The sequence below is a fragment of the Cupressus sempervirens genome, chromosome 10, assembly GCF_028749045.1.
Source record: "Cupressus sempervirens isolate cs-2001-9-10 chromosome 10, ASM2874904v1, whole genome shotgun sequence".
NCBI classification, from domain to species: domain Eukaryota; kingdom Viridiplantae; phylum Streptophyta; class Pinopsida; order Cupressales; family Cupressaceae; genus Cupressus; species Cupressus sempervirens.
This window is the reverse complement of record NC_143127.1, coordinates 59,431,418-59,575,596: the sequence shown is the minus strand read 5'-3', so window position 1 is coordinate 59,575,596 and position 144,179 is coordinate 59,431,418. Positions and strand designations below refer to the sequence as shown.

Sequence of the window (144,179 nt, the reverse complement as noted above, 5' to 3'; positions counted from 1 at the left end):
GCTCAATATGCTACTAGAATAAAAGAAGTGGTTAGTGCAATAAGAAGTCTAGGTGGTCAATTGGAAGAAGAGACTATCAATAGCAAATACTTAAGGACCCTACTCCCTATCTATGCTATTAGAGTTTTAGCCATCCAAGAGTTAAGGTGTGTACAAGGAAACACTCTAACCTTTGAAGGAATAGTGGTAAGAATTACTGCATTTGAACTATCCAACTTTGATAACTATAGACCTAAGAATCTTGAATCTACTTTCAAGGCTAAGCTGACATTGAAAGACACTAAGGAGGTGACATCAAAGAAGAAGAGTAGAAAAGGAAAACATGCATCTAGTGATAGCAGCACATATGAAGAAGATGTAGAATAGTTGGAAGCACTACTGACTAGAAGATTTCATAGAGGCAAATGTAAATTCAAAGGTAAGCTGCCTATCATTTTTTTTAAATTGAAATAAAGTAGGTCATATTGCTGCAAGGTGTACATAGAAGAAGAACTACAAAGAAGGAAACAAGTACAAGAACAAAAGAGGAGATGATAGCAGAGATTACAAGGACAAAGGCAAAAGATGCTACATTGTTGAAGAAGATTCTGATGAAAATGATGGTGAAATAGTCTATGTAGCCATGAAAGATGAATCAGATGAAGATGAAGCAACATCACTAGTGACTTGTGTGAAAAAGAATGACAAGTGGATCATAGATAGTGGATGCTCACATCACATGATAGGAGATAAAAGTTTAAAGTTGATTACCTTTACTCAATATGATGGAAATAGTGTTAGATTTGGTAATGATTCTCCATGTCAAATCAAAGGAAAAGGATCAATTAAACTTATAGATAATATTTTATGTGATAATGCATACTATGTTGAAGGATTGAACTACAATTTGTTATGTGTATTACAATTAGGCAATGTAGGTTGCAAAGTAGAATTTGGAAAGAAATTTGCCAAGATCTCTGACACTGATGGAGATCTGATAGGAAAAGGTGAACAAACTAGAAGTAATATATTTTACCTAGATATGAAAGATACAACTTGTCATGTTGTTAGACTTGATGATGTGTGGTTATGGTATAAAAGGTTGTGTCAGGTTAACTTTGACAATCTAATTAGCATTAGCAAAAAGAAGAAAGTCAAAGGTTTGCCTAAGCTAAAGAAGTCTAAAAACACAATGTGCAAACAATGTCAACTAGGAAAGATGACTAGATCTAGTTTCAAAAGAAAAAAAATATACTTCCAAAGAAGTACTAGAACTATTCCATATTGATTTATGTGGTCCAATAGAAGTGCAAAGCTACCTAGGAGATAGATACATAATGCTATTTGTAGATAACTATTCTAGGATGATGATTGTCATGTTCTTAAAGTAAAAATATAATAGGTTTCAAATGTTTAAGTGGTATTTGGCTAGAGTTGAGAAGGAAATAGGTAAGAGTTTGAAATGCCTAAGATCAAAAAATGGAGGAGAGTTTACATCAAAAGAATTTGTGATATTCTGTAATGATAAAGGAATCAAGAGACAAAAATCAACATTAAGAACTCCACCATAGAATGGTATTGCTAAAAGAAGAAATAGGTCAATAATAGACTGTGCAAGAACCTTGATGATCGAGAAAAATGTTGCTCTAAATTACTAGAGAGAAGCTATAAGTACTGATATTTACACCCTGAATAGAGTCCAAGTCAAGAAAGGTACAAATGCAACACCTTTTGAATTGTGGTATGGTCACTCACCTAATGTAAAATATTTCAAATTCTTTGGTTGTAAATGCTGTATTCTTAAAGATACTAGAAATGGAAAGTTTGATGCAAAAAGTGATGAAGGCATATTCCTTGGATACTCCACTAGAAGAAAAGCATATAAGTGTTTCAATACTAACACTAACAAGATTGTGAAGAGTGTAAATGTAAATTTTGATGAGCATGCAAAAGTCCAAGTTAATGAGTCCAACCAACCAAAATATTGTAGATCTTTTGATACTTCTATGAAGGAATGAATGTTGAAGACAATGCTGCAAATTAAGCTGAGAATCAACAACAAATCTTGTTTCAGCCGAGTCACAACTAGTGAATGTCGAGCTGCATTTAGAAGCTGAGTTGTAGAATGAAGCAAATGTACATTCTAATTTTGGAAATAGTATACATGAAAGAGATGATGAAGTACCAAATGAAGGAGAGAAAAATGACTCTAAAGCTAAAGGATTAAACATGGAAAGAAGGACAAAACTAAGATTAGCCAAGTATGTGAGAAGACATCATCCTATAGATCAAATCATTGGTGACAAGGATGCAAGACCAATGACAAGGAATAGATTAAGAAATGAATCATGACTACTAAGCAAGGTTGAGCCCAAAATAGTGAAAGATGCACTACAAGATGATGATTGGTATAAAGCTATGGAAGAAGAGATAGATCAGATTGAGAAGAACAAAACTTGAACCCTAGTTCCTAGACTAGCTGAGAAGAATGTAATTGGTACCAAATGGGTGTTTAGAAACAAACTTGATGAGAATGGAGAGATAACTAGAAACAAAGCCAAACTAGTTTGCAAAGCCTATGAACAAGAAGAAGGACTAGATTATGGAGAAACATTTGCCTGTATTGCAAGAATGGAAGGAGTAAGAACACTAATTGCATATACTTCTTACAAAGGTTTCAAGGTCTACCAAATGGATGTAAAGTCTACTTTTTTGAATTTTATACTGGAAGAGGAAGTCTACATAGAACAACAAGAGGGATTTGTTGATAGCAACAAGGATATGGTTTTCAAATTGCATAAGGCACTTTATGGTTTGAAGCAAGCACCTAGAGCATGGTATGAGAGACTGCACAAATATCTTGTGAAGATAGGATTTGAGAGAATAGATGACAAAAATAACCTATATATCAAGGTAGAAAAAGGTAAAGACATTTTGATATCTGAAATCTCTGTTGATGATATAATATTTGGAGAAAAAGATGTTCTATGCAAAGATTTTTCTGATCAAATGAAGCATTAGTTTGAAATATCAATGTTTGGAGAAATCAAATTCTTTGTTGGATTGCAAACACATCAACTAAAGCGTGGCATATTTGTGAGCCAATCAAAATACATCAAGAAGTTACTCAAGACATTTGGATTAGAAGACTCAAAACCAATTAGTACACCAATGGTGACAGGACATAAGTTATCAAAGAATGATGAGTTAGTTGAAGTAAATCAGACAATGTATAGATCAATGATTGGAAAGTTGCAATATGTTGTACATAGTAGACTAGACATTACATTAGCTATTGGAATAGTGGCAAGATTTTTTACAAATCCAAGGGAAAATCATTTGATGGCAGTAAAAAGAATATTGAGGTATCTAAAAGGAACTGATGACTTTGGTTTGTACTATAAGAGAACTAAAAAGTTTGAACTAAGAGCCTACATTGATGCAGATTGGGGAGGTAATATTGATGATAGAAAAGGCACCAGTGGAGGAGCAATTTTCTTGGGAAGAAGATTGATTACATTGACTAGCAAAAAGCAAAGTTGTACCTCATAGTCCACTACAAAAGCTGAATATCTTGCAGCTGCTATCAATTGCACTAATATTGTATGGATCAAACATCTGTTGCAAGGTATGAAGGAAGAGGTAAATGAGCCTATGATGCTTTATTGTGATAATACAAGTGCTATCAACCTATCAAAGAACCCTGTAATGCATGCCAAAACCAATCATATTGCAATCAACTATCACCATATAAGAGAATCGGTGGAAGACAAACAAGTGAAGATGGAGTATGTTAGCTCAAAGGAATAGATTGCTGACATCTTCACAGAAGCACTACCTAAAGATTCTTTTGAGTATCTTAGAGGTAAGTTAGGGGTAATGCCCCTAGCCAAGGCTACTTGAAGAAAAAGAAAATCTCCCCTGCATCAAATGAATTGATTGTTGAAATATTACACATTGATGTAGAGGATATTTACTTTAGGATTCATGCCTAAAGTAACTAAAGTGATGAAGTTCTAAATCAGTCACAAGCAAGGTGATAGAGGGAGAAATTGAAAGAAACTACAAATGTTACACTTGCATAATAAGATGCTAAGATGTTAATATGAATTTCGCATTGTTGTCAAAGAGAGAGAAATATTAGAAATTGATCAATAGTTGAGGGAAAAGATGAAGAAGCTGATTAGAAAATATGGACAGAGAAAGAAATAGTAGAAGATGAGAAACGCATGCAGAGGGAGAGAATGTAAGAAATGGAAGTAAAGCAATCAGGAGAGTAGATCAAGAGAAAGAGGTGAGACAATTGATGGTAACATAATTTCTTTTTGGCATTTGACTTACTAGTCTAACCTAGTTAGCACTTTGATAATATGGTTGAATAGTTTGGTCTGATGGTTGATCAATTTGGTTTTCCATCAATGTCAAAGAGGAAGATTGTTGGAAATTTGATTAAAAAGATCATTGATGAAGAAGATTGATTGAAAGAGGAAGATTGTTGTTAAAAGAATATTTTCAATCATTGTTTTGTCATTGATGTCAAACCTGATATTTGTAGGAATGACAATTTCTTATAAGATCCAAGTACTATCACTTAGCTGATTGATGAAGAGGATTTAATCAACAAGATGTAACAAGAGTACCTAAGGGAAAGATTGAGTTATGGTTTTGTAATGAAGTGCAAGGATCAGTTAAGACAATGGTTAAATGATGTATTGATAACATACTTGAAGATACAGAGGTTGGCCACACTAAGAAACCCTATAAGCATAAGTTAGAACAAGGTTGACTACAAAGCTTAAACTAAGTTCATCAATAGGTGTCGAGCAAGCTAGTTTAAGCTGAGTAAATTTTTAGTTGGAGTCGAGAAAATGTAAAATCTAGTGTGTGTCGAGTGAAGTTCAAGTATCAAGCAAAGTAATAGGTACTGAGCATCAAAAAATCTTAGTAGATGGTGAGTGAATTCACAGTAGGTTTCGAGCATTAGTAAAACATGGTTGATGTCAAGTAACACAATATGTGTCGAGCACCAGAATTTCAATAGCATTGAGCTACTACATTATGGGAAATGTCCAAGATTTTCCAAATTTGAGCTGACTAAGTTGTTACCTTGAATTTTGTGAATTAGTTAGAAGATAAGGATGATGAGTTGGTGGCATAGAATTCTATGTAAACCATTTTTGTGCGAATTCCAAAGGATTCTTCATGATGTTTCTAGAAAAAAAAAAATATAGGTTAGATTCAACGAATCCTACCTAATCAATATGAATTGAAATTAAAGGAGGGAAGAATTGAGCAAGAAAAAGAAATTTCAGATTTCTATTTAAGAAGTCATAGACCAAGAAGCAAGAGGTCAAATTGCAAAGTGGTTGAAAGGGTGTTAAGGAGAAGACATGCAGGAGAAGGAAGAACATAGCATAGAGACTCTTCTTCGATAAGTGGTAAGAAGGTGAGGATTGCACTGGTACAATGAGCATGGAGACTCAAGGAGACTAAGGTTGAAAGGAGGGTAAGCTGTCAAGAGTTGCAGAGATTGAAAGCCAGGCAATGTTATGAGTTGAGAAGTGATCTAAAATCTGCAAGTTAAGTTGTATTCTATAATCAGGTCAAAACCCCTTATTGTTACTCTCTAGCAATTGTATCAGTTAGGATAAAAGAAAATCTTATGACTTAGGTTGGCCTAATAGCCATTTGTAAATCCCTTAATAGGGTGGCATTCCAATTGAATGTTCTAAAGTCCTCTAACTAGGTCCACTTCTAACAAGGTGGTTAAATCATTTAACAAAGTCAAATTTAACAGTGTGTTGTAGCCTTTAATAGGGAAGACCTTTCATAGGGCATCACTTCAGAAGAGTGAGAATTGAGTAGCATGTTACTGGTGATTTTTTCCAAATTTGGTTTCCACGTAAATCATTGTGTTATGTGTTAATCTTTCATATTTTATGCTTGCATGTTGATTTACAATAACTTGCTAAATAGGAAAGTTAAAACTTGGATGAATGAATAAGTTTTATGGGCACACTTTACTTGATGAAAAAATTTAATAGAACATTTGGATCTTGAATAACTAATTCACCACACCCCCCCCCCCCCTTCTCAGTTATTCTAAAGCATTTCAAACACTAAGTACATATGTTTTCATTAAATGGGTCAAAAAGGGTCATAGGTTTCTCTATGACCCTTTTCAACCTATTCAATCATATAAGATATGTCCCTACAGATTTTAGGACACTTAGAGACATATGTTGTCATTAAATGGGTTGAAAGGGATCATAGGTTTCCTTATGACTCCTTTGGACTCATTTGAACATGTCAAATATGTCTCTAGGGGTCCTCAGACCCCTATGGATATTTATTATCATCTAATGGGTTGAAGGGGATCATATATTTCCCTATGACCCCTTTCAACTCTTTTGAGCATAAGTGATATGTCCCTAGGCATCCTAGGACCCCTAGGCACATATGTTATCATGAAATATGTCAAAAAGTGTCATAGGATATTCTATGACCCCTTTTAGCTCATATAAACAAATGAAATATGTCCCGAGGGATCTTAGGACCCCTAGGCACATATGTTGTTATGAAATTTGTTGAAATGGGTTATAGGTTATCCTATAACCCCTTTTTACCCATATGAACGAATGAGATATGTCCCTAGAGGTCCTAGAAACCCTAGGGATATATGTTGTCATGAAATGTATTGAAAGGGATCATAGGTTGTCCTATGACCCTTTTCGACCCATATGAACAAATGAATTATGTCCCCATGACCCCTAGGGACATATGTTGTCTTGAAATGTGTTGAAAAGGGGTCATATGTTATCTTATAACCCCTTTCAACCCATATGATAAAAACTTAATATGTCCCTAGGGTTCATAGGACCCCTAGGGTCATTTTTTATTATGAAATGTGTTGAAAGGGGTCATAGGATAACCTATGACCTCTTTTGACCCATATAAACAAATGAAATATGTCACCAGGAGTCCTAAGACCCCTAGGGACATATGTTGTCATGAAATGTGTTGAAAGGGGTCATATGTTATCTTATGACCCCTTTCAACCCATATGAACAAATTAAACATGTCCCTAGGGGTCCTAGGACCCCTAGGAACATATGTTGTCAAGAAATGTGTCAAAAAGGGTGATAGGTTACTATGTCACTTTTAGACCCATATAAACAAATGAAATATGTCCCTAGGAATCCTAGGAACCCTAGGGACATATGTTGTCATGAAATGTGTCAAAAGGGGTAATAGGTTATCCTATGACCCCTTTCAACCCATATGAACAAATGAAATATATTTCTAGGGGTCCTAGGACCCCTAAGCACATATGTTGTCATGAAATGTGTCAAAAAGGGTCATAGGGTCCTCTATGACCCCTTTCAATCCATTCAAGCATATGAGATATGTCCCTAGGGGTCCTAGGGTCCCTAGGGACATATGTTGTCATTGAATAGTCTAAAAAGGGTCATAGGCTACCCTATGACCCCTTTTGATGCTTTTAAGCATAAGAATTATGTCCCTACGAGTCTTAGGGGCCCTAGGGACATATGCTATCATCAAATGGGTTGAAAGAGGTCATAGGTTTCCCTATTGTCCCTTTGAACATGTGAGGTATGTCCCTATGGGTCGTAGGACCCCTAGGGACATATGTTGTCATTGAATGGGTCAAAAGAGGTCATATAGAAACCTATGACCCCTTTCAACCATTTTTAACATGTGAAATATTTTCTTAGGATTCCTACAGCCACTAGAGACATATGTTTTCTTCAAATTGGTTGAAATACTTTTGACCCATTTAGTCACATTATATATGTCCCTAGGGTCCTAGGATCCCTAGGAATACATGTTGCCACTATTACCCTATGACCCCATTTGAACAAATGAGATATGTCCCTATATGATTATTATAATATTTACTATATAATTACTATCATATTTACTATAATTAAATATACATTATAATTAAATATAAATACTATATAATAATTGTATATAGTATATTAAATATAGATAGTATATTAAATTTATACTATATAATTACTATGTATGCTAAAATATTTACTATATAAAATAATATATAATATCCTATATCCTATATAATACAATAACTTGCATGAGCTAGACAAATATAGCAATAAAAAATGGCAAAAAAGCAATGAAAAAAGATGGAATAGTGAAAAAGAAGAACACAACAATCAATGCAAATATTCAAAATAGATACTTTAGAAAGACAAAATATGTAGCTTGACTACCACTCCAACTCAAGAAAAACTTTGCAAATCTATATGGCATAGAGGAAGACAAACTTAAACCCTCAAAGAGCATGATAGCAGAAATCCCTCATATTACAACATAGGAAGCCTTCTTTTCAAAGACTAAATATGCATCCTTAAATATGGAAACCCTAGGCAATCAAAAGAATCTAGATCCAATGTTAAATGAGTCCAATACAAAGGAATGAGTCACAATAGCCAAAAGAAAAGATCAATCTAGAACAAACCCTTCGATATTTATAGCTCAAATCAAATGGCACATCAATACTAATGAAAATCACATTCAAACCCTAAATGATTTTTATTGAGTTCCTGAAGGTATATTAGTCAAGGCCATCCCTCACTTAACCCCAAAACTTAAACCCCTAAAAAATAATCTTATTACTAATGCCTACATTCCTCTACATAAATTGGTAAAGGCCTCATCAAATATTCCATGCACATAGGAAATAATAGGATGGATAAAGTACAATCAAGAAAGCCACAATCTAGTGACTTGGTAGAATTTAGAAGGTTTATAGTTAACTACTAATGGGATCACAAAAGGCATGAAGGATTATAACAATTTCATAATAAAAAGCAATAGCCAGAGTGAGAAACGATGGTTGGAATGTTAAGATTTAGGTGTTTTTTTCTTATTTGAGTGGGGTGAAATCAAAACAAATAGATCTCATAAGATGGCTTCAAGACCTCTACAAAAGCTAGGTTATAAGTGTTTCTCACCATTCTTCTCATACTTCATATATGCACTATCAAATTATTAGCATTGAGAACCAATTTCTTTACATCCAGTATTGTTTCTATAAGGGATATCCTTTTAACTTTTTAAATGGAAACCTAACTGTAGTAAAGCTAAATTACCAAAAATCAAAACACCAAGTTGGATATGTATAGATTTTCTACCCTCTGAACTTAACCATATAGAAATTCTAAAGTGAATAGGACCTGAAATAGGCAACCTCATAGGTAAGAAAAAAATTAGTATAAATTAGATCATATCAAAATTTTAATCAATTCTAAATTAAATAAAAAATGAATTTCTTAAAATAATTACTAATAGATCTATATATGAGATAAGCATAAAAAGGTAGAATAATGGTATAATAGGCATACAGATCCTAGATCCATCAATTCCTATCTTTCTCCAACAAAATGGTAGAAACTCAGATTTGGAAGTCGCATTTCCATTTTTAATCAAGGGTAGTAATATAGAGTGACATAAGGTTGAAAGCAATATAACAGAGTTAGTAAGAAAAAAGAGAAAAAATTTCCAAGAAAATTGAAAGATCTGAAGAATCATATAAAAATAGAGGAAATAGATCAAACACATATATTTAAAAGGGTTGCTCAAAAAGAGGTAGATATTTGATCAGCATATGACATATACAGAATGCAAGTGAAAAATCAATAGATCGGTTACTTAGGTGCAAAAATTTCTCACAACAAGAAGAATATGTTAAGGAAATTAATAATAGCCTAATGAGTTTAGAAAAAAATGTTTCAAAATGCAATATTGATAATAAATGATATAAAAGATCAGTTGAAGATATGGGAGGAAGAGCACTTGAATCACATTTACAAAGGGAATCAATTTCAGCCAATAATATGTAGACCAAAGGAGTATGTAATAGAGAATCCTATTAAAGAGGAAGTAAAGAGGAAACATGTATGTGAGACCCTATTATAGGAAAAAGAAAAGGAGAAGAACATCAAAGTAATGGGAAATTGTGAGAAAGGGAATTGCTCCAACCACGAGGCCTCTTTTCAAACAAATGACCCTAACACATTTGGTAATTCTCCATAATTGAGGCACACTATATTACCTAGAGATTCCAATAATTAGATAATAGCATACATAGCATCAAGGATAGAGGAAGATGAGTGATAACATGAAGAGGAAAAGAAGAGCGAGGATAATACTTGTAGTCCTCAAGAGATTGAAATAAATCCTCATAAATAAGAGAAGCTTCTATTGGATATGAAATCCCTCAACCAACAATAATAGGAACTATATAGCTCATTACAATATAGGGAAAAGGAAAATTGGGGGGAAAGAAGTATAAATTTTGGCAAACCCCAATTGATGGGTCTGATCCCTTTGCTAAAAAGGAAAAAGAGCAAGGATCTCCAATCATCCCAATACCATTGGAAGTAGAAACAATAATGGAAGAATTACTAGATCTAGACAAAATAAAAATGGCAAACAAATCCTTCTAGGAATAATTTGAAATTCTAAATGAAACAAGTTTAGAATCAACTCAAAGTTCCACACATTCAAATGAGCTAGAGAATAAATTTGAGTTGGAAGAAATGACCAAGAATGAGGAATTCATGATAAATACAATTATGAAAGAAGAGGAAAGTGAGAAAGCTTATAGTGACAAAGAAGAAAATTTAATGAAGCACATAGAAAACCTAGAGATAGCTCAAACAATGGAAGGCATCAAGCTACCAAACTGTGGAACTATCAAAAAAAGAAAACAGGTAGAAAATCCCTAATAGAACTAAGACAAAAATGGGCAACGCATGAAATCAAAAGAAAATTCAAAATGTCTTTAAAGGAGGGAAGGGGAAGAGCCTTCCCACATCACAATGAGAATAATATTATGGAATATTAGGGGATTGAATGCCCGTAACAAAAAATTCTTACTTAAGCATGATTTATCAAACTTTAATTGAGAACTAATATTACTCCAAGAAACAAAATTAAACAAAGTGGAAGGTGAATAATTAAATAGGAAATTAGGAATTTGGAGGATCTCTCTGGTAGAATCAAATGGAGCTTTAGGAGGAATTGGTATGATATGGGACCCCAAAAAAATTGACATCTCTATGATGGTAACTAATCAAAATTGGATGGCTAGATAGATTAGAGGCTTTAAAATATACATCACTTTCACTATTATAAATGTATATGGTCCTACTCCTACAACATTTATTAAAAAAAAAAAAAAGATAATATGGAATGAGATCAACAACTTTATAAACATGCACAAAGAAAGCAATTTTTGGATAGGAAGATGTTTTAATGCAATACTAGATTTAAAAGAAAAATACAGAGGTTCACAAGTAATCACCTAGGCTTTGGAAGATTTTAGACAATGGTTATTCAGAGATAATCTCATATATTTTCTACCAATAAATTGTGTGTATACATGGCACAATAGAAGGGAAAAATTTTGCCAAATTGTAGAAAGATTAGATTAGTTTATATTCAAAGGAGGCATGAGAACCTTTGATTTTTTCATTCAATCCACCATTCTTACACATGTAGGATTAGATCATTATCCAATTTGTCTAAAAATAGAAGAAGAAGAAGGGAAACCCTCTAGAAATCCATTCAAATGTTTAAATATGTGGTTTCTAGATATGAGTTTCATGGAAAATATCAAGCAATGGTGGCAAGAACGCAAGTTTGAGGGATCTACAATGTTCTGCTTCATCTCAAAAGGATCAAATCATTATCCAATTTGTCTAGAAATAGAAGAAGAAGATAAACCCTCTATAAATCAATTCAAATGTAAAAATATGAGGTTTCTAGATATGAGTTTTATGGAAAATATCAAGCAATGGTGGTAAGAAGGCAAGTTTGAGGGATCTATGATGTTCTACTTCATCTCAAAACTAATGTTACCAAAAGATAACATTCAAAAATGAAATAAGAGACACTTAAAAAATATATTCAAAGAAAAACTAGAAATTGAAGAAAAATTATGAAAATTAAATGAAGAAGTAATTAAACATGGTATGAACAACACCAATTACTTAAAAGAAAAAGGACTACTCTCTAGACAAAAATATTTTTTAATTAAAGAAGAAATTATCTAGAAACCAAAATCAAGGGAAACATGGCTGGAAGAAGGTGATAGAAATACAATTTTTTTTCACAATAGTACATTTTATAATAGGAACATTAATAGAATATCCAAAATTTAGAATAGTGAAGGAAGAGAAGTGGACAAACCCTCTCAAATAACTGAAGTCTTTGGCAATTTCTATAAAGACAATATAAATGATTATGAAAGCTCAAATCAAAAAACACAAAATGATATGCTAAAAAACATACCAGAGATTATTATGAATGAAAAAAATAAATTCCTAAAACAATCTTTCACCAAGGAAGAAATTAGAACAACTCTAATTAGTCTCAACCCTGACAAGTCACTAGGGCCAGATGAATTCCAAGCCTTTTTCTTTCAAAAATGTTGGGATATATTAGGAGATGATCTATGGAAAGTGATTAAAGAAAAAAAAAAATTATGATCTCTTTTAGTAGAAATTAATAACATCTTTCTCACTTTAAAACCCAAGAAATCTAACTACGAAGGACTGAGAGATTTCTGACCTATAGCTCTATGCAACACAATCTACAAAATACTTACTAAAACTCTAGCAAATACACTTGAGACTCTTCTTCCCAAACTAATATCAAAAGAACAAATAGGATTCATCCCAAATAGATCCATCTTAGAACTTAGATGGTATAATAATTATTCAAGAGCTAATCCATTCAATTAACCTAAACAAAGAAGCTAGCATGCTAATGAAGCTTGATATCTAGAAAGTTTATGACAAGGTAAACTGGAGACTTTTATGTAAAATTTTAGAAGCTTTTGGTTTCTTAGATAAATGAAACAATCTAATATTTAAATGTATATTCTCTCCTAAAATATCTCTGCTCGTCAATGGGACCCCAAGATTTTTTTAATATTTCAAGAGGAAATGTCAAGGGGACCCTATTTAAACATTCCTCTTTATAATTATGAGTGAAGCTTTTGCAAGAGCAATCAAAAACGAATATAGGGAAAGAAAAATAAAGGCATATCATCCATGGAAGGGATGGATAATATAACTCATCAACAATTTGCAAATAATATCATACTCCTAGGACATAGTACTATGGAGGAAGCTCACAACTACAAAAGAATAATAGATACTTATAATATGAAAGCATCAAGGAAAATAATTCATATAGAAAAATTGGAAATTTTATTTCTTAATACCCATCCTTCAATGAAAGATAGTATTTTAATCTTATAGGCTACAAGAAAAGATATTTCCCCTATAAATACCTTGATATAAAAATAGATAAACACACCAAAAATGGTAAAATATGGGAACCTATATTAGAAAAAATAGACAAGAAGATTGACAATAGGAAAGGAAAATGGCTAATGAAACAAGGAAGAGTAACTAAAATAAAACCAATTCTATCATCCATCCCAACATAGCAGATGTCATGCTTGCCATTACCAAAAGGGGTGAAGCAAAAAATAGATCATAAATGCAAAAACTATTTTTTGGCAATGAACTGATGATAGCAAAAAGCAAGTACTTGTAAAGTGAGAGAATATTTAAAGACCTAAGGAATAGGAAGGGATATGAATTAAGAATCTTAATTGGTAAAATATATCCCTGGGAGACAAATTAGTATGGAGGATGTATATCAAAAAGGATAGTAAATGGGCACAAATTCTTTATCAAAAATATCTTGGTAGTTCAAAACCCTTAGTCCTCTTTCACACCATTAACCCTCCCAAGGGATCACACATATGGAATTATATGATGCAATGTAGTTCCCTAATCTATAAAATTTTAACTTAGGATATATGGAATGGCAAAGATGCCCTTTTTGGGAAGATTCTTCGGATGGACAACCTTCCTTGGCAACTAGCGATATTTCACCAAATATTAAGAACACACTTGGCACTCTATGAGGAAATAAAGTGTTTTCTTATAAATAGTATGATAGGGATGAATGGAAATAGAAATTGGTGGAATTAACCAATCTTTCTATACAGGAAAAGGCATTATATGAAAAATATATAACCCAAAGATCAACTAAACATCTGGAAAGGAAAGATAAACTAGTATCGAAAGCTTCTAAAATAGGAAACTACTATCTCAAGAAAGGTTACAACCTCATAATTTATTCAAAAAATTGGGATCAAATTAATATCCCATTAGCTCTTTGCTAGGATCCAATATGCCTTCCTAAGGCATGCATCTTCCTATGGGCAGCCCTTCAAAAGAAAATTTTAACTATAGATAAATTTTTTGAAATGAGATTCAAAGGACCCTCTAGATGCCCTTTATATAAAAAGGACATGAAAATAATGAATCATCTACTATTCCAATGCAACTTTGCAAAAACTTTCTGGAAATGGCTAACCCAAAAACTCAAACGATAATTGACCTTATTTGAAAATTTATGGGAAGCATTACAATGTTGGCCAAAGATAGGAAGATCCAAAAGATATGATGGGATTTGGAGGATATCACCTGCTATCCTCTTATGGTAGATATGGAAAGAAAGAAACAAAAGGATTGAAAACATTGAAGAAATCAACGTAAGTTTATTCAAAGTAAGATTGAAGTGAACATATTAGAAGTCTTAAATAATTACCTAAAAAATACAAGAAAAGAAGAAAGGACATTCTCATATTGGGATGCTGAAATGAGGAAGAATTCAAAAAATCTCATAAAACCTAAATTAACATATTCTCAAGCTAATAAGTTAGCTATGAAACTATGTAAATGGACACCTCCCCCTATAGAATGGGCAAAGCTAAACTTTGATGGGGTCTCTAAAGGAAACCCTGGCTAGGCAGGCATCAAATGCAACATACATTCTAGTTCAAGGTCTTGCATGGATTATAGAGCCAAATATATAGGGATTAACACTAGCAATGTAGTAGAGATGGAAGGATTAATAGAAGGGTCAAAACTTAGATTGGAGCTCAAAATCGCTAAACTCATTATAGAAAGAAATTCATAGGTCATTCTAAATGCTATTAGAAAGTGTTCAACACCTAATTGGAAGATCAATTCAAACTTAGAATATGCCCTTCCTCTCATAGATAAATTTGAGGATGCCCAAATAGTACATACTTATAGAGAGAGAAATTGTGAAGTGGATAGACTAGCCAACCTAGGTATAGAGGGAAAGAATATTAAAAATAATTAAATATCAGAGCATACAAGTTCGGCACTACTATCAGAAGTAGAAAGAAAAAAAGAAATTATTTCTTAGGAAAGGAAATGAGACACTCGATATCACAATTACCCACAAATCCATCACCCATAATTCAAAATCTAGGAGAGATGTGTTATGACATAGATTGTGCAAACATACATGCAGAAAGGCCACCTAAGCACTTAATCCATCAACCAAAAATATAGTAATGAAGCCATCATAAGAACCTCATCTCCACAATATGGATTTAGGAGTACAAATTTAGGGAATTAATTTCATATTTGCACCCCTAAGCACTTAAAAATGATGTAAATATTGGGAAAGGAAATTTAAAAAGTCATAAAGAAATGCCCTATTGAAAGCACTTCAACTATTTAAGGTGGACATGAGGAGCGATTGTCTGCCAAAGGATTAGTCTTGAGTAGAGGAATAAGAAGTTTTAGGTAGTAGAAGTCTGTTACATGGGTATGTGTAGGACCATGATGGGCCAAAAAGTGGTGATATGGAAAAAAAAAAACATTTTTCATCTTAATTTGATGAAATGAAATGGGTTTTTAAGGAAATTATCATCTTTCCACTAATATAATTGCTATCAAATTATGAGTTTAGTAAGCAATTATTACTTATTTTAATGGAGTTACTTATAAAGTGTTGATTTGCATACTAATTGAAAATAATTATAATTTTAAAATGGTATAACCTTTTGAAAATCTAAAAGATTCATCAATTCTATGCTTTTCCTACTATTAGGAAAACAAAATAAAAAATTAATTTTGCATAGTTTTGAATGAGTTAAGGTGGTTAGACATGAGATTTTTTTATTCAAAAAAATCTTGTAGAAAAAAATTCTAAATTAATAATTTTATTGGAATAAAAATATAAAAAATATGCATCACATCTAGGTATGAGTCTACTTGTTATATTTAGAATCTTAAATAAAATTATTATCATTTGATTATGATTAAGGTGGTTAGGCAAACACCTACTTCATATTTTTTCTTGATTTTTTTGGTGCTTTGTGCATTTAAATTACAAATTTTGACCAATTAAATTTATTTTTTATTAGAAAAGGGCTAGTATTTCAAAAGATATATTCAATGTACTATAGATTCTATTCTTACAAATTTTTCATATAAGGTTCATAACTAGTTCAAGATTTTGCATCAAGTTGACTAACATTGATGTCTTAATTTTTCATTACCACTTAAGGCCATAGTTTGGCCCACCATGATCCTGTACATAACCACATGTGATGGATACTCCAATCCATATGAAGTTTGGCTAGAGGTAGATGTCATTTTGGGGTAAGGGCAAAGAAATGAGGATTAGGAAAATGGTTAAGATGAAAAATAGGTTGATTCATTGGGTCATTAAAGTCATTGTAGGGAAATAATTCTCATTTGTGGTAGATACGTATTGCATAATACAGATGTAGTTGCCATGGTCTTCTATGATGACAAGGATGTAGTGGCTATTAGTAATTTCTATAAAGAGATGTTTAAAGGGCATTTCATCAAAGAAATTAGAGGCAGTCCTAGAAAATATTGATGGTAATCTCTGCATTCCAAAGATGAGCAATCATGGAGTCAAAGAGAAAGGTTTCAAAGTTTACCCAATTCTAAAGATCAAAGGTCATTATAAATTTGAGGAAAGGAGAGAGGAGATTGTGAGAAACTAGATGTTTCTCTTGGCTATTACCAAGACTCAAATATGTGTGGATTGACAAGGGTGAAATGGTAATTACATGCAAAAGGTTTCAATTGAGGAAGGATTCTCTAGTTTTTATCAAATATTTGACTCGTGTTAACCTATTTTCAACTTCTAAGTGCAATTTTTGTATGTTATCTACCTCTTCATGTTCATATTATAATAGAATCAAGTCTTCTTTTGGGATATGTGTCTCAATATATTGATATATAGCTAAATTTCTATATGTAAGAGTAAGTCATTTATGTTGTTTTCTATTAAAGCACAATCCTAGCAAGGGTTTCCTTTAGCCCAAGAAGATAGTTAATGTATCACAAAATAGCAAGGTAAAATCCTTTATTTTTCATTTTGATTATTGTAAATAGCTCGATGATCTATGATTACTCACTTTTTATGATTTGATCAAAATCTTATGCCTTTGAGGTTCCTATAAAATTTAGAAACTGGCTTATATGATTCAATAATAATAGAATTAATAGACCCATAAAATTTAATGTAATTCCAAGCTATCTAAAACAAAGGAAATAGAGATAAAGGTAATAGGTAAAGATAATGACCCTTAGATCAAGGAAATTCATGAGCTTTTCTTAGGGGTGTAAACAAAAAACAATCTTAGAATAGAAAATAATGAAATCTCAATAGACCAAGAGAGAAATAAGTAAGCTAGAATGATAATTGCATCAAAGGGATTTTGGATTGATAATGTAGGCTTGAAGAAATAAATAACCAAGATGTTAAAAACAAATAAGGAAAATATAATTGAGATTGCTCTTTTTTCTTTAGCAAAACCAAAATTGCTAATCATGGAATGAGATCCTAAAATACTCAACATGCATCAAAGGGGTGAATCTTTTAAGGTGGTACATAGATAAAATACAATGTATATAATAAAATGAACTTCAATAAAATCAAGATTTGAAGAGCTCATAAAGAATAGGAGTTTCAATTTCTTTTTATGAAGACTAAAAACTAAATGTATTTGTTAGGAACCTGTGTGTTCCTTCTGTTTATTTTGTTAGAGTAGTGTTGTTGGACGCATATGCTTTGTAAGTCGTCCCGTGAGTATATTTTATTATCCCACATGCATAGGTAGTATTACTTTTCTAGATCATACCCAGTATATAAGAATAGGTTGAGGCCCTTGATGGGCACGGACGAATTTATTGTATTGAGCTTGCTCAAAGGAGGTTACCCCCTCGAAGTGGCCTGCGATTAGTAGATTCATTCTGAGTTCTGCTATCACTTTGTATTCTGTTATTTTGAGCATTCTCACGATATTGCTATAAGGAGGTTCTTCACATCTGGTATCAGAGCACTCTCTTGGGCTCGCTGGGTGGAAATTACATCAATTTTTTTTTTTCTGTCGTGGCCTTCAGGTTCCTCTCACTTCTAATATCTCTTGTTATTGCAATAACTCTTTTCAGTTGTTCTGTCTGTGAGTGAATTTTTCTAAGTCGACTGTTTAAAAAAAAAAAAAAAGAGTAAAAATTTTTCTGTTTTTTAGTCGTAGCTTCCTTGTTTGCTTTCTATTTCTGCTCATACTTCCGCAGAACGTCTGCAATATCATTTCGCATACTTCCTTCCTTGGCGACCCAACCCCAAATTTTACATATCAAAGCCCTAAATCCCTCATTTATCTAATTTTAGGGTTTGCCCTATCTTTTTCACCTCTCATCCAATCGCCACCAAACTGAGCCACAAGATTCAATTCCTCATTTTGCTCCCTTATCCCTCTTGGACTGTTCGCCTCATTTCGCCTCCCTACCCTTGAAACCCTCATTTTTCTTTTTCCCTTGTCCCCAGATAGTCTCCCACCACCCATCGAACACCCATTTCCTATATGAGTTTTACCCAAATCCAAGTTTGTCGTAACTAAAAAAGTTTTTGTTTCTCATCTTCTACCCATTCCAAAAATAAAAATAAAAAAAATAAAAAAAACCTTGTTTTATGGTTGTTACGCGTACAGGAGCAAAAATCATGGAAGAGGAAATTGCATCCCTCAAAACCAAACTTCAAGATCTGGATGACAAAATTCTGGGTCTTAACTTTCAGCAGTCAGCCATGAGCCGAAACCATTCAGGAGATACTGGGTCCTCTTCTGGCAATTTTTGTGGACCAAAGCTTGATTGTCCACGCTTCGATGGTTCTGATCCGACTGGATGGATCTATAGGGCAGAGCAGTATTTCAGCTTGCATAATACTTTGGATAACCACAAAGTCCCCCTTGCATCTTTTCATTTGGAACATGAAGCTCTTCAATGGTTCCGTTGGTACATCAAGGCTAATGTAGGCCCAACGTGGAGAGAATTGTGCACCCTCATTTTGGAGCGCTTTGGCCCTAGTTCCTTTGATGATTTCACAGGAGCACTAACTAAACTGCATCAAACAGGCACTGTAAGAGAATACCAGATAGAGTTTGAAAAATTAGCTAATTACACAAAGGGCTTGTCTGATGAATTCTTTCGTAGTTGTTTTGTCAGTGGTCTGAAGGATGCACTTCACTCAGAAGTCAAAATGTTTCGACCTACTACAATGATGGAAGCCCTTGGGTTGGCTAAGTTAGCGGAAGACAAGATTAGTGCTCTACAACGCTCCAGATCTAATTTTGTTCCATTCAGAAATACAGGTTCTCACAACCCTCCAGTCATACCAGCTCCCAGAACTACTCCGATTAAGCACTTGTCTGAAACAGAGATGCGAGTCAGGCGAGACAAAGGGCTTTGTTATAATTGTGATGAGAAATGGTCTCGGGGCCATAGATGTGTTCAGCAAAAGCTCTATCTCTTGGATGTGGATTCTCCACCGGAACTGGAAGAATATGTAGATGCTCAGGAAACAGTGGATGATGAGGTTGAGCCTCACCAGCCTGAACCTCCTTCACCAGAAGCTCCACCAGAGATATCTGTCCATGCTTTGGCAGGAGTCACTACTCCACAAACCATGCGGGTCCAGGGTTTCTTCAAGAAGATCCCTCTTACTATACTCATTGATTCTGGTAGCACTCATAACTTCATTGATCCACGAATAGCCAAACAGGCTGATTGCTTTATCCATCCCTGCTCTAGCTTTGAAGTCATGATTGCCAATGGGGGCACTTTACCTTGTAAAGGGAAATGTCGCAATGTGCGTCTCTCTATTGGAGATTATAACATGCGCTCTGACATGTTTGCCTTACCCTTAGGTGGTTGTGATGTGGTTTTGGGTGCCCAATGGTTACGCACTCTTGGCCCCATTCTCTGGGATTTTGCTGAACTTTGGATGTAGTTTTCAGCCGAGGGGCACCAACACACTTTGAAAGGCTTACAACCAGGGTCTCTCAGCATCATCAGTTCACACCGTATGGAAAAACTTCTTAAGAAGAATTCACATGGTGTCATCGCTCAGCTCCATTCCATTCAGATGCAGCCATCAGCAGTCTCTAGCACTCCTGCCGATCTCCAACACATTTTGGACAAGTATTCTGGTATATTTGCTGAACCTGTGGGATTACCTCCTTCTCGTCCAGAGGACCACCGTATTCAGCTCCTTCCTGGCAGTGTTCCGCCCAACATCAGGCCCTACCGCTACCCATTTCATCAGAAGACCGAAATCGAGATACTTGTCCGTGACTTACTGAAGCAAGGAATTATTCGCCCTAGTACCAGTTCCTTTTCTTCTCCAGTTCTGCTTGTTCGCAAAAAAGATGGGTCATGGCGACTCTGCATTGATTTCCAAGCACTTAATCATCTCACTATAAAGGACAAGTTTCCCATTCCAGTTGTTGATGACCTTCTTGATGAACTTCATGGGGCTCATTTTTTCTCCAAGTTAGATCTTCGTTCTGGGTATCATCAAATTCGGGTTAATGAGGAGGATATACCTAAAACTGCCTTCCGCACACATGATGGTCACTATGAATTTTTAGTCATGCCCTTTGGCCTCACGAATGCTCCTTCAACATTTCAAGCAGTGATGAATAACATATTTCGACCATACCTCCGAAAATTCATTCTGATCTTCTTTGATGATATCCTCATATATAGCAAAACTTGGGCTGAGCATCTCCATCATCTGGAGCTTGTCTTGCAACTTCTCTCTGATCATCAACTCTGTGCAAAACTATCTAAATGTGTGTTTGGCTAGGAGGAAGTGGAGTATCTCGGGCATATTGTTGCACACCATGGAGTGCGGGTGGATCCTACAAAAATAGATGCCATGAAAACTTGGCCGCATCCTAAAACTCTCAAGAGCCTTCGGGGTTTTTTGGGGTTGACTGGCTACTACCGCAAGTTTGTCAAAGATTACGGGAAAATTGCAGCACCATTGACAGCTCTATTAAAAAAGGATGCCTTCTCCTGGACCCCTGTTGCTGAGACTGCATTTGAACAACTGAAACAGGCTATGTGCAGTACACCTGTTCTCGCGATGCCAGATTTTTCCAAACCCTTCACTATTGAGAGTGATGCTTGCGGCAATGGATTGGGTGCTGTTCTCCTGCAAGATGACCATCCTATTGCGTTCACTAGCAAAGCCCTCTCTGGTAAGAATCTAGCCCTCTCTACTTATGAAAAAGAAATGATGGCTATTTTGCATGCTGTACAGAAGTGGCGACCATACCTCTTAGGGAGTCATTTTTGCATCAGAACCGATCACCAAAGTCTGAAATACTTCCTGGAACAACGGGTATCCTCTCCTACACAACAGAAATGGGTCAGCAAACTCATGGGGTATGATTATGAGATCACCTACAAGAAGGGTAAGGAGAATATTGTGGCAGATGCTCTTTCTCGCACATTTGATAATCAAGCTTCCCTTTCCGCTATTTCTATGCCCATTCCCAATTGGTTAGCGTCTGTTCAGCAGGGCTATGACAGTGACTCTTCTTTATCTCAAATCATTCACCAGCTAGCCAATAATCCTTCTGCTATACCACATTACTCTTGGGATGGTGCTTCTCTTCGATACAAGGGTCGGCTAGTGCTTCCTCAGAACCCAGCTCTACATCAGGCTATTTTTTATGAACTCCATGCTTCTCCTTCAGCAGGGCACTCAGGCTTCCTCAAAACTTATGAGCGAGCAAGGAGAAACTTCTTTTGGAAAGGGATGAAACAGATGATTCAACAGATGGTGGCTGAATGTGATACTTGCCAACGCCACAAGGGTGAAACGACCCTCCTTCCTGGCTTGCTCGAACCATTGCCCATCCCTACACGGATTTGGACTGATATTTCTATGGATTTCATTGAAGGGCTTCCTAAATCCGGTGGCAAGACAGTGATCTTGGTTGTGGTTGATCGTCTCTCAAAATATAGTCATTTTTGTGCCCTCAGCCACCCCTATACTGCCTCCTCTGTTGCACAAATCTTTATGGACCAGATATTTCGTCTTCATGGACTCCCTTCTTCCATTGTCTCTGATCGTGATGCAACTTTTACCAGTCATTTTTGGACTGAACTGTTTCAGAAAACTGGCACCAAACTGAAGATGAGTTCGGGCTATCACCCACAAACTGATGGTCAAACTGAAATTGTCAATAAATGCTTGGAAACTTATCTTCGTTGCTTCACTTCCGAACAGCAACATCAGTGGGCCAAGTGGCTCCCTTTAGCTGAATGGTGGTACAATACCTCTTACCACACTGCCTCTAAAATGACTCCATATGAAGCAGTCTATGGTCAGGCACCTCCAGTGCTCCTTCCCTACACTCCCAACAGCTCACCAGTCCAGGCAGTTGACATAGTTCTCCGCCGCAGGGATCAGATTCTTCGTACCTTACAGGATAATCTTCACATGGCCCGTAATCGGATGAAACAGCAAGCAGATCAACACCGTTCTGAGCGCTCATTTCAAGTTGGGGATATGGTTTTTCTTCGTCTACAGCCATACAACCAATCCTCCCTAAAGCTGAAAGGGCGTCATAAGCTGGCCCCAAAATTTTATGGGCCTTATAAGGTTCTATAGAAGATTGGTTCAGTTGCTTATAAACTGGAACTTCCTCCTTCTTCCCGCATTCATCCAGTCTTTCATGTTTCTTGTCTAAAGAAAGTTCTGGGTACCACTGTCAGAGCACAAACTACTCTCCCTGAAATGGATACGAAAGGATCCATTATCCTGGAGCCAGTGGCAATCATTGACCAGCGCACTCGCCAGCTTCGCTCTCGCTCCATCTCTGAGGTCTTGATTCAGTGGCATGGCATCCAACCAGAGGATGCTACCTGGGAACCCCTTCTTCAGATTCAACAACAATTTCCACACCTTAAGCTTTGAGGACAAAGCTTTTTTCTAAGGGAGAGGGGATGTTAGGAACCTGTGTGTTCCTTCTGTTTATTTTGTTAGAGTAGTGTTGTTGGACGCATATGCTTTGTAAGTCGTCCCGTGAGTATATTTTATTATCCCACATGCATAGGTAGTATTACTTTTCTAGATCATACCTAGTATATAAGAATAGGTTGAGGCCCTTGATGGGCACGGACGAATTTATTGTATTGAGCTTGCTCAAAGGAGGTTACCCCCTCGAAGTGGCCTGCGATTAGTAGATTCATTCTGAGTTCTGCTATCACTTTGTATTCTGTTATTTCGAGCATTCTCACGATATTGCTATAAGGAGGTTCTTCACAGTATTCAGTTGAGTGATGTATTAAACAAGATTCTACTACAAAAAGACAGAGGACTACACTAACCAAGGAGGCAAGAAGAAAGAAAAGCCTTTAATTGGATGTATTTTAAAGTTGATATGAACTAAAATAACAATATGTATTTATATTCAAAAAAATAAATAGGGGTATGCCCCTTTCAAGATGTAAACATTTGTATAGGACCACAGTCTTAGGCAAGACTGGACATTTTCTTTCTCCATTCTTTCCTACCAATACCTGTTTAAATGGAGATTTTATATTTTAATTTTAAATTTATATAATATAAGAGCCTAGGCTTTTTATTGAGAAAAATATATATAATATTATATAATATAATACTATCTTATATAGTATATGCTATAAAATCATACTATTAAATATATGCAACAATTTGTAATTAGAAACAAAATTAAAAGACAAATTTGTTTATTTGTTGCATTTTATAACAACCCAAAAGGCATAAAGTTGACCAATAGAATTTTAATCACATGGATCAAGAAGGAGATAACCAGCCACTAAGTTTTAATCCAATTCATCCAATTTTCATTAGATTCCTCTAGTATGGGCAGCAAAGGAATTGGGTACCCGATATATCGGATACCCGATATCTTATATAATGGGTAAATGATATAATGGGTATCCAATTTTCGTAGGTAATGTTTTTTTCTTTCATTTTAGAATTGGGGGGAAAATGTCAACACAATTTCTAAATCACTTTTGGACATTTTTAGACTTTTTCTTTCACAACACCACTTTTTGGCCCACCATGATCTTTCACATATCTAGTACTTGCTTTCCAAAAATATTATATAACAGCTACCTTCATTAAAATCCTCATAACTCTATCTAGTATTCATGTTTCCTTATGTTCTCTTAGTTGTGGCATTTATACATACTGTAGAACATATCCTCAAGTACACATAAGCTTATCTTCAAACCTTGAACCACACCAAATGCTTCTACCTTTGTAATTTTGCCAATCTTCATAGAATAACTAGTATGTTAACATCAATGAAAAACATTGTTATGAATAAAAAAAAATGCTAATATACTCCTCCATAGGAGTATTATTAGCATTAATTCTAAAAATTCTCTTCATGGAGGTATTTTTTCATTATCTCACAACTTGCAACCATAGTCCTAGTGCAAACTACCTCACAATCGTTGATTTGTCTACACATTGAGGAACTCTTGCTATGACACTAATTTTTTAGGGTGAGACTTGAGATGAAATTTGTTAGCTCCTAATTTAACAGTGATTTTGATGGAGGGTGCTCCCCTTAATACCATAAACCCATAATAGAAACAAAGAAACAATAGTAAATATGAAAACAAAATCTAGACTTCTTATTATCACCACAAATGTGGAATCACAAAATTCACAAGTACAATATGCTAACCCACATGGGCACCTTCATTATAGTAATTTGCAAAACTAAGCTATGAATTACCACCCAAAGTTATTCTAGATAATGTTCAAGCCTTTCTTAAAGGCAATTTTATACTACCCAAGAAGGTTCTAGACATTCAAACCTAATACCTAGGGTTGGTAGACCCTAACGATATGTATATAGAGTCAACCAAATACATCTTTAACATTTATTTTAGGAATTCTAGTTATCCCAACTTTGGAAAGCCATAACCCTTGAATTGTTGCTCTATCTGAAAATCCACAATAACTTCTCTGATACTTAAATTGGAGCAATGAGATTTTTAATGTAGGTTTATAATTCTAAAATGAATCTTCATGTAGAAAATCATAACAATCCAAGCTTGTATGACAAACTTACTAAAAATAGAAACTTTCCAGTAGTAGTAACCCCTTGTCTTCTAGTCCTTCTTAAAATAGAAAAGGCTGAAAATAGAAACATTTTTGGGTGATGCAAGATTGCTCTTACACCTAGGATGCTCCTACATCAGACACCTGGGGTAATTTGAGAAGTGACTTCATTGTGTATTAGGTGTTTAGAGAAAAATCAAGATAGTTAACCTCCTCCCTTGCTAGCCACAAGGAGTCCTCTACTGGCCTCCCTTTCCATTTGATCAGGTATTCCTCATAAGTTTTTTTCCTTGTACTTTTGCCAACACGATGTTGGAATTCTTTGGAATAACTAAGAGGGGGGGATGTGAATCAGTTATCCAAGGTCCAGATGTATAAATAAAACTTTTCACAACTTAGTGAACCCATAAAAAATTTGTCATCATGCATGCATTCACTTAAAAATTTGTAAGTTACTATGAAATCAATTTGTAGAAATGTAAACATGAAACATAATAGACTTGGCAACACATTTGACCCAATGACTTTCATGGAAACTCAATTTGGGAAAAACCACCTGTAACATGCTACTCTTTTTCAATCTTATGACGTGATGTCCTATGAAATACCAACCTATTAAAGGTTACAATACACACTATTAAATGTGACCCTATTAAAGGATTTCAATCACTCTATTAGGAGTGAGATTTGTTAGAGGACTTTAGACCATTCACTTGGAATGTCATCCAGTTAAAGGATTTACAAATGATTGTTAGATCAACCTTAATCCAAAGGATTTACCCTATACTGATACAATTATTAGAGACTAACAAAAAGGCTTGGATCTAATTACAACTTACAACTCTATTTGTAGATTAAAAATCTCTATTTTAGTCCTCCATTCTACTTGGCTTTCACACATTTCATCATTGATAGCTTAATCACCCTTCAAGCATTCATACCCTTAAGCCTTCTTGTTTAACATGTTAATGCAAACTCTTCACTTAGGTCACTTGATGAAGCAATCCTCTTGACTCTTTGTCTTCTTTAGGTTCTTGGATATGACAACCCTTGATTCTAACTAGCCATCCCTATAAATAGAGAATTAAGATCTTTTTTTGTTCATTCTCTATCAACCAATTTAGGGTTAGGATATATTAGAGAGGATTCAATGTATCTACTCCTCATTCCATATCACTTCTAGAAACTTCTCCTTCAATCTTCTTTGAATTCACCTCTAAACAATTTACCATGAATTATGTGCCACCAACTCATCAATCTTGTCTTCCACCTAGTTCACACAATCCAAGAAAACAAATTTGTTATCTTAGAACCATCAAATTCTTAATCTTTCTAATAATTCTAACACTTAGTATTAACTTGTTTCTGATGCTTGGGACATATTGTATTGCTCTGCATCCTCTAAAAAATTACTTGGCATGAACTAAAGTTTACTAGTGCTTGACATCAACTAAAATTTACTTGACATCCACTTCTTTGCTTAGCATACACTAAAATGGGCTTTTACTCAGCTCCAACTAATTTTTAGCTCAGCTTGCACTAACTTAGCTCGACACCTACTACCCATTCAATCAAGCTTGGCATATAAACTTTGTTTAACTTGTTCTTTTGAACTTGCTTAGTGTAACCAACACTTGTAACCTTAAGTAGATTATCAATGCACTATGATATCAATGTCTTAGTTAATTCTTTTACTCCTCTTTTATATCATAACTCAAACTTTCCTCTAGGTGCTTTTGTTACATCTTTTTGATCAAATCCTCTTCATCAATCAAACGAGTGATCATACTTAAATCATATAAGCAGTTGTCTTAGCAAGAGAAAGCAAGTTTGACATCAATAACAAAATAATGATTGAAAAACATTTATTACACTTGCATCAATTTTATTTCAACTTTCTCCCTCTTTCAACAATATCCCTCTTTACCATTGATAGAAAACCAAACTGACTAGGTTAAAATAGTAAGACCAACAAAATACCAAAAATAAAATAATTCCTTGTACTAAAATTGCTCCCTCTATCAGCAACTTTCATCTTTTGAATAGGTTACAGAATTCTTTTGTGTCAGCCTTATAACTTCCTCTGAATTACTTCTTGTATCTCCCTTCTATAGTATCTCCCTCTTACTAGGTAGATGTTATCAATAGATACACTATCTTTCTCATACGATGTGTTTTAGGATTTCTACCTCTTTGTTCAATCTCCAGTCTCTTGTATTTCTATTGATCAATAACTATCTCCCTTTTTCTTGTATTTCCCTTATTAAATAACTATCTCTCTCTTTCACAACAATGCCAAAAACTTGACATCTTAATATGAAGATATAAAATTCTTCAGTTTCTTCTATGTCACCTTGCTTGTGATTGATTTGTAGTTTCAACTTTTTCATTACTTTAGGCATCTCCTAAAGTAATATCCACTGCATCAATTTTTAATATATGGCAATCAGCTTATTTGATGTAGGTCACTCCTTTTCTTACTCACATAGCCTTTGATAGGGGTATCATCCTTGCTTTACCTCTTAGATACTCATGAGCATCTGTAGGTAATGCTTTTGTGGAGATATCAACAATTTGTTCTTTTGCGTTAACATATTCTATCTTCACCTCATTATCTTGAACTAATTCTCTCAAGTAATGGTAATTGATTGTAATGTGCTTAGTCTTTGTGTGCATCACAAGATCCTTTGACATATTTATAGCACTTGTATTCTCACAATAAAGCATCACTGGTTCTATGATCTCTTCCTTCATACCTTTAAGCGGCTATTTGAGCCATACAATGTGTATACAACTTACAATAGCAATAACATATTCAGTTTCAGTAGTAGATTGTGAAGTGTAGTTTTATTTCTTGCTAGTCCATGTAACCAGCATTTTGTGTAAGAAAAATGCTCCTCCATTGGTGCTCTTTCTATCATCAATGTTTCTAGCCCAATTAGCATCAATATAGGCTTTTAATTTAAATTTTGTAACTATTCCTAAAATTAGTAGAGAATCTTGCAACTATCCCTATAGATAATGCAATATCGAGCCTGTTGTGTACTACATATTATAATTTTCCAATCATAGACCTATACAATGTTTGTTTCACCTTAGCTTAGTTATCATTCTTTGATAATTTATGGCCAATCACCATAGGTGTACTTACTAGTTTGGAATCCTCCAATCTAAAAGTTTTGAGTATCTCCTTGACATACTTTGACTGAGTGATGTATATACCATATTTCATTTGATATAATTACAAACCCACAAAGAACTTGATCTCTCCAAACATAGACATTTCAAATTCTTGCTTCATTTCATTTGCAAAAGCCTTACATAAAGCATCTTGACCTCCAAATAGGATATCATCAACAAAAATTTTAAATAACAAAATATCTTTGCCTTTCTCTGTCTTCATGTATAGATTTTTGTTATCATCAGTCCTTTTAAATCCAATCTTCACAAGATAATTATGAAGTCTCTCATACCATGCTCTTGGTGCTTGTTTTAAACTATATAGACCTTTGTGTAATCTACATACCATGTTCTTATTGTTAACATCAACAAATCCTTCTGGTTGTTTTATGTAAACTTCTTATTCTAATATACCATTCAGAAATGTAGATTTAACATCCATTTGATAAACTTTAAAACCTTTGTATGCAGAATAAGAAAGCAAATTTCTTACTCCTTCCAATCTAGCAATAGGAGAAAATGTTTCTCCATAGTCAATTCCTTGTTCTTGTGCATATCCTTTGTATACCAATCTTGCCTTGTTCCTTGTGACTTCACTATTTTCATCTAGCTTATTTCTGAATACCACTTGGTGCCAATCACATTTTTGTCTTCTCGTCTAAGAACTAGAGTCCATGTCTTATTTTTCTCAATTTGTTCAATCTCTTCTTCCATGGCTTTACTCGAGTCCACATCTTCTAAGGCATCATTTACTGATTTAGGCTCTTTTATGCTTAGTAAGCATGTATCATTTCTCAACTTTTTTCTTGTCATTGGTCTAGCATCTTTATCTCGAATGATTTGTGTAGCAAGATGATATGTCTTGACATATTTGAACAATCTTGGTTCAACTCTAGATTTTTCATTTAGTCTATCTACTTCAAAGTCACTATGTACATTTATGTCAGATATTTCAGCATCTCTCTCATGTACACTAATCTTAGAATCAGAATGTGCCTCAACTTTATTCTATAACTCGGCATTTGAATGTGGCTTGGTTCCTAAATGCAACTCGACATTCATATTATGTGACTTGATAGTCACTAAAATTTGTTGTCAATTTGTAGCTTGATTTGTACCATCTTCTTCAATAGGCATACCTTCATAAAAGTACACAAATGATTTGTATTCTTCTAGTTCTTTTATAGTTTTAGCCTCATAAACTTCTATATATTCATCAAAATTTCATTTTCACTTTCTAAAAAAAATTTAGTGTTAGTATTTAAACACTCATAAGCTTTACTTCTTGTGGAATAACCTAGGAATATACCTTCTCACTTTTTGCATCTAGTTTAGCATTCCTGAAATCTTTGAGAATAAAGCATTTTCTTCCAAATACCTTAAAGTATTTTACATTAGGTGAGTATTCATACCATATTTCAAAAGGTGTTGAATGAGTACCTATCTTGACTTGTACATGGTTCAAGGTATAGACAGCTATACTTAGAGTTGTAAGGAAACTTGCAATAAAGAATATAATTGTTTTCACATAACCCATAATAGATTTGAAATAAAAATGCAATTAAAATCCACATGCAAGAGAATAGACAACATACCCACAAAAATGTGAGACAAGGTATACCTTGGGAAACCCTCATTGAAGGAAAAACCTAGCCTCCAAAAGCATCCATCACTATGTATTATTCAGTAAAAACACCATTGGAATACAACCATAAAAGCCTTCAAATCCATAGCCACAACCAAGCAATCCATGTGAACAAGTATGAATCCACACATCCCATGTCATGCTTCCAACCTTCACAAATGCTCCCTTGGCTAACCTATCAAGCCTTGTCCTACTCGACTCTTGCCTTTTTCCCTTTTTTCTTCTCCTTATATGTACAATTACCCTTGTGGCTATTTATATAGTAGCAAGTCCCACAAAACTACCAAGTGGTATTACATAAACCATGTGCTACCTAACCAATTGACCCCACATTTAATATTGAAGATTTAATTATTTTCTCTAATATTAAATAATTACATGAAATATTATCACAATGTTACAATACAACTCATCAAGTATATCCCATGGGAATATTTACATGTTGCATATCCATCTAGGTGCAACATTACATTAAAAAATAAAGTAATACAATATAAAAATATTATACAATGTGTGCAACATCCAGTATCTCAAAAATCTCCCACTTGTTGTATGCATTGCATAGGGTTAATCTGTAACCACATAAATGAACAAGGGAACAATCCCTCCTAGCACATCCACCATCATGGATCAAATTACACCATGTGCTCCATCCTATTTCTTGCAACAAAATCAAAGTATGCACCTCTAAAACATGAATAATCTCACCTCATATTATGTCATTTCCATTGAGCATACATAGAAGCCATCTAAAGAGAAAGCCACCCAACCTATCGCATTAGAAGATCATAAAATCTTGTACCAAGTGAAATTCCAAGCACAAAAACTTAATCCAAAGGTAATCACATGTATCCATAGTTGTCAAAATATCCATAGCTGAAATAGCACCCATAGCAAGTGTCAAACACATCCAACTATCCATACCTCCAAAGATATACCAAGTGAATCTCACATCATCAACATATTCAATCTACAACCTACAATCACAAACCTCAAGAGCAATACCTACCACATATATACCATGAAGCTCCTACTACAAATGATAATGTCAAATCTATAACCAATCCACTCACAAAATCTTAAAGAAGTGAATCCATATAGTCTCAAGGACATCCACAACACATAAACCAATAACCTACAAGAACAACTTTCATAACAAGTCTCTAATAGTCTCCCAAGATCTCCACAACCAACAAAAAAAAGAGATAAAGAAACAACCATGTCATCTCTCATATGACATACATGAGCATAAACCAATGATCACAATGTCTAACCAATCTCAAATCCCATGTAAGAAAAATCAAAAATCTAGGAAGATAACCAAGACTAAAGAGAAACCATGCAAATTATAACCTATATCATGTCCTTCTACACACACCTTTAGATGTCAATAGTGCAAGTATGATCTCCTCCATAAGACTCCAAAAAGAAGCATCAACAACACCCAAACTATACCATATAACTAATCATGGATTTAAGCCTCTCACAAGAAGATCAAACTCATAAACCATTCCTAATCTAAGGAATGTGCCTAATATAAAACCATCTCCCAAACTCAATTAGCATAACAAAATATGAAAATAGAGATAACCAATACTAAACTATCTCTCAAATGAACCCTTTAGAACTAACTCATGTACCATAGCTCAAAATCCATATCTATGAAAGACAAGCATACATATAATGCACCTAAGAGAAATAATGTGCTATACCTCTCAAGTAGCAAACTGTCAAATAGACCAAGCATGGGGAATGAAAATTCTCACCAATATATCTAAATCTCCAACCAAGACTCATCTAAGAACAATCTCCTCTCAAATCCATATTAGGTGAATGCTCCTCGAACTTCCTATTGATTGAAACCATCAACTGTCCCAAAAAATACTTCTCTAATCCAAGAGAAATCAACATCATCACCATCTCTAAGTTTCCATGAGCACTTATAACCAATCAATCTATACCAACTCCAAATGCAACATAGCAATATCATGAAGTATCCAGCTTATGATCAATGTACTCAATACCAAGAAACTAAACCAAGATCAATGTAAAAGTTCCAACCATGGCCTCAGGAACATAAACATGAAAACATGATCTAACCATATCAACCAAAGAGACAACATGCTCCATATGAATATACTATAACATGTTGAAACTCTAAATGTGTATCAAGAGTATACCATGACATAATAATAAAAATGAAACCATCCTCACACCAAGGATAACATGTCAAATGAAAGCATAAACCACAACTTACCAAGAACTCCACTAGTCCTCAAGATACAACCATCTTGCCACACCATGAAGAAAACCATCTCCACATACTATGGAGAACCATCTTCATACACCATAAAGATAACCAAGAACCCCATGAATCCTCAATATTTAACCATCTTCACACACCATGAAGATAACCAAGTGCACCATGCAAATGTCAAAGATGCTTCTGCAGCAATAGGATCTAAGACAAATCTCCAACATTTGCAAACACTCAATAAGTATATCAATTCCAAAAACTCCCACTCAATAATGGTACCAAGTCACCTATGACATCATAAAAACCATCTCCTACATGAAGATCCTCTAGGCCTACATACACACAACCAAAGTGTCAGCGCCAAATGAAACCAAGATCTCCAAACTCAAGAAGATACAAACCAAACCAAGAACTAATCCTGCACTGTCACCTCATCACTATCACAAGCTCTCACTAAACTATGTATCCAAGCTATTCATGACATCATGATGAAAAAAAACTATACTCTAACCATGAGAATCAAACAAGGCATCAAACCATCAAAGAAATCAAAGTGCACATCATGAGCTCTTCAAAAGAAACCATATAACCATGTTCCTCAACCAAGAAGATATACCACCATAACCAAATCAGGAATCCAAACCAATGAGCATCAATTATGTACCTATATATCCAATCATGCCATGCCAAAATCTATGGTACCATGATCACATCCAGGAATAGAGCATTTGACTCTTAATATGTCCAACCTGTCAGCATAAAATAGTCAACCACAATCCTCCATTATGATTGTACCTAGTAACAACATCTCATCCTTCTATATGAAGAAAATTAGAAAATTATGTGACTTAGGGCATAGACAACTCAAATCCAAGCCACCAATCTATATATGCATCAACAATGAAAGATCAATGGGCAAAGACAACCCACAACCAAGCCATAAATGCAACCTATAAGTATAGACCACTTACAATACTGCACAACTTGTAGACCCAATAATTCATCATACATATCCAAACCAAACACTGATAACCATACTATCATGAGACCAATCTAAAATATGAACTGAGTATACTATGACATCAAATCCAAATCTTCAAACATACAATGTCATAAATTCATAATTCTACCATAGCCAATATATACCATAAACTATTCATATTAATATGTTACCAAATAAAGCATGCCTAATGTGCACCAAATTTGAACCAATATGTAGATCTCTCGAAGAGCTTTTCATTGACTACCGAAGTCCAAAATCTAACTCTGTATGCCCAAGTTATGCCCTAATTTATGCTCAAAATAAAAAACATATAAATTGGGGGCTCTTAAAACTTAACAAAATTTTAACATCATAGAATCAAAGCTACACCAACTTGTAGTGCTCTAAATTAGCTTTTGAATACCTATAAGAAGTCTGAAATCCAATATCTTAAGAGAAAGTTATGATCATTTTACTAAGATAGTCTTTTTAACATTTTCATTATGATTTTTTTATGATGAAAATTTTGACAGGATTAAATTTGATGGCCATCATGGGCTAAAACTAAAAAACTCTTTCATTTCCTATGAACATGCAAACTAGGGCATATTATATTTGAAAATTTATGGAAATGTCGACCTAGATCCAATGGTGAGGTCTATTTTTACCCAAGAGGTCATTTTTGCAAGCTACCCCCTGAAATCCTCACTTAAATGAAACATCTAAAAAAAAATCTTTTGACCAATAATTTCACATGTCCAAAATCTATCAATATCCCATCATAACAACAAACCCAAAACTCTCAAATCTGCAATAAACAACTCGTATATCTTGCCCTCTCTTTTATCCTCTCATGCATTCCCATAGATTCAATCTAGGGTTATCAACAATAAAACCATAGTTCTTATACCACTTGTAAGGAAATTTGTAACAAAGAATGTAATTGTTTCCACATAACCTATAATAGATCTAAAATAAACATGCATTTAAATTCCACATGCAAGAGAATAGACAACATACCCACAAAAATGTGACCCAAGATATACCCTAGGAAACCCTTGTTGAGGGAAAAACTTGGCCTCCAAAAGCATCAATCACCATATATTATTCAAAAAAAATACTTGTGAGGATAGTATAAAATCTTCTCTTCCACTTTCTACTCCATTATGGATGCCTTGGGTGATAGACACCAAATGCCTTCATTTGAGACATTTTGTGATCAATTGATATAGAAATAGTCCAAGATAACTCAGATGGATTCACTTACAGGTACACAGTCACAGGCATTGCTTGCCAAGGATATATAGGAGAAGAAGTTGAAGTAGATATCAGATTCCTCTAGTAGTTCATCCTCTTCTTCTAAGAAGAAGGAGAAAAAAAAGACTGAGACTCCTACCAATTCCTATTGTCAGAAGGGACCTCATGATGAGTCACAATGTTTTTAGAAGAGATTTAATGGCTATGAGAAACAAATTGTAGATTTGCAAGCTCTTTTTTAGAAAAGCACTATTTCCTCTCCATCCTCTTCTACCTCATAGGGATCTACCTTTCCATCTTCTTCCACATATTTACCATCTACATTAGATTTTGGATAGGGTCATGCATTATAGGCATCCATTGCATCCCCTTCCCATTTCCCTTGGATATTGGATTCAGGTGCTTCTCACCATATGATATCTTCTCACAGTGTCTTCTCTACTCTTGAGGCTTCTCCCATTCCTCATATTTGCATGGGGAATAACTCTACCCTACCAATCTATAGGAAAGTTTTAGTTAGCATTCAAGATAGCACTTTCAATGATGTATTGTATGTTCCATCTCTATCTGCAAACCTTCTCTTAATTTCTCAGATTACATACAATGGATCAAGAAAGACAATTGAGTTCACTTTTGATTCAATCTTCATTTAGGATTGTTCCATAGGAGGCCTTATTGCTATAGGGATAGTTGATTCTTCCACCTATCTCTACACCTTCTTGCACTTTTTCCCACCATCTCCATTATCAGAGTATGGCTCTTCTCTTTTGCAGGAGCATTGTGTGGTGCAGTCAGGATATTTGAACCTTTGTACTATTCCTAAGATCCATATTTTAACTTCCACACCATATCCACTTGTGGTCTTTTCTCTTTAGTAGGATTCTTCTTCTGCTCTGCTTGATCCTCCAACTCCATTCATCGAGCCTCTAGGTGCACTTGTTGTTGATTATATAGAGGACATTCATGACAATGTCATCACACCTATATTGGGGATTCCTATTCAGGATCCTCATGTTTCCTCCTTTCAGCATTAGTTTGACTTTCCAGTTTTCCCTCTCATTCAAGGGTTCCCTTGTTTTGTTCCCTTGTTTCCTCTACATTGGAGTTTCATTGGTCTGATTATTCCTATAGGGAATCCATCATTTTGGGGGAGCTTTGGTGTCTCTTCTCATGGGGGTTGGTTGTACTTATGGTTTTGAGAGAATATCTTGAGCCATTTCTGATCATTATCCTTGGGGGGTCTTATTAAGGCCTTCCTTCCTTCATTTTTTTTTAGCACATTTTATCTTTTTTAGGGGGGAGGGGGGGTTTCCCATGCCATTTTCTCTCTTTTCCCATTTTTAGAGGTTGCATTTCTTTGCATGTGTACATGGGTACCTAACATGGCCTCGGTGTTGGGACCCATTATGCATTCCATCATAGCTTTTGTGAGCTTAAGTGCATTCCCTTAAGTTGCACTTAAGGGGGGGGGTGTTAGTGTAAATAATTATTACTTATGCTTTACGTAAGTTTACTTAGATAAATGCATTTAGTTATTAGTTGTCATCTAGGAGTTGTTGATAACATGAGAGTTTGTTCCTACCACATCATACTTATCTTCTCATCTACATGAGGATAATCCACCTTTTGTGGACATATGTTGAGTTGTCACACTTATCTCCTAGCTCTTTCTAGCTTGTTCTACAAGCTTCCTAGAGACCTTTATAAATAGGCTCTCCATTTTCATTTTTGTACAACAATTTACTTTTTATATAAGAATACAATTTTCCTATTTTTAGACCAAACCCTTGCCTCTTCTTGTCTTTTTCTTCTTTGTGACAAGTTTTCTAAATGTAGGTGATTCAAGGGCTTGTGGATTTGATTTGCATATTTGTTCAAATCCAACAAATACAACCATGGAAACTTTCAAATCCATAGCCACAACCAAGCAATCCAATTGAACAAGCATGAATCCACACATCCCATGCCATGCTTCCAACCTTCAAAAATGCTTCCTTGGCTAACCTATCAAGCATTGTCCCACTTGACTCTTGTCTTTTTCCCTTTTGTCTTCTCCTTATATTTATAGCTACCTATGTGGCTACTTATATAGTAGTGAGTCCCACAAAACCACCAAGTGGTATTACTTAAATTATGTGCTACCTAACCCATTGACTCTACATTTAATATTAGAAATTTAATTCTTTTTTCCAATATTAAATAATTACACAAAATATTATCATAATGTTACAATACAACTCATCAAGTATATCCCATGGGAATCTTTACATGTTGCACATCCATCTAGGTGCAACATTACATAGTAAAATAAAGTAAAACAATATAAAAATGTTATGCAATATGTGCAACACCCATTATCTCAACAACAAGTTCTCTCTAGTATTTCAAAGCAACATTTTTCTCCATCATGAGTGTCCTAGCATAGTCCATTACAGACTGATTCCTCCTTTCAGTAATTCTATTTTGTGGAAGGGTTCTAGGAGTAGATGTCTATCGTTTGATTCCTCTATCATTACAGAACATCTCAAACTCATTTGATACAGATTCTCCTCCTTTGTCAGATCTCAAACATTTCAAACTTTTACCTATTTCCTTCTCAACTCTTGCTAATTACCACTTAAACATTTGGAAAGCTTCAAACTTTTTCTTTAGAAACATAACTATCATCATTCTAGAATAATCATCAACAAGTAGCATAATGCACTTATCTCCTTTGTAGCATTGCACTTCAATTGGTCCACACAAGTTAGTATAAACAATCTCTAGTATTCCTTTAGAGGTATGAGTTTTTCTCTTAAGACTTGACTTTGTCATTTTCCCTAACTAACATTGTTTGCACATTGTATTATCAGGCTTCTACAACTTAGACAAACATGTAACTTTTCTCATGTTACTGATATTGACCAAGTTATCAAAATTAACATGGCATAATCTTTTGTGCCATAGCCACACATCATCAAATTTTACAATTAGAAAAGTAGCATCCTCTATATCAAGGTAGAATAGATTACTCCTAGTTTGATCACCTTTTCCAATCAATTTTCCATCAGCATCATATATCTTAACAATCTTATTTTCAAACTCAACTTTACATCCTAAATTATTTAATTATGACACACTCAAAAAATTATAGTTAAGTCCTTCAACATAGTAAGCATTGTCACATAGAAACTTTTCTATAAGATTGATAGATCCTTTTCCTTTTATCAAACATGGTGCATCATTACAAAATATTACACCATTTCCATCATAACAATTCAAGGTAATGAACTTACTTTTTTCTCCAGTCATATGATGTGAACATCTACTATCAATGTTCCATTAGTCATTCTTGTTCGCACAAGACATAAGTGTTGTTGCTTCATATTCATCAGATTTTTCCTTCATTGCAACATACACCACTTCATCATCACGTTCATCAAATTCATCTCTTATTTCCTCTTTAACAATGTAGCAAGACTTCTTACCTTGGTCTTTTTAGTCCTTGTTGTCTTCATCCCTTATGTTTCTATACTTGTCACCACTTCTATAGTTCTTCTTCTCTGGACATCTGGCTACAATATGGCCAACTTCATTGCACTTCAAACAAATAATAGGTAACTTACCTTTAAACTTGCCTTTACCTCTATGAAATATCCTTTCCAGTAGTGCTTCAAGTTGTTCTGCATCCTCCTCATCTGTGTCATTGTCACTAGAAACATACTTTTTCTTTTTCTTCTTCTTCTTCTTATTAGGTTCCTTCAATGAAAGCTTTTCTTTGAAAGTAAAGAAAGGTTCAATATTTTTACATTTGTAATTTTCAAAGTTAGATATCTTAAAAGTAATGAGTCTACCTACCAGACCTTCAAGGGATAGATTATTCTTTAGTATACATCTCATTTCTTGTATTGCAGAAACTCTAATGGTATATATATAAAAATTCTTAGTATAATATCATCATCTATTGTACCAGTAGCTCCTCTAATTGCATTAACAACATTTTTTTATCCTTGACCAATATTAAGCAATATATTCACCTTCTTGCATTCTCATATCATCAAACTTACCTCTAAGACATTCAACTTTGACTCATAGAGAATTGGTGTCTCCTCCATAGATGGTTTTTAAAGCATCCCACATTTTCTTTGCACTATCAAGACCTTTGATATCATCAAATTCAACATAGCTTAGGACAGAGGCAATCTCCAACATTGCCTGGTTGCATTCTTTCTTCTTTTTCATATCCTTGGTAGTTAAGGCTCCAGTGGGATCAACATGCTCTGTAGTAATGGTAGATTGTGTATGATCTCCATGTCCTCCAAGGTGTAGCTTTATCAAATTTTTCCATGTAAGGAAGTTATCTCTATTAAGCTTGGGTACATCTCTTTTTGACATCTTGATCTTTGTGCTTTTAGTACCTTCAAACTAGTCATCTTAAGTAGATGGCTCTGATACCAATTGTTGGAATTCTTTAGAATAACCGAGAGGGCGGGGAATCAGTTATCCAAGGTCCAAATGTATAAATAAAACTTTTCATAGCTTATTGATCATGCATGCATTCATAAGATTATGTATTCACTTAAAACTTGTAGGTTACTGTCAAATTAATTTGCAAAAATGTAAACATGAAACATAACAAATTCAAGAACACATTTGACACAATGATTTATATGGAAACCCAATTTGGGAAAAACCACTAGTAACATGTTACTCTTTTTCACTCTTCTAAAGTGATGCCTTGTGAAAGGCCAACCCTATTAAAAGTTATAATACACACTGTTAAATGCGACGATGTTAAAGGATTTCAATCACTTTGTTAGGAGTGAGCCTTATTAGAGGACTTTAGACCATTCACTTGGAATGTCACCTGGTTAAATTATTTATAAATGACTATTAGGTCAATCTTAATCTAAAGAATTTACCCTAGACTAGTATAATTATTAGAGAGTAACAGTAAGGCTTTGATCTAATTACAACTTACAACTCCATTTGTAGATTACAGATCTTTGTTTTAGTCCTTCATTTTACTTGGCTTTCACACATTTCATCACGGATAGCTTGTTCACCCTTCAAGCATTTATACCCTTAAGCCTTCTTGCTTAACATGCCAATGTAGACTCTTCACTTAGGTCATTTGATGAACTAATACCCTTGACTCCTTGTCTTCCTTAGGTTCTTAGACATGACAACCCCTGCTTCCAACCAACCATCCCTATAAATAGAGAATTGAGATCTTTTGTCATTCATTCTCCATCTTCCAATTTAGGGTTAGGATAAATTAGATAGGATTCAATGAATCTACCCCTTATTCCATATCACTTCTAGAAGCTTCTCCTCCATTATTCTTTGAATTCACCTCTAAACAGTTTACCATAAATTTTGTGCCACTAGTTCATCAATCTTATCTTTCACCTAGTTCACACAATCTAAGAAAAAAAAATTGTCAGCTCAGATCCATCAAATTTTCAATATTTCTAATAATGTTGACACTTAATATTAACTTTTTTTTATGCTTGGCACATACTGTGTTCCTCAACATCCTCTAAAAAATCACTCGACGTGAACTAAATTTTATTAGTTCTTGGCATCAACTAAACTTTACTTGGCATTCACTTTTTTTCTTGGCATACATAAAATGAACTTTTAATCAGCTCCAACTAATTTTCTACTTGGCTTGCACTAACTTAGCTCAATACCTATTATCCCTTTAGTTAAACTTGGTAGACAAACTTTTTTTAACTTGTTCTTCTGAACTTTCTTAGTGTAACCAACCTTTGTAACCTTAAGTATATTATCAATGCACTAGGATATTACTATCTTAGTTGATTCTTGTATTCCTCTTTTATATCATAACTCAAAATTCCCACTAGGTGCTTTTGTTACATCTTTTTGATCAAATCCTCTTCATCAATCAAAAAAGTGATAGTACTTAAATCATATAAGTAGTTGTCTTACTAGCAAAAAGTAGGTTTAACATCAGTGACAAAACAATGATTGAAACACATTTATCATACTTGTATCAATCTAATTTCAAAATTCTCCCTCTTTCAACACATGATTGTATAGTATCTCCTCAATATCCTTTGTAGCTGAACTAGCTGCTAGAATACTCAACTATGCTTCTACAACTTTATCTCCATCACCTTCTTCATAATACTCTATCAAATTTGAAATATTATATACTAGTGAAATATTTAATTCAACAAGAAACTCCACTCCATAAGCATTTTTAGAATCATTCCTTTTCACTATCTTGCATGGTCCAAACTTCATTATCTTCATCTTATTATATGTACCCACTATTAAATGCTCCTTTCTCAAATGAACCATAACTTCATCTCCAATCTAAAATTCCTTATACCTCCTTTTCACATCTTTCTTATCCTTGTACTATGTATTCATCTTTATGATATGCTTCCTTACCTTCTCATGGATGTTCTTCAAATATTCAACAAAATCTTTTGTTTTAGCACTACTTATGTCTTCTTTATCCAACTATCACAATTTAGAAGCATTTCTAGGAATACTCATATACAACGTGGAATGATGATTTACTAGTACTCCTAATGACATAATTATTATATGAAAATTCTTCCTATGGTAAAATCATATCCCATCCTTTTGGTTTGTCTCCAACCAAACATCTCAGTAAATTTTCCAAACTCAGATTCACCACTTCTATTTTTCGATCAGCTTGTGGATGATGTGATGAACTAAACTTCAAATCATTCTTCAACTTCTTCCATAATGTATGCCATAAATACCCAACAAATTTGGTATCTTGATTTGAAACTATACTCTTTGGCAAACCATGTAGTCTCACCACTTCTCTAAAAAATAATTATGTTACATGAACAACATCACTAGTCTTCTTGCAAGGAATAAAATTGTCATCTCTGGAAACCTGTTAACACCACAAAAATAGAATTATGCTCTTGCTGAGTCTTGGGTAATCCTAGAACCAAATCCATGTTGACATCCTCCCACAGCCTCTCTGGTATAGGTAATGGTCGATACAACCCTATATTATACTTCACTCCTTTTTCCATTTGACATACTCTGCAACTTTGTACATAAATTCTTCACATCTTGATGCAACTATGGCCAGAATTAAATTCTTAGCAACTAAAGATATGGTCTTATCTTTGCCAAAATGTCTGGCCAATCATCCACTATGCTTATTGATGACATGAAGAAATAGAAGTTTTATTAGCCCTTTTTGTGAACATTTGTCTATAACATACTGAACTTTATCATCCTTTAGTGTAAATGTTTTGAACTTTTGATGTATAAAGTATGGACATAGGACATAAAATGATAATTGGAATTATATTTTAAAAGGGGTTCATTTTGTGGTAAAAATCTTTCTTCATGAATGTTCGATATGGGTAGATCTTCCTGCAGCTGAAGAGATTGCAAAAACTGTTAGTTGAATAATTAATGTCTTTTCTTTATAAACTAATAAATGAAAATAAATGTTTGTGAGAAGTCTTGTGTGTATTAAATGTTAATCGCAGGATACAAGCTGAGCGGGAGTTAAACAAACTACAAAGGAATAGTGCTAAGGCATTAATGAAATTAAGAAGAAGCGTTATGAAATCGTTGTAGCTAGAAGACTTGGCAACAAATTCAGAAGGGACCTATTTTAACAAATAACAAAGCGGGACCTGATAAAATGGCTGAGCAAGGAAGCAAGCATCAAGACAATCAGCTAAACATGCAACGCAGGATACCTAGATTCCAAGAAAGCTGTTTGAAGACAGATAAAAGAGAAAATCTAGCATTTGGTATGATCTATATTTATGGAGAATTTAATGGATAATTAATGTCTTTCAGATTGCATGTTTTCAGTCTTAAGTTGTAACTGACTTACCTTCATGAAGAATTCATAGTTTTAGGATTTTGTTGTTCTTCCCTATAAATAAGACCTCGTCTATATCTATGATATAGATAGTGGATAGACAGATAGAGTTGATAGACATCTTATCATTTTTCCAAGTTATTGTAATACTGCATATTGAATGAATACATGCCTTTGCTGAGTTTCTACATTTTTATTTGAGTTTTTCTTTCCTTCATTCTTCCATGGGGGCCCACGCAGAAGGTGGAGTTTTCTTTAGTAAGTAGAAGTTAGAGTCATTTTTCTAAGTTAGAGTTAGAACTACTATTCCTGCAGCCACTAGAAACAGAACCAGTCACTGTTCCTGCAGCAGTAGGTGCATAGATGTATGGCTAAATACTTAGAATTTCCTTCCAAGTATTTGATAGTTGTCTTTCCCTTGGATAAAATAGATTTCCTCAATGGTTATTGCATTCAAAGTAGTAGTGAATTTTAGTGAAAACTAGAGCATATACTTTGCAGACATCATCTCAATTTCACGCTCCTAGATTGACATTTAATGAAAATTAGTATAGTACTTTGGTGGTAAGGGATGTCCAATCCTACAACTAAAAGGGTGTTATATTGGTTAGACATATTTTTGGTGCCATTTCTGGGGATTTTGTCAATCTAGTATTTACTATTGAGTCATTTAGTTTCATTTTCAGCATTCTTGCGTGCATAGAAGAAGAGATCACCTTGGAAGATTTCTTCCCAACTTCAATCAAGAAGATCCTTTTTATCCTGACTCTGAAGAAAGAGGAGAGAGAGAGAGAGAGAGAGAGAGAGAGAGAGAGAGAAGAATTGTTTGAGAACGTATTTGTAGAAGTACTAAAACAAGTACAATGACTGACCACATCTGAAGAATCTTTTCATTTGAATAATCTTTTTGCTGAGCTAGAATATCAAGATAATCCATCAGCTCTAGTCATTTATCAGCCACCACTAGGACATCTACAAATGGCAATAGCTCAGCCTACCTTTCCTTTTCCAATTCCTCCTCAGCAGGGTAATCAAAATTGGAAAAATATACCCTCAGCTGCCCTGCCTAAATTCTATGGCCTTATTAGTGAAGATCCAGAAACTTTTCTCTTTGAGTTTGACATCCTTTGTCAAAGTTATGACTACACAACTGATGCCCATAAGCTGAAATTGTTTCCATCAACTCTAAAAGAAGTCGATTTGAGATGGCTCATGAGTTTAGGTGCCAATGCTATGATAGATTAGCCAACTATGAGTAATTTTTTCCTTAATAAATATAAGGAATATTGCAGAGGCCATGATTTGAAAGGAGATGACATTTTTAAAATGTCACAAAAGGAGGATGAGACTATGGAGGACTATGTTGCCCAATTCATGTTTAACCTATAGCATAACACACAACATCAGCTGAATGAGGAGTCCCAAAAACATCTCTTTCTGAAAGGAGTACATGATAGGAGTATGGAAGCTTTAGACTTAATGGCTGGAGGTGACATTACATAGAAGACGTGGGCTGAAATTCGGAATATTTTTTTGAACTATTCTAGAGCAACAACAAAAAAAGGATGAGGTTTGAGGGATTTACTCCAAAAGACTCCTGGGGCAAGAGTATCTAAGACAGAATTGTCAAACCTCTTGTCAGATTTCAAGAAAGACATCATTAATGATGTTGCTACACAATTGGATACCATGCAAGCATGCAGGAAGAAGGAAGATGTTGATAGTATGTTGGCAGAATATTGCCCCCATTGCAGAGAAAAGAAACGTAACTGCTGATGTAAGCCTATTGCTAGCTTGGAATCATAGCATGTGCCTACTAAGTTCAAGGCAATTGATGAAGACGGGGAATTCTTTTATGTTGCTCAACGAAGGCCATGGGCTCCAAGATGAGGTATTCCTCAAGACCCACTCCGTAATTATGGTAGTAATAGTCAATGGAAACAACGACATTGTAATTATAATCATTGGCAGCAACCTTACCAAGGTTGGCAACAGCCTAACCCAAGGTGGTAGCAGCCTAACCAAGGTTGGCTACAGCCCAACCAAGGGTGGCAGTAGCCCAACCAAGGATGGAAACAGCCCAACCAAGGATGGCAATAGCCTAACCAAGGTTGGCACCAACCTCAGTAGGGTTGGCAGCAGCACTAGCAGCAGTCAGCTTTGACTCAACCTCCTCAACAACAAGCCTTAATGCCTCCTACAGCCAATATAGCCACAGTTACCTACACAACCTGCACCTAACCCTAATAGTGAAAAACTTTCAACCCAGCAACAAAGTTATTCTATTACCCTAAATGATATCCATCTAAGATCTAGAACAATGCTTGCCTCACCTTAGTAGCCCATTATAACAAAAATAGATGATACAAATGCTGAGTGAGTTCAAGATCCTACCACCACTATTTCTCTTGCAGCCAAAACACCACCATTTCCTAGTAGGATAACAGAGCAAATACTGCCAAGTGAAAATCAAGTTGCACTAGATTTTCTTGAGCAACTTAAGCAAATGACGATAAAAATTCCCTTACTTGATGCAATCAAGGAAGTACCTATATATTCAAAAGCCATCAGAGAAGCCTATGTTAAAAAATCGGGAAGGAAAAAGAAAGACCCAAAGACTATCCATGTCATTGGACAGCTTTTTGATCTTATGCTTGATAACTGCAAAATGCCTAAGTATGCAGACCCTGGCAGCCTAGTAGTAAGCCTCACCATTCCAGGGGTACAAGTGTAGAATGTCTTAATAGACCTAGGAGTATCCATCAATGTAATAACCAAGGAAGTAGTGTCCAAATTAAGCATCATTGGTCTTAGGCAGACCCCAACAATCTTGCAATTAGCAGATAGTTCTACCATCATTCCTGATGGTATGCTAGAAGATGTCACTATCATATTACATTCATGGGAGTATCTAGTTGATTTTGTTGTACTCTCTCCAAACATATGTACTGGGGGCTACCCTATCATTTTAGGACGACCATGGTTAGCAACAATAGATGCTTATATTACATGTCGATTAGGGAAAATGACTATTTCAGATGGAACAAACACTAAAAATTTGACCTTGTATTCTCCTGCTCAGCCTTTGTTGTAGGATGATCAAGTTGTCCCGCCAAATATGGATGACTCTGATATGGACATAGATTCTATTCAGAAATTGATGATGATATCACGGGACTCATTTGTAAACATTAAAGAAGAAGATGATGTCATTTCTTCTATCATAATGAATGAGTATGGAACACAACCTGTGACATCTTCTACACAAGAGTATGTCTTAGAAAGAATTCTGCCTTTATTTGATGAACTACATTATTCCAAGTCTGCACAACTTATGCATTCACTCCTACCACATGAGATAGATTCACAACCAATTGTGAAAATTTTAATGGCTGAAAAAGTAGTCAAAACAACAATCATTCTAGGAAGAGAATTAAATATAAGCAAGTCCTTATCTCAGGCACAACATCATGATACCCTGCAGCTATTACAAAAGCATCAGGATTCTTTTTCTTGGGAGTATACAAATATGAAAGGTTTGGATCCTACACTCTGTACCCATAGAATTTATATCAGTCCAGATTATAAACCTGTGCAACAACCTTAGCATAGGATAAACCCAGCATTAAGGGATATTGTCAAAAATGAATTGCAAAAGTTACTCAATGTTGGCTTCATATATCCTATTTTTGATAGCCAATGGGTGTCACCATTGGTTATTGTTCCCAAAAAGGGGGGGAAATGGTGATTCTACATAGATTATAGAGAACTTAACTCGGCTACCAAAAAGGATCATTTTCCATTGCCCTTTGTCGATCAAGTCCTTGATAATCTTGCAGGAAAAAAATACTTTTCATTCTTAGATGGGTTCAGTGGTTACAATCAAATCCAGATAGCACTAGAAGATCAGGACAAGACAACATTCACATGTCCATGGGGAACATTTGCTTATTTTGTCCTACCATTTGGTTTGTGCAATGCACCCACAACTTTTCAAAGAGCTGTTATTAGCATTTTTTCTGACATATCTGCAGATTGTTTGGAAGTATATATGGATGACTTCACCACATATGGGAAAACATTTGAAGAAACCAAGGAAAAGTTGGACAAGGCTTTACAAAGATGCAAAGACTACAATTTGTCTTTAAGCAGTGAAAAGTGCTTTATGATGATGCAAGAAGGATTGGTCTTGGGACACTTTATTTCTCCTAAAGGAATTGAAGTAGATCTAGCAAAAATAGAAGTCATACATACATTAGCTGTACCAGCCAAATTGAAAGAAGTTAGGAGTTTTTTAGGACATGCAGGATATTATTAGCATTTTATCAAGTATTTCAGTCAAATTGCAACACCCTTATACAAATTGCTTTGAAAAGATGCAGAGTTTGTATGGGATTCAGAGTGTACAAAAGCTTTCCTATAGCTTAAGGAAGTCCTCTCAATAGCACCAGTGCTTCGAGGACCAAATTGGGAGTTACCTTTTCATATACACATAGACACTTTAGATCATGCCATTGGAGTGGTACTTGGCCAAAAGATAGATTCAGTAGAACATGCAATTTACTATATCAGCAAAAATCTTCAAGGAGCCGAGTATAATTACACAGTGACAGAGAAAGAACTACTTGATGTAATTTATGCTCTGAATAAATTCAGACATTACATTACAGGATACCAAATATTTGTACATACAAATCACTCTGCTATCAAATATCTAATGAACAAACCAGCAATCTCTGGATGATTGGCTCGATGGTTGTTGCTAATGCATGAATTTGACACCACCATTATTGACAAACCAGGTAAAGAAAATGTTGTAGCTGATTTCTTGTCTCGTCTTCAAACACCTAATGATCCTGCAACCATAGAAGATAGCTTTCCCAATGAACATCTCTTCCTTTTGTCAACACAAAACCCTTGGTATGCTGACATTGCCAACTATCTAACTACTAGCAAAATTCTTTTACATTTTTCTGTGAAAGAAAAATGATTGCTGGCAGAAAAGGGTTTTAATTTCTCATGGATCTCAGGATTTATGTTTTATATTGGACTAGATCAGGTAACACGATGATGTCTTAGAGAAGATGAAACATATGATGTTCTTCATGCTTGTCATGATGAGCCCTGTGGTGGACACTTTGCTAACAAATGGACTGCATTAAAGATTCTGAATACAAGTTATTATTGGCCTATACTTCACAAAGATGCAGCTCAGTATACAAAAAAATGTGATAAATGTCAAAGAATGGGTAGACCGACAAAAATAGGTGAAATGCCCTTACAGCCACAAATAGTAGTAGAATGATTTGATAAATGGAGAATTGATTTTGTTGGCCCTATTGAACCACCATCAGAAGGAAAAAGTTACATATTAGTTTGCACTGATTATGTTACTAAGTCGGCTGAAGAAAAACCCATGAAGTGTCCTTGTGACAATAATGTTGCAAAGTTTCTATATGAATGTATCTTTACCAGATTTGGTGTTCCAAGAGAATTACAATCAGATCAAGGGCCTAAGTTCACATCTAACCTGATAGCAGCACTCATGGAGGAATATAAAATTCGGCATGGCAAATCATCTATGTATCATCCACAAGCCAATGGAGAGGTAGAAGTAACAAATAGAGAGTTGGAACATATTCTCACTAAAATATTGTCTTTGCATCGTAGAGATTGGGCAGCTAAACTTCCTAAAGCCTTATGGGCATACAAAACAACATGGAAATCCACTATTGGGTTTACGCCTTTCCAACTCTTATATGGGAAGATAGCTATTATGCCTATTGAATTTGAACATAAAACTCTGCGGACAACTTTGGAACTTGATATTACCCTTCCTGCAGCACAACAGGATCACATTTTGCATCTCAATGAGACAGATGAATGGAAAAAATCAGCTCTTCATAACATAGAATTAATTCAAAGTCAAAGAAAGCAATGGCATGAAAAATTCATTAAAGGTAAAGAATTCTCTGTTGGTGATTGGGCACTCCTGTATGATTCACGATATCAACATCACCAAGGCAAATTTCAAACTTGATGGCTTGGTCCCTATGAAATCATTACAACTTTTAACAATGGAGCAGTTCAACTGTCAACAATTGATCTGGTTAAATTCAAACTCCTAGTTAATGGGCATCGCCTAAAGTTATATCATAAACCAGCAACTAGGGAAGAATTTCTTTAACAGTTCACCACAACAGAAACATCTCTTCCTGCAGCCACTTCATCTAAGGCTCCCACTCAGACGCCTGCAGCCCCTTAAATTTATTTTCAAGGCCTTCATAATAAAAAAATTTCACGCTCATGCGAATATTCATTCCTTTTTCACCTCATTCCATCCCATCTTCTTGTCTTTCCATCATCATTCCATCTCACTTTCTTTCTCTAATAAGGCATTTCTCAATTCATCCTTCCTATCGCACCTTAGGTCAGTCACACTCGACCCCCTTTGCATTTATTTACTTTATTATTTATTTAGGAAAGCATGATATTTCAATTTTTTGAATTTGCAATCTTTATGGTCTGGTGGGACCCAGTCTCTGCTAGGTTGGGGGGAGGGGAAATCGAAATCATGAATGCATACTCAAGGAAATCTTAAGTTAGCATATAGGATGTACGAGGAAGGCTCATTTCAGTAATGAGCTGGCAACCCTTTGTACTTTCAAAATGTGTGAAATAATATTAAATCATGATTTCGCATAACTCCTCATTAATATACCATATGTTTTTGAGCTAGATCTTTATTTCCATTATGGTTTGGTGATTAAAATGTCGTCATGAAGTACTGAAGGATGTGATGTTTGGAAGGTATTGAAGTATTGCAATTTCCCTCTATAGAAACCCCTGTAGCTATCACCGCCCATACTCTCAAAATCATTTTCAGTGAATTTGTTTGTACTAGCATATTTTTTTTCAAAAATATGGGTGCAGAACCTTAGCGGCATGAACCAGCAGATCACAGAGTCTTACTGGTAGACCCAGCAACATGTAGTTTGTTTCAGCAACAAGGATGGCTAGCTTATTGTCTTAGTTTGAAGCAATTTGATCAAGAAATTGTGCTCCAATTTCATAATACATTAAGGGATGGATATGCAACTATTAAGGGCATTCGGGTAGAATTCACCAAAGAAATGGTGGTAGAAGTTTATGGGTTACCCACAAATGGAGAATGATGGACAGAGGATATGGATGCACGACGAGCAAAAGAACAATTCTTAGTACCAAGAGATCCTCGACTAGAGGAAAATAAAAAGAAAGGTACATTACGATTATCTCTCCCTCTGCAATTCATCCACCCTACTGAATTTATCATAAGATATTTTATCTGTGAAGGAAGATATTCCTATTTGCATGCTATTCATTTCAAAATTTTGAGTGGTTTGCGGCATGGGGATTGTCCTGTAAATCTTCCATGTTTCCTTTATAATATCATCAAAAGGAAAGCTACCTATGTACAACAAGGCAAAACCCAGTCAGTATCCCACCATTACTTTATTAGGGCTATAATTGAAAAGGAGTTGACTAGGTAGCACTTGGGAACATGGGATGATTTTGTAAAGCTAAGGTCAGAGGGACCTAAAAGGGGTGGACCTAAAGGGAAAGGAGTAGGGACAAGAGAGAAAACTGTTGTAGGAGTCAAGAAAGTAGTATATAGAATGGCTCAAGGAGCTTTGGCTTCTGCTTCTACACCTAAAACTGCAAAGAGGAAAATTTTGACCATAGAAGCCTCAACTTCTAGGAAGAGAAAATCATGCACAGTTGTTGCAGAGAAAGGTTCAAAAAAAGTATCTCTAGTATCACAAGAACCTACACTTAACCTGAATAAAGGGAAATCTGTTGATAAGGGCAAGAAACCAATTTCTACTCCACAATGAGTCACCAGAATGTTTGGGGTAAATTTAAGAATTGAACCTCTTATGCCACCTACTGAGCCTTCTATACCACCTATTGATATCGAAACTCTAGTACCTACACCTGCACAGTCACCAGAGCACACAGCACTTACTCCTGAACATAAAAACAATCCTAAGGAAATTCTCGCAAAACCGAATAGTCCTATTAATGTTGATAGTGACACAGAGTCCTCAAAGGAAATAGTGCCAGGATTTGAACAACCAACGGGGGAAACTGATAATCTACCATCAGAAGAATATCCATCTATTGCACAAGAAATGGTTCCAAACATTTTTGAAACATTTTAAGATAAAATGACTATTGCACCCTATCCTGAAGCCATTGCCCCTTCAGAAAAAGTTGATAACATTGTTGCCTGTCAAAATAAAAGCTTTGTTAAATGTCAAAATTCTCAAGATGACAGTGTTGCTAACCACCATCATCCTGAGCACCGCCTTGAAGATTATAGACCTATTGTCCATCATCATACACCACCAGACATTTCCACTCTATTACCAACCAGCTTTAGTTTGTATGAACAGTTTCAATGGGAAAAAGAAAATTGGGATTTAGAGAAGAAGAAAATGCTCAGAACTATTAGGGAACAAGCACAGCAAATTGAAGAAAAGGATAATGAAATTAAGATCCTGTAGCAACGTGTCACAAAGATCACACAGCTCATTCTAGAGCTTGTAAATTGTAGATCCCCATCTCTAGTTTACACACTGTTCCTAAAGAAGAAAATGATTAATTTTCAGTTGTCTCGAATTACTCGGGGGTTGAACCCTTCCCTACATACTCCTCAAGAATTTTATGCAACATTCAATTCAGTTCCAATGACTCTGCAGAATCTCTTCTGTGAATTATATGTTCATAATCTTGTTGTACCAGATGATAAAGATTGGAATTCATTGTTATATGTGGGAGATGTATAGTTTAGGGTCGTTATGTCATGGATGTAGAATGAGATCAGTCGAGAGAACCAGGTTGCTCCCTATAGGGAGAAAGAAATGTTTGAACCATTGTACATTTGGCTAGAAATACAAAATACTTATAGATTATTCTTCAATTGGCTTTCTATTAATAATAATCGAAGTGTTGCTACCAAAATCCACCTTGTCCACGAACAGCAATTTCTAGATTGGGAGTAGCATTGTTCTGCAAATGCCCCTGGTGCTATACAAGCTTCTCTTCAAAGATGGATTCAACTGCCAGAAGACCTAAAAACTAGGGAGTTGCACTCTCCCCAAAATCTAGAATTAGCCATCAATAGGATGCCCAGGTATTTGACATTGGGAAGAAATCAAAAAAATTATTGGGTACCTCTTCATTTCCAACCACCAATACTTTTGCATCCTATGCTTGGAAAAAATGATGTGTTTGCTGAATATAACATGACTGCTGCAGAATAGAAACGAGAAAGGTTGAAACAAAATCATGGATATTTCAATTACAGAGCTCATGAATCAGGGGAGAAAATCACCAATGACCTCAGACTACGGATGAGGATCAGAAACCTATAGATGTTGAAGGGACCAGCCTCAGGATGGTTGGGGGGAAAAATGATGACATGAAGAAATAGAAGTTTTATTAGTCCTTTTTGTGAACATTTGTCTATAACATACTGAACTTTATCATCCTTTAGTGTAAATGTTTTGAACTTTTGATGTATAAGGTATGGACATAAGGCATAAAATGATAATCAGAATTATATTTAAAAAGGGGTTCATTTTGTGGTAAAAATCTTTCTTCATGAAAGTTTGATATGGGTAGATCTTCCTACAGCTGAAGAGATTGCAAAAACTATTAGTTGAATAATTAATGCCTTTTCTTTATAAACTAATAAATGAAAATAAATGTTTGCGGGAAGTCTTGTGTGTATTAAATGTTGATCAAATGATACAAGCTAAGCGGGAGTTAAAAAAACTACGAAGGAATAGCACTAAGGCATTAATGACATTAAGAAGAAGCGTTATGACACCGTTGCAGCTAGAAGACTTGGCAGCAAAGTCAGAAGGGACCTGTTTTAATGAATAACAAAGTGGGACCTAATAAAACGGCTGAGCAAGAAAGCAAGCATCAAGGAAATCAATTAAATATACAACGCATGATACTTGGATTCCTAGAAAGCTGTTTGAAGACAGATAAAAGAGAAAATCTAGCATTTTCTATGATCTATATTTGTGGAGAATTTAAGGGATAATTAATGTCTTTCAAATTGCATGTTTGTAGTCTTAAGTTGTAACTAACTTTCCTTCATGAGGAAGTCATAGTTTTAGGAGTTTGTTGTTCTTCCCTATAAATAAGACCTCGTCTGTATGTATAATATAGATAGTGGATAGACAGACAAAGTTGATAGAAATCTTATCATTTTTCCAAGTTATTGTAATACTACATATTGAATGAATACATGCCTTTGCTAAGTTTCTACATTTTTATCTGAGTTTGTCTTTCCTTCATTCTTCCATGGGGGCCCACGCAGAAGGTGGAGTTTTCTTTAGTAAGAAGTTAGACTCAGTTTTCTAAGTTAGAGTTAGAATTGTTGTTCCTACAACCACTGGAAATAGAACCAGACACTATTCTTATAGCAGTAGGTGCATAGATGTATGGCTAAATACTTAGAATTTCCTTCCAAGTATTTGATAGTTGTCTTTCCCTTGGATAAAATAGATTTCCTCAATGGTTATTACATTCAAAGTAGTAGTGACTTTTAGTGAAAACTAGAGCATATACTTTGCAGACATCATCTCAAGTTCACGCTCCTGGATTGACATTTAATGAAAATCAGTATAGTACTTTGGTGGTAAGGGATGTCAAATCCTACAACTAAAAGGGTGTTATATGTTGGAAATGAGAATGAAGTAACTAAGAGGGGGAGGGGGTGAATCAGTTACTACAAAAACATTTCACAGTCCCTTAGATGTCTAAAAGTTTGATCTATTTTACAGATTACTGAAACTTGATATTGCAGCAAATAATAACAATCATTAAGAAATGATATCAAAACAATTCAGAAAACTCAAACACTAGAGACACCAGATTTAACGTGGAAACCCAATATGGGAAAAACCACCAATGTAACTAGTTACTGTTTTTCACTCTTCTGAAGTGAGCCCTATTAGGAGCCAACCCTGTTAAAGGTTACAAAAACACACTGTTAGGTGTGACCCTGTTAGAGGATTTAAACACTCTATTAGAAGTGGCCTTGCTAGAGGTCTTTAGAACAATTCAACTAAATTGTCACCTTGTTAGAGGATTTACAAAATGGCTGTTAAACCAACTCTGTTAAGAGATTTGGATTCACTGCTACAAAGGTTATAAAGCAACAATGAAGTGACCTGAATAATATGCAACTTATCTTTTGTTGATTACAGATCTTTGTTCGGCTTGATTGGATCCTTAATAATCAAATACAACTTTACAGCTCCTTTAATCCTTCATCAGGATTCGCTCAGTCTCCTCTTATCCAAGTATTTGCTTTCGCATCCTTGCTTCTCTTGTTCTTCACTTGTTTTTACACCTTTTTTCTCACACACTTTTACAACTTGAATAACTCTATATATATATATATATTTCAGATTATCAAGTCGGCTCAAATAACTTGGAAAACAATTATTCCAACAGTCGACTGAATTGCAAGATTTAACAAATCCCTTTACTGGCTGACCCAGCACGGTAAACTCTATTCAAAAATAATTCTTGTGTTAACCGACTGAGCCCAGTTAATACAGAGAATTCCGTGAAATCCTTCAGTCGCCAAGTGAACTCGATAAGCATTGAGTTCCCTGTGATGACCGAGTGAGCTCGGTGAAACCGACTCCACTTTGATGACCGAGTGAGCTCGGTGAAAACTGACTTCTCCATCTTTTCTTCGATGACCGAGTGAGCTTGATGAAAACTAACTTCTCCATCTTTCCTTCGATGATCGAGTGAGCTCGGTGAAAACTGACTTCTCCATCTTTCCTTCGATGACCGAGTGAGCTCGGTGAAAACTGACTTCTCCATCTTTCCTTCAATGACCGAGTGAGCTCGGTTATCATTGTCTGAACTCGGTTAACTGAGATTAAAGACCGATATGACATTTTGTGTGACATCAAGGACAACACTATCCAACAATCTCCCTCTTTGGCATTGATGGCAGCACAACATGTCATAACAGAATGAAATTTTGAAAACAAGATAACAGACTTCTCCCTCTTCCACTAGTCTCCTTCTTTTAAGGAGCTTCATAGCAGATTTTTTAAGTCTCATAAATTTCAGAAGGATATGACAGTAAATCTCTCCCTCTTTGACAACACATGCCAAAGACAACAGAAGTAAAGTGAATTGCAATGTACCTATAGTACTGATTCATATGCAATGATTTCTGATTAAACTGCATCAACAGATAGATCTTTAATCTGGTATGCGTTGATGCATCACTAAAGCTTCCTTTAGTGAACTTCAGATAGGGGAATGACCCCTAACTTACCTCTAAGATATAAAAATGCATCCTTAGACAAGGGCTTTGTGAATATATCAGCAATTTGTTCCTTTGTGTGGACATATTCCAATCTGATCTCCTTGTCTTGCACCAATTCTCTGACAAAATGATATTTGATTGCAATATGCTTGGTCTTGGAATGCATCACTGGATTCTTGGATATATTGATTGCACTTGTATTATCATAGAACATAACAACTGGTTCTTTGATTTCCATCTTCATTCCTTGCAATAGTTGCTTAAACCAAACAATATTAGAACAATTTACTGGTGTAGCAACATACTCTGCCTCTGCTGTAGATTGGGATGTACAATTTTTCTTTTTGCTTGTCCAAGAAACCAATCTCTTTCCAAGAAAGAATGCTCTTCCACTTGTGCTTTTTCTGTCATCAAGGTTCCCTGCCCAATCAGTATCAGTAAAAACTTTCAAATCCAAATTACCTCCAAATTTGTACCATAGCCCATAATCTTCAGTTCCTTTCAAATATCTCATTATTCTCTTGATTGCCATCAGGTGAGTTTCTCTTGGTTTTGCTGAAAATCTTGCAACAATACCAACTGTGAGAGCAATATCTGGCCTGGTATGAACTACATACTGCAATTTTCCAATCATAGATCTATACAATGTTTGATCTACCTCTTTGGATTCATCATCTTTTGTAAGTTTCAATCCAGTACATATAGGAGTTCCAACAGGTTTACAGTCCTCCATACCAAACTTTTTCAATATCTCCTTGATGTATTTTGACTGAGTGATGAAGATGCCATTCTTATTTTGTTGGATTTGAAGACCAACAAAGAATTTTATGTCACCAAACATAGACATTTCAAACTCCTTGTTCATTTGTTCTGAAAATTCTTTGCAAAGATCATCATGCCCTCTGAAAACAGTATCATCTACAAATATTTCTGCCAAGAAAATCTTATTATCTAGACCTTCCTTTATATACAAGCTACTATTATCATTAGCTCTTTGAAAACAAATCTGAATAAGATAATTATGCAATCTTTCATACCATGCTCTAGGAGCTTGTTTCAGACCATACAGTGCCTTGTGTAATTTGCAGACCATGTTCCTTTTATCTGGATCAACAAAACCTTTAGGTTGTTCAATGTAAACTTCTTCATCCAGTATTCCATTGAGGAATGCTAACTTGACATCCATCTGATAAACTTTGAATCCTTTGTGAGCAACATATGCAAGTAAGGTTCTGACTCCTTCCAATCTTGCAATAGGAGCAAAAGTTTCTCCATAATCTATACCTTCTTCTTGTGAGTATCCTCTGCATACCAATCTAGCTTTGTTTCTGGATACCTTACCATCTTCAGTCAACTTGTTTTTGAATACCCACTTGGTTCCAATTATATTTTTGTCTTTAGGCCTGGGTACAAGAGTCCATGTCTTATTTTTCTCTATCTGTTCTATTTCCTCATTCATTGCCTCAATCCAACTATCATTTTCCAGTGCATCCTTAATACTTCTAGGTTCAAAATCAGCAAGTAAACAAGTATTTTTCAACGTACTTCTTATCAGGGTTCCTTCATATTTGTCTCCAATCATCTGATCTGGTGCATGATGTCTTCTGACATATTTTGCTAATACAGGTTCCTTGCCTCTTGAATGAATTTCATTGTTATCCTTCTATACTTCAGATTCTTGCTATTTTGGCTCGGTTGATTCAGACTCGGTAGACACTTGCTCGGCAGTGTCTGAAAGTTGCTGAGGCTTGGTTTGAACTATTTGCAACTCGGTTACTGAAGACTCAGGAGTTGAGGATTCTTGAGTGAACGGTGTACTTGGTATAGTATTTGGTTCAATGTAAACAAATCTCTTGTAGTCTTCAGGTACCTTTTTGCTTTCTTCTTCTGATTTGTCTGCAAACTCATCAATTTTCACATGTGCACTTTCTATGACCTTTTGAGTGGATAAATTTAAACATCTATATGCTTTTCTTTTGCAAGAATATCCCAAAAATATTCCTTCATCACCTTTTACATCGAATTTTCCTTTTCTAGATTCTTTCAAAATATAACATTTTCTTCCAAATACTTTCAGATAACTTACATTGGGTTTGTGGCCATACCATAATTCATAGGGAGTCTTGAATGAGTCCTTTTTCAGCTGTACTCGATTTAATGTATGAACTGCAGTGCTGATGGCTTCCTTCCAGTATTTGATAGCAATGTTCTTTTCTATCATCGGGGTTCTTGCACAATCCATAATGGATCTATTTCTTCTTTCAGCTATTCCATTTTGTTCTGGAGTTCCTAGTGCTGAAACCTATCTTTTAATACCTCTTTCAATGCAGAAGTTATTGAATTCATGTGAAATGAATTCACCACCTCTGTCTGACCTTAAACATTTCAGTCTTTTCCCTGTTTCTTTTTCTACTCTTGCCAAATACCATTTGAATTTCTCAAATGCTTTTGATTTATTTCTTAGATACATGATAGTCATCATTCTTGAGTAATCATCAACAAAGAGAATGAAAAATTTCTCTCCAGTATAGCTTTCTATTCCAATAGGTCCACATAAATCAGTATGCACAATTTCTAATATATCTTCAGATTGATAGTTTTTACCTTTAAAACTAGTCCTTCCCATTTTACCAATTTGACAGTTCTTGCATATACCAACCTCAGGTTTCTTAATGTTAGGAATGCCTCTTACTTTCTTGAATTTGCTTATTTTTATCAAATTATCAAAACTTACATGACACAACCTTTTATGCCATAACCAACTCTCTTCAATTTGAGCAATAAAACATGAGCATTCACCAAGTTCTAGATAGAATAAGTTACCTTTAGTTTGGGTGCCAGATCCTATCAGCTTTCCTTGCTCATTCAACAGTCTTGCCTTTCCATGCATGAATTCCACCTTGAATCCAGTATTGAGTAACTGTGCCACACTTAGCAAATTATGTTTGAGACCTTCAACCCAATAGGCATTATTACAAACAAGTTCTTTGGTTAGACAGATTCTTTCTCTTCCTTTTATAAAATGAGGTTCATTATTACCAAACCTTACACTGCCACCATCATAATCTTCAAACTGATCAAACTTAGTTTTATCACCAGTCATATGATGTGAGCAACCACTGTCTATAATCTATGTATCATTCTTACTTATATGAGAGATAAGAGCAATTTTATCTTCCTCATCATTGTCAGAATCATCTTTAACAACAATATAAACAATGTCATCCTCACTATTATCAGAATCTTTAGAATTTTCAGCCATGAAACATGATTTCTTACCTTTGTTCTTGAATGATTTGAAATCTTTCTTGCCATTCCATTTATGATCCTTCTTTTCATCATTGTTCTGCTTGTTCGGGCACCTAGCTGCAATATGACCAATTTCTTCACATGAAAAACATATTAGAGGAACTTTACCTTTATATTTTCCTCTACCTCTGGAATATTTTCTTGCTAGAAGAGCTTCAATTACTTCAAGATCACTGTCTGAGCTTAGATCTGATTCATCTTCACTTTCTAACTGAAGTTTCTTTTTGCTTTTCTCCTTGAGTGAAATTTTGGCCTCAAATGTTGATTCCATGTTCTTAGAAGCTGGAACATAGTTGTCAAAGTTATCTAGTTCAAATGCAGTTAATCTCCCAACTATGGCCTCAAGATTTATCTGATTATTCACTTCACATCTTCTTTCCTGAATTGCAGACACTCTGATTGCATAAATGGGAAGCAAGGTTCTAAGAACTTTGCTTACAACTATTTCTCCTTTGATGTCACCACTAGCTGCCCTGATTGCACTTACACATGCTTTAACTCTTTCAACATACTTTGCAATGTTTTCATCCTCTCTCATCCTCATTTGATCAAATTGTCCTCTTAGACTTTCTGCTTTTGCTCTTCTCACATTGTCATCCCCTCCATAGATTTCTTTTAGCTTGTTCCACATGTCAAAGGCAGTTTTGCAGTCCTTAATGTCATCAAATTCTTCATAGCTGAGAGCAGATGCTATGTCTATCATCATGTTGTTGTGAGTTTTCTTTTTAGCAATATCATTGACTGACAGTGTGCCAGAAGGTTCTTCATATTTTTCTTCAAGGTATTTCAGTCCAGTATCACCAACAGTAGCCAGATGAAGTTTCATCAGTTCTTGCCATGCTGAGAAGTTATCTCTATTAAGTTTTGGAATTTCTCTTTTGTAAGACATCCTGATCTTTTGCTTAGATCCTTGAAATCTTCTCCTGAAAGTACCAAATGCTCTGATACCAATTGTTGGAAATGAGAATGAAGTAACTGAGAGGGGGAGGGGGTGAATCAGTTACTACAAAAACATTTCACAGTCCCTTAGATGTCTAAAAGTTTGATCTATTTTACAGATTACTGAAATTTGATATTGCAGCAAATAATAACAATCATTAAGAACTAATATCAAAACAATTCAGCAAACTCAAACACTAGAGACACCAGATTTAACGTGGAAACCCAATATGGGAAAAACCACCAATGTAACTAGTTACTATTTTTCACTCTTCTGAAGTGAGCCCTGTTAGGAGCCAACCCTGTTAAAGGTTACAAAAACACACTGTTAGGTGTGACCTTGTTAGAGGATTTAAACACTTTGTTAGAAGTGGCCTTGCTAGAGGTCTTTAGAACAATTCAACTAAATTGTCACCTTGTTAGAGGATTTACAAAATGGTTGTTAAACCAACTCTGTTAAGAGATTTGGATTCATTGCTACAAAGGTTATAAAGCAACAATGAAGTGACCTGAATAATATGCAACTTATCTTTTGTTGATTACAGATCTCTGTTCAGCTTGATTGGATCCTTACTGATCAAATACAACTTTATAGCTCCTTTAATCCTTCATCAGGATTCACTCAGTCTCCTCTTATCCAAGTATTTGCTTTCGCATCCTTGCTTCTCTTGTTCTTCACTTGTTTTTACACCTTTTTTCTCACACACTTTTACAACTTGAATAACTCTATATATATATATATATATATATATATATATATATATATATATATATATATATATATATATATATATATATATATATATATATATATATATATATATATATTTCGGATTATCAAGTCAGCTCAAATAACTTGGAAAACAATTATTCCAACAGTCGGTTGAATTGCAAGATTTAACAAATCCCTTTACTGGCCGACCCAGCATGATAAACTCTATTCAAAAATAATTCCTGTGTTAACCGACTGAGCTCGGTTAATACAGAGAATTCCATGAAATCCTTCAGTCGTCGAGTGAACTCGGTAAGCACTGAGTTCCCTGTGATGACCGAGTGAGCTCGGTTAAACTAACTCCACTTTGATGATCGAGTGAGCTTGGTGAAAATTGACTTCTCCATCTTTTCTTCGATGATCGAGTGAGCTCGGTGAAAACTGACTTCTCCATCTTTCCTTCGATGACCAAGTGAGCTCGGTGAAAACTGACTTCTCCATCTTTCCTTCGATGATTGAGTGAGCTCGGTGAAAACTGACTTCTCCATCTTTCCTTTGATGACTGAGTGAGCTCGGTTATCATTGTCTGAACTCGGTTAACTGAGATTAAAGATTGATATGACATTTTGTGTGACATCAAGGACAACACTATCCAACAGTTATATTGGTTAGACACTTATGCTTGATAAGATTCTCTCTCATTTAACTTTTGGGAATGCACAACTGGCTTCCCTTGAATGACATACTATTCTAGATTATGAAATCCTACCACTTTTTCATGTCAAGAGTAACAGGTTTTGTACAAGCCTTCCATGCTTCACTAAAATCAACATCATTTGGATATAAATTACTAAGTTCAATGAACCCAGGCACCTCTATCTACATTTCTATTAGCAAAAGTTATCTTCTACTAAGAGCATCTATAACTCTATTGTACTTCCCACTCCTATATTTCAAAACAAATGTATAACTATGTAAAAACTCAACCCACTTCAAGTGCCTTTGGTTTAATTTTCCTTGACTATTCAAATATTACAAAGCTTTATGACCAATATACAAAATAAACTCCTTAAGAAGAAGACAGTGTCACCACTTCTTCAATGCTTAAACTATAGCATAGAATTCCTGATCATAAACAAATTTTTTTCTTTTTGCATCATTCAATTTTTCACTAAAACAAGTAATAGGTCTACCTTCTTGGCTCAAAACAACTCCTATTGTAGTACCACTAGCATCATAGTCTACTTGGAACACCTTGTTACAATCAAGAAGTGCTAAAATAGGTTGCTCAATAACTTTTTGTTTCAATAGATTAAAGATCTTATCTACTCCTATAGTCCACTTAAATTCTTTTCTATCCCCTCTCATTGTTTCAGTCAGGGGTCCACAAATACTGCTAAAACCACATATAAACTTTCTATGAAAAATAGCCAATCCATGAAAAGATCTTACCTCTATCACACTATTTGGAGTAGAATATTCAAGGATAGCCTTCACTCTCTCTAGGTCCATTTTCAAACCTTCTGCTAAGACTACAAATCCCAAGTACACCAACTCCTTCTTTACAAAACAACACTTCTTCAAGCTTATCATCAACTTTTCTTCCCTCAATTTATTAAACAACTTGCAAATATGGATCAAATGCTCCTCCAATGTCTTACTAAAGATCAAAATAAACTTACCCAGAAACTCCTTCAGTACCTCATTCATGAGCCACATTAAAGTCCTTGGTGCATTGGTTATCCCAAAAGGCATGACTAACCACTCATAAATTCCTTTCCTTGTCTTAAAAGTAATCTTCCACTTGTCACCTTCTATGATACGAATATGATGGTATCCACTCTTCAAATCTATCTTTGTGAAATACTCAGCTTCACTCAAACAGACTATAATATCATCCATACTTCACAATGTAAATATGTACTTGATTATGATCTTGTTGATAGTGCAAGAATTTGTGCACATCCTTCATTCTCCATTCTTATTTGGTGTTAATATGGCTCATACAACAAATAGACTCTAACTCTTTCAAATCAACCCCTTTTGCAACAACTCATGAACTTGTCTATTTAACTTTTCACTTTCTATTGGTGTCATTCTATGCACTACCTTTTTTAGAAAACTAGCTCCTGGAACCAAATCCATCTAGTGACTAATGCTCCTCATTAGGGGCAGTCCATCAGATACATTATCGGATACCATATTACAGAACTCTCCTAACATATCTATAACTTTTTTAGGTACCTCCTCTTGGAATTATAGAAAAATGCGTATGCTCATGCTTCATACCTTTGAGAAACTATTTTCCATCAAAAAAACATTTTCTAGCAGCACTATATACCTTTTCTTGTTTATCCTTCAATGGCTTCAACTTATGCTTCACTCCATATTTGGTTAGAGTGTAGATATTTTCTCACCCATCATGTATAGCATGTCTTTCAAAATACCATAGCCTACCCAACAACATATGACATATACCCATAGATATGATATCACATAATACCTCATCTTGGTAGCTTCCAATCTTGAACTTCACTAAGCACTACTCATTGACCATGACCTTGTGATCATCTTGCACCTAGGCAATATGGTATGAATGCAAGTGATTCTAGCTCCTTAACTTTAGATTTTTGACCATCATTTCTAACACTAGATTGTCAATACTCCCACCATCAATGATCACATCAAAACACTTATCTTCATATATACACCTTGTGTGAAACAAACTCCTTCTTGGATCAAGTTCATTCTCACCACTTAGTAGGACTCTTCTGTTAACTATGACTTTTCCTCTTTTAGCATCTTCAGAATGTGATGATCTGGCATCTTCATCAACATGTGCAACTCTGGCCTAGCCTTTTATTCTTTGATTTGTCCTTCCTTGGTGTTGGGAACATTCAAATGCTCAATACCCTTCTTCTCTGTAGTGAAAACATTTCCAACGGAAGCCTCCTCTTCCAAATCCTTGTCCTTTGCCCCTTTCTCTCTAATCTCTATTGTTTTAAACATGTAAATGATTCAAATTATTTCCCCTATAGTTTTGACTACTATTTCCAACTTCATCCTTGTTCTTCCTATCATCATTATGGCCAATATAAGATCATCTGCTAGATATTCCACCATGATCTCTTCCATTATTCTTGTTGTCAAACTTCTTGCTCAATTTCTCAACTCTTAGGAAAAATTGGTATGCCTCCTCAATACTATTCATTTGAACCAAACTCAACTCATCCTAAATACTTAGCCTTAACCCATTAAGATAACAGGTCACTTTCTCCTTATTAGCTTCTACTTGGCCAGTTCTAATAAGAACTCAGTAGAACTCTTTGATATACTCTTGAATATATATTTTCACTTGCTTCAACCCTTACATTTTCATTAATAGATCAATCTCATAATCCATAGGAATGAATTGTCACTTCAGTTTAGCTATCATCTGATCTCATTTGGTGTTTTTGTCCTTTCCCTTTTAAGTTCACTCTAACTGAACCTCCTACCACTAGATCTTTGCATTTCCTTTTAGTTTCACCTTCACAAACTTGACCCTATCAGGATCCTCACTATCTTCATACTCAAAATACTCCTCCAGTTCATTGATCCAATTGATCAACTCCTTTGGGTTAATATTTACTAAAAATGTGGGAAACTCAAACTTGCATCTTTTTCCAATCTTGGAGATGGCGTTAAAATGCCTCTCTTCTCTAGGTTTAGAATTGCCTCTACTTTGACATTTTCTTCTTCTTTGTCCTCATCTTCACTTTCATCGCTTATGACAAGATTTATTCCTTTGTGTATTTTTTCTTCTAATGCTTTCATTTGTCTTTGGAGGGCTCTAAAACCCTCAAGTGTAACACCTACAACTCTTCTACCACGCTCTCTTCATGGATGCATTTTTCTGCTTTTGTTGAAATCCTAGTGCAAACTGCCTCACTATCGGTGATCTGTCTACATGCTCAGCCTAAACCATGGTCCTTGTGCAAACTACCTCACAGTTAGTGATCTATCCACACACTCAAGAACTCTAGCTCTAATACCACTTGATGAAGGGTGCTCCTCTTAATACCATAAATCAATAAAAAAATAAAGAAATAACAACAAATGCAAAAACAAAATATGGACTTCTTATCATCACTACAAATGTGGAATTATACAATTCATAATTATAATATGCTAATCCACATGGATGCTTTCATTACAATAATCTATAAGACTAAGCTGCAAACTACCACCCGAAGATACTCTAGACAATGTTCAAGCCTTTCTTAAATAGGTAATTTTATGCCACTTGGAAAGGTTCTAGACATTCAAACCTAATACTTAGGGCCAACAAATCCTAAAAATACATATAGATTTGATCAAATACATCTTTAACATTTATTTTAGGAATCTCACGTAGCCCAACTTTGGAAGGTCATAACTCTCGAATCGTTGCTTTGATTGGCTATTATAACCACTTTCTAGAAATGCCAACTCTTGGTTTATAGGCTCATGACCATGTAAGAACCCTTCTGTCGAGTTTTTGGACCTCATTTGGGGCCTTTAAGGCCTTCAAAACTGAGTTCAAATATTTTTCTCCAAAATTTTCTACAAAAAATCCACAATAAGTTCTTTGATAGTTAAGCTAGAGCAATGAAAATTAGAACATTCTGAGCTCGTATGATAAACTTACCAAAAATAGAAAGTTCCCAAAAATACTAACCCCTTTGTCTACTAACACTTGTTAAAATAGAAAAAGGCTGAAAATAAAAATAGTTTTTGGTTGATGCAAGATTTCTCTTACACCTAGAAATTGAATTGATCTTATAGCTAATCAATGCCCTATCCATTGGGTATTATGTAAATCAATACACATCTAGGATATCAATGCCATATCTCATACATCATGATACTAGATCTATCCTATCACTTTGTGAATTAGACATCAATGTTCATACTAAACGTCATGCTTATCAGACATCCTTCTCATGAAAGTTGCAACCCTATCAAAACATATCAAGCATTTACTTGATTCTTTGAACCAAAAGAAAAACATATTAAGATATACAACTCAAAATAAGATGCAAATGGATCTATGTTCTTTTTTGACAGATTACAAAAGTTTGTAAACAACAGAGACATGAGACAAGACTCAAAATGAAACTAAATAACTTATTTCTCTTTGTATTCATTTCTTTGACATAATTTCATTTACGATACATGAAAGACTCACAAAAATAAACCAATGGATTAGAACTATACTCTATCTTTATTGTTGTTATTTATACAAGAGAAATGCTAAGGAGAATGATGGAATCATATCTAGAGCTAAAGTGCAATAGTTTGGAACCATCAACATTCAAGCTAGGTTGTATCACAACCATGAGAACCTATCCAAGAGTCTGGAACCAACCCTTTACAATAAAAGAAGAAAGAAAGATATAGATGAAGAAGAAATCCTAGATCTGATATGATGATGCCATTTATCCACCTAGAATTCTTCCATCTATTGAAGCCAAGCCTTTCTATTCTCTCTATAACCAAAAACTAGATCAAATCCATCATTCTAAATAACAAACTCTAAAACTATCTCCCTAAATGATGGAAAAGTCCCTTTCTGATAACATATCTTATTTTTTGAAAAAAGTTTCCAAAACCTCTACCAAACTAATTTTGAGGAAAATAAATACTATTATAATGAATTTATACAAGTTTGACACATACCGATTTTGTTGATTGGCCACAAACTGAATCTAAACTGCCTGCACCAAAATGTAGTTGAAAAAGAGAACCTTAGAAAAAATTGATCATTGCTACTTCCCATTGATACCTATGTAGAATCTGATGGTATATCTAGAAAGTATATGTTAAAATATTTCCAAAAATATATGATAAACCTATATTGGCCTCAATGAAATGCCCAAGGAAGCCATTTAAAGTTACAGGTTCAAACTGGTTTATAGGTCTTGATTTCTTGCACATATTTAAATTTATGCTAAAGTTACAACTGTAGGAAATTACCAATTTTGATTTAAAATATTTGTATGTGCAAATTCATGAAATGAATAAAATGTTATTTTTTTGGTACTTCACAATTTTTCCTCAATTTTCACTTTGGGCCAAACCTAGTTGACTAGGCATCACCATGTTGTGCTACTTGATTGGCTGAACTCTTCTCTGTGATTAATACAATCACCATTCACTTGGAACCTCCACCATGTTTCATCATCTCATTCATCAAAAATTTCCACCCCATTGGCTCACAAGGCTCAGTGCCATGTGTCGCCATTTCAAACCTTTGCAACCTCAAACCTTAACTACCTGTTAACCGCAACAACCATGCAACTAACCACTAGTGGTTAACCACATGGTTAGAGCATTTAACTTTGTTAGGATTAAACCATGGATAGAAATAACAATTACATGCAAATATAACCAATAACAGAAAATAATAGATCACATAGAAAAGAACACAAGGCACCAAGATTTAATGTGGTTCACCCAATCCCTAGGCTATGTCCACCAAATAGCACGTCCAATATTTTTATGATCTTGTGATTACAACCTAATTACAATCTATAATCCCTTATAGCTCAATACTGTTGCAAGAACCAATTTTGTATCACACCTTATAAAACAATCCCTAACCCTAAGACCTTTTATACAAGTATTTTAAACACTTTAGGGTTATAATTAATAATTACATGTCGGCCCAAAATCCTGATAAAATAGTGCCCAAAAATTTATGAAGTATGTACAATAGTTTCTTGATTAGTCACCACAATCTAACAAACCTCTAACTGCATTCTTAACCACTAGCCACATGACTAACTACTAGTCATGTGGTCGAAACCATTTTATGCTAACTATGGCTTAAACCACCCACCACACAAAACCTCTATTTGAAACTATTTTGCATAGTCAAAATTGCTAACGATTAACCACCTACCTAATCTCTAACAATATGATCACCAAGCCTAACTTGGGATGTGTGCCATGTGATTAATTCTCAATCTCTCATTTACCTTGTAATTTGTGCCACATGGCATGTTGGCATTGGTCATCTGGGTCACCATATATCAACTTCTCATTTATCAATGGGTCCATGTCATCGCTAATGTCACTAGGTCTAGTTGGTCAAAATTCTCCTATTATGCCCTCTAGCTCATTGTGGGCCTCAAACTCAAAGGTTATTTCCATTGTCTTTAAGTGATTATTCAAGATAGTTAGTAAGTTATGACACACATATAAAAATATTAACAGTAACACCAACATAACCAATGTGGGACATTTGCTCTTCACAATTTTCTGAGTACTTGTATTTGAGAACCATCACCGGATCAAAATAACCTCTATTCCGTGCTATGGCCTTTACTGGTTATCTTCCTAGCACAAAATTTTCTCTTCTTTGTGGAAAATTGTATACTCCATCTTCGTCTAGGTTCTTAACAACATTTTTGTTCTTGTAGCATGTACCATTTTATGTTCAAGGTTCTTAAATTATTTCCTTGAGCAAGTTTCCTCACATTCAACATGAATTTCCAAAATTGGAGGGGTCTACGCAGTGATTGAGGATCATGTTTGCAATCCATGTATATGTCAGCACCATTTTCTTGCTAGAAAATTGAGAGGAGAAATAACAATGGGTTATTGAAATTTGACTAGGCAATGTTCAAACCAAAAACCACTCTAATCTGGCTACTTTGATTTGATGATACTTGCTATGTTGATGCTTCATTTGTTAGAAATATGATTGAAAAGATCATTGTAAGAAGAAGATTGATTGCAAAGAAGGAGATTGTTGATAAAGAATGTTTTCAATCATTGTTTTGTCACTAATGTCAAACCTTCTATTTGTTGGAGTGACAATTGCTTATAAGATCCAAGTACTATAACTTAGTTGATTGATGAAGAGGATTTAATCAATAAGATGTAACAAGAGTACCTAAGGAAAGGTTGAGTTATGGTTTTGTAATGAAGTATAAATGATCAGTTAAGACAATGGTAAAATGATGTATTGATAATATACTTGAAGATGCATAGGCTAGCCACCTTAGAAACACTAGAAGAATAAGTTGTAACAAGCTTGTCTACAAAGCTTAACTAAGTTCATTAGTGAGTGTCGAGCAAGCTAGTTTGAGCTGAGCAAACTTTTAGTTAGTGTCGAACAAGTGAAAAATCTAGTGTGTGTTGAGTGACACAAAAGGAGCCAAGCAAACCTTAGGTGTCGACCATTAGAAAAACTTAGTGGATGTCAAGTGAATCCACAATAGGTGTTCAACATCAATAAAATATAGTTGGTGTTGAGTAACATAGTATGTGTTGAGCACCAGAATTTCAATAGTGCCAAGCTGTTGCATTATTTGAGAAGTCAAAGATTTTCCAAATATGAGCCGACAAGTTTGTTACCTTGATTTTTGTGAACTAGATGGAGGATAAGGATGATGAACTGGTGGCATAGAATTTTAGATAAACTGGTTTTAGGTGAGTACAAAAGGATTCTTCATGATGTTTCTAGAGGGAAGAAGATATGGGTTAGATTCAATCAATCCTACCTAATCCATTCGAACTAAAATTAAAGAAGGGAAGAATTGGGTGGAAAAAGTATTTTCCAGACTTCTATTCAAGGAATCAAAGGCTGAGAAGTAAGAGTATTTGGGGTGCTGAAATGAAAAGTTGTTGAAGGATGTCAAGGAGAAGGTGAAGGAAGAATAGAGCATAGAGACTCTACTTCAATAAGTGGTCATATACAAGATTGCATTGGTATATTGAGCATGAAGACTCAAGGAGACAATGCATGAAAGGAGAACAAGTTGTCAGAGCTGCAGAGACTGAAAGCTAGCCAAATTGTGAAGAGCTAAACTATGATCTGAAATCTACAAGTTAAGTTATGAGTTATATTAGATCAAAAGCCCTTGTTGTTAATCTCTAACAATTGTGCAAGCTAGGTAAAATCCTATGGACTTAGGTTGGTTTAACAGCCATTTGTAAATCCTTTAACAAGGTGACATTCCAAGTGAATGTTCTAAAGTCCTCTAACTAAGCCCACTTCTAACAAGGTGGATAAATCCTTTAACTAGGTCTCATTTAATAGTGTGTTGTAGCCCTTAACAGGGTAGACCTTTCATAGGTCATCACTTTAGAAAAGTGGGAATTGAGTAGCATGTTACTAGTGGTTTTTTCCAAATTGGGTTTCCACATAAACCACTGTGTTGTATGTCGCTCTTTCATGTGTTATGCTTGCATGTTGATTTGCAGTAACTTGCTAAGTAGGAAAGTTTAAGCTTGGATGAATGAACAATTTAATAGGCTCACTTTACTTGATGAAAAAAAATTTAATTGGACATTTGGACCTTGAATAATTGATTCACCCCCCCTCTCAGTTATTCTAAAATATTTCTAACAATTGGTATTAGAGTCATCTGTTGATTTAGTTTAAAGGTACTAGAAGCATAAAGATCAAGATGTCTAAGAGAGAAGTTCCCAAGATTAACAGAGACAACTTTACTACATGGAAAAGGTTGATGAAGCTGCACCTTGGATCAATAAGCAATCATGCACAAACCTCAATTGAAGTAGAACATGTTGATCCAATTGTACCTACTGCAGAAGATATGAAGAAAAATAAGGAGCATAACCAAGCAATGCTAGAGATTTCCTCTACCCTTAACTATGTTGAATTTGATGAAATCAAGGGATGCAACACTACATTCAATATGTGTAGACCCTTGACTAATATCTATGGAGGAGATTAGAATGTTCAAAGAGAAAAAAGAGAAAGCCTCAGAGGAAAGTTTGATGACATGAAAATGGAAGAAGGTGAGAATGTTGCTCAATATGCCTCTAGAATGAAAGTAGTAATGCAATAAGGAGTTTGGGTGGTCATTTGGAAGATGACACTCTCAATAGAAAATACTTAAGAACCTTGCTCCCCATTTATGCTATTAGAGTCTTAGCCATCCAAGAGTTAAGATGTGTCTCAGGAAATAAGTTAACCTTTGAATGAATAGTAGGGAGACTTACTGCATTTGAGTTGTCCAACTTTGATAACTATAGATTAGAGAATCTTGAATCTACTTTCAAGGCCAAGCTATCATTAAAAGACACTGAGGAGGTGAAATCAAAGAAGAAGAATAAAAAGGTAAAGCATGCATCTAGTGATAGCAACATAGATGAAGAAGATGTAGAACAATTGGAAGCATTACTAGCTAGAAGATTTCAGAGAGGAAAAGGTAAATTCAAAGGTAAGCTTCCTATCATTTTTTTTAATTGCAATGAAGTGGGACATATTGCAGCAAGATGCACACAAAAGAAGAACTACAAAGAAGCCAACAAAACAAGAATAGAAGAGAAGATGATAGCAAAGATTACAAAGAGAAAGGCAAAAAGTGCTACATTGCTAAAGAAGAGGACTCTAATGAAAATGGTGATAAGGTAGTCTATGTAGCCATGAAGGATGACTCAGGTGAAGATAAAACAATAGAACTGGTAACTTGTGTAAACAAGAATGACAAATGGATCATAGATAGTGGATGCTCACATCACATGATAGGAGACAAAAGTAGGTTTATTACCTTTACCCAGTATGATGGAAATAGTGTTAGATTTGGAAATGATGCTCCATGTCAAATCAAAGGAAAAGGTTCTATTAAACTTATAGAGAAAATTTCATGTGATAATGCATACTATATTGAAGGGTTGGACTAGAATTTTCTAAGTGTATCATAGTTAGGCAATGTAGGTTGCAAAATAGAATTTGGAAATGAAATTGCGAAAATCTATGACATTGATGGAAAACCGATAGGAAAAGGTGAACAATATAGGAGTAATCTATTTTACCTAGATATGGAAGATGCAACCTATCTTATTGTTAGACTTGATGATGTTTGGTTATGGTATAAAAGGTTGTGTCATGTTAACTTTGACAATCTGATTAGCATCAGCAAAAAGAAGAAAGTCAGAGATTTGCCTAAGCTGAAGAAGCCTGAAAATATAGTGTGCAAAAAATGTCAACTAGGAAAGATGACCAAATAAAGTTTCAAAAGTAAAGTTGACACTTCCAAAGAAGTACTAGAGTTAGTGCATACTGACTTATGTGGCCCAATAGAAGTGCAAAGCTACCAAGCAGATAGATACATAATGCTATTTGTGGATGACTATTTTAGGATGATGACTGCCATGTTCTTAAAACAAAAATCTAATGCATTTCAAATGTTTAAGTGGTATTTGGCCAGGGTTGAGAAGGAAACAGGAAAGAGTCTGAAGTGCTTGAGATCAAACAAAGGAGAAGAGTTTACATCAAAAGAATTTGAGATATTTTTCAATCACAAAGGAATCAAGAGACAAACATCAACATCATAAACTCCCCCATAGAATGGGATTGCATAAAGAAGGAATAGATCAGTAATAGACTATGCAAGAAAATTAATGATGGAGAAAAATGTTTCTCTAAAGTACTAGAGAGAAGTTGTAAGTACTACTATTTACACCCTAAATCAAGTCCAAGTCAAGAAAGGTACAAATGCAACACCTTTTGAACTATGGTATGGTCACTCACCCAATGTAAAACATTTCAAAGTGTTTGGTTGTAAATTCTATATTCTTAAAGATACCAGAAATGGCAAGTTTGATACAAAGAGTGATGAAGGCATATTTCTTGGATACTCCACTAGAAGTAAAGTATATAAGTGTTTGAACACTAACACTAACAAGATTGTGGAGAGTGCAAATGTAAATTTTGATGAGCATACAGAATTCCAAGTTGATGAATCCAAGAAACCAGAAGATTATAGATCTTTTGTATACTTTTATGAAGGAATGCCTACTGAAGTTGAAGTTGCCAACCAAGTTGGGAATCAGCAACAAGTTTCAATATCAGCCAAGTCACAAACATTGAATGCCAAGCTGCATTCAGAAGCTAAGTTGTAGAATGAAGAAAATGCACATTCTAATTCTAAGATCAGTACACATGGAAGAGATGATGAAATACCAGATAGTGATGTGCAAAGTAACTCTAAAGTTGAAGGAATAAACATGGAAACAAGGACAGAACCAAGACTATCAAAGTATGTGAGAAGACATCACCTTGTAGGACAAATCATTGGTGAGAAGGAAGCTAGATCAATGACAAGGAATAGACTAAGGAATGAATCATGTCTTCTGAGCAAGATTGAGCCCAAAATAGTGAAAGATGCACTACAAGATGATAATTGGCATAAAGCTATGGAAGAGGAGATAGATCAAATTGAAAAGAACAAAACCTGGACTCTAGTTCCTGGACTAGCTAATAAAAAAGTAATTGGCACCAAATGGGTCTTTAGAAAAAAACTTGATGAGAATGGTGAGATAACAAGAAATAAGGCCAGACTAGTTTGCAAAGGCTATGTACAAGAAGAAGGAATGGACTATAGGGAAATATTTGCCCTTGTTACAAGAATGGAAAGAGTATGAACACTGCTTGCATATGCTACTTATAAAGGTTTCAAAGTCTATCAAATGGATGTAAAGTCTACTTTACTAGAAGAGGAAGTGTACATAGAACAACTAGAGGGATTTGTTGATGAAAAAAATAAGGGTATGGTTTTCAAACTACATAAAGCACTCTATGGCTTGAAGTAAGAACCTAGAGCATGGTATGAGAGACTGCATAAATACCTTGTGAAGATAAGATTTGAGAGAACAGATGACAACAACAACTTGTACATCAAGGTAGAAAAAGGTCAAGATATTTTGATATTTGAAATCTTTGTTGATGATATAATATTTGGAGGAAAAGATGTCCCATGCAAAGATTTTGATGACCAAATGAAACATGAGTTTGAGATGTCAATGTTTGGAGAAATTAAATTCTTTGTTGGATTGCAAGTACATCAACTAAAGCATTTCATATTTTTTACCCAATCAAAATATATCAAGGAGATACTCAAGACATTTGGATTAGAAGAATCAAAACTAGCTAGTACACCAATGGTAATAGAACATAAGTTATCCAAGAATGATGAGTCAACTGAAGTAAATCAAATAGTGTATAGATCAATGATTGGAAAGTTGCAATATGTTGTGCATAGTAGACTAGACATTGCATTAGCTATTGGAATAGTGGCAAGATTTTTTGCTAACCCAAGAGAAAATCATCTGATGGAAGTAAAAAGAATACTGAGGTACCTAAAAGGAACTGATGACTTTGGTTTGTACTACAAGAGGAGTGAAAGGTTTGAATTGAAGACCTACACTGATGCAGACTGGGGAGGTAATATTGATGATAGAAAGAGCACCAATGGAGGAGCACTTTTCTTAGGTAAAATATTGATTACTTGGACCAATAAAAAGAAAAGTTGCACCTCATAGTCCATAGTAGAAGCTGAATGTGTTGTTGTTGTTATCAACTGCACCAATATTGTATGGATCAAACATCTATTGCAAGGTATAAAAAAACAAGTAACTGAACCTGTGATACTCTATCGTGATAACACAAGTGTCATCAACATATTAAAGAATCTTGTAATGCATGTCAAAATAAAGCATATTGCAATTAAGTATCACTATGTAAGAGAATTGGTGGAAGACAAGCAAGGATGGAATATGTCAACTCAAAGGAAGATAATGCTAGCATCTTTACAAAAGCACTACCTAAAGATGTGTTTGAGTATCTTAGAGGTAAATTAGGGGCGATACCCCTATCCAAGACTATTTGAAGTAAAAGCAAGACTGCCCTACATCAAATGACTTAATTGTTGGCATATTACAAATTGATGCAGAGGATATTCACTTTAGGATTCTTCATGATGTTTCTAGAAGGAACAAGATATGGGTTAGATTCAATGAATCCTACCTAATCCATTTGAACTAAAATTAAAGAAGGGAAGAATGGAGTGGGAAAAGTATTTTCCAAACTTCTATTTAAGGAGTCATAGACCAAGAAGTAAGAGTAGTTGGGGTGCCAAAATGTGAAGTTGTTGAAGGATGTAAAGGAGAAGGTGAAGGAAGAATAGAGCACAAAGACTCTACTTTGATAAGTGGTCATATAGAAGATTGCACTAGTATATCGAGCATGAAGACTCAAGGAGACAATGCTTGAAAGGACAAAAAGTTGTTAGAGTTGCAAAGACTAAAAGCCAGGCACATTATGAAGAGCTGAATTGTGATATGAAATCTGCAAGTTAAGCTATGAGTTGTATCAGGTCAAAAGCCCTTGTTGTTACTCTCTAACACTTTTACAAGCTAGGGTAAAATCCTATAGAGTTAGGTTGGTTTAATAGCCATTTGTAAATCCTTTAACAAGGTGACATTCTAATTGAATGTTCTAAAGTCCTCTAACTAGGACCACTTATAACAAGGTGGATAAATCCTTTAACTAGGTCACATTTAATAGTGTGTTGTAGCCTTTAATAGGGTAGGCCTTTCACAGGGCATCACTTCAAAAGAGTGCGAATTGAGTAGCATGTTACTGGTGGTTTTTCCTAAAATGGGTTTCCATGTAAATCACTATGTTGTGTGTTGATCTTTCATGTGTTATGTTTGCATGTTGATTTACAGTAACTTGCTAAGTAGGAAAGTTTAAGCTTGGATAAATGACTAGTTTAATAGGCTCACTTTACTTGATGAAAAAGTTTCAATTGGACATTTGGACCTTGAATAATTGATTCACCCCCCCTCTCAATTATTCTAAATCATTTATAACATCATTTCTCCTGCATATACTCTAGTTCATCACTTAAAAGGATTCTGGTCAATAGAAACCCTTTTGCAACTTCTTTTGGGGATCTTCCCTACAACGTCACCATGTCCATTTAGATTCTGATCGAATGCTCCTACTAATTTGGTCATTAGTTAAGGATTCTTCACACACCTAGTCATGATGGTCAATTTCATTCCAATTGGTTCTATTTATATGCCTAAGTTTCCAAATTAGATTAGAAACTTATGCTATTAAATATCATGACTTCTTCAATTCCTTCTTTTATTCCAAACAACAAGATTCATACAAACTAAGAAGCCATTTCTCATATTGGTGGATAAATCATCTTAGAAATGCTTAGATTTAGTTTGTGTGTAGTTGTGGTTCTCTCCCTTCTCATATACATGCACAATCAGTTGTAAGAACCTATTCAAAAATATACACTTGGTGTAATCTCTATTGCATGGTTTTTCCCTCTACAAACTTCTCAATGTGACCTATGATTCATCATATCCTCATGGACATTGGCTAGAAGTTGAAACAATTATTTGTTCACATATGATACATCAAGAAAATTAGGAGAAAAATCCATGTCGGAGGCCTCTTCAAATTTTAAAACATTTAGCCTTTCTTATGGCCTTCACCATTAAAGCATAGAGTCAATGATAAAACCAAATTTCAATTTGGTCTCTTCACATCGAGTATAGACCATTTCCTTTTTACTTATTAGCCTAGTGCAAAATACATTAGGCTACAAGTTTTTCAATTAGGCCTAGACAATCCATCTTCCATGTAATGGAGAAGAGTGAAAACAATCTTCATGGGCTTTTCTTTCAACCAAGATTCTCTCCTTTTTTTTGTCTATGGGAAGCCATTTGGAATTTGCAATAAGATTGAATTGCATGCATCTGGGAAAATGTCTCCAATTTGACTTGGGCATTTGGTGACATCATTAGGCCAATTACTATTTTCAATAGATTATAGGCACACATGTGGATGAGAAACATTAACAAACCTCCTTTTCATCCATCATGTATATAATGCAAAATGTGATTTGATTGAAGTTTGGTAACTTTTGCACATTGAGATTTACTTATATTGATTTGAACCATTACAACTTCTTTAAAATATATTCGACCCCATGATGCCATATCAATTTTCAAAGGTTAGTTGGGCCCCTGAAGTGAGTCTAGCTGAATTTATTTGCATTTCAAATAACTGACACTTCAAAGTAATCTATTTGGTACAAAAAAACTAATTAGATTCAAGACCAATCACTTCAACACTCATTTTTTAACCTTTTGCAAGCTATAACTTTAATGTCTGGATACCTCTAAACTAGCTTTAAAAATTGATAGAAACAAACAACCAAGCCCTAAAACCTTGCATTCATGTTGTATGGTATATACTCTTTCAGTATGCAAAATCTCACTTCATGACGATCCTTCAGTCAAAATTTATTAACTATCAAAAATGCACTTTTCAAATTGCCTACAATCAAACATGTTAGAAAACAAAAAAAACTTGTTCAAATTTGGCTTTGAAACTAGGTCAAATGATCACTTGAGGGCCTAAAAACTAGGACATCAATTTACTTTCATGTGGAGAGTATAAATTTATGATATCGACTCGTGAAGAATAACTTGACTAATTTGGCAAGAAGTCAAATTTGGGTACTTGGATTTGTAGAACTGGGAACACTAGCAGAAAATGAAATTTCACAAATGGAATGGACTTGGGAAAGTGTGCAAATAGATTGGTCAAGACTTGAAAATTGGCACACTTGAAATAATTTTAGAGTAGAATGTAGTGGTAAAATACATTTGTCTCAAACTATCACAGTTTCAGAATTATGACATCTCGAACAAGGCTACCGATCAATCTACACCTTTAGACACAAGTAAAAATTTATAAATTGCATTTGGAATCACATTTGAAAACTAGTCAAACGGATTCATCATAGGCTTAGAATTAATAAATTATTGGAAATATAGAAGTAACTGAGAGGGGTGTGAACCAATTACCACTAAAATATTTCAAATCCCTTGGATGTTTAACAATAAAATTGATTGTTGATGTTATTCGGTAAACACACAAAAAATGATGTAACTCGATAAATGTAGATTGTGATTTACTTTTAACTGATTTTAAACATTCACAGTGATTAACTTGCAAGCATAAAAGAAATAACATAAAACACATGAGACACCAGGATTTAATGTGGAAACCCAATATGGGAAAAACCACCAATGTATTAGTTACTATTTTCACTCTTCTGAAGTGAGCCCTATTAGGAGCCAACCCAGTTAAAGGTTACAAAACACATTATTAGGTGTGACCTTGTTAGAGGAGATAATCACCCTGTTAGGAGTGGCCTTGCAAGAGGTCTTATAAAAATTCAATGGAACTATCACCTTGTTAGAGGATTTACAATTGGTTGTTAAACTAACTCTATTAAGAGATTTTGGACCATTGCTACAATGATAAGAAAGTAACAATGAAATAACCTGATTGAGATGCAACTGAATTTCTTATTATAGTTCTCTATTTTGCTTCATACTAGATCTTTCCTAATCAAATATTACTTTGCTACTCCTCAAGGATATCTAACCATCCTTCAAATTTTCTCACACTTTCCTTCTCAATCAATCAATATACTTGCATACTCTCACACACTAGAATCTCAACTTGACCTTCCATTTATACCATCCAAATTATCAAGTCAACTCAATTAAAAATTATAATAACCAATAATCATTACCACAGTTGGCTAGAAAAAAATACTTGAGACAATTAAACTTCATATCCCAAATCAGCAAAATCCTTCGATAGCCAACCCAGCTCAGTAAAAACTAGTCCTAGAATGATTTCCTATGCTAATCAATAGATGCTTGGTTAACACTACAAACTTTGCAAAATCTTTTCGCAACCAACTGAACTCAGTTAATACTAACTCTGACCAACTTTTCTTCATTAACCATGAGAACTCGGTTAACACTGTTTCCTACCATAATTTCCTTTGATGCCCAAGTGAGCTTGGTAGATACAGGGAATGCTCAGTAGACAAGGAAAATTGTCTTGCTGACCAAGTAAGCTCAATAAGAACTAACTGACAATTGATATGAAATTTGTGTAACATCGAAGACAATACACAATTAGACAATTGTATCCAACAATCTCCCTCTTTGGCATTGATGGCAACACAACATGTCATAGCACAATGAAATTTGAGGACAAGACTTTCTATAATAGAAATTTTTTCCCTCTTAAATTTTTATACCACAAGCTTCTCTTTTATACAGTAATCTCCCTCAGTGAAGGAATTACATAGCTTCTTTCTCAAAACAAATTTTATAAAGATATGACAATAAACTCTCCCTCTTTGACAACACATGCCAAAGACAACACATACCAAATAAGTATCAATGTACCTTGTGTATTGATTCATATGCAATATTCCCTTGAATATGCAACATCAACTTATTGATCTTCAACTTGATTCTTGTTGATGCATCACTAAAGCTTTACTTAGTGAGCTTCAGATAGGGGAATGACCCCTAACTTATCTCTTAGATACAAGAATGCATCCTTAGGTAATGGCTTGGTAAATATGTCCGAAATATATTATTTTGTGTGAACATATTCCAATCTGATTTCTTTTTCCTACACTAGTTCTCAAACAAAATCATATTTTATAGCAATATTCTTGGTTTTGGAATGCATCACTAGATTCTTTGATATGTTAATTGCATGGGTGTTATCACAATACATGATAACTGGTTCTTTGATCTCAACCTTCATGCCTTCCAACAATTGTTTAAACCAAACAATTTTAGAGCAATTTATTGTTGTTGCAACATATTTTGCTTCTATCATGGATTGGGATGTGTAGTTTTGCTTCTTGCTTGTTCAAGATACCAGTCTTTTACCAAGAAAGAATGCTCCACCACTTGTGCTTTTTCTATCATCAATATTTCCTGCCCAATTAACATCAGTAAATACTTTTAGGTCTAGGTTTCCACCAAGTTTATACCATAAACCATAGTCTTCAGTGCCTTTCAAATATCTGAAGATTCTTTTGATTGCCATCATATGATTTTCTCTAGGTTTTTCCAAGAATCTTGCCACTATACCAACTGCAAGAGCAATATCAGATCTTGTATGAACTAAATATTGTAATTTTCCAATCATTGATCTATACAAGGTCTGATCTACCTCTTTTGAATCATTATCTTTGGTAAGCTTTAGTCCAGTACACATGGGGGTTCCAACTAGTTTTAAATCTTCCATACCAAATTTTTTGAGTATCTTCTTGATATACTTAGACTAAGTGATGTAGATATCATTCCTACTCTATTGTATTTGAAGTTCAAAAAAGAACTTAATCTCACCAAACATAGACATTTTACATTCTTTTTTCATTTTTTCTAAAAATTCTTTGCATAGATCATCATTCCTTGTAAATAAAGTATCATCCACAAATATTTCTACCAATACAACCTTGTTATTTGGTCCTTCCTTGATATACAAACTACTATTATCATTAGTTCTCTAGAAACCAATTTACATAAGGTAGTTATGTAATCTTTCATACCATGCTCTATGAGCTTATTTTAGACCATACAAAGCTTTGTGCATCTTGCAAACCATGTCCCTTTTATCTAGATCAAAAAAACCTTTTGGTTGTTCAATGTAGACTTCTTCATCAAGAATACCATTGAGAAATGTGGATTTAACATCCATCTGATATAATTTGAATCCTTTATCTATTGCATATGCAAGTAAGGTCCTAACACCTTCCAATATTGTAATAGGAGCAAAGTTTTCACCATAATCAATGCCTTCTTCTTGAGAGTAGCCTTTACACACCAATCTAGCTTTATTTCTTGATAACTTACCATTTTCATTCAACTTATTCCTAAATACTCATTTTGTTCCAATCACATTTTTATCTTTGGGCCTAGGAACAAGGGTCCAAGTTTTGTTCTTCTCTATTTTCTCTATTTCTTCATTCATAGCCTCAATCCAACTTTCATTTTTCAATGCATCTTTAACATTTCTAGGTTCAAAATTATCAAGTAAACATGTACCTTTTAGCTTACTTCTTGTCATAGTACCTTCTAATTTATCTCCAATAATCTAATTAGGTGCATGATGTCTTCTGACATACTTGGCTAATACAAGTTCCTTGCCTTTTGAATGAATTGCATTGTCTTCCTCTTGAACTTCAACTTTTGGCTCTGGTTGCTCAAACTTGGTAGGCATTAGCTTGGTAGCTTTAGAATGTTACTCTAGTCCTTGTGACTCAATTTGAACTTCTTGCAACTCAATGACTGAGGAAGACACAGGAGTAGAGGTCTCCTTATTGACAGATGTGTCTGGTAATGTATCAGGTTCGATGTAAACAAATCTCCTATAATTTTCTGGTTCCTTTTTGCTTTCTTCTTCAGTCTTTTCTACAAACTCATTAATTCTCACATGTGCAATTTCTATGATTTTGTGAGTAGATAAATTTAAACATTCATATGCCTTGCTTTTGCTAGAGTATCCTAGAAATATACCTTCATCACCTTTTACATCAAATTTTCCTTTTCTAGATTCTTTCAAGATATAACATTTACTTCCAAATATTTTCAAGTAGCTTACATTGGGTTTATAGCCATACCATAATTCATAGAGATTTTTATATGATTCCTTCAACTATACTCAGTTCAAAGTATGAACTGTAGTGTTGACAGCTTCCTTCCAGTATTTGATAGCAACATTTTTTTCAATCATTAGAGTCCTAGCACAATCCATGATGGATCTATTTCTCCTTTTAGCTATTCCATTCTACTCGGGAGTTCTAGGGGTTAATACCTTTCTTTTGATTCTTCTTTCAATGCAAAAGTTGTTGAATTAATTGGAGATGAATTCACCACCTATGTCTAAGCTTAAGCATTTCAGTCTTTTCCCTGTTTCTTTCTCTACTCTTGCCAAATACCATTTGAATTTCTCAAATGCTTCTGACTTCTCTCTTAAATACATAACAATCATCATTCTAGAATAGTCATCGACAAAAAGAATAAAGATTTTTTCTCCACTATAGCATTCTACTCGAATAGGTCAACACAAATTAGTATGCACGATTTCCAAGATATCTTCAAATTGATAGTTTTTGCTTTTAAAACTAGTCTTTCCCATTTTTCTAATTTGACAGTTCTTGCATAGTCCAACATTTAGTTTCTTCAAACTAGGAATGCCTCTTACTTTCCTAAATTTTCTTATTTTCACCATGTTATCAAAATTCACATGACATAACCTTCTATGCCATAACCAACTTTCTTCAACTTGAGCAGTAAAACATGAGCAATCACAAAGATCAAGATAAAATAGGTTACCTTTTGTTTCTTTCCTGATCCAATCAGTTTTCCTTTGTCATCTAGTAGTCTTGCCTTGTCATGCATGAATTCTACCTTGAATCCACTATTGATTAGCTATGCCACACTCAGTAGATTATGCTTTAGTCCTTCAACCCAATAGGCATTGTCACATACAAGTTCTTTGGCTAATGAGATTTGGCCTCTCCCTTTTATGCAACAAGGTTCATTGTTTCCAAACCTTACACTACCACCATCATAGTCTTCAAAGTGTTCAAACTTTGTTTTATCACCAGTCATATGATGTGAACATCCACTATCTATGATCCATGTGTCATTCTTACTAACATTAGAGATAAGTGCCATCTTATCTTATTCATTATTAGATTCATCTTGTATAGCAATGTAAACTATTTTATCTTCACTATTATCAGAATCTTTATCCATAAAACAAGTCTTCTTACCTTTGTCCTTGAACAATTTTTTATTTTTGAAATCCTTCTTGCCATTGCACTTGTGACTTTTCTTCTCATCCTTGCTTTCTTTGTTTGGACACCTGGCAGCAACATGATCAATTTCTTCACATGAAAAATAGATTAGGGGAACTTTACCTTTGTATTTTCCTCTACCTCTAGAATATTTCCTTGCAAGTAAAGCATCAACAACTTCAAGATCACTATCAGAACTTTCCTTTGATTCTTCTTCACTTTCTGACTAAATGTCCTTTATTTTCTTACCTTTCTCTTTAAGTGAAATCTTGGCCTCAAATGAAAATTCAATACTCTTGGAAGCTGAAACATAATTATCATAGTTGTCTAGCTCAAAAGTTGTTAGTCTTCCTACTAAGGTATTCAAAGTTATCTTATGATTTGTTTCACACCTCCTTTCTTGAATAGAAGATACTTGAATTGCATAGATAGGAAGCAATGTTTTGAGAACTTTACTTACAGTAATTTCTTCCTTGATTTCTCCTCTAGATGCTCTAATTGCACTGACACTAGCTTTGATTCTTTCCACATATTTGGCAATACTTTCATCTTCTCTTATTCTCATTTGATCACACTATCCTCTAAGGCTTTCTCCTTTGGCTCTCTTCAAATTTCCATCACCACCATAGATGTCCTTTAGCTTATTCCACATTTCAAAAGAAATTTTGTAGTCCTTGATATCATCAAATTCCTCATAGCTAATAGCAAATGCAATATCTATCATCATGGTGTTATGGTTCTTTATCTAAACAAAATCTCCAATAGATAATGTACCAATAGGAGTTGTGTATTCTTTATCAAGCTATTTCAATCTTGTATCACCAATGGAAGCTAGATGAAGTCTCATGAGTCCCTGCCATGCTGAAAAGTTGTCTCTGTTAAGCTTTGGAATTTTTATCTTGTAAGACATCCTGATCTTTAGCTTAGGTCCTTGAAACCTTTCCTACAAGCACCAAAAGCTCTAATACCATTTTTTGGTAATATAGAAGTAATTGAGAGGGTGGTGAATCAGTTACCACTAAAATATTTTAGATCTCTTGGATGTTTAACAATAAAACTAATTGTTGCTATTATTTGGTAAACACACAAAAAATGTTGTAACTCAATAAATGTAGAGTGTGATTTACTTTTAACTAATTTTAAACATTCACAGTGATTAACTTGCAAGCATAAAAGAAATAACATAAAACACATGAGACACCAAGATTTAATGTGGAAACCCAATATGGGAAAAACCACCAATGTAACTAGTTACTATTTTCACTCTTTTGAAGTGAGCCCTATTAGGAGCCAACCTGGTTAAAGGTTACAAAACACACTATTAGGTGTGACCTTGTTGGAGGATTTAATCACCCTATTAGGAGTGGCCTTGCAAGAGGTCTTAGAACAATTCAATGGAACTGTCACCTTGTTAGAAGATTTACAACTGGTTGTTAAACCAACTCTGTTAAGAGATTTTGGATCACTAGTACAATGATAAGAAATTAAAAATGAAATTATCTGATTGAGATGCAACTAAATTGCTAATTAAAAATCTCTGTTCTACTTCATTCTAGATCCTTCCTAATCGAATATTACTTTGTTGCTCCTTAAGGATATCTAACCATCCTTCAAGTTTGCTCACACTTTCCTTCTCAATCAATCAATACACTTGCATACTCTCACACACTAGAATCTTAACTTGACCTTCCATTTATACCATCCAAATTATCAAGTTGACTCAATTACAAATTATAATGACCAATAATCATTACCACAATCGGCTAGAAAACAATACTTGAGACAATTAAACTTCATATCCCAAATCAGCAAAATCCTTTGATTGCTGGCCCAGCTTGGTAAACACTAGTCTTGGAATGATTTCCTATGTTAACCAATAGATACTTGGTTAACACTGCAAATTTTGCAAATTCCTTTGGAAATCGAGTGAACTCGGTTAATACTAACTCTGACCAACTTTCCTTTGTTAACCATGAGAACTCAATTAACGCTGCTTCCTGCCATAATTTTCTTTAATGTCTAAGTGAGCTCGGTAGACACAGTCTTTGTAGAGTAATCTCCAGGAATGCTTATTAGACAAGGAAAACTATCTTGCTGACCAAGTAAGCTCAGTAAGCACTAACTAACAACTGATATGACATTTGTGTAACATCAAAGATATCACACAATTAGACAATTATATCCAATAGAAATAGCATATCTTTAACCCCTAAAATGTAACACAAAAAGAAACTTCTCAATAGGGTCAACTGGGTCAAAGTTATAACAAGTCAAACAAAGCTTCCTAGAATTCTGAGAAACATGCATCAACATGACAATAGTAAACAACCAACTTTGAGGGATTTGGAACCTAGTCAAAACATATCAAAATGACTTCAAATCTAAAAAAATAATTTTCTAATATACATAATAAACATTCCCAAATGGGTGAGTCATGAAAATTAACTGAGTACAAGATATTCAATTGCAAACTAGGCTTCATGTTGTTGTTTGACATGGGCAAAAATGCAGATATGAACAATGCTCAAAATGAAACTTCATGAAATGACTTGGAATGACAACTTACATCATAGGACACATGAATACATTGAATGCAAGGTGTTAGAAACATGAAACATGTCATATACCTCAAAATGATGGTCGGGTACATATGCATGAAAAGCTCTTATAGGGGCTTGATTTGACTCAATTTTTAGAATGATACTCAAAATTAGGGCTTCAATTTTGAGTCCCAATAGTGGCTCTATTTGGGGATTAATGTCCCTTTAGGGCATGACAATGATTTGGATCTCTATAAGAAGCATACCACTTGAAAAATTTCTCTTGAACAACTTAACTGAAAGCAAGAAAAACTACTCCTACGCTGTGCAAACAATGGCCTTGGGCCATCGAACTTCAAAAAAAATTCTTACCCCTATCATAGATATGATTTTCATTTTAATTTTCATGAGGTAATATGAGAATATCACTTCCATTAGTTTTACCAATCAGATTAACATCTTCAATCAACTCATTTGGTAAGACTAGTTATGCATCTTCACTTTCATAATGCATGTAAAAACTAGAATCATTGTCTATAACTTGCTTATTATGAAAGTCCAGATCAACATGCTCTTGGATTTCAAAATTAGACTAAAATTCATTTGTACTAAATGACTTATGCATGCTATCCAATGGAAACACAAAGGACTTGTACTCTTCCTGATTCAAGGAGTCATATATATCATGAATTTGCAACTCACCTTGTGTAATTGGATATGAAGGGTACATGAAATCTGATTTCTTCTCATTTTCAATCTTGTTTGACATCCAATTAGGTTCAAGATATTCTAAAACTCCTTCACATTCTTCAAACAATGGATTAGTTACTAAGTTACAAAACTTATCATGAAAGTGTTCGCACATAGCATTTTGATTATTATCATTGTATCTTTCCACAAACTCATTAGAATGAACTTTGAATCTATCAAACTTATCATCACTAGACTCATCAGCACAAAAGGAAACCTTAGATTCAGATTCATAACTTCCAACCCTTTTCTTGTTATCATATGAGCAATCAAAATTCATTGCAACATCACCAACATGAAAGGAATCTAAATCAGCACTAAATCTCTCACTAATAGTGCTTCCCACATTAGATAAGTCATCATGTGTATTGAAATTTGAACTATTATCACATACACCTCCAAAACCTGATACATAGTATTATGATTTTGTATTTTCTTCAACATCAAACTTTGGGGAAAGGACTTCATCTTGGGAAAAAATATAACAAGGTAAATCTAGAACATTCTTAGAAACATTTGCATGCCTTTCACAATTCTGAAATTTCATTAGCATTTAGCAAGAGTTCATCAAAAGTCTATTCTCCTTGGCTTTGGTCATAATCTAGCTAATCCAAAATACTTATAAGAGCAGTAACATTAGTACAATGATCTAAAAAATTAGAATCATTATCATAACATGTTTCCTCTTCTTTGCAAAATACCTTATCACTAGGTACATCACCATAATCATTTTCATCACAAGAAGAGTTATCATTATTGATGCTAGAGTTTTCTTCACTCTCACACATATTATTACATGATTCATTTTCAATAATGTATCCATCTGTCTCAAGCTGAATACAAACATATAATTCACTAAAATTTGAATCCCTTTCTTCACAATCAGAAGAAAAATTCTTCTGATCTATGGATTCATTACATTCACCATGACTTTTAGCACATTTACATTCATCATTAGAAGATTCTGCATGGATTTTATGGTTATAAATCACTCTCCATCTTCTTGATGTGTTCTATGATTTTCAAAAGCTTTTGTAATCTTAAATGTGTTGTCCAATCAACTGAATTGGGCACAAAGATTTCTAGGAAAATAATGGGTAACAAAGATTCCTTAGGTCTTAAAGAAACATGCAACTCCACAAGTGTTGACTTCAACTTCATATAAAATTGATCATCTCTTAGACCTTGAATACTTCCTACTATATTTCTTATGAAGTTGATAATATGATGATAGAGTTCCTTTCTTAACCTTACAATATTATCAAGCACACTTTTATGACTTAGTAAACTAACTTCAAATCTGAAATCTAGATCCATTTTGAAATAAAACTTCTACCTCTTTCCTTAGTGCTAAAAACCACTGAATAAGGGCAACCATTTTTATCACTTAACTTTCATGAAAAGAAAAATACCTTCAAATGTTGATGTTGCAACTAGATCTTCTAATTTGGCATGGCTGTAAACATGAACTTCTTCACACCATACAATAAAAACCATGTAGATCCACCACCTCCTTCAATAAGGACAAATAAATCATTGTTGTGATTTACTTTCTAACATTTCAATTTCTTAGAACAACAACACTTTCACTTTTAATTCAAGAACTTATAACTTTCTTTTCTTGTCAATAACTACTCACAAAAGCTTCAAATCTACCCGCACTAGTTGAAAATCATTTAAACTATTCAATATGACATCATCAGGGAATTGGTACAAAGACTTTTAGAGTTTCTGCTCACACTAGTGAGAAACAAAGTGAAATATTATTTGTCACTTGACATAGTTTGAACTAGGCTTTAAGTTTGTAAAAACTTGCAGACAATCAAACCACTCTTGGCAATTTGCACACCCGGAAAAGATGAAAAACACATGATCATTTTTTACTCTAAATTTTACAACAACACTTTAAAACATTACATAGTTGAACTAATTGATGATAAACTTATAATGGTTGTAGTACACAATTTCCATTCAACCTTCAAAGTACTATTGTCCTAAATAAGGTAACCACTAGGAGACATGAATTTTTAGCAAAGAAATGGAAAACACATCATAACCTTGCCATTGTAGAAAATTCTTCACATTGTATTCAATCTATTTTTTTGATTCTCAAGATTTGTCTACCATATAGATTCAATATATCTCCCAGTAGAGTCACCATTTTGTTGGCTCCTAGTTTAATAGTGATTTCAACTACTAGGTAGACAAGACAAGATTACATCTAATGGCTTCTATCTCCCATGATGGACATAATTTGTCAAGAACCTAGGCCAACTATAAGGCTAAAATCCTTCTTCTACTTTAGATTATGTAAAACCTAGGTGGGTAGACTTTTAGATTCAATCATATGGTACCATTTTCCAAAACATATATTTGAATCTATACAAAAAAGACTAAACCCTTATTTCTCCTATACTCATGTAATAACATAGGCATGTAGTACCAAGTTACAAAACCTATGAAATACACAAGTTGAGTGAGAGTATCTTTTTAACTCCTAAATGGATAGGGAAAATGGATGATTGATTATTTAAATTTGGATCAATGAAAACTCACATATGCAACAACAAATTGAATTGATTTGATAGCTGATCAATGCCCTATCCATTAGGTATTCTATAAATCACAACATACATCTAGGATATCAATGACATAACTCATACATCATGATATCAGATCTATCTTATCACTTTGTGAATCAAACATCAATGTTCATATTGAACCGCGTGCTTATTAGACATCCTTCTCATGAAATATGCAACCCTATCAAAACATATCAAGCATTTGCTTGATTCTTTGAACCAAAAGAAAAACATATTAAGATGTAAAACTCAAAATGAGATGCAAATGGACCTATATTCTTTGTCCACAAATCACAAAAGTTTGCAAACAATAGAGACATGAGAGAAGACACATAATGAAATTAAATGACTTGTTGCTCTTTGTATTCATTTCTTTGAAATAAGTGCCTTCAAGATACATGAAAGAATCACAAAAACAACCCAACAAATTAGAAATATACTCTATCTTTATTGATGGTTTTCATACAAGAGAAATGTTGATGAGAATGGTGGAATCGCAACTAGAGCTAAAGTTCAATATTCTGGACCCAACAACATTCAACCTAGGTGGTATCATAGCCATGAAAACCTATCCAAGAGTCAGGTACTGACCATGTCTAATGAAAGAAGAAAGAAAGATATAGATGAAGAAGAAATCTTGGATCTGATCTAATGATGTCATTTGTCCACTTGAAATTCTTCAATTTGTTGAAGCCAAGCCTCTCTCTTCTCTCTAGAACTGAAAACTAAATCTATCATTTTGAACAACAAACTTTGAAAATATCTCCCTAAATCATGGAAAATTCCCTTTCTATTAACATATTTGATTTTTTTACAAAAGATTCCAAAACCTCTACCAAACTGATTTCAAGTCAAAATAATATTGTCATAATGAATTTCTACAAGTTTAGCACATACCTATTTCACCGATTAGCCACAAACTAAATCTAAATTGCCTACACCAAAATGTAGTTGAAACAAGATAACCTCAGACAAAATTAATCATTGCTACTTCCCATTGATACCTGTGTAGAATTTGATGGTATATTTGGAAAGTAGACATCGAGAGCTTTATGACAATATATGATAAGCATATATTGGCCCTAGTGAAATGCCCAGGGAAGACATTTAAAGTTGTAGGTTCAAATTGGTTTAAAAGCTCTGATTTCGTGCACATAGTTACATTTATGCTAAAGGTGTAACTATAGAAAATAACTAGTTTTCATTTAAAATGTTTGTATGTGCAAATTCATGAAATGAATAAAAAATTATGTTTTTGGTAGTTTGCAAATTTTCCTCAATTTTCACTTTGGGTCAAACCTTGTTGATCGAGCCTAACCATGTGGTGCTAACTGATTGGTTGTCCTCTACTCTATCATTGATGACATCACCATCCACCTAGCACCTCCACCAAATGTCATCATCTCATTCATCAAAAAATACCACCTCATCAGCTTGTAAGGCTCAGTGCCACGTGTTGCCATTTCATGGCCTCAAACCTTAACTGCCTCTTAACTATAGTGACCACACAACTAACCACTAGTGGTTAGTCACATGATCAGAGCATTTAACCTCTCACTAAATTCTTAACAATTGACCATACGACTAACCACTAGTCACGTTGTCAAAACCATTTTATGCTAACTGCGGCTTAAACTGCCACTTGCATGAAACTGCTTCACGCGATCAAAATTACTAACGATTAACTACGTCCCTAACTTTTGAACTTGAAAACATTGGTTTTTCCTTAGGATGTGTTCCCATGGTCATTTTTCATTTTCTCATCTGCCTTGTAATTTGTGCCATGTGTCATGTTTGCATTGGTCATTCGAGTTGCCATGTGTTGACTTCTCATTCGTTGATGGGTCCACATCCTTGTTGATGTCACTCTTTCTAATTGGTCAAAATTATCTTGTTGTGCCCTCTAGCTAGCTATGGACCCCCACACTCAAAGCCTCTTTCCTTTATCTTTAAGTGATTACTCAAGACACTTAGTAAGTTAGGGTGTACATATAAAATACTAACAACAACACCAACATAACCAATGTGGAACATTTTCTCCTTGGGGTTAAGTTTTTTAGATCTTGTTTTAGCTTGAGATAAGTCATTTAGCCTCAAATCAGTAAAGGGTTGGGTTCCCTTGCCATGCTCGAGAGACAATGCTTTAGACACCACTTTCAAGACACATCATCTAAGCTATCCCTCCTAGATTCCTTAGTAAGACCCATAGTGCTTTATGGTGTGGTGGTTTGGGGTCCTTCCCTTTTAGACTTGGATTGGGCCATGATTGAGCATACCTAGACTTTGCTCCTTCATTCCAGTATCAAATGTCATAGATCTACCCCCCACAATATTACTTTGGCTAAGTTTGGGGCTTACCTATTCAGGCTTGTAGCCATTTTTTACATGATCTGGTTTCTCCATCATCTTCATGATTTTGCAAACTTGGTTGAAGGCCAACACATATACCCTTATGTAGCCTACTACTCCTCAATTGCTATTATAGACTCCAATCTAGCCACTAGAGCCTAGGGTTGGTATGCTCAGGTTACTATTCTGTCGAGTTTAGTTGGGATCAACATCGACCATCTCCCTCCATACCAATTCTCATTAGACATTCTTGCTCATCTACTTCCCTCTTGGAAGGAGTTGAATGGGCATGTCAAACATGGCATTTACAGGCAATATATCATACGAACCTAGGTGGATCCTCCAAGGGGACTATGCCTGAGGATGGATTTCTATGTTGAGCACTTCTTAGATATTCAGGATGGAATTATTGTTTGCCCTAAGTACTTACATAGATACTAGACACACACCCTGTCTATCTCCCTTGGCTCCTTCAAGGTGGGTTCACACAAACTCTAGATCCAGGTCAATCACCCTATTAGAGAGAATTGGGTGTGCACAATTTGTACCTTAGCTGAGGCAAAGTCTAAGACTCATTTTCTTTTTAGAAGCCCCATATACTACAAGATTAGAGGGATATTTTATTGTCTATTTAAAGATTATAGATCCCTCTCTGATTTTCTCAGGTACACTAATCAGTGTTGCATTGTTCTCTATCTTCATGAGTCCTTGTAGTTTCATGATCATACTTTAGCACTTTCATCTCCTTGGAGTTAGGTCCAAACACAACTTATTATGACCTTCTTCTCACCCATAACTATAGTTTAGGGTGTGAAACATCTGTATAGTTTCCTTAATATGGGTCATTCCAAATCTATAAGACCCTATAGGGGACCTCTTCACCAATGACACTCCTCTCATAGCACTCAGCTTCATCATAGGGCCTTTGGTAGCCGCTCTAATCAATCGCTATTGGACTTTTTCCCTGCAAGGATGGATACCCTAATCTTTTTCGTGATGTCTCCTGCTTTCTTCTTCTTTTTTTGTACTTGCTCTTTTCTATACATTTTTGGTGCTTTATTTGTCTACTATTTTCTTGGTGTAAGCTTCTAGTCCCATAAACCCTCGTTGTGATCTTTTCTTGGACATTAATAATATTATATTATCTTATCTTATCTTATCTTCACAATTTTTTGAGTACTTGTGCTTAGGAACCATCATCGGATCAAAATGACCTTTATTTCGTATTATGGCCTTTTACTAGTTATGTACCTAGCACAAAATGTGCCCTTCTTTAGGGAAAATCATGCACTCCATCTTCCTCCAAGTTCTTAACATCATTTTTCTTCTTGGAGTACATTCCATTTCATGCTTAGGGTTCTCAAATTATTTTCTTGATCAAGTTTCCTCACATTCAACATTAGTTTCCAAAATTAGAATGATCTACACAATGATTGACAATCATGTTTGCAATCCATGTATATGTTAGCACCATTTTCTTGCAAGAAGATCGAGAGGAGAAATAACAATAGGTGATTGGACTTTGATTGGGTAATGTTCAAACCAGAAACCACTATAATCTAGTTGCTCTCATCTGATGACACTTGCTATGTTAACACTTTATTTCTCCTGCATATACTCCAATTCATCACTTGAAAGGATTCTAGTCAACAAAAACCCTTTTGCAATTTCTTTTGGGCTCTTCCCTACAAGGTCGCCATGTCCATTCAAAAATCAATCGAATTCTCCTAGTGATTTGGTCTTTGGTTAAGGATTATTCACACACCTAGTCATGATAGTCAATTTTGTTCCAATTGGGTCTATTTATATGCCTAAGTTGCCAAATTAGAATAGTGACTTACACTATTAAATGTCATGACTTCTTCAATTCCTTTCATCATTCCAAACACCAAGATTTGTACAAACTAAGAATCCATTTCTCATCTTGTTGGGTAAATCATCTTAGCAATTCTCAACTTTAGTTTGTGTGTAGTTGTGGTTCTCTCCTTCTCATATACATGCATAATCAATTGTGAGAGCCTATTCAAAAATAAGCATTATGTGTAATCTCTACTACATGGTTTTTCCCTCTATGCACTTCTTAATGTGTCCTATGATTCATCATATCCACATAGACATTGGCTAGAATTTGAAACAATTAATTTGTTCACATATGATGCATCAAGAAAATTAGAAGGAAAATCCATAATGGAGGTAGCTTTAGATTTTAAAACATCTAGCCTTGCTCATGGCCTTCACCATTAAATCATAGAGTCAATGACAAAACCAAATTTCAATATGGTCTCTTCACATCGAGTATAGACCTATTGGTATAAATAGATATTTATTGTTTACACTTTACTTAAGTTTACTTAGGTTAATGTATTATTTTATTGAATTATTTTATTATTTATTTTGTGAGACACTTAGGAGTTTGCGTACCTTTATGAGTTGTCATGTTGACAACATAGAAGTACGCAACTCTACTTTAGCACATGGTATCTACAACACTAGAGTTTGCATCATTTACTAAGTTGTCATGTAGACAATATATTTATTCACACTCCTAATTTAGCACATGGTGTCTACAACATAAATTTACATGATACACCTTTGTAGGCTTATCCTCTCATAATTGCACTTACTTCTATGCATAATGGAGGATAACCCATATATGGTGGACATGTGCCTGGTTCTATGATTTATCATGATGCTACTTTCTAGGCATTCTAGATGCATCTCAAAGGCCTTTATATATAGGCACTCCTAGTGTATTTGTATATTGAATTGAATATTATATAGTTATTCTAATCATACTCTTGTATATTTTGTGCTTATGTTTGAGTTCCTTGGTCTTGGGTGAATTTTTCCCTAAGAAAAATTCTTACATGGTATCAGAGCTAAGGGAGATTCTCATCACAAAGTCATTGGAGACCTTTTTGCTTCATCTCTTGAAGAGGCCTGATTCAAATCTGGAGCATCTACAACAATTGGGAGCATCTAGAGCCGAAGTAGACCTCACCATTTCATCCAAAGTGACAATTTAGTGAAGATCGACTATAAATTTGCCTACCCTAGGCAAAAGTCAATCGTGAGACAAAATTTTTTGCAAATCAAAACTTGAAGGCCCAATTTGCAAGCTGGGTATGGTCTTTTATTTGATCTGCTAATTTTTTTTTTAGATCTATTATTTATGCATTTTTCAGAATTTTTTTTTGAAACTATTTTAGCCCAGTCAGGCATGTAGAGAATTTTTTTTTTGAACAAGCACCGGGCAGTCACACCCTAGCCATACATAGAGAATATTCTATAGAGTATTCCTTCATAGGCAGCCTAATACACTTTTTGGTGGGCGTATCACATTTTGGCACAATTTTTGGCTGAGTCTACACAAACCTAGCGGATCCTCCCAACTTGTGGCCATAATACAATCTGAGAACAGTGGTTTGTTATTTGACAACTGTTGTCATTATCTTTTTAACCACTCCGCCTACACTTCACTCACTTAATGTGGGATTTTGTTTAGAAAAATTAGTAGTTGCAAAATGTTTTCCCGATGCCTACAGATTCCTTTTTGGTGCTCACATAATGTATTCTAGTATTGAAGGAAGACAGTCTACTGTTTGCCATGTGGCATAAAAGTTGTTGTCTAGTCTGCAATAGAGTTACGTCATTGCTGAAAACCCTACGCTCAGACACACGTCTTCCTTGTCCTACACTAGGTGGTGCCATTTCTTTGGAATGCCTAGTCAGCCCGAGGTCACACAGACTACAATCTGTTGCATAGTCACCAGAGGGCCATGTCACCACTACAAGACACATGGCCACATTTTATTACACCATGCCTTCATCGAGTACAATCAATGATCTGACTTAGTTGCGCCTACATCAACAACCTACGCGGAGACACGTGGACACACTAGACTACCACATGGAGTTTCATACCTATCCCATCATCTATTCATACAAGCCATACAATTCAGTACGATGTTGATGTCATGTTGACATTGTCACAGGGCTTGGAGTCGCTGATGTCATCAATCTACTAGCCTAAATTTGATGGTCATTTGACCATCATTCCAGGGTAATTTTGAACTACTATGATGGTTGTTTGACCATCAAATTTAACATATACTTTTCCTCTCTAGACCCCTCTTCAAATGCAGTTTTGATTTGGCAGCCTGACTTTGAGAGGCCATAACTCAGACATTTGACCTCCAAATTAGTGCAATTTTTTTAATTTTTTAGGTAGAATTTCCTAAACTTTTTAGTGGTGTAGCTCTTTTCAAGCTTTGGTACATGGATTTGTCATAAATAGAATTTTTTGGCAATTATACCTATCTAATCCTACATTTGGAAACTTTAAATGCTCTGTACAGACTCATCTGGAATCCTTTTCAAGCTCCATTTTTTTGAAAGTGCATTTTTTTGTCTACTTTTTAGATCTGTAGTCAGCTTGTAGGCTTGTGTGGACAACAATACCACTTTCAGAAATAGGTCCTATTTTGCATTGTATTGCTTCACAATTGTTTTATTTTTGAGCTACATTGTAAGATTCCAGATTTGTACTCTATATAGAGGTTGTAATCAAAAAAATTAGAAGCCATTTTGTCCATTTTGACAAGTGGCGTAGTGTAAATGCACTATATATAAAGTGCTAAAATCATTCATTTTTTTTTGAAGGGGGGGGGGATTTTTTGATTGAGTGAAAGGGGGGTGTATATTGTGTATTGTGTCTCCTTGATCTTGTGCTCTTGTATTATGGGTTCTTTTTCAAAAACTCCACATAATTATGCTACTTGGAAAGGAAACATTAAGGAACCATTGGTAGAAAAAGGTTTATTGTGTTATGTAACTGGTGCAACAAAGAAACCTCCTACTAATGTTGATGAAGCTTAGAAAGAAGACTAGGAATCCAAACAAGAGATGGCCCTAGGAACCTTGTTGAAAAATATCGCTGATCTCATCAAATTTCACATTAGGAAGCTTACAGATCCAATAGAGGTATGGGCTAAACTTGAAGCATTGTATGGGATAGTAGATGAAGACATGGCTTACACCATAAAGGACAAACTTCTCAAGTTGGATCCTAGGAATTTTAACACCATCAAAGACTATCTTACCCAAGTAGACATGTATAGGGCACAACTTAAGGATTTTGGTGAACCCATCAAGGATGGAAAGATGATCAAACATATCATGACTCATCTTCCACCTAAATATGCTCCTTTTGTTTCTAGTTATAATACACACAAATTAACAATGGGTAGTGCCTATGTTAAGCCTTCATTCGAGAAATTTTTAGAAATTTTGATCTTAGAACATGACAATCTAGTGTAATTCTCAAGTCTTCCAAGACCAAAGCCTTGGTAGCAAATAAAGGTAATTCAAGTGGTAAAAACTCCAACAAGAAGTAGAAGCAATGGAAAGCTAAGCCACAAGATGACACACAACAATCCTCCATCCTCCTCAAAACAACAATCTTCCTCAAATCAATCTTCTTCCACTCAACAATCTTCTTCACAACAAGGAAAGTCTTCTTACAAAAATAACCAAAAGGGGAACAATTCCAACAAAAAGGAGAAGTAAACTTGTTCCTATTGTAAGAGGAATGGTCATGATGAACATGAGTGCGAGGATAAGTAGATTGATGAATTGGTAAACATAATGAGGAAACACAAAATTGATGCACCAAGTGCATATAAGGACAAGGGATCTTCATCCACTTCAAAGGGTAAGGGACAAGCTTTGGTAGCCAGTACAAATAATGCTGAGGAATGGGTTCTTGATTTAAGAGCAACACATCATATGGGTGCTTCAAGGGAGCAATTTTCCTCTTTGAAACCATCAAATGTACCTTACATCTATGTGGGCAATGATACTCAAGTGGAAGTTGAAGGGAAAGGCAATGTTAAGTTGGAAAATGGCATCTTCAAGGATGTTCTTCATGTTCCTAACCTTAGCACCAACCTTCTCTCCATCTATCAGATAACTCACTATGGATGTGGCAACAAAGTAGAGTTCCTCCCTGATATAGTTGTGGTGAAAAATCTCCAAGATGATTCTATGGTGGTGGTTGGAAAGGCTAATCATGAGACAAGACTTTATTCTTTCTCACATTTTGTGCCTAAGTCTACTTCACTTGCCTTGTTGATTCATTCAAATACACAAAGTAAACTATGGCATGAGAGATTTGGACATCTCAATTATTGCTACCTTCAACAACTCAGTAGCAAGGATATGGTCATTGGTCTACCTCAAGTCAAGTATTCAGAGGGTGTATGTCTAGGTTGTGAAGTAGGCAAGCATCTCGAAGAGAAATATGACAAGGGGAAGTCTTGAAAGGAAACTATTGTTCTTGAATTGGTTTATAGTGATGTAGTTGGCCCATTTCCAGTACCATCTTTTGGTAAGGCCTACTATGTTCTAACCTTTATTGATGACTTTTCACAGTACAATTGTGTCCTTTTTCTTGCTTATAAGAGTGAAGTATTTGATAACTTCATCACCTTCAAAGCTCAAGTTGAGAAAAAATTAGGGAAAGCCATCAAGATCCTACAAATAGATAATGACAAGGAATATGTCAACTCCAAGCTTATAGACTTTTGCACACATTAGGGTATTGATCTTTAACATTTAGTTGCATACACACTGTAGTGGAATGATGTAGCTGAAAGAAAGAATAGAACCCTTAACGAAATGACCACTTGTATGCTTCAACATAAGTCTCTAGATCAAGTGTTTTGGGCAGAAGCCATGTGTTGTGCCAACTACATCCAAAATAGAAGTCCGCATAAGGCCTTAGATGAAATAACACCTTTTGAGGGGTGGTGTGGCAAAAAACCAAGTGTACAACACGATAGCTCCACAAAAGTGAAAGGCATTAGAACCACAAAGCAAACCATGTATATTTGTTGGATATCCTGACCATCTCAAGACATACAAACTGGTGGATCCAGAGATGCATGAAATCTTTTATGAGAGGAGTGTTCAATTTGAAGAAACTTGTCCAACTTTGGCTTCTTCAACTCCTCCTTCTTCCTCCTTTGTGGACAGTGATCATAGTGATGATAGTGACTCAGAAGATGAGATTCCTTCAACTTTGATTTGTAGGACACCAACTTCACAAGGTCAACAAATAGTTGAGGACATTCCTTCTTCTTCCACTAAACCTTGTTGGGCATAACAAACCCTTGATGTAGTAGGTTCATTGGTGGGAAATCCTTCAGACACTCAGAGGACAAGGTCACAACACAAGTCATTTCCACATGCATATATAGCCATTGCTTCAAATCCGCAGTCATTTAAGGAAGCATCAAGGATTCCAGAATGGGACAAGGCTATGAAGGAAGAATATAGCTCCTTGATGAAAAACAACACTTGGGACTTAATTCCCCTTCCTAAGGGAAGAAAAGTAGTTCGATGTAAGTGGATCTATCAAACCAAAATGTAACAGATGGAAGTGTGGATAAACATAAGGCTAGACTAGTTGCCAAAGGTTTCTCACAGGGTCCAGGTATTAACTATACAAAGACTTTTGCACCAATCGCCAAGATGAACTCCATTCACCTAAAACTAGCCATTGTTGCAGCTCCTAGTTGGGTTTTACACCAGATGGATGTAAAGAGTGCCTTTTTGAATGGTGATTTTCACGAGGAGATTTATATGGAGTAGCCACAGGGGTTCGTATAGGATTCTACTATGGTTGCAAATTAAAGAACGCTATTTATGGTCTTAAGCAGGATCCTTGGGCTTGGTATGCCAAAATGGATTCCTTTCTACTCTCAGCAAGATTCACCAGGTGTCATTCTGATTTGAATGTCTACAATCTTTAGAAGGATAACTCACACTTAATACTAGTGCTTTATGTAGATGACTTGATCATTATAGAGAGCACTTCATCCATCATTGCCAATGTTAAGACCTCTCTATAGGATAGATTTTCTATGATAGACTTGGGTTTGCTACACTACTTCCTTGGCATTCAAATCACATAGTCTTCAATAGGGATCACACTTTCTCAACCCAAGTATGCTCTTGACTTGCTTTCTCGGTTTCACATGAGTAATTGCAAGCCTGCTCCTACTCCCTTTCTATCAGGTGTCAAGTCAAAGACTCAGTGTACCACTCCACTTATTGATGCTACATTATACAGATAATTAGTTGGGAGCCTTATCTACTTGACACATCCATGCCCTGATATAGCTTTTATAGTTGGCATGGTTTCACGCTTCATGCAAGAACCACATGAGCGTCATTGGAAGGCCGCCAAATGCATTTTGCACTACATAAAGTGTACACATACACATGGGATACATTATGTAATATTTACAATGTAGACACCTAAAAATCCTTTAGAAAATAAAGTATTTTTATTTTCTGAAAAATTCTCTTATGACATCATCATTTATTAATTAATTAATTATTTAATTTATTTATTTATTTTTATGCCATTAAATTCCTTTGTCTTAATTAAACATATTTAATTAAGGAATCCCTCCCAAAAATGTTTAAATCTTATTTAAACATTATTTCCTTATTTATTAATTATTTAATTAATAAATTGACCAAAAATCCCAAAATAAATAATTTATTTATTTTTTGCTCAAAACTTGGCCAATTTCCTTAAGACCTCTAACTTCTTCCAAAATCTTCTAATCCTTCTTTAATTTCGATTAAAGGCTAATCCCATCATTCTCTACCCCTAATCCCAACTAAAAATATTTAATTAAGATTAAATATTAATCCTCATGTTTATTAAAAATATTTTAATAAATATCTCCTCAACCCAAACCCTTGAAATAAATAAAACTTTATTTATTTCCTAAAAACCTTATTTATCCTCATCCTAGGAAGTTCTAGACTCTTCTAAAAAGTCTTCATCCTCATCCAAAGCCTAGACTCTTCTAGAAGATGTCAATCCTTGTCTTTGACCCTAATCCTGATCCCCCCCCTAACCTTGTCACATTCCCTAAAAATGGGTTAAGACTTGCTAACCCAAGCCAAAGCCAACAAATATCTCCTCCTTCACCCACCCTCATTAAATGCCATCCACTTGCCCATCTCTAACAAGCCTAATCTAATCTTAACCCAAGCCTAATCCAAGCCTTAATCATTTGCACATTCCTAAGTCAAGCTTAAGACTTTCTTAATCCAACCCAAGTCAAAATATCTCAACTCTCTCACAAATATCCCAACCATAAAACTTTATGAAGCCCACAAAGTCATAAATGACTCTTACAAGCCCATTCATTGCTCTTACAAGCCATTATGAGGGTCTTTATGAGCTTTGAGCCTCTTTTGTTGACCCCTCAACCCCCCTTGCTTTAACCAATGACCCTATGACATGTGTCACTCCCTAATTGGTTGTGAGGAAGCACAATCCATGTGCTCTCCTCTCATTCAATCTAAACCTTCCATAAGCTTTCTCCCATCCTTGCATCATAGCCCTTGATCCCTCAAGCCCTTTTCTTATTTAAGGAATCCTCTCCCAAGCCATTTTAAAACAATCTAGAAAGTAAAGCCATAATGCCATTTTGAGAAGCCATTTTTTACATCAAATCCATTCACCAAAATCTATCAAAAATCCTCCATTGAAGCCCATTTGAGCATTCGAGCATAAATACATAATCAAGCCATCTTAGCTATTAGACACACCTCTACATCAAGTGATCATCCTCATTGAGAGAGCCTATCCATGGCTCATATTCTCATTTGAGGACTTCACTTTGTCTCTCATGAAGTTATGTTAAATTAGTATGCAAATGCTTTTTAATTGTTTTAATTTAGTGTTTCTAACATACTAAAGTAGCATATACCTACAGGACTTCAATTGGTTGGATACACAGACTCAAACTATGCAGGGTACCTAAATTGTCACAAGTCTACTTCAAGTTACATATTTCACCTTGGTTTCAACCCTATTTGTTGGTAGAGTAAGAAGAAAAACAATATTTATCTTTCTTCAACTCAGGTTGAGTATTAAGGAGCTGCCAATGCAGTTAGAAAGGCTCTTTGGTTATAGCACATCCTAAAGGGGTTTGGATTTGATCTCCCTAAATCTACGGTCATTCATTGTGACAATCAGAGTGCTATTGAGATCTCTAAGCATCTAGTTTAGCATTAGTGGACCAAGCACATTGAGGTTCATATGCACTACATTAGAGAGCTTATACATGAGTAGATCATTGCACTACAATATCGTCCTACAACATAGTAGATCACTGATATCTTCACCAAACCCTTCACAAGGTCAAGTATATTCATTTGTGAGATCTCGTGGGGGTGTGTGATGTTGCAGAAAGGGGAGTCCCTTGATTTCTCTCTTCTCTTTCTTCTAGGAGGGATCTTTTCCTCATATGAGGTCTTCTTCTCTCTCATCTTCTTTATTGTACTTATCTCTCTTTTTGGAGGAGGGTTTTTCCCATGAGGTTTTCCCTCTTTCTCCATGTTATGAGAGATTGCATTGCATCATTGTATGGAGAGCATTACTTTTGTACCTTGGTACCTAACATGGCCTCGTAGATGGGATTAATTATACATTTGTGAGCTTAAGTGCATTTCCCTAAGTTTCACTTAAGGAGGGGTGTTGGTGTAAATATATATTTACTATTTACACTTTACTTAAGTTTACTTAGGTTAATGCCTTATTTTATTATTTATCTTGTGAGACAATTAGGAGTTTCTATACCTTTATGAGTTTTCATGTTGACAACATAGAAGTATGCAACTATAATTCAACACATGGTGTCTACAACACTAGAGTTTGCATCATTCACTAATTTTATCATGTAGACAACACAGTTATTCGTACTCCTAATTCAGCACATGGTGTCTACAACATAAATTTGTGTGATAAACCTTTGTAGGCTTATCCTCTCATCATCACACTTATTTCTGTGCATAATGGAGGATAACCCATATCTAGTGGACATGTACTTGGTTGTATGACTTATCTTGATGTTGATTCCTAGGCATTTTAGATGCATCTCAGAGGCCTTTATATATAGGCACTCCTAGTGTACTTGTACATTGAATTGAATACTATATAGTTATTCTGATCATACTCTAGTTAGTTTGTGATTGTGTTTGAGTTCCTTGGTCTTAGGTGAATTTTTCCTTAAGGAAAATTCTTAGAAGACCATTTCTTTTTTACTTATTATCCTAGTGGAAAACACATTAGGCTAAAAGTTTTTCAATTAGGCCTAGAGAATCTATTTGCCATGTAATGGATAAGAGTCAAAACAATCTTCATGGGCTTTTCTTTCAACTGACATTCTCTCCTTTTTATCCATCCACAAGAAGCCCTTTGGAATTTTTAATAAGATTCAAATGCATGCATATGTGAAAATATCTCCAATTTCTCTTGTGCATTCGGTGATACCATTAGGCCAATCATTGTTTTCAATAGATTATAGGCACACATGTGGACGAAAAACATTGACAAACCTCCTTTTCCTCCACTATGTATATAATCCAAAATGTCATTTGATTAAAGTTTGATAACTTGTGCATACTGAGATTTAATTATATTGCTTTCTTTAAAACATATTCAACCCCGCGATATCATATCAGTTTTCAGAGGTCAGTTGAGCCCCTAAAGTGAGTCCAGCTAAAATGATTTTTCATTTGAAACAATTGACACTTCAAAGTGATCTATCCAGCACAAAAACACTGATTAGATTCAAGACCAATCACTATTTGATCACTTCAAACTCATTTTTCAACCTTTTGCAAACTACAACTTTCATGTCAAGATCCCTCTAAATTGTCTTTAAAAACAAACAACCAAGCCCTGAAACCTTACATTCATGTTCTCTGGTATATAGTCTTTAAGTCTGCAAAATATCACTTCATGACAATCCTTTATTCAAAATTTATTAACTATCAAAAATGCACTTTTCAAATTGCCTGCAATCAAACATGTTAGAAAACAATAAAACCTGTTTGGATTTGGCTTTGAAAATAGGTCAAATGATCACTTGAGGGCTTGAAAACTAGGGCAGTAGTTTACTATCATGTGGAGAGTATAAATCTATATTTTGGTCTCATGATGAATAACTGGGCTAATTTGGAAAGCAATCAAAGTTGGGTACTTGGATTTGCAAAATTGGGAACACTGTCAAAAAAATTATTTTCACAAATAGAATGGACCTGAGAAAGTGTGGAAATGGAGTGGTCAAGACTTGAAAACTGGCACACATGAAGTATTTTCAAAGTAGAACATGGTGGTAAAATTTATTTTTCTCAAACTATCACAATTTCAGAACTATGACATCCTAAATAGGGCTACCGATCAATATGCACCTTTAGACAACAGTAAAACTTTATAAATTACATTTGGAATTTTGTTTGGAAACTAGTCAAATAGATTCATCATAGGATCGCAATTGTAACATAGCATTTTTTTGACCCCTATAATGTAACACAAAAATAAATTTCTCAATAGGATCAACTGGGTCAAAGTTATAACTAGTCAAACAAGGCTTCCCATAATTCTGAGAAATATGCATCAACATGAAAACACTAAAAAACCAACTTTGAGTGATTCAAAACCTGGTCAAAACATATAAAAATGTCTTGAAATCTGAAACATGCCTATTAAACACTCCCAAAGAGGCTAGTCATGAAACTTAACTGGGTGCAAGATATTCAATTACAAACTAGGCTTTATGTCACTGCTTGGCACAGGCAAAAATGTAGATTTGAACAATGCTCAAAATGGAACTTCACAGAATGAGTCAAAATGACAACTTATTATCATAGGATGCATGCATACACTGAATGCAAGGTGTTAGAAATATGAAACATGTCATAGGCTTTAAAATGACGGTCGAGTACATATGAATGAAAAGCTATTATAGGGGCTTGATTTGACTCAATTTTTAGAATGATACTCAAAATTAGGGCTTCAATTTTGAGTCCTAACAAAATGAACACAATAGAAAAGGAAATTTATATTATCTAAAATGATAAGTTTTTACATGCATTAAAATAAAAATAGACCCAACCACATGTCCTATGGGCTACAATATTATTAGACTATGGAGAAAAACCATTCTCATAGTACCTTCTCCCAAACTCCACCAAAAATGTCCTTTACACCTCAAGGATAGTCCTTAAATAGTATGTTTTAGGTTTAGGGTTAGGAATACAATTTATATTGTGACATTTGGCAGTTGACACCAAAATAAAGCTTCTAGAATTTAAATTAGAAATTAGTACAAAAATAGAAGGTTCCTGAGAAAGTAATCCAATTTCTGGGAGGCATGACCTTTTATCCAAGACTCTAGTTGACAAACCACTTACATTTTTGGAAAGCTCTTTGAATGCTCTATTAATGTCAACTTGAAGGTTGTTTATTAACTATTTACCAACGAACACTATTCTAGACTATGTAGAATGCAAATCTAGTGTGTGGTTGATATGGGAGACTTGTAGATATCTCAATATGATGCATGTAAAATTTCATCTACTACACATAAGTATGGAGAAAGTTATGGTTTATTAAGTGTCAAAAAAAATTCAAGTTGAATAGTTTATGAAAAAATATTGAATGATTTGATTGGTTAATGAAATTTGTAATGATCCAAATGTTTTTATTCAATATTTACGATCTATACTCTATCATGTGATCATTTATATAGTTATGCATGATTTTGTCTATAGGAAGGCATATTTTGTATCAACTAATGTATGTTCATGAGAAAAAACAAGAACACTAAGAATAGCATAAGTTTGATCTTCAACCTGTAGGATCTAGCCCAACTTTGATAGATCTTTTATGGTGTAAAGTTAAGTAATTATCTGGAAATAATATGACACTAAAGGATTATGTTGAATTTATCATACATTGTGATGGAATATATTGAAGTTATGCATGCTCATTAAAAAAGTGTAAGGTAGGATACTCTTTGTTGAGTTGATGTGTGGTCAAATTAGTGATCATGTGTATCTAGTAAAGGACATATTAGGGTTTACCAACATATTTGTATGTCCTAAGGTGAAATTCAAGTGTAATATATATTGGTTAAGGTAGTGGGCACCATGGAGATTGGAATTTCCATTTAGATGATAGAATGTTGCAGTTACAAGTGTGATGATCGTTAATGGTGTGTGTGGTCTAGCTGGTAGATGAATCCCTATAATCATGGGAAGATTTTGAGATGGATTAAACATGTGCAAACAACTAAGAAGTGTTATTCCTTGATTACTTACTTGGTTGGATCCTAATAGGTTCTCAAATGTAAATCCCTTAACTGGGTCACTCTTAATAGGGTGAGTAGGATCCTAACAAGTACGAAGATTAATTCCCTTAACTAGTTGTTTCATTTTCTTGAGTTAGTAATCATCTAATGAGGTTACTCCTCATAGGGTGACTCTCCTAACAATGCTAGAGGAAGACCTCTTAACTAAGTGACTCCTAATAGGGTATATTCTTAACATGATATTATTGTGAGCTCCTAATAGAGCTAAGCCTTTAATTGAGCATATTTTAGAAGAGTGTAAAATATTTGTGCGTACTAATTCTCACCATAGTTTCTCTCCTTGACCAAGGGCTTCCATGTGAAAAATATTGGTATCTTTTTGTTACTTGTGTGGATGTTTTGTTAGCTATCTTATTGATAGTTTCATATTACATTGTGTGGATGTGGTGAATGATTAAATGGTTAATATCTACTTTTGTGGATATGTATTTGATAAGTTTCTGAAAGTTTTAAATCTAATAGATTATTCATTCACCACACCAATCAAAAGACAAGGAAAAAATCCTACATACACCTCAGTTGTCACACATGTCATAGTTAGCACACCAAAATGGCAAGTTTGAGTGTTTAAATACATGTTGAGATAATTCCAAACAAGCTCAACTTTTGATTTTGGATTTCCAACTAGGTCAACTAAGGTGACAATTTTTTTGTTGCAAGATTTAGAAACCCATATATGGACCATCAAAGTAAGGGTGCACATGTTTTGGCTCCTCTCCCCTAGGTAGTAGTGATTTTTTTATTGGTAATATTTTAATTTTGGTTGGAGCTATGAACCAATGACACCACAAATCTAGGGGACCTTATCCTCGAATCCAACACCCAAGACCTATAAGCGCAAAAGCCTAGCAAGGACACCAAACCTGAGGGGCATAACCAGTAGACTCCCAGTGTGGGTCTGACACAAGGTCTACGAACACTCCTAGCCTAGTGATGATCTTGAGAACTAAACACCATTGTTTCCATCTCTATCTCCATCAACAAGAACACCGCTCAAATTGAACACCACAATCTACATCTCCATTATCCACTAGTATTAACAATGTCCTTATCTCCACACACACAAAAATTGAGGTGGTCCCAACTAGAATTAACAATATTTTTGGGCCAAACGGGAATTTGAACCTTGGTTGCACCATTAACAATACAACCATAACACCACTACACCACAAGGTGATCCCCATGTAGCAGTGAAACTCGAAACATTAGAGATCTTTAGGAATAGTCTATATCAATTTTGTCTTAAAATCATATAGAATAATGTATAGAATATAAGATATATTACTTATCTAAAAGAATTTGAAACTTACTTTGTTTATTAATATTTTTATAAAAAATTAAATGATAATTAAAATGTTATTATAATACATTTGATTATTAATTATCTATCTTTGTTTTTAACAAAAGGAAAACAACCCATATATATTATATAAAATAGAGATAATTACAATAGAAGAGATGGCAAAGAAGCCATTAGTTTAGCATTTAAATGCATTAAAATTTATCCAATTCCAACACATTTGAAACGTCATGAGAGAGAGAGAGAGAGAGAGAGAGAGTGAGTGATCTTTGAAGAGGCCGAAGCGAAGGTTAATTATTATTATTTGTCATGATTAATTATTTCAATTATTAGTTAAGCTTGTGTATACTTGAACCCAAGACCTCCCAATTAAGAGGCTCACAATTTACAGTTGTGTTGTAGGCTCTTGCCTTATATAATTAACCATCTTATTAAAATATATTATAATATAAATTTTATTTAGAAGTTTTCTTTCACTTCTATTTTTAAATATTATTGCACAATCATTTTTAGTATTAAAAAAATTTGCATAATAATTTTAATATTAAAATAAAATTAATTAAGTTTAAAATTAATTTAATTGTTAAAATCAATTAATTTATTAAAATTAGTTTACAGTCTTATATATATAATTTACCATCTTCAAATTTTATCTTGTTAAAAAAAAATATTTTTAATTTTTTTAATCAATAAATGGCTGAAGCTTTGTATTATATTGAATAAATTTAATTTAATTTACAAATTTCTCTATTCAAGCGGGCAATGGTAGAAAAGAATGAAGCAAGAAAACCTCTAGTCTTGCCTGGGACCGAAGTCCTATATTATACAGTTTCAAAGGGGCATACCCCAGTTTATATGAAGCTTCATACATGTTAATACAAAATTTGATGAAGCAAGTAATAACATATAGATATCATTTGAAAAAGAGACATAAAAATGGACAGAGGCAAGGTTCCGAACAAAATTTAAAAAGGATCCTGCCATGAAGAATTAATCCATTTGCGATTTGCATGACAAAATACAACTATCTTCCAATATGGGATTAGTACCAATTCAATGTGATCATAAAAATGGGAGGAGTAAAGAGACCAATCAATATACTAAGAGACACTTCATACAATAAGAATCCTAAATTGTACCAATAGAGTTAATCAAAAGATTTTATAATATGCTTTATGTGAATCTTTATCTAGAATCTCATCCCGTTACCTAATCAATTTACATTTTATACTTAGCATGGATTAGATATCTAGGTCCTTATCTAGTACAAATGAAAAGATTCATCAAAATCATATTAACTAAATTCAATAATCTTAGATGTTCATTAATTCTTCTTATTCTTATCGTATACTTATGAGTTTAAGAGGAGAATAATTAAACAACCTCTCCCTTATTACCTAGGAGATTGCAAACCTAAAAATATCATCTACCAGGTTAAGGATCCTATTCCACCTCTTCTATTTGACAACCCCTTTGAATGTCATTGTCCTCACTTCCAAAGTGTGAAAGAGGGCAATAGAAAACTCCATACTCATAGAGAAACAATAGGGTTAGATAAGAAAGAAGAACTGTAAAAACATTTAGTATTCTGAGCCTTAAATAACAGATGAAGACTCACAGTTTTTAAGCATTGATTTTGGTCTACTCATATATGTGTGGAACTATTGAGATACACTAAAAGAGATTATACTTAATGTTTCATGATTATTTTTCAGATGTCTTATAAATGTAAGTAGATTTTCTTGCTAAGAATGTTTGTCTAATAATTACTTCTAATAAAGGTGTGTCATATTTCTACTAGATTTTCCTTTGCTCTAATCTTAGTATTCTACTTAACTTAATTTTGTTTTGCTAGATTTCTTCTCCCTCCACTCCTTTATTTACCAATTTATCAGCTTCTAAATTCCCTTCATGATAAATATGTTGTATTCTAATCTCCTCACATTGATCTATAAGATTAAGTATGTTGGAAATATTCAGGATAAGGTAGCTTACTGAGAGGGGAGGGGTAAATCAGTAACTTATAAAACTTTTATCCTATTCAGCATTTTAACCATTCACCATTCATTCATCTAAACTACTACATAACTAAAGAAACAAACATTCATTGCACATGTACACAATGATTTGGTGACCCAGAAACCTTCCAAATAGAAAGTAAAACTGGGGTGGGGATGATACCCACAAAACTTCAATACTACAGTATAAAGTTGGCATGTTATGGCTTACAATGATCACTTCTGGTGATCTGCCCTGTTAGGAGCAAATAAGACTGCTAGATCCACCCTGTTAGAAGATTTACAAACATACAGTAAAGTATGCACTCTGTTAGGAGATTTACAAAAAGACTGTTAGGTCCACCCGGTTAAAGGATTTATGAACTGATTCACCTGTTAGGATGAAGCCATGGATTTTCTTACAACTATTTGTTGATAAGATCCTTGTTGCATTGATCACATGATGTGATAGGTATAACTTTTTTGCTCCTATGTTGATCTTGCTATATTCCCTTTTATTTTGTTGCTGATTCGCTTTCACTTTTCTCAAAATATATCAATACCTTCTTCATATGTGAATATTACTCTTATTTCTACACATCATACCATACTACAAATGATATCATACATTTCATATATACCATTCCAATATTTACAACTACAAGGTCGGCTAAAACATAAGTGAACAAAACATTACTGAGTCGGCCAAATAGTAGAAAACTCAGGTTCCTCAAGTTGACTTGGTGACCTTCTAATACTCGGCATCTACTATATTACTCGGCATTCTCATGCACTCGGTAGAAGTACAGGCTCAATTCATACTAGCCACACAATACTGCTTGGGACTCGGTAACCATTGGTGACTCGGTAGATATAGTGTCACTCGGTAAAAACTAACTTCTTCATTTACCTTGTTGTCCTCGATGAACACTGAGTCCTTCATTTACCTTCCTGTGCTCAGTGAACACTGAGTTCTTTATTTACCTTCCTTTTCTTGGTGAACACTGAGTTCTTCATTTACCTTGGTTTGCTCGGTGAACATTGAGTTCTTCATTTACCTTGCTTTGCTCGATGAACACTGAGTTCTTCATTTACCTTGGTTTGCTCAATGAACACTGAGTTCTTCATTTACCTTGGTTTTCTCAGTGAACACTAAGTTCTTCATTTACCTTGCTTTGCTTGGTGAACATTAAGTTCTTCATTTACCTTGATTTGCTCGGTGAACATTGAGTTCTTCATTTACCTTCCTTTGCTTAGTGAACACTGAGTTCTTCATTTACCTTGCTTTGCTCGGTGAAAACTGAGTTCTTCATTTACCTTGCTTTGCTCGGTGAACACTGAGTTCTTCATTTACCTTGCTTTGCTCGGTGAACACTGCTGAATTGCCCATTTACTCGGTAACCTTTGGAATGCTCAGTGAGAACTGTTTACTTGCTAAACTTATAAGGTAACCACTAAATGCTTGGTATATACTGTAGACTAAGTGATGAGCTCAGTAAGCATTCAGAACTGAATAAGTGTTTGCACTAATGACAAATATATCATAATTCCAACAATCTCCCCCTTTGGCATTAGTGACAAAAACACTTATGAGCAAAAGCTTATGTGCAAAATTTGACATCTTGATTTACATATATCTCCCCCATACAATATGCACATAGTATTTACAAATATCTTTATCTTTACACATGGCTTCCTTATTTACATATGTCTCTATCTCTTATTTTGGTACTCTATCTCCCCCTTTTTGACAATAATGCCAAAGTAAACAATATGTATTTATATAGAAACACCAAAATGAGAGATAAACTCAGAATGTACCTTGAGATAAAGAGCCAAAGTCTTATCCCAATTTTCTTGCAAAATTTTGCAGGTGGAGAGTGCTATTTGAACTTCAGCTAAAAGTTCAATCACATGATTTGTAACTGAGAAATTGTTGTCATGGATCAATGTTTTGGAGTAGGCAATGTGTTTCTGCATTGTGTCCATGATAGGAAGAATCATATTCTGAATGTCAATCAATGTAGATCTGATCCTTGCTTCCTCTCTCAACAATTTTGCCTTCTTTTCTAACAAAAATCTGATTTTGAGATGATGGGATGAACTTGAATTGGGGTCAAGTTGCAGCATTTGGGCACTGACCTTCATATCCTCATCAATTTTATTCAATTTTTATTTGATTTCCTTGGTGTACTCTGTAACATCACAAAGTTTGGCAAAAAGTGAAGTTACATTATTAAAAGAATTTTCAAGATTGACCAAAATTGTGAACAATTCTACCTGTTTTATTGCAATGTGCTCAAGCACCTTATTATCAAATTTTCTTTCAACCTTTTCAATCAATTTTTCTTGGCCAGAGGTGTCCTCATTGAATTTATTTACAGCCTCTTCTAACTGAATCAAAATGTGTTGAGTAGAATCTACTTCAACACCTATAGCTTCTGTAATTATATTCCTGGCATTCTCAATTGTTCTGTACTCCTTATCCCTTTCAGACCTTAATTGCTTTTGCGTAGCCTTCATCTCTATTAGTTGACTAGCATACCTCATTTCTTCAATGGTAGCACTTTGTTAGTCAATTTTTGGAATCACTATCTCTATGTCTAAGTCAATATCCTCGGGAATTTCTTTTCCAGTGAGCAGAAGTCTTAATGGTTGCTTTTGTTTGGCTTCTGTGATGACTAGTTTGACCTTGGGAATAGACACAATAGTGGAGATGGAAGGAGTAGCAGTGAAAACTGGGATACTTGAGGATTAGTGCCAATAGGAGTATTTACCAGATCAAAAATTGGAACATTTTCCAAAAATGATGGTACAGTCGGTAATGCAGTATCTGATCTAACTGGATTTGATGTAGATGCAGATAATGCAGACAAAATTGTAGAACAAGCTGGAATATTTATAATGGGAGGACTAACTGGTGCAAAAATTGGTGCTAATGTGGCTGACAAAATTGTGGAACTTACTGCTATACTGACTGAAGATGATGGAGCTGAGGAGGCTGGCTCGGTAGCTGAAGGAGAGGGCTGCAGCTCGGTAGATGAAGTGGTAGACACTTCCATTGATGATACCTAGAGCTATGATGAGGTAGGTGCAGATGATAAATCTGATGTGGATGTTATGATAAATCTGATGATGATGAGGTAGGCTTCTTTTTAGGTTTGGTAATTATTACCTTACCTTTCTTCTTCAGAGGTTCTTCTTCAGTTTCTTGTTCTTCTTCTTCTTCATCATCTCCTTCATCCTCACCTTTTCCTTCTATTAGCTTAAGAGGGCCAGATGCAGTTTTCAATTTTTCTATCTTCCTCTTACCTTTGCTTATGGCTTGTGGTAGCTTGATTTCAAGCTCAATTCTGGCCTTTGCTTCATCATAGGTTCCAAAAATTTGTTGCCTTGGGTCTATTGGCTCGTTTTCCATTGCTTCTATGATGTCTCTGGATTCATCAATATTTACCTCATAGGGAAGAGGTTTTACCCATGCAACTCGGGATCTGACTGCTTGGATGTACACCATTATCACAGTCAACCATGAAGCATACATCATTTTTGTAATCTTCAACTAACTTTGGTGGAATCTGGAACCTGTTATTCATTCTCTCCTTGAAATCTTCAAAATAGTTGTCCATGATGCTATCAAAATTTTCACCCATCTCTGCTACAAACTCATTTATTTGATACAAAATTGGAATGTCTTTTCTCCATACGACAGTTCCTTTAGATGGAAAGAATTTTTGAATGTAAAAAAATAAACAAATCAACAGAGAACTGAATTTACAAGAGTTATTCTTGGAAGTCCTTATACTATACATATTTTTATTCAATTGTTTCAGCAATACCTCACGGACAGATCAAGTTTAAGGTTTTTCTTTACAACCTTGAGGGCTAAATCCACAGCTTCACAAGGTACACTGTTCAATCTACTAGAACTGTATAATTTGTATGCAATTACATGAATGTCGAATCTTAGTTTGAGATCAGATATATTGTTTACCTTTAAACCTCTACTGTCCCATTCGGCTAGGGTTTTCCTTTGTAACTCCTCCCAACTTAGGGTTTTGGTGGTTTTGGCTTTGCTGAGGATAGGGAGACTCGTGATTTTGTGAATCATTTTCTTAGTGATTAGCACTGGCTGCTCTAACCATAATTTTCCATTATGTACCCGACTCAAGATATACCTAATCCATTTGGTTTGGAAGTTTCTAGGCATATGCGAGATATGAGTCAATCCTTTGGTTTCAAGATGTTTGAATTCAGGTTTCAAAGAGCCATCTACACTCATTTCACCTAGGGCACTGTCCATTTCTAGGTTTTCAATTTCTTGAATAGAACATTTGAAATGAGTACGAATATCATTGATAAGAAGTACCTTAGGGGTTATTTGTGATTGAGCTCCAGTTGGGTCGAGTGATTCTGCAACGGCCGGAACAATCTTGAAATTGGGCGCTTTCCATTTTGTACCCTTTACTAACATCTCTAAACCTCTTTTTGCCTTGCTGCTGCTAGTGCTTGTGGATGCCATAGTTGCTCGGTAAATAAAAAAAAATCTTGAACAAATTCTCCACTTGAAATTCGCTTGGAATCGCTTGGGATTTGCTTTGAATTCACTGGAAATCTTTTAGCTCTAAGTATTCTTAAGTCATGGTGAAAAATAAAATCGAATTCTGCCCTTTTGATGAAAATGTTGTCATTAATGCTCGGTACGAAGGTAGATGAGATGACATAGTGCTTGCCAGTTTGTCATCACTCTACTCGGTAAAGCTTTGCAACTCGATGATCAAACAAAATCTTTGATACTCCCGACCTAGCTCGGTAAAGTCTTTAACCAACCTTGCTCGGTAAATGCAACACGGTGAATGATAACTTTCCTTTGGTTCTTGAACCTAAAATACTGATTTGATCATTTGCACTCTTTCACTCTGGAACTGCTTGAGATATGGCTTGATGATGCAATTCTTGATTCTTCTTGCATCTAATTGGAAATGGTGGAGTCACCCATTTCTTGAGTGACATAACCATCATTTGAATTGGCTTGCTTGGTAGATTTAGGAATCCATTGTTGTCTCATTTGCTTCCGAATGTTATCAGCTTTAGCTTTCTTTTCATCTTCAATTCTTTCAGTATTCATGCAATTCTTGGCTATATGACCAAGTTATGTACATGTATAACATCTTACTGTTGTGTCTCTTTTCCTCAAGTGATGCCTTGAATAGTCTTTGCCAACATGTCCATATTCTCCACGATAATGACATCTGCACCAAGTATTGTAGTCCCATCCAAAGATTTCTTTGACAAGTTGTTCAACTAGATTGAATGATTTGGATCTACATTGGAATGCCTTGTGACCATGTTTCTTGCATTTGTGACATTTGCCTTCAAATTTTGGTTTTTCTTTGCATTCATTAGCTTTGTGACCATGTTGATTGCAGTTGAAGCATTTGCCATTGAATTTTCTTTTTCCATTACTCCAACATTTGTTTGATGTATGACCTATCTTGCCACAGTGATTGCAAGTGGGTCTTTGATTCCCTTGGGCACCTTGTTTGGAGGATTCACCTTCTTCCTTGTATCCAAGACCGGCTTTACCTTTTTGTCTATGAAGATTCTGCTCATGTTGTTGATTCAATTGGTTGATGTCTGTTTGAGATTTCATCATTCTTTCATTGAATTGCCTTTCAGTGATCAAGTCATTTTCCAAGCTTTCATTGATTTGTCTCTCAGATCTCAGATCACTTTGTAAACTTGCATTGATTTGTCTTTCAGTGATTAAATCATTTCTTAAACTTTCATTCTCAGATGTTAGATTCATAACTTCATCATTTGCATTAGATAGTTGACCTACAAGATTTTCATGTTGAAGGAACTGATTATTTCTTACCTCTAGGTCTTCATTTGCCTTGTTTCTCTGTTCCAAAACTTGACATAGCCTGATGGATTGGATTTCTTGTTCTCTTTTAAGCTTCCTTACTTCTTCCTACAGAGAGCCATTTTTAGCTAGGAGTTCCTTGATTGCTTCATTAGCTTCATTTGAACTGCTTGATGGTAAAAGGTCTTCAATCTTTTCTTCAACATACTGATGATCATTCATTTGTCTTGCAAGTTCCTTCCTTCTTTTTAGAGATTGAGAAAGATGCTCCTTTGCTTCTTTGAGTTGAGCCATGGCCATTTCCAGATCTAGCTTTTCATTTTCAATGGATTTGTCAAGTCTAAATATCTTCATTGTCCTTGATCTTTGCTCAAGCTGTCAAACTTTATCTTGAGAACCACAAAGCTCTGATACCAATTGTTGGAAATATTCAGGATAAGGTAGGTTACTGAGAGGGGAGGGGTGAATCAGTAACTTATAAAACTTTTATCCCATTCAACATTTTAACCATTCACCATTCATTCATCTAAACTACTGCATAACTGAAGAAACAAACATTCATTGCACATGTACATAAAGGTTTGGTGACCCAGAAACCTTCCAAATAGAAAGTAAAACTAGGGTGGGGATGATACCCACAAAACTTCAATACTGCAGTATAAAGTTGGCCTGTTAAGGCTTACAATGATCACTTCTGGTGATCTGCCGTGTTAGGAGCAAGTAGGACTGCTAGATCCACCCTGTTAGAGGATTTACAAACATACAGTAAAGTATGCACTCTGTTAGGAGATTTACAAAAAGACTGTTAGGTCCGCCCGGTTAAAGGATTTATGAATTGATTCACCTGTTAGGATGAAGTAGTGGATCTAATTACAACTTTTTGCTGATAATATCCTTGTTGCATTGATCACCTGATGTGATAGGTATAACTTTTCTGCTCCTATGCTGACCTTGCTGTATTCCCTTTTATTCTGCTGCTGATTCGCTTTCACTTTTCTCAAAATATATCAATACCTTCTTCATATGCGAATATTACTCTTATTTCTACACATATACCATACTAAAAATGATATCATACATTTCATATATACCATTCCAATATTTACAACTACAAGGTTGGCTAAAACATAAGTGAACAAAACATTACTGAGTCGGCCAAATAGTAGAAAACTTGGGTTCCTCAAGCTGACTTGGTGAGCTTATGATACTCGACTTCTACTATATTACTCGGCATCGTCATGCACTCGGTAGAAGTAGAGGCTTGGTTCATACTAGCCACACAATACTGCTTGGGACTCGGTAACCATTGGTGACTCGATAGATATAGTGTCACTCGGTAAAAGCTAACTTCTTCGTTTACCTTGCTGTGCTCGGTGAACACTGAGTCCTTCATTTACCTTCCTGTGCTCGGTGAACACTGAATTCTTTGTTTACCTTCCTTTGCTCGATGAACACTGAGTTCTTCATTTACCTTGGTTTGCTTGGTGAACACTGAGTTCTTCATTTACCTTGCTTTGCTCAGTGAACACTGAGTTCTTCATTTACCTTGCTTTTCTCGGTGAACACTGAGTTCTTCATTTACCTTCCTTTGCTCGGTGAACACTGAGTTCTTCATTTACCTTGGTTTGCTCAGTTAACACTGAGTTCTTCATTTACCTTGCTTTGCTCGGTGAACACTGAGTTCTTCATTTACCTTCCTTTGCTTGGTGAACACTGAGTTCTTCATTTACCTTGGTTTGCTTGGTGAACACTAAGTTCTTCATTTACCTTGCTTTTCTCGGTGAACACTGAGTTCTTCATTTGCCTTGCTTTGCTCGGTGAACACTGCTAAACTACCCATTCACTCGGTAACCTCTGGAATGCTCGGTGAGAACTGTTTACCTGTTGAACTTATAAGATAACCACTAAATGCTTGTTATATACTGTAGACTAAGTGATGAGCTCGGTAAGCATTCAGAACTGAATAAGTGTTTGCACTAATGAAAAATATATCATAATTCCAACAAAGCACACTTTCTAGTTTAGCATTTAATATCCAATTCGATGTTTGTTGCTTTATAATTGCATTTAGGATAATTTGTGAATCACCTTCAATAATTAACTTTTTAATATTCTTTTTTATGCTTAATTTTAATCCTTCTTTTAATGCTTCCAATTCAACTATATTATTAGTTGCATTACCTAATGGTTTAGCTCGTTTTAATATCTAGTCTCCATTTTCAAATCAAACTATACAACCCAATCCTACTTTCCCAAGATTCGCTCTAGAAGCTCCATCAAAGTTTAATTTCTTCCATTCTATTGGAGGTGCTAAATACATTATAATATAAATTATATTTAGAAGTTTTCTTTCGCTTCTATTTTTAAATATTATTGCACAATCATTTTTAGTATTAAAATAATGTTTGTATAATAATTTTAATATTAAAAAAATTAAAAATTAAATATATATATATATAGACACACACACACACACACACACACACACAATAAAAATATTTAAGTTTAAAATTAATTTAATTGTTAAAATTAATTTATTTATTAAAATTAGTTTACAGTCTTTTATATATATATATATATATATATGTTGTATGTATGTATTTATGTATGTGTACATATATACATACAAATACATACACACATATATATGTATGTATATATATATATATATATACATAATACATACATACATACATACATATATATACACATACACACATATATATGCATACGTACACACATACATATATATACATATATACATACATATACACATACATATACATATAATTTGATCTTGTTAAAAAAAATATTTTAAATTTTTAACTATAGTTTGTATAACAAAATAAATATCATTTTCTCTCTCTTTTATATTAGTGTAGTATTGTATTAGAGGTGAATTATCACATCCTTAATTAAAATCATTCGTCAACTATGTATGTGTTGTAACATTATCTTCTTTATGAGATTAAAGCCATTTATGAGATTGTTCTTTACTTGGTGGAATTTCATTTTGTGCCTAAGCTTGACTATAGGTTCAATCTATGTGTCTGGTCCAAGACTTAGGAGGGTGTGATTAGTGTTGCGTAGGAAGTTGCAATGGGGGTTGACCTAGTCCATATTGAACCCTCAACAATTGAAGACAGTGCTAGAAAACCTCTCACTTGGTACATGTTATTTAAGAAGGGGGTCTGCCCCTTTTATGGAAGTGATGAATGACTATGACGAGAGTTGTTCGCTCCAGTTTGTGAATTCTTGGGATGTCAAGAAAGTAACAATGAATGGTATCACTTTTCAGGTGACGAAGGAAGTCATTGCTATGGCTACAAGCATTTCTATAACGGGTAGGAAATGGTAGAAAGTGACCAGAATCTTGGATGAAACAAGTTTGAACCGTTTCTTTCGAGAGGGAAAAGAACATGTTCACCACCGTGGTGGGTTTCTAAGGGAAAATCTTCTAGAGCCATGTAATGAGGTTTGTTTATTGTTGATGAAATATCTTACTCTTCAAGGGAGGTATGGGGTTTGTTATTTTTACCATTTCCCCCTCAACCATTTTAGGAACCATGATAACATTTCCATCCCTTTCTTTTTGTTGTACGAGTTAGTGGATATAGTTGCAGATGTGAAGGAAAAAATGAAGGGTGCTAACTTCACAATCTTGCACCAGGGTTTAATGTTTTGTCTCTACCATTTCCATTTGGCCTTGTTACCCAATAGAATTGTGGAGGTTCGTAATATCCCTTCTTTTCATGACCCCCCGACCCCTGCCCCCCCTCCCACATGTTCCTTTGAGAATCACTGGTCCTAGGGCCCCCACCCCCGAACCCTCTCCTAACATTTCCCTTGTTGACCCGAATAAGATTAAAATGGCCCCCTGTTGTCAATAGGGAAGAGGTTGAAAATTGAGAAAGGGATGGAGGTGGACTCAGATGATTTTGAGGAGGACGTTTGAGGAGGTAGAAGAAGGTTCGGGAGACTTGCAAAATTGAAGGCTAAGTGGAGATTAAGAACCATTGTCCCGCAAGATGATGATGAGTTAGATTTTGAAGATGTAGTTCCCTCCAAGCAAAGAATGAAGCAAAAGGCAATGAGATGTAGAGCGGAGGAGGACAAGGATGTGGAGATGGAGGTTTATATTTTAGATTCCTTGACTTGAGGCTTAGGGGATGAGGGTAAAAGGAGCAAGGAGGTGACTCATGTCTCTGTGTCTTCACGATGAATACAGTCGATCTTACTTTACATCATTTCCTAGATCTTACAAATGAACACATTATATATTCAAAACTATTAAGTAGAAGTTTGTTTGTTTTTTACATCACTTCTATACTCTTTGCACTTGTATAGAAAAGGTAAATTAATTCACCTTTAAAATTTTTTTTTAAAAGTTTATTTTTTGAGAAATTGTGAGTCTTTATTTCTAGAACTTTTATTATTATTTTTTAAAGAAATTAATAAATAAGTTTAAAATATAGGCAAAAGCCTACAACACAACAGTAACTTGCGAGCCTCTCATGAGGGAGGTCTTAGGTTCCAATCTACCTTCGCTTAACATATAATAATAATTAATTAATTCTAACAAATAATAATAATTGATCTAGGCTTTGGCCATTTACCGATCAAATAAATAAATAAATAAGTTTAAAATTAAAATATCAATTAATCTCTTTATTTTTTAAACTTATTTAAATTTAATAGATTTTTAATATTATTTGATTTAAATTTAAATTTTAGTTTGATTTTTAAAATTGATTTATATTTTAGTTTTTTAACAATTTTAATTTATTTTTTAAATTAATTTAGTTTTTCACTTTAAATATTTTTTTTTAAGCTTTTATAATTTACCTAATCAAGTAATAAAATATTTGTAAAAAATTATTTTTTTCTTGTTATTTTTATTTTTCATGACATTTTTATAACTAAAGATTTTTTAAAATATTATTTTATTTATATATGATAAATTAAATATAAATAAATAACATTTCATTATTTATTTAATTTTTAAAAATATTATTTTATTATTATTATTTTTCTATAATGTCTTATGACAAATGTTTTTGTAAGGGATAAAGATATATTGTAGGAGCCCCTTTTTAGGTCTCTAAGAGGTGAAAATGAGGTAGAGCTAAAAATAGCTCCATCATGTTGGAAAATAATTTTGCCACATGTCAAAAGTTTGTATATTTTATTTTCACAAAACTAAAAATTTAGAAACAAAATAAAAGATTTACTTCTTTAGAATATTTTATTAGTTACAAAGTCCTCAAATTTAAGAACCGAAACACTATAAAAATTGAGCGACCACAACTCTATTTTTAAGCAAGCCCTAGACAATCATAATACCCATCACTGATCCAAGTAGCATCCTCTCTTTTCCTTCAAAATACAAACTCCTTTTTAGACTTCTACAAGGTGAAAATAGGATAGAATTAGAAATTGCTCCATTATCTTAGAAAATAATTTTACTACACCTTAAAAATTTGTATGTTTTATTTTCACAAAACCCCAAAAAAATTGTATGTTTTATTTTCACAAAACCAAAAATTTAGAAACACAATTAAAGATTAATTTTTTTTTTTTTTTAACAAGGGGCGCAAGCGCCAAAGTTCCTGCCTTCATGATTTTATGGTTGATTGAGGTAGGTTTTGGTTAAAATGTAATGTATTTAGTTTAATAAAATAAAAAATAAATAGTAATGACAAATAGAATATTATAGTGGTAAGCTAAATTAAATTACAGAGTAAGTATATTATTAAATTATATAACTGCAATGATATATATTAATTAAAATAGTAAAAGAATATATAAATAAATATTATAGTATCATGGTAAATTAAAATTAGATGACATCGTAAAGAACATTTATGAGACCAAATATATTTATGAACTAATTATATATAAGATATAGATAAAATTATATAATTTTTTAAAAAAAGAGTTAAATTGATTAATTTTAATGATGAAATTGTTTGATATATCTTGTTTAAGCTATAAATTCATCTAATTGAAGAAGGTGGACAATATTCTTAAGCTTAAATCTAATGCACAAAAATAAATAAACATAAATTAATTTAAAAATAACATTTATGCTTTAAAAAAACTAAACACACTTATCATAAATAAAGTTGATAATATACAAAGCTAAACAATTTGAACTTTATTAAAATTGATACAAAATTAGTATTATGTATTTTAAAGTATAAATTAAAAATATCAATATAATAAAAATTATATATAAAAATAAAAAATAAAAAATAAATCTATTAAAAGCATTGGTTTAGATATGTCAAAATAAAAAAAACTAAATTCTAATTTAAACTTATATATAAATTAAAATTAAGATAAATATGAAATTAAGCTATATAAAAAATAATTTTTGGAAATTGACAATTTAAAAGAGTTAAAATGTCTATATTTGATTAAAATATCTATATTTAATAGCATTTTACAAATTACAAAAATAAACATCAATTAAAAGTGATTGTCTTTTTAAAAAAAGTGCATTCATGAGTTGTTACGAAAACGATTATTTTTTAATAAAATTTATCCACTTGTCATAAGAAAAGAAAAGATAAAGTTGCAATTAATGCTTGCATTAATAGAGCTGCTCGAAAAAATAGTTGTATTTTTGTTGAAGAAAATTAAATTTTTTCATTGCTTTTTTCTTTATGAGCCAATAAGATTTTCAAAAAATTGTATTTTTAAATTCTAAAAAATCATGCAAATTACAAAACTTTTTGCAAACATTATTATATGAATGAAATCTAAAATCTGATTGGTGCAGCTATTAATTCAGAAAACATAATTAGGGCAGGAACTAATAATAATAATTACAATACACTAGGAAAGCATAAGTTAGGGCAGGAACTAATAATAATAATTACAAGAGTCCTTAAATTTAGGAACTGAGACGGTATAAAAATTCAGCGAGCCCAGCCTCAGTAGTCACGAAAACCATCACTCGGTCCCTCGGCTTTATAGACAAAAGCCGAGCAAGGCGTGTTGAGGTGAAAATAATGGAGAGAGAATTTGATTGTGGAGCTGAAGGAGAGGCAGAGCAGGGGAATCTATCCAAGTTGCCTCGGCATATTATCAAATGTATTTTTGTGAAGCTTCCCTTGCAATCAATCTGCCGCGCTCGTGTTGTTTGCAAAGAATGGAATTCTGTTTTATCCTCGAGCAGTTTTATGTCCTCATTGCCCGAATACAATCCATGGCTGCTTTTCTGCGCAGAAGATTATTGTATGGCCTACTGCTTTTCCACTAAAAAATGGATGAAGATCTCTCTCTCTTTTCTACCAACTCCCATCATAAAGGACATTTCTGTTTTCAAGTATTCAAGTCCAGAGCTAGGGCTTGTTTTGCGAAAATCACCACATCTTCGTCTATTAACCCCAACATTTTATGGAGCAAAATCAGTATTATATGTTTGCAATCCACTTACAAACGGTTATGCAGAGATAGAGAGTGATGTGACTGGATGGGTAATTGGAATTGTACAGGGAGAAAGAGTTGGCGAACCCTATTTGGTAACCTATTTGGGATACCCTGATGACTTGAAAAACTTTTCCATTTGGGTTTATCATTATTTTCAAGATTCATGGAGGATAAAATCTAAGATTGCAGAGCAAAACGACTTCGAAATAAGGCCAGGTACAATGGTTGCGTTCAATGGTTTTCTTTTCTTTAGGGCACAATGGCCTGTAGTTATTGCGGGTTACAGTATTCGAGGTGATTTTATTAAGCCTGTGAGAGTAGCCGCATTTCCTCGCCACATAGTTGGAGATGATAATGCACATCAATTATTCATGCTTGCATATGGGTTGTCCATTATAGTGATAGCGATGACGGAGGATTCGTCAAAAGCCATGATTATCTTGGAGTTGTATCAGGATGACACAGATTAGCTGCTATGGAAGTGGAGAGAGTTTGCAACGATGTCATCAACGTTTCTCCCTCCCTACTTTCAGATACATGATGGGCTCTTTATTATTGTAGGAGATTATTTGTGTAATACCAGGCGAAAGGGTGAAAGTAGAGAAGGAGTAGCATATAATTTAAAGGAAGGGTTTTGGCAATGTCTTCCCGAATTTCCCGATTTTGAATGTTCTATGGTTTCCTCATTTCAACCTAAACCTAAGTTGAAAGGAGGGAAGTCAAGCCTCTGCACTAGTTTTTGTTAACTCTCTCTATTACACAAATTTATATGGCGAATGGATCAGACTGCCCTCGAAATGGTGGTAGACCCCAAACATGAGATCATCACAAGGCACTGTTTCTGCTGCATTTGGTTGTTGTCTACACCGCCTACTCTCAGCAATTGATTTTGTGGATTAGTTCACCGTCAATGTCACTACAATGAAAGGAGAAAACATTTACTCTTCTGGTAAACTGGCATATGGACTTCTCAAGCTGAATCTTCTATCAATTGTAGTTTTTGAAGCATTGTCAACCCATCTGTCGTTTGGAATTTTTCTTAGTTGTAGCTATTCTTATTAGTCAGTAGTAGTAGTAGTGTAAGGAAAGCAAGGAAGATTGTTTCAACTTTCAGGAATATTCTTATTACTGGTTTTTCTGCGTTCAACAGGAGCCTATGCTGTGCTGTACAATTTGTTTCTTGATGTAACTTCATTGGTCTAGATAATAGGCTCGTAACTTCATTGGTCTAGATAATAGGCTCAGATTCAAATCCAGGATCAACTCTACAGTGAACACTATTGAATTTTTATGATTAATGATGTTTAAAGTTTTGGAAATAATGAGAGTTTTACCCAGGAACTGTGCTTGGATTGATGAGCAGCTTAATTGCTAAGCTACACTCTATTGTTATGGATTTGAAACTAGGGTATGCTGTTACATTTGCTTGTTGTCATTGTTTGGATGCTTAAGTAGTCAATTTATCTATCCGTCTTATGCCATATTTTTCAGTAGTCTTAAAAACCAAGGAATGTTGTAAGGATTCTGGAATATTCTTGTTACTGATTTTGCTCTTTTTCATTGTTACAAGTGTTTATAAGAGTCCCTGCTTTGCCCTGTAAGCTATTTCTTGATGTAATTTCAATAGGAATTTCTAAGTTCTAACAGTAATCTACTTGTCGTCATTAATGGAAAATTTGCTGTAGACTAAGGAGTTGTTCTAGCATTAAACTACTTGTCACCATTAATGGAAATACTTTTTGTTTTCATGCTTCATACTATAATCACGCTCATTATCAACATCTTTGAATGTATTGGTAGGTTGAAACCTAAGTTATTTAAATTCTTGCTGGTTGGTGAATAGAGAAATTGTGGATAATTTCTTATCTATTACTTTTGTGGAAGAATAATATTTTATTCTGTAGACTGTGGAGACTTCTAGATCCAATAGTCAATGAAGAAAAGTTGCATTTGAGAGGAAATAAAAAAGACCTGACCTGATTTTGGCAATGTCTTCCCGAATTTCCCGATTTTGAATGTTCTATGGTTTCCTCATTTCAACCTAAACCAAGTTGAAAGGAGGGAAGTCAAGCCTCTGCACTAGTTTTTGTTAACTCTCTCTCTTACACAAATGCATATGGCGAATGGATCAGACTGCCCTCGAAATGGTGGTAGACTCCAAACATGAGATCATCACAAGGCACTGTTTCTGCTGCACTTGGTTGTCGTCTAGACCGCCTACTCTCAGCAATTGATTTTGTGGATAAGTTCACCGTCAATGTCACTACAATGAGAGGAGAAAACATTTACTCTTCTGGTAAACTGGCATATGGACTTCTCTGGCTGAATCTTCTATCAATTGTAGTTTTTGAAGCATTGCCAACCCATCTGTCGTTTGGAAATTTTCTTAGTTGTAGCTATTCTTATTAGTCAGTACTACTAGTAGTGTAAGGAATGCAAGGAAGATTGTTTCAACTTTCAGTAATATTCTTATTACTGGTTTTGCTGCGTTCAACAGGAGCCTGTGCTGTGCTCTACAATTTGTTTCTTGATGTAACTTCATTGGTCCAGATAATAGGCTCAGATTCAAATCCAGGATCAACTCTACAGTTTACACTATCAAATTTTTATAATTAATGATGTTTAGAGTTTTGGAAATAATCAGATTTTTACCTGATGTCACAACCCACTCCTTCACATTTATTTCACATACCGAATAAATCGGTATTGGACTGCCACCTGGACAAAAACAATTAAATTAATTGCTTGAATTAGAATCAAACAATGAGTAATTTTTTTAAAAGTTCGTTTTAAGGAAATAACTTTCAAACCGTTATAATTTGCACATATTCACGAGTAACCGTATTTCCCTTTTCAAGAAGCAAAAAGTCTTTTCCACCTTCTGGGTGGCACACGCACCTGGGACTGTTTGTTGTCAGGATTGCTCCTCTTCAGTTAGAAGCCGTTGGGAAATAATCTGCAGATTGAAAAGAAGCCGGTCAGTAAATTAAAAGCAGGCTTAGGATGGAAGGCGTTAAAAAGAGAAGAATCTTGGTTTAGTAAACATTAATGATTTGCAGAGCTACAGGTTCCTCTCTGTTCCATATTTTACTTCAGAATTGTAGAAAATGAATGATTAATTCTTCATGAAATGTGCTCTTAAATAGTTGGGATTAAAGTCCATTTTTTCATACTCTTGGCATGAAATATGGAGTATTCCACCAGTTCAATTGATTTAGTTTTTCAATATTTGTTTCGCTTTTCTGCTGTCCTCCTATTACTGCATGAATCTCCAGTGTATGCCTTGGCCAGTGGGTGAGTGAAATTATAATGTTTCTTAGAAAATAAGAAAGCCAAAACAAATGCATAACTGTGGTTGATTCAATTCATTATCTAAAATTGAAATTTCTGCCAAGCTTACCTTTTTTCCAATGAAGCTGACCTGTGAAGTGTACCGCTAAATTAGGAACTCTCTTAAAACGATTTGATGCAATGTAGATTACAGCTTCATTATGAATGATTCTGACAGGCTGTAATTTGTACACATAGCTATCATCTCTTCTTTATTCTTTTGAGCTGGACAGTGGGGTGACATCATGGCTATCATTTGTTAATTTCAGTTACTTTTTAGATCCGAGATCGAAACATGTTTTTAATATTCAGAGCAGCATACTGAGAGACATGTAAACGGTCCATTAAAAGCTTTGAAAAAAAACCACCACACCTGGATGCTGGAGATTGTTGACATATCACCTCCCTTGTACTTCTTCTGTTGGAAAACTGCTTGTGAATGGTCGTGAATGCCCACCTCCATCCCTCATGGTCTCATTTGGTATCCAAACTCAAACCAGAGCATGTCAATACAGTTATGATACCTTGAAATAAATAATAGCCTCAAACAAGCTTAGAAAGTTTTGATAAATCTTAAAGTGAGTCGATTTAGGACTCTTCCATTAAAGGTACGACCTTGAAGTAGCCTTTATACCAAAATTGAAGCAGCCACAAACAAGATATGCATGCAGCTAGATGAACTAACGTGTTCCTCTTTTGCATCACACTGCCAAGTGATTAAACTGACTGCCTGTTCCTAACGAAATGTTCTAATATATCATTTGGGGGGGAATGAATTTTAAACCCTGTAACTGCCAGATAAATGTGTTGTAAATTACAGTCTAACGTATTAGAAAGGGGACTAATCATAGAAGGAGAATATCAAACAAGACATCCCTTAAAACCATTCTGAAAGGGGAAGTAATGTATGTATAATGAGCCTTTCCCATAATTATCTCCAAACTGCCTTAAGACTATTGTCGAAATTGGGACAGTTTCTTCAATTTAGAAAAGGGAGTCTATGACCTTCCATAGTTGTATATAGATCTCCATATCTGCACCATCACATGACACTGAATAATGCATTGAATTTACAAATTGCTGCACCAAAACTTAACACTCGAGGACAGTAAACTTGTGGCTTCTCCATGGCTGAGAAAATCCCAGAAGGATGCTCTAATTTAGAAGGTGTCTAAGCGCAATCAAACCCTATTTAACCTTCCAAATTTTTTATCCTCTATGGGTAAGTTGAACCACCTACATGCAAATTAAGCACAGTGACATTGCTTCTATAGAAATTATGATAGTTTTTTTTGTGATACGTTACCAGTTAAGGATGGACTGAATACGACAATGATAATACTCTTGTTGCTTAAGCACTCCTATGAACTTGAAGATGGATGGATGAAAATTAGATTGCTAACTTGTATTGGAACAGATGTTTCCTACGTCTTTTTGTTATTTAGGTTTATCACTATTCCTAATTTTATTGAAACAGTAACATGTAAACTAAGTTTAGGCTCCTGGGGTATATTTACTAGATATACTATGTTTCAATGAGATTTCTTAGGTTAAGTGGCATCCATTGAAATTACATATACTGCCAAACGAATGCTATAATATTTCACTTTACAAATGCATTGTTTTATTACTCAAAGTTCTGTTATGAAATCGACATGTTAGATAGTTAAGTGAATGATTGCATTCCTTAATATGTATAGAAGGCGTATGAGAATCATGATGTATTATGTGTTAAAGGAGAGTCTTGGCATAATGTTTCTATATGTATGGAATGGAAATAGATTTTACAAGGTGTGATTTTGTGATGGTTTTAGATGGCATGTTGAGGATGCCACATTATGAATTGTTTATGATGCTTATCTTACATGTTTCACATGCATATATGATGGTTATGATGTGAATTGGAATTAAGGACAAATTCTTTTAATTAAGGTAGATGCATACTAGCCTAACTATGTGATTTTGTGAGTGTCTGTGTAGTACAATAGTTTAGAATATGTTTTCTTGTTGCTACACAATTCCATTACCTTCTCTTAGGTTTTCTTGTTTAGTCTTCCTCAATGCCGTGCTGGGTATCTTTCATGTCAGGAAAGACTCCACGGAAGCTTAACAGCTTCGTGGTAGGGTGGTAAAGCACTCCTACAATATTCTCGCCTTGTGTTTTTAGACAGGTTTTGGAGCTTCTATCGAAATGGTCGACATAATAGGTACATCATGGTATTTTGGTAACAAAATTACATTTTCCTTTATAGATTTGAGCATATATGTATATTTAACATTTTGTTAAAGTTAATAATAATAAATCAACTAATGGTGACTGGCCAATATTCAAATTAGTTTGACTCTCGTTGATTTTTCCGCATTTTAAGGAGATTGCTGATGTGGCATTAGTTTTGCAGGGGCAGTCTTTACACCTAGGGACAGTGCTTGGATTGATCAACAGCTTAATTACTAAGCTATACTCTACTGTTATGGATTTGAAACTAGGGTATGCTGTTACATTTGCTTGTTGTCATTGTTTGGATGCTTAAGTAGTCAATTTATCTATCCATCTTATGCCATAATTTTCAGCAGTCTTAAAAACCAAGGAATTTTGTAAGGATTCTGGAATATTCTTGTTACTAATTATTCTCTTTTTCATTGTTACAAGTGTTTATAAGAGTCAATGCTTTGCTCTGTAAACTATTTCTTGATGTAATTCCAATAGAAATTTCTAATTTCCAACATTAATCTACTTGTCGTCATTAATGGAAAATCATCTGTAGACTAATGAGTTGTTCTAGCATTAAACTACTTGTCACCATTAATAGAAATACTTTTTGTTATCATGCTCCATCCTATAATCACGCTCATTATCAACATCTTTGAATGTATTGGTAGGTTGAAACCTTAGGTTATTTAAATTCTTGCTGGTTGGTGAATAGAGAAATTGTGGATAATTTCTTATCCATTACTTTTGTGGAAGAACAATATTTTATTCTGTAGACTGTGGAGACTTCTAGATCCAATAGTCAATGAAGAAAAGTTGCATTTGAGAGGAAATAAAAAAGACCTGACCTGATTTTTGAAGATTTGAGGTATAAAGTGGATCAAACCAAGTAAACTTCTTATGTTCCTGGAAATTTCCCATGCCTTTTGGTCTCTCCTATTCATTTATAATATTGGTTTAATAAACTAATGTCCTTAGCTTCTAAATTCTAGATCTTGACAAGAATGTTGTGTGCTACTTATGTATTACTCTAAAAATCTGGCTCTTTAGTTGGGGTTTCAACAATGGTTTCACAGAGTTTCGTTGATTGGCCTATAATATTTTTATTAGTCCTCAAAAGATGAAGATAGGTTAGTGTTATTGGAATTCGTCCACAAGGATTGTACATCAAAGCTTGTAGTGGTAGAGAATATTAAAATAAAGGAGGGGTGAAAATTTATTCAAGATTCAAGCTGAAAGAGAAACAATTACAAATAGAGAAAGGACATCAGACAGCCCTGTCAAGATCAGCCAAGTGATCAAGTTGATGGGCCAAGCCCATCGGAAGTTGAGTCTTATCAACAATGTTCCAATTACACATATGTTCAGAAGCCCACTTTGTCAAACAATCAACAACACTATTCCATTCCCCGGGAATATGAGTGAAAGTAACAGACTCCAAAGATGTACACAAATTATGAATCTGGTTTGTAATCAAAGATAACTTCCAACTAACAACTTTAGAAAGTTGCTGATTCAATAGACGCATCACCACTTGTGAATCAGATTCACAGATAAGCCTTCTCCAACCAAGGTCACAAGCATTCTTCACAGCATACAAAATAGCTATGGCCTCCATCAGGTTGTTAGTGCGATGACCTTTATAAATAGAAAACACAAACTGGACATCCCCCTTCCTATCTCTACCAACACCACCAATGCCAGCAGGGCTTGGATTTCCCTTGGAAGACCCATCTGTGTTGATTTTAAGAATACCCTGCGGAGGGGCACTCCACTTCCCCACCCTATTTATCTTTCGCAAGGGATGTCTACACATCTTTCTTAGCAGATTTCCATGTGAGGGGGAAATATTAAGACGATTATTGAAAATATCCTCCCCTGGTTTCATGGCTTCAAAAGTGTCACATTTTGTAGAAACAGTTTCTCCCAAAGAATGGAGAATTTTCCACCATAAGTGAGGAACCTCTAAAAACTCATCTTTAAAGATACGACGGTTACTTTCCAACCAGATATGCCAAATAATAGAGGAAGGTCCAAGAATCCAGGCAACTTGAAGAAATGAAGTCTTGACAGGAGCCTTATCCCAGTGAGCAAAGAATTTTGCCAGTGAGGAAACATGCCAACAAGATTGGTTCCACACATTCCACCAAGAGTGCCAAATATGTCTACTAAAAGAGCATTGGAAAAAGAAATGAGAGGTATTTTCTTCACTAGTCCGGCATAGAACACACATTGAGGGTCCTTGGAAGCTACGCTTGCATAAATTATCCCACGTAAGACATCAGCTATGGACCACCAACCACATAAAAAAAATTACATTTGGGCCAAGAAAACTTGTACCAGACTTGCTTCCACCAAGTCACCTGAATGTTCCCCAACATCTGCCGAAGAAGCTCAACATACCCTGCAGACACTGAAAATTTTTCAGACAAATCTTCACTGTCCCAAGCAAGAACATCATTACCAACCAAAGTAGTACACTCACGAGACTGCAAAATCTGAAACAACTCCTTCCTATCCTCCTGGAGGCCATTCAGAAGGGTGTTTCCAACAAAAGGAAGGAGCCAAACCTTTGACACACCCTATCTTATAAAAATTAATTGTGTCCCAACCAGCAACACTGAAATTTTGATAGAGGGCATATAGCTGAGGATGAGTGGTAAGAATAGGAGGCTGCCCATCCCAAGAGTCAAGCCAAAATAAAGCTTGTAATCCTGAATGGAAAATCCAAAAGAGACCATCTTTGACCAACTGAGCCCCAAACTTTAGCGTATTCCAAATCATGGATCCTCTCCCTTCCATAGGAAAGCGGTGAACTTCAACCACATCAATATCTAGAAAATACTTATGGGTGAGAATACGAGCCCAAAGTTAATGTTGGTTAGTACACCAACGCCAATAAAGTTTTGCAGCAAGAACCTGTCCATTTAAAATAGCTGATCGTAAGCCAAGGCCACCCTCCTTTTGAGGTTTACACACTATTTCCCATTTAACCAGATTCCATTTAGAAGTTGAAAGGTTCCCACTCCAAAGAAATTGACGGGATAGAGCAGCAAATTCCTGAAGAAAATACATTGGAGCAGCCTGAACAAAACACTTGTAAATAGGAAAGGCTTGAATAACCAATTTTAATAGAGTTAGGCGAGCAACAGTTTTTAGCCATCGATGAGTCCAATGATTAACCTTTTGCTGTAGTTTATCAAGCAAAACTTGCCAGGAAGATGTAGGATGTCTACCAAATAAACAAAGGGAAGAGACCCAATCATATATTGAGAAGTGCTTCTGTGACATCATATATTAACAAGAGCTTATCATATTAATAAATGGCAAATGCTGACAGGGCTTGGGGTTTCATAACTTTTTAAAGCACCAATACATATTGAGAGTTTTTAAACCTTCGTGGCATAAAATACATAGAAGTCATGGGAGGATGTAAACCACATCTAATACGGAAAAGGGATCAATTTTTAATTAGAATTTTTGTTCAACAATCATCCCATGGATATTTTGTTATACATGAGCAACCCAGGTTGTTTTATTGAGAAATCAAATTATTTTGTTTTGTAGGATGTAGTCAATGTTGGAGGAATCTACTAATTTCTCTAGTTTATGGCGCAGAATACACTTACCATTTATGTTCCGTATCCACTTTTCCTCTATGCTGCAGTCTGCATTCTCCATCATCTCCAGCCCTCCACTGTGCTGGAGTTTTCCAGAAACTTTTATAAAATTCTATTTATGGTTGTTTATTCTCTTTTTATGTATTTTGGTTTGATGTAGCAGAATTTGTTTTGTTATGTTTATTGCTGTTCTTTGCGCTTGAAACTGGTATCAGAGCCTGTTGAAGATCTAAGGGATTGCTATTGTAGAAGCAGCTGCTCACAATGGCTGAAGTTTGTAGTATCTACAAATCAGACAAAGTGTCACTGAAGAAAGGAGATACAGATTGTTGGACTGCTCTAGCAGTTGAAAGATAGATTTTGCAAACGAGGTCATTGAAAAATAAAAGAAGGCATGTGAAGCTGTCGTAAGGGGAGATTTAAATCACTGTAGCAGTTTGGGTCGAAAGAATGGCATCGAAAAATAATCTTTTGCAGCTCCAAATCCCTATTTTCGCTGGTAAGAATTATGATTTAGGGGCAATAAAAATCAAGGCCTTATTTTATTCAAAAAAATTATGGTAGATGGTAGACAATGGATTTACAGAACTACAAGCTAGGCTGCATATCTAGCATTAACTAGAAATCAAAATCATGAACTTCAGGAAATAAGGCAAAAAGATGCTGTAAGTTTTATTCATCAAGTTCTGAGTCAATCTTTCCTAAGATTCTAGCAGCTAAAACATCTAAAATGCCAGGGAAATGTTAAAAACTGCATATTAGTGTACAACCACGGTTAAAGATATTAAGTAAAAAACTCTAGGAGAAAATTTGAGAACTTACAAATGAATGGTAATATGTAGATCAATTTATGAGTCAAGTTATGAATGTTTGTGAATTAAATAAGATCTAATGGAGAAGAAATATCCGATCAGAAAATACAGATTTTTTTCCAGTAGTTTGCCTAGCAAATTTTATTCAATAGTTGTTGCAATTGAAGAATCCAAGGATTTTACACAGTTATGGGTAGATGAGTCGGTGGGACCTTTGTTATCACTAGTCCAGAATGAATAGAAATAACAACACTCTTTTGGAAATGCTTCCAAATCTTGTGAATCATCTAGCAAGGGAAGAGGAAGGTCAAGTTTCAGAGGAAGAGGCTCTGGCAGAAGTGGAAGGAGTAGTTCAGACCAAGGTTAAAGGAATGAATGAGAAAATCAGCACTACTGCAATTGAGGACATGGCAACAATCATTTTCAGCAACATATACAGAGGTTTTTGATAAAATCTAATATTCATTGTTTTTATTGCAAAAATTATGGCCTTTAGTGTGGAAAGAAACAAGAAGAAGCTAGCAAACAAAACGCTAATCAAGCTGACAGGCTTCCTACCATGGCAGCAAAATTATTGGTAAACAATTGGCTTCTGAGTAAATTTGACAGCCATTAGATTATTGTATAATAAATGAGTTGTTAGCCAGCTATTTGATTTAATATAAATAGTAAATAGAGATCATGTTACCTGTACATGAGTTCTATGTAAATGAAACACTAAAGTAACGCTCGATGGCAGTGTTGTTATGTCATGGATCTCACACCATGGGATTCATCTGAGATATTCGTGTTTCATTCGACAGTAACAAAATGCATAGAGCTGGCAATGAAGAATCCAGATGGTAGTGGAAGAATCTGTCATGTCCCCAAAATTTTCTAGTGACAGTTCGATTTAATTAATTTAATTAATGGTTGTCCAAGGACGACTAATTAGTTATTTTAATTAAATAAATAATATTAAAAGGTGACCTTGTATTTAATAAAGTGACTTGGAAAATATTTAATAAAGTCACTGGAGGGATAAGATCAAAAAGGTTCTAGAAGTCTCTGGAGAGGATGGAGGGAAAAGAATAAATAGGCACCCCGGGGCTCCATTCGAATCAAGCAGTTGTGTTATCTCTCTTGTTTTCAGATTGTGATTCAATCACAGGTGCATTGTGGAAACCTAGGGTTTCGGCAATTGTCACAGTTGGCCATTGAGAACAATAACTCTCAATTGGTACGCAATTTTGAGGGTGTGAAATATCATCTGAATTATTGCAGATTGGAGGTGACGACACAGTCATTTCATCAGGGGCGAAATTTGTGACCTAAGGTCAAATTTGTTGTCCGAAGAAGGAGGTTTACTATTGACAGATTTGGGGGTACTTGAAGCAAGAACGACCACGGTCCTGACTTAATACAGAACCGGTCAGCATCGTTGAAGAGATAACATTTCATGAGAGCACCTCCAAGCTTGTTTGTGCAGGCACAGGAGCATCTACCAATAAAGGGCCATTCAATTCATTAATAGACAAATCCAACACCTGGAGTGACAGTGGGATTGAGATAATAATGAGAGGACCTTGTAGCTGATTGATTGTCAAATTCAAACTCGTCAGTTCTGATGAGAATTCTCATAGCTATGATGGAAGCTGACCTCCCATAAGGCTGGCATCTGATAAGTCCAGACATTTGTCACATTCCGCTGTAGGATTGCAAAGGCGACAGTTCTATCACATGCATTTGTTCCTTTCTCTGTGCGCCGTTTCATTTTATTTGGGAGCGACTGACATTTCACGGGGGCTAGCCGAATATTGGATCGCATACCGGCCATCTCAATTGCGACCTGTTATGTCTTCCACCTTGGGCCGGCAATGTATATTTTGTGAGCTATCTAGTGACTAAGGCGATTCGCGTCGTCTACCATCGTGGGCAAAAGGAAACGGAGGAGATTGGGCGGGATGAAGAACAGGATCGCGCGGGCAAGAACAAGACTGACAAACCCATCCGACATTTCAGCAGCGATTCCGTAGGGAATAATGAACACATCGCAGGTCTAAGCATATCTTCCAAAGCAGAGTTGGGTCGAGGCAAATCACACCCATGATCTGGCTTCATTGGCAATTAATGCACAAACAACAATATTAACCGGCGGAATCTCAATGCACTGTGGATCATCAGCGACTACCACCATTCGTGGCTGGAGATCATAGCCAGGAGTCATTCGCAGGACGGGTATAGAGGAGACATCGAAACAAATTATCATTCCGCTAGGACACACCCGACCCAAATGGAGCAATTATGAGTTGTGGGAATTGAGGGCATCAACATTCTTATTGGATCGGGTCATAGCAGACTTCCACCCATTTCACAACGATTATCAGAATCAGCAAATCCAGGTTTTGATATTGATCTAGTTTTTTACATTCAAACCAGGCTCTAAATTATTACTGAATATTGTAAGGGTTTGACTCCAATAAGATTCTTCTTTGATTATTGCTAGTAATTTTATCTATTCTGTTACATCTATATTGCTGGGTGCATATCACTGAAGATAATATAAACTGAAGGTTACGTGATAAGTATTTGACGAATTGTCACAATTCAGTTTTTTCAATAACTTTGTAATAAGGTTCATCTCAGTGGTATCAGAGCCTGTGTGCTAACTGTTTGACAAAATGCCTAATCATTGAAGTTTTAGTATTTTGGTGTTTAAGAGGCAAATATCCTGTCGGGGATATTTCAGTGGTATCAGAGCGGTTTTCTTGCCATCCTGTGGGGTGAGAACCGAATTACATGAGTGATCAACACTCTACTTCAACCAAGATGGACAGGTACAACACAAAGTCTCCAAGGACACAATCTCGAACAAGTAATAGATGCAGAATTCAGAGTCGGAATTGTGGAAAGGAGGACTATTCAGACATTCAGGATGAGCTCAGAAAGATCAAACATAACATGTCTGAACTGTTGGTTAAACACCACCGTATGCTTGATAGGTTGTTCGTCCCAGCTAAGGTGAGTAAATCAACTGGATTTCGTTTTGACAAATCTTCTCACGAAGCGTTGACAGATACAATGAGAGATGCTACTAGGAACCTTAATGAGGAGTTCGAGAAACAAGTGTGCAGCCAGTCAGAGGCTTCAGTTCGGTCACAGGAAGAAGCGGTGAAGGACATTACTCTGATGGATAGTAACTGTCAAACTGACACTCAAGTTGAGACAGTTGAATACGAGCTTTCCAAGGGTGATGTCTCAGATACTCAAGGTAGTTTGGTTCCGACAAGCAATGATTACAGTAAGGTGAGTTCAGATGATGATGATGTCATTGTGCATGGTGATGAGATACTTGGTGGAAATGAGCAGACATCGAGCATTTATGATTTTGCTGACAGAGAGTACCAGGCTCAGTTAGATGCTTCATCACATGAGGATGAGAATGGCAGTACTTCACATGATTTGTCCAGCCAGCTGAAGGTAAGTAAAGATAGTATTGTGGCTTCTTTATCTCATCATGACAGGATGCGGGAGATGTTAGAAGAACACATCCAGATGACTCAGTTACAAGGAAGACATAAGGGAGTTCAGGAAAATTCTTCTTGCTGTGACTTACATGCAATTGGTGAAGGAATGGGAACGACGAAGTTGAGCTATTTGCAACTTCTATCAGACCGTGATCATCTTCTAAGCCTTGCCAAAGACTATTCAGATGCCTTGAGGAGGAAAGAGGAGGAAGTTGTCAAGCTTTCTTGCGAGCTTGAGGACACTCGAGCAACTTTGGCATTACAGGACTGGAAGAGACATGGGAATGAGCACGACATGGAGCTGAGCTTGAGTTCATCTTGCACTCAGTTTTTGACAGAAGAGGGATCATGTGAGGTTGCTGATAATGCTACGAGTTCATCTTGCATTCACATCCAGGATACAAGGACAATGGCAGACAGGTATGTGAAGATAATTGGTATTGGTCACATTACTCAGGTAAGTAGTTTGCTTGAGTTACCAGTTGTTTCTTGCATATGGATTCGGGAATGTTTCAGCAGCATTTGGGATTCAGTCAACCGAAGATCTTTAGCACTTTATGATAGCCATGATTGTTTGAGTGCTATCATGGATTTGATTAGCAGAATATACGATGTTATCTTTCCTTGTGCCAGCAGAACATCCGATGTTGGTATTAGTTTTTATGCACCGTTGTTGGGTTTGGTTCATATTTCCAGTCGACCATCCTTGCTGAAAGGTGTTGAAGGTTTTTCATATTTGGAAGCATGTATAGATGAGTCCCAGGATCGTTTTGACTTTGATAACATCTGGGAGAATGAAGTGAACAGTTTTGAAGATTCAGCTTCCTTGACAGTTTCTTTAGGTACAGAAGAACTTGACAGCAGAACTACAGATTTTGACACTCTGGATGTTGATATGAGTTTTGAAGTTGATTCGAAAAATATGGATGATAATAATCCAGAGACCAGTATTTTTGAAGACATTCCTCTAGTCAATGTGCCAGAGGGAGTTTATAGAAGACAGTCTAGCCAGGGCCATCATGTGGTTAGCCAGTTGAAAGTTAGTGAGCGAGACATTGCTATCGCTTGTGAGCATTTTGATACTGCTCGTCAATTGTTGGCTGTTACTGGTTGGGGTTCTTCTATGACAGATGAGTCCAGCGGTGGTTACTTTTCTTTGGCAGAGATTCATGCCTTGCGTGAAGCTGTTCGGATATTGAAGCAGGATTATTTACGATTGGTAGCCGACCGTGATCACTTGGTTGAGTGGGGGAGTACAGCATATGAGGCACTCTTGGATTGTGAAGAGGAGGTGAGCGAGCTTTTCCAAGAGCTCATAGCGACTACTGAGGCGTTAGAGGACACACAGCAGGATCTACAGAAGTCGCAATTTCAGTTGAAGGAGGTGACCATGGAGTTGGAGCATTTGCAGTCAAAACCAGCCCCAGACCCAGTTCATTTGTCTATTGAGGTAGATGACGGTAAGTACACTCCTACAGTTGCTTTTGAGGAGCTTATTGTTGAGACTGACACACATGTTCAGGGTTTGGAGGAAGTTGGTCCTAATAAGTTCGGGATACTAGTAGAGTCAAGTCTCCAGATTGATTCTTCTCTGATAAATGACAGTGTGGTACAGTTGGGTATGCCACCCTTACAGGAGGACCAGTTGTGGTGTAAAGGGGAGTATGTTAATGTTTCCTCATATAATTTTTACTGCACTGAACCGTTCATGGAATATTTGCTGGATAGTGCATGTGTTCATTTGGACTCGCATGAAGTGACAGAAGGTGTTCTCATCCATGATACTAGTGTTATTTGCAGAATGGTTGAGAAGATTATAGGGGTCCTTGCTACTATGCTACCTCACAGGGATTTCGAGGAGTTTGTTGAGCAGAGTGCACAGGGTCCTATCCGACCTACAGTCACTCGGAGTCAGAAAATGGAGCCATCTGTTGATTTCCAGTTCAGTGATGATGAGCCAGCAGCAGAGTTTGGAGGTTCTTACCGGCATTATATGGTAGGGTACGCTCATCATTTCTCTTTTGACACAGAGATAGAAGATGTTATTTCACGCAGATGTAGATTGGCTCCAGCTTCTTACCATCCATTAGGGGATAGATTGGCACCATCTTTTGAAAATAAAGTTGGTAGTAGCAAGTTACTCAGCCTGCAGCATCGACACACCTGGAGTAGTTTTTCAGAGATTGGATTTGATGGCAATGATTCAGGTACCTATGGCTATTGTCATATATACAATGCAGTTGGGTGCAGGGGTCATTTTGACAGGGGCTTGAGTTTTGATAGAGTTGATGTTTCAGTTGGCTTGAGTTCCGCAGAATGTTTTCTTCTACCAGCATCTACAGTTGGTTTTCAGATGATTTCATCAGAGTTGTCAGTTGTTTGGATGATGAGTACAGTTTCTCAGTTACTGGTATTGATGATTGCTCCACGGGAGTATGATGCGGATTGGGATGATACACAGATTTACATTTGGGATCCAGGCAGACTGATTGGTTCTTGGTTCAGCCATTGCTTGGGGACAAGCAATTTCAGGAAGGGCGAACTGTCATGTCCCCAAAATTTTCTAGTGACAGTTCGATTTAATTAATTTAATTAATGGTTGTCCAAGGACGACTAATTAGTTATTTTAATTAAATAAATAATATTAAAAGGTGACCTTGTATTTAATAAAGTGACTTGGAAAATATTTAATAAAGTCACTGGAGGGATAAGATCAAAAAGGTTCTAGAAGTCTCTGGAGAGGATGGAGGGAAAAGAATAAATAGGCACCCCGGGGCTCCATTTGAATCAAGCAGTTGTGTTATCTCTCTTGTTTTCAGATTGTGATTCAATCACAGGTGCATTGTGGAAACCTAGGGTTTCGGCAATTGTCACAGTTGGCCATTGAGAACGATAACTCTCAATTGGTACGCAATTTTGAGGGTGTGAAATATCATCTGAATTATTGCAGATTGGAGGTGACGACACAGTCATTTCATCAGGGGCGAAATTTGTGACCTAAGGTCAAATTTGTTGTCCGAAGAAGGAGGTTTACTATTGACAGATTTGGGGGTACTTGAAGCAAGAACGACCACGGTCCTGACTTAATACAGAACCGGTCAGCATCGTTGAAGAGATAACATTTCATGAGAGCACCTCCAAGCTTGTTTGTGCAGGCATAGGAGCATCTACCAATAAAGGGCCATTCAATTCATTAATAGACAAATCCAACACCTGGAGTGACAGTGGGATTGAGATAATAATGAGAGGACCTTGTAGCTGATTGATTGTCAAATTCAAACTCGTCAGTTCTGATGAGAATTCTCATAGCTATGATGGAAGCTGACCTCCCATAAGGCTGGCATCTGATAAGTCCAGACATTTGTCACATTCTGCTGTAGGATTGCAAAGGCGACAGTTCTATCACATGCATTTGTTCCTTTCTCTGTGCGCCGTTTCATTTTATTTGGGAGCGACTGACATTTCACGGGGGCTAGCCGAATATTGGATCGCATACCGGCCATCTCAATTGCGACCTGTTATGTCTTCCACCTTGGGCCGGCAATGTATATTTTGTGAGCTATCTAGTGACTAAGGCGATTCGCGTCGTCTACCATCGTGGGCAAAAGGAAACGGAGGAGATTGGGCGGGATGAAGAACAGGATCGCGCGGGCAAGAACAAGACTGACAAACCCATCCGACATTTCAGCAGCGATTCCGTAGGGAATAATGAACACATCGCAGGTCTAAGCATATCTTCCAAAGCAGAGTTGGGTCGAGGCAAATCACACCCATGATCTGGCTTCATTGGCAATTAATGCACAAACAACAATATTAACCGGCGGAATCTCAATGCACTGTGGATCATCAGCGACTACCACCATTCGTGGCTGGAGATCATAGCCAGGAGTCATTCGCAGGACGGGTATAGAGGAGACATCAAAACAAATTATCATTCCGCTAGGACACACCCGACCCAAATGGAGCAATTATGAGTTGTGGGAATTGAGGGCATCAGCATTCTTATTGGATCGGGTCATAGCAGACTTCCACCCATTTCACAACGATTATCAGAATCAGCAAATCCAGGTTTTGATATTGATCTAGTTTTTTACATTCAAACCAGGCTCTAAATTATTACTGAATATTGTAAGGGTTTGACTCCAATAAGATTCTTCTTTGATTATTGCTAGTAATTTTATCTATTCTATTACATCTATATTGCTGGGTGCATATCACTGAAGATAATATAAACTGAAGGTTACGTGATAAGTATTTGACGAATTGTCACAATTCAGTTTTTTCAATAACTTTGTAATAAGGTTCATCTCAGTGGTATCAGAGCCTGTGTGCTAACTGTTTGACAAAATGCCTAATCATTGAAGTTTTAGTATTTTGGTGTTTAAGAGGCAAATATCCTGTCGGGGATATTTCAGAATCCTGCAGGCACCAGGAATAGACTGTAGTGAAAGAATCTAGCAGGCTTCACATTGGTCTTTAATACATTGGTTGTGGATGAGGGCTATGAAAATGTTTTACCAGATCCTATCAAAACAATACGAGAAGTTCTGCTTTGCATTTTGTGAGAAGCTCTGTCAAAGTAGAAACTCTTCAGAATTCTAGGTTCCACCTGTCTTGCTGAGCTCTTTATTTTCTTAAAATAATGTTCTGAATTATACCAAATATGCCACACTTGTTCTTGATTTTCTTATTTTTTCGTAAAGAGCATTAACAGTAGCATTTGTGTTTCATGCAAATTCTAATCTTAATCTTTATTCCATAAGATTTGTTCTGATTCATTTTCTGTAGCCATACTAACTGCATTTGCTCTTGGTAATCCGTAAGTCTTATTGAGTCTCTTCAGAACATGTTTAAATCAGATTATATATATTATAATCTAAAAGCAATGTGGATACCAAAGGATAAAGTGGTTTAATTTCAGACAAACTGGAGTGCTGAGGGGCTAGGAGTAAATTTGCTGAGATATGGTGGCCATAACCTCTTAAAAGCAGTCACGGTCTTATTTGGTAGAGGGGTTTTATTTAGATTATTGGTAGCCAATGATTCCACTGAAAAGATGAATTTTTAGGGCTTGGAGTGGATTTCTTCTTTCAAATCAGATTATATTAAAATGCAAGTAGGTGTTAACATTATAATATGATTTTGGTCCCCAAAAGTGCATTTTCCCCCGCACCAGCAAACCCCCTTTAGTGTGTCACTTTAAAATTAGCATATAACACACATATGTAAAACTAGACCCTGCTCTGATCCACAATGCTGATAGTTCCAACATAAGCATTCTCCCCAAGTAACTGATCCCTCTTTCCCTGGAAATTGAAAGAATTAATAAGTTGCCTAATTGCTTCAGAAACACCTACCGACCAGAAGCATTACTGACACATCACCTGTTTCACATCAATACTCTTCCAAACATCACCTGTTTCACATCAATACTCTTCCAAATGCAATCTGTTAGAACATTACATGGTCTACCAACGTGACCAAAATATTGCCATGATACTCTAATGAATAGTCAATATACCCTGTTCATTTCAATCTTTTCATCTTCTATTGAAGACTATTGCATATATATGAGGGGAAAACCTGAAGTAATCAAAGATGACCGAAATAATGCCATGATCTTCTAAGTAATAGGTAACATTGTGGGCAAAATAAACACTGTTCATTTCATCTTTTCGTCTTTGTCTCTTCATCTTCCTTTGAAGACTATTGTATCTATCTATCTATCTATCTATCTATATAGAAGGGGAAAACCTGATGTAACTCAAGCTGTATTATGTAATAATGATTGAAGCCTTGCTTTTTGGAATTTTTTGGAAAATGTAGTCAAATTAGTGTCATGGTAAATATTCTTGTGGTTCACAGTTTTCTTTAAGTACTTTACAAACATTCCCGATATGCAATAATGTAGTCCGAAGTGCAGATATCCTAGATAAGAAATTTTGTGGGCTAGAGTGCACACATCCCAGATAGGAAATATTGTAGACCAAAGTACACATGTCCCAGAGTAGATCTGGCAGAATCCTTGTCTTGAAAATGATTCTGAGTAGAAGGTATTCTAATCTTAGAGGCCCAATGATACCACAGAGCTTGAGAATTACAATCTTTGTAGCCATGCTATGCAATTTTATACACTCTGTATCCATACCAACTGCATTCACTCTTGATAATCCGTAAGTCTTATTGAGTCTCTTCAGTATATTTTATGATCAAATTATATTTATTATATAAAATTTGTCATTCTTATGTTTGATGGCTTTTTGCCAAATCCAATAGCACATGCCTTTTCTTAATTAACCCCATTGTAATTGCAATGCGAACAGTTGTCAATGGGGTTCCACATTTCGCACGACAAATAACTTGGTTTTATTTTCAAAACATTTTAACTCCTGCAATGTAGTTTTTGCATTTTGCAAATGATCTCTCTTACACATCAAGTTTTACGTCAAAAGGCGAAATAATATCCCATGGAAATGCCATCATGCCTGGTAAAGTTTGAAAAAAAAAAAAATTCCAAATGACCATTGAAACAGATTGGTTGATCTTGCAGACATGTTCAGTAAGTTTTTGAGTCAACCAGAAATACTGCTTCCTAGCCTTGAGAATTGAACATATTCGCGGGCTTAACTTTAACTCTAGGCTACAATCCAAGCGCCCCAGAATTTCAAATCTCATTTCAAAAAGTTTGTGACTTTCCCAAGTGTAGCTTCTTTTTTCTTTAATTTTATTTTTCCATGAGGCTAAAGATAGCGTTAACGTGACAGCCTGCTTCACATGCTGATTTTGCAGTGTTGCCTTTTTCTTGAGTAACTTGGTGATTAGTGCTCCCAATTGCTCAACAATCCCCTCATTGAAAAGATCACCACGAGTTCACTGCCAAGTTCTTGCTATTCTTGAATGGGTCACAAACTAAGATGAAATACTCTGTAGTTTCCATGTTTTCAGAAGTCTAAAAAATACACTTCTGTCTAAGCTTTTTTTTGTCTTTTCCATTGCTTGGTTCACATTGAAATGCTAATGTGAAGGCCAACAGTTAGGATATTCCCCCCTTCAATTGTGTGTCTCTTCATTTCAGAGAATCTTCGTTATGATTTTTTAAATGAAATCTATAAATATGTTGTTGCTGTGTTAGGATATTCCCCCCTTCAATTGTGTGTCTCTTCATTTCAGAGAATCTTCATTATGATTTTGTAAATGAAATCTATAAATATGTTGTTGCTGTGTCATTGTAACCAATTTAGTTTTATCAATACAATACTCAGTGTGGACATCGTCACAAGTTGCAACGAACCATGATAATTCTAATGTCTTATAATTTGTCTTTTCTCGTCTATTAGTTATTCATCTAATGTTTTTGCTTTCGTTATCCAATCCTCTTCAATTGGTATCAGAGTATAGGATGTGTTGGTTGGAAATCGGTATTGAATTTTGGGAACAATGGAGGATGCAAAAATAGAGAAATTCGCAGGGCAGAATTTCAGCCTTTGGAAGGTGTAGATGGAGTCATTATATTAATTAAACAAGATCTTTCTGTTGTGCTGGAAGGAAAGGCAAAGAAACCAACGTTTATGAAAGATGAAGATTGGGAAACTTTAGACAAGAAGGCAAGAGCATCAATTTTTCTTATGCTAACAAATAACAAGGTGATGTTTGGTAGCTTTAGTAGGATAAACTTATGATGTGTGTGTGTGTGTGTGTGTGTGTGTGTGTGTTTATCATCATATTAATTATATTAATGAATAGACATGTTCAATGAAGGGACATGTCTCCTTTTGGTTTTTTCTTCATACAAATACAAAGAGATTGCTGCCATTTGAAAAACACATACCAAATAGATAGTGCCTCCTCTTGGTTTTTTCTTCATACAAATACAAAGAGATCGCTGCCATTTGAAAAACACATACCAAATAGACAATGCTTAGTACATTTGTGACATAGTGCAAGGCAAGAGAATCCTTAAAGGAGATGTCTTGGCCCCCAGCAAATAACCACACATTGGAAACACAATAATAAAGCAAGATCTAATACCAAATCACAATTCTCTATTCATAAAATAATTGTTCACATGCAATATACCTGGTTGTAAGGCCTTTTAGGTTACAACAAATACAAAAACAATTACAATAACAGTTCTACAAGATCCCTCGAGATCCAATCTAAACCCTAGCTAGTCTAAATCTATAACATAACAACAATCTGGTAGAAACCTCCAAGATCGCAACTTGTGCTCGCAAGCCACCAAGCAACCTCCTTGTTTCTAAATTGCAACCACTAGCTCTTCTCACAAATGTGCAACTCCACCACAATCCTATTGTAAATTGCCTCACATTCAGCGTTCTGTCCACAAACTCAGGAAAACTCGCACTTAAGCTACTCCACATTGAACTCAGGATCCACTCCTTTTGAATAAATGAATCACTTATCAATGAATGACCTAAGACTCCACAAGACCCCTTATACCCAACTAAGCCACAAGTCGCCCTAGCAATTACAAATTAAATAAAACCCCTTACATTAAATGCATATTTAAGCCACAAGTTAGCTCACAACAAACATTAAATACAAAATATTAACCCACACATTAACCCATACGTGATAACCACACAAAATACTTAGGACAAGCCCCAAGTTTACAACCATGATCAAATGCACATAGGAGACAGAGCCAAGACCACACAAACTCCCATATTGATCCATGTCACGATCACACGATACATGCATTAAATGCACCAAGAACTCCAGTCAGCGCCAACACATTGCCGAGTGATAGGAAATTCCCAAGCATTTGCCAAGAAACCAATACATGTTGAGCACAACAAACCATGCCAAACTCCATAGTGCATGTCAAACTCCCTTCAAAGACCGAGCTACCCAACCCTAAACCCAAAAATGATCGAGCACCACTCCTTTGATCGAGTACCAGTCTAAGAACTCTCCAAAGCAATTATCGAGCCTCCTCCCATGAACTCCAAAGTAGCCACCGAGAAAATCCAAGATGCTCCTGCATCAGACTCCCCAGGTAAATAGAAAAGTGTGTCCCACACTTTGATGCCTAAAGAAAGATCAACAAACATCTTCATTTTCACCAAAGGATTCCACTTCAATAGGGATCAGAAAAACATACAAATCATCCACATCTGCATCATTTTGTCAAACATCAGAATTTCAACCACCCAATTAGCGTGCTCACTCCTAGAAATAAATTGAACATAACACTTCATCAACAAATCCACATCCAGAACAGTAACTAGTGAATCCACACTAGTACAATAAACTCCACATTAGCGACAATATGTAGATCTCCATCAACACATGCCAAACTCACAACACCAACATTCTCATTGCTCATAACAAGATGCTTTGCAACATACAACTCATCACCAACAACAATTGGATTAACTATGACCAAGTGCTTTGCAATCTCCATGTCAGACCCAGTTGACTGATCATGAAAACCAATCTCCATCCCAACATCAACAAGATTAGGAATACCTATTGTCACAGAAGTTTGTAACTTTGTCCAAAAAGGACAGCCTCGTGAAACATGGAAACAACTTCCAAGTTTTGGGACTTAAACTATGAAGTTGAGTCTTCGGAGAAGGTCGACTTCCTCTACCATTAGGATGCACTTTAACTATTCTTGAAGAGAAAAGGGAGAAGGAATGCATGAAAGCAACTCTCTAGTCTATTCTAAAGAGGTGATGCACCAAAATAGGGTGTACAGACCAGTCTCTACCCATATATGCACAATGTTATTATTATGACAGTTTAAAGATATACGGGTTCAAACTTTTCTTTAATCTACAACTACACAAAGATCAAACAACACAAGGAGAATACTTCACTTCTTATCATTCACGGGCCAAAGAGATACAAAGAATGTAGATTACAGATATTCGTAGTACATTGAAGAAAGGCAAATAAGTTTACACAGTACAAGGATGGTTTGAAAGAGATAAGGTGGAAACGGAAAGTCATATAACTCAAAGGCAAGAGGGAATTTATAGTAGCATTGCCCAGGGTGGTACTAGAGAAATAGACAAGATCCAACCCTAAGAAAGAGTACAACACTTGCCTTTATAGTGCAGGTATAACTTAGATAACTTCTATTACAAGACAAAATTCAACTATTGCAATCAAATCTCTAGAGAACAGTTACTGTGAAGATGAAAAGATCTGGCCATTGAGTAAATCCACACATGAGAAGATCACTTCCACACCAAACAAATCTCTGAGAGGTCAGGAGTAATGGTTATTTAATCTTTGACTAAATGAGTGAAATAACAAACAGCGGTGGAGTATTTTCTTTGCACTTATCAAGCCTAGG

At 35.1% G+C, this 144,179-nt stretch overlaps 1 protein-coding gene across 1 annotated transcript; it reads left to right on the top strand.

Moving 5' to 3' along the window:
* The first annotated feature begins 50,379 nt into the window (after window positions 1-50,379).
* On the top strand, window positions 50,380-121,697 carry LOC149532555 (uncharacterized). The gene is made up of 2 exons (XM_089805733.1): window positions 50,380-50,670; window positions 119,841-121,697. The coding sequence occupies exons 1-2, from the start codon at window positions 50,380-50,382 to the stop codon at window positions 120,843-120,845; spliced, it is 1,296 nt and encodes a 431-aa protein (XP_089661859.1). The 3' UTR covers window positions 120,846-121,697.
* The last annotated feature ends 22,482 nt before the right edge of the window (window positions 121,698-144,179 follow it).

Bases quoted from the DNA above. Each gene is read 5' to 3' on its own strand.
- LOC149532555 (XM_089805733.1), top strand. From the start codon at position 50,380: ATGTTTGGGGTAAATTTAAGAATTGAACCTCTTATGCCACCTACTGAG. The intron at 50,671-119,840 runs GTTCCAAACATT...CCTTAAATTTAG, and splicing joins CATCTATTGCACAAGAAATG to GAACTGAGACGGTATAAAAA.